The sequence below is a fragment of the Ammospiza caudacuta genome, chromosome 3 (genome assembly GCF_027887145.1).
Source record: "Ammospiza caudacuta isolate bAmmCau1 chromosome 3, bAmmCau1.pri, whole genome shotgun sequence".
Classification (NCBI taxonomy): domain Eukaryota; kingdom Metazoa; phylum Chordata; class Aves; order Passeriformes; family Passerellidae; genus Ammospiza; species Ammospiza caudacuta.
Genome location: NC_080595.1, coordinates 25,797,085 through 25,914,567, shown reverse-complemented (window position 1 = coordinate 25,914,567; position 117,483 = coordinate 25,797,085). Strand labels below are relative to the sequence as shown.

Below are 117,483 nucleotides of genomic sequence, written 5' to 3'. Positions count from 1 at the left end.
CCACAGCTTCAGCCTCTCAGCTGTGCCAGCTCCAGGTACTCAGCCTCCTTGACTACTTGCACTCCAGCTGAAGGGTGAGAAACCTCCCACACAGAGAAGGCAGAAGCAACAACTGACTTTACTCTTTGCTTGTTTCTTTTTCCCCCCTCCCAATTTATTTATCAGCTCTAGTTTCAAGATAAAACTAACAAGCCTTTTACAGGGTCAGATCTTTCCCAGCTGTGTGAGAATCAAACAGATCAGACAGCTGTACGTGCCCCCAGTGGGTAAAGCAGGATGCTGCTCTGGGAGCTCTTGCTCAGCTTTTCTTTACTCTTACCCAAGATAAGCTTCCTACTCACTCTGTGGTTTTTCTGTATAAGTTCTCAACCCCAGCTCCTTCTGCATACGTGCTTCCCCAGCAAGATGACTTAATATTGCCCATCAGTACAATTTGTTCAAATATTCAAGTAGCCTCTGCTAATTATTCCCAGAAATTATGACATGCTTAAGTATCTTTTACAACACAGTACCATTTCTTTAACATAGAATTGCAAGAAATAAAAGCCATCAGTAAAACCTCCTGATTTCAGGAAAGCACCTCACTAGGTGCCAGTTAATGATGGAATATTTAAGCACACGCAAACACATGTCTTTAGCCCAGCTGCTTCTTCCCCTTGCATACAGTCACACAGGAAACAGCTTTAAATGGTCATAGGAAAGGAGATTTTTATACAAATAATTGTAAAAAAAAAAAAAAAGACTTAGGGTGAATCAGTAGTTCTAGTTTTCCCCCTTGCATGTTGTACATTTTGATCTCAAAAAGATCTAAGCTCCGTGTCTCTCAAGAAGGGATAAATAATTTATGATCCTATATTGCATAATACCTGCATAATTGAAGGTAAGTAGTTACAGATATTTTACAGAGACATTCTCTCTCTTCACAGTTTTGTCAGTTCATATTCCAGATCAGGCTTTAAAGCCTTAATTTAGCTGCAGAAAACACAGTGGCTGCTAGAATGAAGCAATACCTGTTGTAAGATAATTCCAAAGATTTGCACTGTAAAACTTACAAAATTAGCTCAATACCACATAAATTACTACTATATCACCTGAAAAGACTGAAAAATGCATTTATTTAGACTTATTTCTGTTAAAAAAAATAAATCAATCTTCAGGATGGCATTAGGCAAGTGAAGTTCTACTGAACCCTCATGTGCCAAAGTGCTTCTGCTTGCTGTGCTGAGCGTTTATTTTCATTTCTGAGTGCATCAGACTGGCATTCCACTTGTAGGTGTAGTAAGAGAAAACCAAACTCGAAGTGCCTTTGTACAATGTACAACTTGCAAGCCTGGATGCCTACATAAAGCCAACTAAAGGTCAGAGCAGAGGAGCTGTAATTAAACTTGTCATTTAGAAGAAACTCAGGCCTCACTCCAGAAATGTATCAATGAAATTGCTTAGCTTTCAATTGCTTGAGTCCTATACAGAAGGTCAGCACTACTTTCCCAGACAGGATCCTAAATTTGCATGGGGATTCCAACTAGTTTGCAGCAGATTCACCTGCATTTCTAGCAGGACTGTTTCTCCCTTTACTTCACTCCTTGCAGCAGTACTCAGCCATGGATTGCTACTGCCCATGCAGCCCTCTGACCATATCACAGCTACACCTGCAGCTGTATTAGGCAGTTTTAAAGCTTTCTCCTACATGATTTGTGAGAATTATAGTTATTGACTCAAGTAAAAGGTAGTACCTCTAGCAGATGGGCCACATTTCCATCAGTATTGATAAGATGGACTCTTGTCTGCTCTGGCTCAAATTATAGGGAATTCTCCAGTTTTAAAGTTTTGCCGGTCTTGTCAAGAATGTGTAGTAACAAAAGCCAAACACCTGGGCTGGCCTGATGTACTTTTTCAGCCCTAAAGGTTGTTTTTCCCCGTGGCAATGAGGCTGCTGTCCCAGGAGGATGAGGGAAGCGTGCAGTGTCGCACACGCACGGGATCAGCGCGGTGTGACCACGTGCGCGGTGCCTGCTCAGGGACAGAGTGTCACTTCCCACAACTGCCAGCACAGCACCCTCCCATCAGCATGAAATTGTCTCTGTTGGAGGGAGAAAAAAGAAAGAAAGACAAGATACCCTGATTATCATATTGTGTTCCTCATCCTGTCAAGTGACCCAGCAGGCTGTGGCGAGGCACGTGAGGCCGCCTCCATCCCACCATGTTATATCATTTGGTGGTAGCAGAAGTGGGCATGTCTGCCAAATGACTGAGCAGATGTGACATTTAAAAATGTGTCAACTTTGCCCCTGGACAATCTTAGAGAAAAAGCAAACAAAACTAACCCAGACCCTTCCATCATCCTGATTGCAATCTTTGGTGATTATTTTTCTCTGAATTTTTGTTTGTAATGTGATTTTTCCCTCTCTGTCTTTGTCCGACCTCAGCTGTGGGAATTTCCCCATCTCCAGTGCCAGTGATGGGAAAGCAAGAGCAAAACTGCTGTTCTGGGTCACATGAGCTGTCACAGAGACCCTGACCCCAAACCCAACTGGGGTTTTTAGTGTGAATGTGGGGAGACAACATATGTTTAAGCTACAGCCCTTGCATATGATCACAAAAGTCTGAAACGAGCATATTCTCCACCTCATGACCAAAGCACTGGGCATGACTGTGGATCCTACTTCTGCCTAGTAAATACCTGTTCATCTCACTTTTATCTCAAATATTCATGGGAGGATGCAGCCCAAATTTTCACTGAGCGTGTGATTTAAATGAACTATGCAATTTCCTGTCCAAGTCCATCAAGTTATATTGCAACACCATTTCTGTTTAAGTGATTTGCAGCCCTCTTCATCTCTAGTAATTTAGGGTTCCATAGAACAGATGGCAAACTAATAGAGGAATGCACAGTCACAAATACATAGAGCATTCACTGCCTGTACACAGTGACTCAGTAAATGATTCACCCACTTTCATAAAACAGTTGTGACCTTTCATCTGACTACTTCCTCAAACAAAATACAGAGGAATATTAATAACATATGGAAACCAGGAACCAACAAACTGGGGGAATAATAATAGCTCATCTCATGATTTTTTTTTGCTGTTGAGCTAATCCTTACTCCAGGCTCTGCATTTTTCAAACGTTTCTGTCATCTCTTGCTAGCCTTTGACTACTTAACCAGATCAACTAAAGCAGAGGTTGATCTTTGTTATGAAAGAAGTGAAGGCAAAGAATACCTTAAAGGCCTCACAAAGGGATAAGTTTTTTGAAAAATACTATAAAAATAAACAACTTCATATAAATCATATAGCAATCTGCAGATAATGTTGTTCTATATTTTAACAATAAAAACACATATATGCACAACTTTCCTTTCTGCCCCTTCCAGTGTAAAGCTGGTAACAAGCAGCCCTGAGCAACAAGATTGAACTTTATCAACAAACACAACTTATACTGAGAATTAGAGATGGCAAAGTTAATGTGCTACAGTATTGCACCACAGATGTTTTTGCCACCACATATGAAAAATCTCAGGCATAAAATTAAACATGAGCAAAATCCTTTCAGGTAGCTACTGACAATATCTCGTTCTATTACGCATTTTGAAATAATTCATTAATATCAGAGAAAAAGCCCTTATCTAGTCTCAAGAGACATGAGGTGATACACACTAAGAGGAAAATGTATTTTAAATGTTATGCAAAGCTTTGGCAAAAAGATTAAAAGTGGCACCATCCTCCAAACCCCAAATTGGCAGAGCTGAGATAGAGCAGAAATATCAGAACCCTGCTGGATTCTGCCTGGACATCACACATGTGAAGGAAATATGTGGTAAATCTGAGAAGCAAAGGCTAAACATATTTTCAAGGGACACCATCCTGCAAATATTCTGTAAACAATGGAAAACTTGTGCATTTTTCTCACAGTATGTAAGACTTTGTTACCTGGTGCCTCACTGATTTTTTAAAATTTTTTTTTTCTCCTAAATCAGATCAGTTATTTCTTAGTTGCTTCCTCTGGTCAGGGATCACAGTGTTCATGGGACCATATAATAGATAGTTCTAGAGACCACATAATTGATGCCCCAAGCTCCAGCAGAGGTGGTTCCTTGCTGGTTGCTACTTGGTTGTGCTATGGGTTCCTCTCTGGGAGAGACAGAGGAGCCCACAGAGGGTTAGGAAACCTGCAGGGAGTGGCAGAAGTGTGGAAAAGGCTGACTACTCATCAGGCGAAGTCACCACAGGTTGGTTTGCAGTGGTTAATGACCCAAATTTCCAAGGAAGTAGCTAGAAGCCTGTCTTGCAGGCCTCTGAGGGGTCACTTCAGAGCCACAGCGCAGCATCTCCCTTCTCCCATGGGAATGTGGTGGCAGTTTGCACCCAGTGCCACAACACAGTGGGTCAAAACAAGTCAGCCAGGGAACCAATAGTGGATATTGGATTTGTATTAAAAAAAAAGTCTTCTGAACCCCATAAAGGATTTTGTCTCTTTATTCTTGGCGCTGTACCATAAGTAACAAAGAGCTCCCATCCCAAACAACACACCACATCCACTGCTGACAAGATGGCCACAGGAGGATGAAACACAGGAACAAGATGGGCATGGATAAGCACAAAAATAGCTTGAAGAAAAGCAGAAGTCCAGAAGTTCCCCTTTTCCTAACTGTTGATTTTTATCTTCTGGCAGTGTGGCACAAATGCAGATGACTGAAAGAGAATGTTCACCCTTAATTAGACATTTGCCTTTGCCTCACTAGGGACTCTGTTTCCCCATTGCTTTATCCACACAAGATTAGCACAGTTCAAGCAGCTCAGATGTTCCTGATGCAAACCCTGATGCAAATTCTGCAAGACAAGGAATGTTTGGCAGTTATTGGAATGCTGCAACAGGCAGGTAGAAGATGCAATGTGGTGAAATACTCAGGCCTGCAGTGAAGTTTAACCACACTATCAAACACAGATGTACCAGTCACGTGCTGCGGATTTCCCAGCTGCAGACTCCCAAAGCACACGAGTTTCAAACAATTCAGTCACTATGTAATCAGCAACCATGTGACAATTTCATTTTCTCTTTCAAAACATCCAAACAAGTCTGGATTCAGAAAGACTCTGTGGCTCAGTCACTGTGACTCTTGGGACTTTTTTTGCATTTATCATGTCAAACTTAACACTGCTCCTGCAGTAGGACTGTACTGGTTTATCACAGAAACTCCTTCCATGACAGTCATTCAGAAGGAAGTAAGTGTCCTTGTACTGACAAGACCCTAAAGATTCCCTTAGCAACATGATCTGGACAAATGACATCAAGGTCACAGGCTAAACGTGTGACACTCAGCCATCATTAAGTTTTTTGTCTATGACTGGAGAACATGAGATTAAGTATGTGCAAGATGATCACTTTAACAGAGTATAAAATAGATAAGAATTAGAAAAATAAAAGCCTGCATTTAAAAGCCCCTGTACATCCTAATTCTGCTTGGTTTCTGTTACTCTTCTTCCTTAGTTAGAAACCAGACTGAAAGCCCATGAAAGAAGAGGTACAGTTCAATTTTGCCAACTGTCTTTCCCTCTGCTCATTATCTATGAGTATTCTGGATAGGAAAACATACTGAAAGAAGTCATTATTTACTAGTTTCCTTGCTGTCTCTAGTTTCCTCCTAGTCTGTCTAACTGGCAGGTTTAATCAGGAATATTCCTAAAATAATTATTACTAAAATGATGTTTAAGAGGTTTAATTGCAATGTATGTGCATTCAGGAAACAGTTTTTCCTGGGAGTACAGGAGAACCTACCGTGATTCTTGTATTTCAGGAAGGAAGGAGGAAGTCAGAGGGGAGAACTGTGCTAAGGGCCCTGCCCTGGGAAAGCATTTGATTTAAAATACTAAAGTAAGGAGGCATGCCCAAGCCACCTTTTTGCTTTATCACCTCTGAACAGCCATTGTTTCAGAATGCTGACTAAACATGAATTGTCACTGGAAAACATGCAGTGTGCTTTACTCCTGGGAGCAGCCTTTAGCATCCCTTACAAACCAGCTGGATGCTACAGCTCCCTCAACACCCTTTAAATCATCCCTTTTAATTTACAACACACTGTTCTAAAAGAAGAAAAATATACACTGGTGTGGAACAAAATGCTGACACATCCTCTAGACATGTGGGACTCTGAGCCACAGCGGCAAAATGCACTAAACTAAAATGAGGGTCCTTCTGCTGGTCCTTCTGCTGATGGAATCACAGATTCTACAGTCATGGTGTACTACTGTGGGAGACATGCTGGTGAAAATTTGCATAGAGAACACAATGTTGTGATGAAATGTATCTGAAATCTCACTTTTGCAGCACCCCTTCTGGAACAGATGATGTTATCCTCAGAGTAAATATGATCATATGGATAACAGACAAACAAGTGCATGACTTGGGCAGACCTCTTTAACAGGGCTTTTATGGAAATACATTCCCTGTGGTAACCTCACCTCTCAGAAAAACTCAAAAAGGGGACAGTGCAAGTGTTTACCTCTGTTTGATTGGAGAAAAGCTGGAGTAGGCAGGAGGATGTTACAGCAGCAATACCTGAGGAAGCTGGCAAGAGAGCAAACTCAGTACATGCTCAGTCTCTGACAAACCTGAACTAGCATGGCAGAGTGTTAAAATACTACTTTTTCAGTCCTTTACATACTGAGATTGGAAGAGGTAACGAACCAGAGATCATGAAATTACCACCAATGCAAGAGAATGATGCCATTATTATTAGTGAACACTGCACAACAATGTAAAATGTGATTTAAGTGCTAAAAAACCCAACAAACCACACTAACAATGTTTAATGAGTAGATGAGATTGCATAAAGTTGCATAAAGACATGAGTGTGATATACGTGCTGCAGTTGTCAATAACCTGCAAGTTCAGAATCCTATCACAGTAATTAAAATTATGCTACAATTGAATTGAAAGTCAGGAGTGAGAAGTTTTTTAAAGAAATCTTAGGATGGTCATGAATTTGTAATTCCATAGTCGAGGGAAGGATAATTTTGCCTAAAAATGCCGTTTTCTTTCACAATTCAAGTGCAAGCAAAAGTTCATAATAAAAAGCACTATATAATAATGAAGATAAAGAGTAATAATCATTATGAGTTATAAGTTACAAAGGGAAAAATATCAACAAGTTAGAAACACAGCAGAAAGTCCACAGCTGACATCACCAATGTAACATGAAGAATTAAAAACCCCTCAAACTTATCAAGACTACAATAACCCAGCAGCTATAGAAACCCTTTGCCAGATGGAAATTATAAAACTTTTAATAGTGATGCAAAAAAGACAGACATATTTAGAAATATTTTTATTCTATATTTGGACAGCTGTTCTTATGTCACATGATGAACTTTAACTATTTTCCAGTCCCCTGGTAACCAAGCAGGATGTTAGACAACATGCATCAGAAATCAACATTTTAAAGTCAGCCAATTCATCTACCTCACACCTCAGAACTAAGACAGAGAAGACTTGAGAGCTAATCATGTTTATTTTACTAAATTAAGGCATTCCAGGGAAATCCCATTTGACTGAAAAAGTGCTAATGTTGTGCCAATAACAACAGAGGCCAGCAGGATGACTCAGAGCTAATGGACAGTGAGTCTGACCTTCCTTCCAGGTAATACAGCTGTTACAAATTTAATGAAGAATGGAAGTGATGGAATATAATTAATATCATACCAGTGAACCCAGTTTTGTGGCAAACAGATCTTGTAAAACAAGTCTTTGCATTGTTTGATGAGAAAAGTATTTGGATGATGAAAGGAATTGTATATTTACAATGAATCTGTGGAGACCACTTGACTTAATAGTGTATGACATTCTCATTATGAACACTGGCATAACACTATCAGTAAAATGTATTAAATGAACTGAAAACTGAAAGATCTAACAAAGTAATAATGAATGGAGACTTGCAACATAAACTTCAGGGCTTTCATGAGAAGAAAATAAATATATGCATCCATGATAACAAGGTTTGTGAGATCAATAAGACTGAGAGGATGAAAGATGAAGATGTTAATGCAGAATAATTTGAAGCACTTCATAAACTAAGCCAGTTCTAATTAAACATGTCTTAATACAGCAAACTCCAAGGGGAATAGAAATAAAAGCTCCACAACTAGCCAAATCTTCTCCCTGGAAAACACATGGTCTGAAAAGAATTACAGGTGACAAACAGCTGACTCTGTAGCTAAAAAATCCAAACTAAAAACCAGTCTTAATACATTCCTTGTATGTATAGACAAAAAGCAATACCAGCTTTTTCACTGGTGAAACATGCTGTGAATCACCACACGAAGTCGCACAGTTTAGAAAGAATGCCTTCAAAATAGAATTTAAACATTAAAAAATCAGACAAAATTATTTGAAGATGAAAATCTCTTACAGTGTCATATTTGAAGAAAACACTCGTGTTAAAATTATTAACTAGCTTGACTTATTAGAACAGAAAATGGTGGTTCCTAATGGTTACTTAGTGTAAACACAAAGTTCATGTAGAAACATAGCCTATTAAACAAGAAGTTATTTATAGATGAAATTACCATGGGAAATCTCAATGGCCTCTTCAGTTCAAGGCTGGATACGTTTTTGAGTGTTGTAGGTCAGCGTGTATTTGCCTGCTTAGCACCACAGCTGAACATAAAATAATCTTTACAGAGGTAACTGGGTAATAATGACCTGTGACACAGAGAGCAAACCAACTGACCCAGTAGTTTCTTCCAGCTTTTTTTTTCCCCCATGTAGATACTGTAAATATATTTTTCTCTCTTTGTCTGAAGAATTGAGCTGACACAAACACACCACTGATTCTGGAATATTCTACGTTGAGATCTGCCACAATTCACTACAGATTATCAAGTCCTCAGAGTCCTTTCAGAACAGATATTCCCTGGAAAGGTAAGGGTTTTGTTAAAAGGGTGCAGGTGGAGGGAAGTGGAAATCCTAAGCCTGATCCCATTGACATTAATATGTGATTTGCCATCAATTTGCAGTGGCAAGATCTGGAGCAGAGTGTTCACAACCCTATGGAAATGGTTCTAATTTTGGGATTCTTAATTCCACAGTTTCTTCAGGAGCAACTGTTTGGCTCTGTGCATGGCATAATAATAATAACAGTCAGATCTTCCTCCTTTCCAGAAATAACCATGTCACAGGCTGCTGCTTCCTTGTTTTAGGTATTTACAGATATCATGAAGCCTATATAAAGCCTCTCCACAGTTTGTTCACATACAGTAGCCTTCCTTTTGATATATTTTTAGATCAATTGCACTTAAACAACACTTCCTCAACCTACTGAACTTTGCTCTGAGATGATGATCAAGGGAAATGCAAACATTGTGCTGTTTAAAGGATGACAGCCAACATTTTCCACAGCACTCGTGGTAAAGGGTAGGGTACTAGAAAGGACAAAGAGTTTAGCATGACTCCAAGGTGCTGCAGCACCCAATTCACGCTCACAAACTCTGCACCTTTCTTTGGGCAGCCTCCAGAACAAGACAGGTGTGAATTTATCAATGTGCAAGAAGCAGCAACTTACATGATCTCTCATGTAAGATGTAACGTACAAGGCAATACATGATTATTTCAGTTTTCTAATAAACAGTGCCACTTTTAGAAGAAAAAAACAAGAGCTTCAAGACCCTTTGCAAATAATTTTATCAAATCGGAGAATTGTAATAAATAAGATGACTCATCAAGGAAAAGCTGTGTTTGTGCTCTCCTTTCCTTCTTTGCTACAAGATTTGATATAGCTGGAAAACACCTGGAGAGGCAATTTTCCTATGGCTAGGTTGTTGTGTGCTTTCAAGCATATCACCTTAGAATCTCAGGAATGGCAAAACTACCCTTTTCTGAATTTCCCAGTGTAGAGGATATAAACAGACCCAACTTCTGGTTGCTCCAGTACAGAAACCTCTCTATCAGATTCTACCATTTCCCCCAGACTAAAAGGTGTGGGTAAGTACAGCCCTGCCTGTAAGATTTTTCATGGTTTGTAAAGCTTGACTGCTAAAGCAGCAGACTGGACAAGAGTAAAAGAAAATTATGCAGATATCAGGAGTTTTTTGTTGGTTAAAGTACAAACTAAATCAGTCCCAATTACAGTACAGAGCACTGTTGCATGAAGACTTCCCCTCACAAGGTGTAAAGTACACCAAGAAAAGTTCATTGTGGTTTTGAAAAACAATTTTCAGCTCCCTCGTGTGCTGTGAAAACACTCCTGTTCTGATTCTGTGCTGATCCCATGCAGCCAATGCATGCCTTTTACTGTACACAGCACTGATGAAGGGAGAGGACCTGTGAGCATGTCCTAATCAATAATTCTTCATGAGTAAATATTGGTTTTAAATACAGATTAGTCACACAACAAACAATCAGAATATTGACAAGGAAAGCACCTGGGGCAATTGCAGTTTTCAATTATTATACCTGACATGAGAATCCACTGTGCAACAGAATTTACACATGCACATGTTGCTACATATCAGTAAGAAAAAAATGCTACAATTTCATCAGACCCACTAAATCAAATCTTTACAATGTTGAGAAAACATGACAGTGTTAATTTGTGTGCTTTCTAAGTGGAAATTGTTGAGATATTGCTATGGATCGAGTGAGAGCTTTAGACAATCCCTGCCTTAGGTTCAGATTTTTGGCAGCAGCTTTACAGATGCAGAATGCCCGTGTAGACAACAGAGAAAGGCAAATCCCACACATCAGTACAAGACACAATCAAGTTATGTCTGTTTGTAGGAATAAGACATCCTTGTAGAACTGATTGTTTTGCAACTCTTGTCCTGCTGGCAGAAGTAGAGATACATGCAGGTGGAACATTCTGCAACTGGAAGTCCAAAGACACTGAGAATGGAGACAAGACACAAATGGGCTCTGAGACAGCGAGTGGTGCACAATGTGAAATGAGACAGAAAATGATGACACAGGGACAGCAGGACAGGGACTTAAACAGTCCAATGGAAGGAAGGGAGCCTGAAAAGGGTAGAAGCACATCACTACATCATGTGAAACTAAAGTCAGGAAGAGCTAACTCAAACTAGCAAAAAGTGAAAGATGTACATAGAGGTAAAAGCATGGTGATGCACAGGTTGTGTGTTGGTGCAGATTCAACAAGAATCTGAAGCTAAGTTGAGGCTCATAGTCTGAATTTGGAAGGTGAAATGCTGGCACAGACAACCTTTTTCAGCTGTTAAACCTGTGTTAGGTGAAATTCACTCCCTTACAATTGAAAATGAATGCCTACTGTGAATGCCTGACGCCACCACAAATTGTCTTTAAGGATCCTGCAGAGCCCTGTCTTCAGCTGGTCTGGATCTTAAAAGAAATAATTGGAAGAGGGTAATGTCCCATGGAAGTCCAACAATTAACAGAAAAAAACAACCCATCTGGGAGTCTCTGCAGGCAAAAAGGCCATTTCCCAACTGCTCTCTATTCTGAGTGCCCCTTCAGAACTTTGCAAATGGATAGGGCAGTTTTTCTAGTTACTCACAAAGAACATTTCCCATCCCATGTCAGCCTGCTGGACACCAGTAACATGGCTAGCAAGAGTTAGGATCATGGAATCAAGGCTACACAGACTAGCTAGGCTGTTCCTACCCACAAACCTAAAACCCATTTGCTGGCCTCCAGACTCGTATTTTATGTTCTTTCCTGACTCAGGCTGCACTTCAGCCCTGGATCCCACTAAGCCTCAATCCACCCCTCTGTGCTGAGGGTCTCTGCTGAGCCTTTCCTCTCACATCACAGTACCATGCTGTAAGAAAAATGAAGAATGCAGCCTTTGTGGCAGCACTGAGTGAACACCACTTGTAAGGAAAATATCCCAAATCTCATTAAAAAGAGATAAAGCCATCTGGATCCTAAGACAGTCAGATTGAAAAAAAACCCACAAAACTATTCTGAAAGCAATTTACGAAGGGAAGGAGATAGGAAAACAACTTTGCTGCCAACAAACGTTGTGGCCCTTGTCATCTATTACCACATGAACAAAGCACTCAATGACTGCCTCCAGTACCATTGCCAATTATTATGACAACATACACTATAACCATATTATGTTTACAATATAATACATGTGAGTATTCAATACAGCCTGGCAGCACTTCAGTCACTGCCTCTTTTATGCTTTAAAAATCAATTTTTTAAACTGAGCTTGCCGTATAACATGTTCCCTAATTACATAGTTTACTGTATAGAGAACAAGAAAGGATATTGAAAGTGATTTCAGGCAAACCTCTGAACATTTAGTGAGATAAACCCTTTTTATTCATACACATTGTACCACTAACAGCCAACATAATGCCTTTATTCTATAAACATGCCCTATCTCATTCCCATTGACATCAGAGACAAATTTTCCAAAAGTTTCAGCTTCAACTGAAACTCAAGAAAAAAATGTTCAGGGCCTAGTTTTAAAGGGGTTCCTTCTTCACCTTTTGATACTACAATTAAGGTAAACAGGATCATTTAAACATCTGCTTCATTTGTGAATGACATCAGAAAAACAGTTTGCCAAATAATTCGATTTATATTTCCCAAATCATGTGCCAAATAGAAGCAGGAGGTTGCCTTGGGAAATATGAACTGAAGATGTGCTCAGACTCAAATATCCAGTTACTAAAAGGCCCACTGTCAGTCCACAGCTAATAACTTGGTCAAATTTCTGTGTGGGCTACGTATTTTACATATAAATCAGGACATAGGGGCACAGATACTTAAAATAACAATGTGCATGCTAGCTTAAGTACATCAGGCCCAAGCAACAACACACCAAAATGATTATAATGATTCTCAGGCAAGCTTGAGTTCAGAATGAGCATGGTTCACCAGCCAAGCTTTGGAGCAGGTTGTCCAAAGAGGTTGCAAGTGCTTCATCCTTGGCAGTACTCCAGAGCTGACTAGATAAAGCTCAGAGTGCATATGGATGCCATAACCTGAACTTCAGTCACTAACACTGCCTTGTTCAGCTACTGAAAGGTGCTTAAAAACACATGCCAGCCCTGGCAGCTCCAAATCACAGCCCTGGTTACACAGGGGGCAGACTGGAAGTGAGTAACAATTGCAGAGATGCTTTCTTAAATGTGATGCTTGCCTTGGAAATCTTTCTGTTTGCACAGTGGGCTGAGTGGAGCTGTTTTGCAAATACCTGAAGAACATCTAGAACCTCTCAGAGACTTCTCTGATTACTGTAGGGCAATCCATTTTTAGGTTTCAGTGTGATTTATAATATCTAAGATCCATGCATATAGTTAAGAGGAAAATTTGGAATATATGCACTTAATATTTCTACACTGTGGTTAAAGAGAAAGCCTTTCAAACAATTCCAATACCAGGCTAGAGAGAAACTGTAAGGGTAATTCCTCAAGTAGCTGCCATGAGACATATTAAATATTTTCCCTTGTGATCTTGGCAGAGAAACTAGCTTTGTGATAAGCTCTTAGCACAAAGAAAGACTGTATTCCACTCCAAGGGGGAGCAGAGAACTCTGCAATAACAGAAACAGAAAGAAATTCGATGAAGTGCATGGTCATCCATATAGAGTAAGGATTCCTGTGACAAGCTGGAAATTACAAATGAGGAGAAAGAAGAGGGTGTAATTAGTGCATCAGAGGATGACTGTGAGCAACCACTGTGATGTGGCACAAAGAACAGTGGGATATTCTGGGTGAGACGTTGCCAGGAAAGGCAGGGTCAGGATACAGAGTGCTAATCAGAATGAAACAATGCAAGATCTGGCCACTCATATTCAAGAAAAATGAAGTCAAAATAATGCAATTACAGAGAAGTTTGACACAGTAATAAAAATAAGATAAACAGTAAGGATGTAGATAAATCAACTCCTATGACAAAGAAGTCAGATCTGACTATTAACAAGCTGACAAAATTCAATACTTTGAATATTTCTTTTACAGTATCCTTTATGTGGAAATGATTACAATTTAAAATGAACAGCATTATCTCCTGCTTTGTTTCTCTAGAAATAAGTTTTTGCATTTTTTTTTTTTCTGGATATTGGGGTTTTTTTTCAATCTTCTATTCCAGAACTATGGATAGCAACAAGTTTGAAATTAATTTTGACATGAATCCTCACAAAGACAGACAAACTAATATTGTTCTCTGAGACTGGTAGGAAATTTTAGAAAAAAATACCAGTTACCAACAAGAAAGAGAAATGACAGATTTTTCCCTGAAGTATGTGCAACTATGAATTTGTATGGCTGGAGTCAAGAATCCTATTGTCATTCTACAGGCAAGATCACTCAAAAAACCCCAAATCCAACAATTTCACCCACTCACATCACAGACTTTGTTTTCAAGACTGGCACTAAATGTACACTGATTGTTAAAGTCAGACAATGTTAAGCATTACACAGCATTTTGTCTGCTCAATTAATCCTCACAGCTCTCCTGGCAGGTATTTCAAAGACCTGCCTCAGACCACAAAAGAAAATCAGCTGGGATAAAAACACAGCAATGTCCATCTCAGCTTGTTCACCATTAGACCATGCTTCTCTTGTAAGAAGGGATCCTGGCAAATTCCAGGGTTTATGGGAAAGAGGCTCTATTTAAACATTCAAAACTTAAAGCACTTACTGGAATAGAAAAAAGGAAATGGGAAGAGAAAAGATGAGAAATCCAAGTTAATCCAAGAAACACGATGGCAATTGATCACAGTGCAGTCTGGAAAGAAAATGTAATCAATACAGAGGGGAAGAAATCAAATAAAACAGATCCAGCTCCAGTGACTGAGGCACAGATGCTCAGATTGCAGCCAGGGGTGACTAATTTGTGCTCACCCCTGCTGTATGATGAAAACTAGAAAGCTAAACATTAAGAAATGCTATCTAATATCAATATAAATCTTTCTTACAACTGTGTGAGAGTGGCAATATGCAAGTCTGAAACTGCAATTAGAACTGCTCTTCAGGTCTTAGGAAGTGCCTTACTCACCAAACACTGCTTAGTCACTGCAAGGGAGTGTTTCAGTCCATTTGTGCTCCTGGGAAATGATGTTAGCATGAAAATTCTGTTTACATTTAATGTACTTTCTAGTACTCATATTTTGATGACAAACTGATATTTTTGGTGACAATTTCAATTTGTTCCATCTATTAGGAATGTAACATCGTTAATGATAATAATGCTAACACTTTAAAAGCTTATCATTGTTAATGATAATAATGCTAACACTTACAAATCTAGAAGGAAAGTACCACACAAGCAAGTATCCTAAGTACTAAGCAAATATTATTCGCATCTAGGAAATAAATTATTATTTTCTATAATATTGTTTTGTACCTTACTGAAGCCAGGTCAGGATGGGTCTGTTCATACCTACAGGACAGCAATTCTACTTTGCTATGAAAATAAGAATATTTCATATATTTTATTACAAAATTTGAGCTTGAGTTTGGGGTTTTTTTGGGGGTTTGGTTTGGCCATTTTTTTAAAGACAGGTAAGGAGTTCCCACTCTGCATCTTGGAAAGCTGAAGTATCATAACCAAGAGCTCAAAAGTCAAGCTCCCTTATTCATATTTTACAGTATCTTACTGCCTGCACTTTCACAGTACTTTTTTACTTAGACAAAAGCAAGAATGCAAAGTCTCCTTCAAAGGGTTTAGAAAAAGCTTCGGAGGTGTTAGAAAGTCTTCCAAGGGCTTAGAAAAAGGTTCAGGAAAAAAATCTTGAAAATTTTTTTGAATCTTGAAAAACTTTTTGAGTTTCCTCATTCTGCCTTCTAATTTTAAGATTGTTCAGCCTCTCACAGGAATATCTTTGAGATATTCTTGGGAATTACTTGAATACAGATCCTCCTCTGTGTCCTAAACTTGCCTTCTGGAATTCATATAGCTGGTATAATATTTTAAAAAGTATTCAATAGGTTACATCTGTATTTGTCCAGCCCTGAAGAAGAATGATATTCCAATTTCTTTCCTTTTCTCCTCAGATGGGTCAATGTGACATGGAGGGCACTTGACCCCCTGCCTTTCACAGGCAAGGGAGTCACTCCAAGGATTAAGAACACACACATAAATGTACATCTTATCTTTAAACACCAAGGTCAAATCTAACTCTCTTCTCTTTCAGATACTATTAACTTTGAGAATATGAGATATTTTTCTTTCCAACTTAGGTTTCATTGTTTTAATTCTAATTTATTTTTGATATAAAGGATTCCCTTCTAGAGTTCCATTTTTTAATAAAAATTTTCTTAATATTTTCCCCCAGAATTTAAACTTTGCTTTCTTCCCAAGGTTTAGATGGCATTATAAAAGGAGTGCTGTTTCTTTAAAGCTGACACAGTGAGAAGGAGCAGGCTGTCTTAGATTGCAGGCCATTTCATTTCTCATAAGCATGCTATCATTAGCTACCTTTAGGAGAATGAACTGTATTGATTGGCTCAAATCAAACCTGTGACCTGGCGGCAGCATTAGCTGTTTGTTACACAGCATCAGCTCATCATTAATCTTTCATTAGGCAGCAGGATCCGAGAAGCAGCAGCAGTCACACCACGCTTACTCTCTCGAGTGATGCCACCACAGAGCTCTCCCTTATTGGATCACAGCAATTACTGCCTTTACAACACAGGTCCTGAAAGCCTTATCAAATTCCCTCCCAGGGATGGCAAGCTTACAAATAATCATGTGCTGTTTCTTGGGTGAGGACATCACAAAATTACACCAGAATGCAGTAAACCCAAGCCATTTGCAATTAAACACGTGACTCTCGTTTCTGAGATGATACATCTTCATTTACAGCATATGAAGTCTTTTACAGAAATCCCAAATACGTCAAATTAAGGTGTTTTACAAAGTTCCAGTCAAAGAATAGGTAGGTAAGTGCCAAATGACATTTCTGCCTGGGAGAAATGAAGCAGAACCTCTGGTATCTGGATTGCTGGCATCTCAGTGCTGTGATTTAAAGAGCCAGGAAAGAACTGCAGGCAAGCAGCAGGAGAAAGATGTGTCTGTTCCCAAGGACCTAAGCATTGCTGGAACTGAGCCCAAAAGGGAATATCAGTTCTTATTTTCAGCTCAACAGCACATCATTACAAGGTTGGGAGGGGCAAAAGTTGGAAATTGTGCACCTCTAACAATACATGCAAATATTGAAAAGATTAACATTTTAGTGCCTCTGAGTGAAGATCCTTTATATACTGCAACTGGCCTATAAATCCACAGATCCTGTACTTCCTCAGGTTTACAATATAAGGGTTGTGTGTCTAAGCTATTTTCTGCAGCCATATAAAAGCAGCATTAAAATCTGAACACAAGACCCATTAACCTCAGCAACCATTAAAATAAAAAGGCCCAGCAAAGGGCAAAATAACTCCCTATTTGAAGAGAACTTAAAGACCCATAATGCAGAAAGGTTCTTACTCATGCAGTTTAAAAATTATTCTGGTTAAATCACATTGATTTGATCAGGGATATGGAAAAGAAGCATGCACAGCACATCTGAACATAATGCAACCACCTCACTATTGGCTCAGGTGAACCCCTTCTTGTCCCACAGATGTTACAGCTCCTACAAACACCACCCATGGCCACTCCCCTGGCCAGCCCAAGAGCTGTCCACCACCAGTATGGCTGTGAAAGGACTGGCAGCCTACACAGAGTATCAAAATTAAGATTAACACCTTTTCCCACATGAAAAAGACACATCCAAGATAGGCAGATTCAGTTAAAATACAGGACAGGTAGGTGTGGGCAATGCTCTTAGTTGTGGGTTCATCTCATCACGGGCAGTACAAAATGTCAGTGTCTCACTTACTACACTAACTCCAGTGGTTCAGAGTTTGGAATTTGCTCCTGAAAGGTAATTTGAGGTTTAGGAAACTGAGGTGCCTCCTTTTTTGTTTTGCTGTTGACTTGGGCACTTAGTTTTATCTCCTCTTGTGTTCAGCAGGGAACATCTATCATTGCTCTCTCAAGTCCCTCCAGCCAAGCACACAATTGGCAGAACCAAAATGATACTACCCTAAGTCATATGACATACTCCATAAGATTTTGCATGATAAAAATCAGTCCCTAGTCTCATATACCTGGTTTGTGATAACAGCAAAAACTGGCAAAGTGAGCTGACATAGATTTTGTAAGAAGCAGATTCACTGTACAAATCTGGACTTGGTATTTATCATCAAATAATCAGCCTTCACTCACCTCAAAATATTTCATCATGTTGAGGCTCTCCAGTGAGGAATATGAACCTTGGAAAGATTTGAACTCTCATGGGCTGGTTTAGTTCATGCACTCCTGTTCTCTGGAGCTACCAGACAAATTTTGGTAAGATACAAGTACTATGAATAAAAAAAAAAGAAAGCACTGCTGAAAAATTTCTCAAATGTGAACATGCCATTCCTAAGGAAAAACTAAGACTCCTATGAGAGGAGGAAAATACATGAACACTTCCAAGAGAAAATGAAAAAGGACAAGATACGATTATGTATCTTTAGCTGCACATAGCACATACTAATTTTTTTAAATACTGAAATTTTGTTTTTTCTAATAGAAAACTATGCATCTTTCATAGCCTTCCTGTGCATTTACATTACAGAATTTAACATTTTAGCAACAAGAGTTGATTACAACAAATTTTCCAAATTCTAGCAATACAATTGTCAGGCTAACATGCCTTAGGCAAAACTGCAAGTCAACAGATAAGACTTCCTGGGTGACAGCCCTATGCCTTGACAAAATGCAGTAATATCATAACATTAATGAGCCTAAAAGCCTAATTAATATTGAAACACACAAGTATGAATAATTTTAAGCAGTGCAGCTATCTTAGAAGTTAGCCAGAGGTTACTTCAGCCCTAACTGAAAGGTGAGCATCCATGGGGCAAACAGTAACAGCTGTGTCACACAAGTGTTTTGGTTGGGGAACTGAATATTCCAACTGAAACTGCAGAAATCATTTAGGCAGCTATGTAAACACAATTCAGGGATACAGAGGTTAACAACCTTGAAAAGAATCTTTGCTCACCACAAATGGCTTCTTTCCAAGACACCTCTGCATCACAGCTTTGTGCTGCACCTTCCCCAAATAGTGAATTTCTAACACAATTCCTAAAGCACAGACAGGGTCGGTGGATGCTTCTAATCCAAGTTTTTATTGAATGTTGTTTAGTGAACGTTGATCTTTAAACCCAGAAGCTTCCTGCACAAGGAGGCCTTGAAAATAAAGACATAATAGCTGCACTTTTGTAAATGAAACAACTGCTCTCAGGCTCTTGCTTGTTTGGCTGGAAAACAAAATTGAATGAAGCAGCTCATCTGCTTCACAACAAGATGACAAGAATTCCTTTCATACTAAGAAACAGTTTACATTTCAAATATCACGTTTCCTGACATACAAAAAACCCTACCAGAATCCTCATTTCACTAATCCTAATTTCATCCATTTCTCCAACTGTTACTTCTCTTGTCATTCATTATTCCTTACCCCCAAATCACAACTCCCTGTCTTTCTGTTTTACATGGTGGCTTCTAACTTTCTTTGCTTGACCATCCTGAAATGCTCCAAGGAGCTAAAGTACATAAAATTAAATAAACTTAACAGAAACTAGATCTGTCATATATAAAGACACTCAGTTGAAAAATTCAAAATTATACTGAGGATATTCCTTAGAGTTTTGGAATAAACAGTGTGGCTTCATTAAAATATTAAGACACAGCAGTCAGAAATGCTCCTGTCTTGAATGTTAGACCTTTGCTCAGAGAGTATCACTGATATCATTCTGTTGAATTAATAAATACAGCTGAATACATTTACTGAATTTTGTCAGAAGCCTGGAAGCAAGTTTACAGCAGAAAGGAAATCCTTTGGAAAGCCTGTGTAATGATATCCTTCTCAATATATAATCAGGGCAGGAAACAAAAAGTATGACAAAAAACCCACTGGATTTCAGCTCAGAGAAGGACACGATTTATGCTTATATATGGATGACAGATTATCACATGAAGGAGACTGTAATTTATTTCTCATTTGATAGAGTGAATTTAATCTCACAAAACCTCAAAAAATAGTCCAATAAAATTTTTGCATTTGATTCTGTTCAGAACTCTTATTTACAGACTTTGGTCTGCCTTCTTCATGTTTATCAGAGAACAGCCCCTTTCCAATTCTTTTCAGAAAATTCCAAACTCACAAAGGCTCAAACCAGAAATGAAACAAGGAGGACAAATTAGCTTGTCTGAGAGAACTCCCATTAACTCACAGTTCTTATCAGATCAATACAGAAACTGGGTTCCTAGACTTATCCAGCCTGGCCACTGGATTTTAAAATCTTATATGGGTGATGCAATACTTAAGTGTTGTAAAGGATTAAAATGTTAAGGACTGACAGAGCAGAGCATTTAAGCAAGTAAGCCTGATGAAGTAAGCAACTAAATATGAGATGTGACTTCCATGAAGAAAGTCACTCTAGGAGAAGTTTAGCAGAGGTTTCTACAGCCTACTTTGAGACATACAGGATTAGAGCAGGAGGAATAACCCAGAGAAGGCAAAAATATATTTAATGTGTTATGCAATTAGGTAAAGCAGGGTATAAAAACCTAAAAACTTATTTAGTACATTCACCTATGAAAACCTGAAAACAGTTCTGTCAAGATAAGTAGCAACTGTATATGCTATTAACAGAGCAAGGCCTGATTGAAAATTCCCACATTGCATCTTATATGAAGTACTGTGCTGCAGCCAGAGTAACTGGGGGTAACAGGACCTGATCAATTCACAGAACATTTTTCCACAGCCAGCCCAGAACATCAATTCATAGACAGAACATTTTTCCACAGGCATACATTACTAAACTGTATGATTGAATAGAGGAAATACTTCACAAGTACTAAAGGATGACAAAGCAGATATTTGGACTTTAGACACCAGCATTCCTTTGGAATCTGGACTGTTTAGCTTAGAACACAAGGTATAAGGATGATTGGTAGTGAGAGGAATTACTGTGAACAAGTTTACACATATCTCATTCCAAAGCAGACTTTCTGCTTCGTGAAACTTCAAGTTTAATGCCAAAATCCACCAAAATAATTCACAACCCTGAATCTGAATAATTACATTGACGCTCGCCTTGCCACAAAGTCATGCAATTTCATTAACTGTACTATTTCAACACCAGAAATACATAGTCTCCATGTTTGGGTATGTTGGTTAGCACACATTTCCCAGACATCCACATCAGCAATTAGTGACATCCTCTTAAAAGATTTGCAAGCATAGATGAGCACTGCTCACATACAGTGAGCAAATCACACAGATCATGAAAGTAAATGTATTTTGGGGGGGTTTTGGAATTTACCAAGAGCTTCTTGCACAGCATAACTCCATTCCATGCTGTCATTCCAGATCACAGATTTAAGAAAAACAAAACATGCTCTCATTAAGATTTCAGTCTGTGGTACCCCGTACCTGGGATAGACTTTCTCCATAAGCAACGTTCACTCAGTAGAGCATTATTTACTAATCAAGAGTTGGAGAATGTATTAAGCAATTCCTATCCAATCAACAGTGTACTTTCCAAGGACTGGAATATATATTCTTCAGAGATTAAGAATTACCTACACAGTGAGTCACACAAAATCCCAATACTTGCTCTCTTTCCAAAAAGCCTTACTAGAACACAAGACTGAAAAATACTTACTGTAAATGGCTGTTGTTTTTGTAATATGCCCTGCCATCCTATAAATCAATCATTTATAAAAAATGTTTCATTTGCATGTGACAATATGGGGCAACACCCACTACAAGGAAATAAATCTATTATCTGTGCCAGGTAGTTTTTAATAACTTCCCTGTATTCTTTTTCTTCATGATAGAACTTTTGATTAGAAAGTCATGTAGAAAATATTAAACTGGAAAATAAATCTAATTTACAACCAATAGGAAATATCACATCCATTGGAATAGCAGTAAGTTACAGACAAAAAATGATATTTTTATATGTATTCATACATATGCATAAAATAAATTACTTATTACTAAACTGTATGATTGGTGCTCATCTAGAGCACCAGCCTGGTAAAGAATGGATATTGATATAGTGTTTTTTTAAAAAACCAAATAACTTGTCAAGCAAAATATAGGGATTTTGACATTATTTTGTGAAAAATCTGGCAGAAGAGATAGGGTTTTAGATTAGCATAGACACACAAGGTGCATTACTGGATGGTTACCCTGAGCAGTTTTGTATATATTTTGAGATGTATTTGATTCAGCAGCTATACTTTATAACTATGAATAATGTATAACACATTGTGTTAATAAAAATATTGAATCCTAAACTTATATCATCAGTGGAACAGAACTGCCTGTTTTCATGTGAAAAATTAACACTGTCAGCTAAAAGAGATGGCCATTTGAACAGTAACTAAAAGGAGAAGTGCAGAACTCTAGAAGGAAGATTTATCTGGGCAGGATTAATATTTGAAGAAAATGTCTGTTCAGCATTCAGAGCAATAAAAGAAGTGGCACTGTACATCCAGCACAGGGAACAAAAAGAATCCATAAATCCTGTTTTCCCAGGGCATAGTTATACTCATGCCACAGGAGCTCCCAGTGCATGGAGCCAAGAGGTAAAATAAGATTCTTGAGGATGGCCATGGATATAGATACTCAGCAATGAAGGGAAGAGAGAGACCACCTTCACATGGGAAACTCTGCACTCCATCAGCTCCCAGAAGAGCATTCTCATGAAGCCAAACTGCTGAGTGCATTTGACTTTTTTTGAGCCTTTGATAGGTATATTTAGATTAAATGTTACCTAGACTAGAAAACTTCAGGTCACTTAGAATTCTAACAAGCCTCTTTTTTCTACTATAAATAGTGATGTTCAAATTCTTACCTGTTGGGAATGAGTGAATTTAAGAGTGTAACTAAATCCCTTATGAATTTAAGTCAAGCACTAAACATGAATTCAATATGGCCCATTTCTGTTTTACATCCTGTACTGCTTGGTATGTCACTTCCCCACCAAAAAACATCTACAGAGCTATCTCTGGTTGATCCACACATGACTAAATCTGGGTATGTGCAAAAAGAATTCTGTAATTAGAATGTCCAGAATTACACAAGATGCATGCATCATAAGGTCCTTCTAAAGTTACTTTACATCCTCTTGTGTACATCATCGTTTAGAATTTTAAAAGCATAGATTGCAACTGACTTACTTTCTGGTTTCATGCAAGATGTGTTCATACTGGCATACCATTTTTTTTCATAAGAAAAAGCTTTTATATTCCTTTAGCCTGAGTGGCTTTTATCCTACACCAACAGAAACAATAAAATCAAAGAGAAACAGAAGTTTCTCCAAGAGCTGTCCTCATAAAGGAAAGAATTATGTTAACTCACAGTAATTATAAATGCAGTCATAACACTGGCTGCAATATAATCTAGACATGCCTGTTCTAGCTTTGGAATGATTTCCTGGGATACTTGCAGAGATCTAGGTGGGACAGCACAGAGCTCAGAGATGACTGGCAAAATGGTCTATTTTGGGCAGTGGGAAGCTCAATGGAATTGAAAGCTTTACAACAACAGTACTTTACAACAAAAATACAATTTGAATCCTTACACAAGATTAACAAATCAAATGTACAACTACACTACTTCTTAGTCTTCAACATGCTTGGATGATCAGTGCCCTCACTTCCCTAGGTTTTGCCTTTATGTTTACTGGAATTAATACTTTCATTCTTCAAAAGGCCCATACATGGATGACACTGGAATTTCTAATCAACCATTACTATTTGATCCAAGATACAAAATTTCCTTCAGGCTCCTTTGAAATTCAGTATTAGATTTGATTTTGTTGTAATCTTAGCTCAAGTTGCAAGTTAAATATTGACATTAATTTCCTATCTATGCATTTAAAAAAACCCCAACAGCACAGCTTGATATGACACTGGAAAATTAAATGACAGGTAAAGGTCAATTCATACAACTTGTCAGTTGCTCACACCACAAATTCCTGCTTACAGCACTCATATGCTATTAGAGTTTCACAGATAGTCACAATTCCTAGCACTTCTCCAGAATAAACAATCCTCTAATAACTCTAAGAATCCATTAATAATAACTAAGACAGCAGCAAAATCCACTGTAATAAAAAGAATCAGGAAATGTGCACCTGAGTCCACCCTGCTGCACAAAAATGAGTGGATTTCTTGTACAGACACACTATCTCACCACACTTTGCATTGTGGTGACTCTTTGGGCTAACAGGAGGACACGAGTTACACAGCAGGAAAAACCCCAGTGCCATGCTCTGGAGACACAGTAATTTTCCCTACTGTGTGATTTCTCTCAACACCTACAGACTCTCACACCAACTCAGATCCGCTGCTCTTCCATGCCAGCAGTGATAGAACAACGTAAGGGAAATGGCCTGTGCTTCCCTCAGTGAGGGTCAGGGCCATGTACAACCATCAGCACAACTCAGGGCAGCCCTCCAAATGATGCAGTCCTTATAAATTATTCCAGGAGAGCCGGCCATAAAGCCATTCCAGGCTGTCTGCACAGAAAAGCATTCTGACTGCTCAAATGACTCCTGTGCTCAGGCCATGTGCAGGGGCCAGGAATGCAGAGATGCTGTAGTGGCTACGAAAAAAGGAGGAACAGTGCACAGGGAGGGAGACAAAACCTTTTTGGTCTCTTGCCTCATGTGCAGATAACAGGGGACAAAGCAGAAAAAAAACCACTCCTAGATGTAGAATTGGTATAGGATTATGCTTCCATGTTAATAAAACAAACAAAAAACCTAGAACATTTCCCCCTCTATTATGGTTATTAGCTATTTCTTTTTTTCCTCAGATAGGAAATGAGACTTTAAGCAAGAAAAACACTGATACTTAAGGTAAAAGAAGATCCATCAGAAAATTTTCCTTCTAGAAACTTAATCTCTGAGTAGAGACCAATACAATATTCTAAGACATGCTTTGTTATCTAATTGCCTCTTAAAGTGACATTACTGTGCAGAACAAAAATGCACTCTACAATCTACTTCAATACATTTCTTTTCCTGGGCCTAAAGACAACAGCAACATTAATCAAAGAGATAGTAAGTAATTCTGCTACAGAAAAAGTAGCTCATCTTTCCTAAGAGATATAATGATTCCTTATACTGACTTTATCTGTATCCTGACCTGTTTTCTATTCCATCATGTGGAATTACTGAGGGACGCACATAGCAAAATGTAAGAAAGGGCAGAAGACACGTCATAGAGCAAGAAATTCTGAAAAGGAAAAAAAAACTGATCATGTTCATAATTCTTCTTTATATGATTTTCAAAACATACTTTATCTATCCTGAGAATCACAGACTATTTAGGAGGTACAAACATTACCAAACCTGCACGAACCCTCAAAGTGACAGTGCTTTGCAATGATACAAGTGGGTGACCAAATAATTAGTTTGTAGAACTACAAAAAAGGGTGACTTCCTGACTATATTGTACATGTTGTTAATAAATTTTAAGGTAATTTAGGTAATGTATTAGTAAGGTAACCTAAAAACACACGACAAGCTCACACTTTATCTCCTCAGTAAGACAATACTGTGCAGCAAATACTTGTTGGACATTTTCAACTTTGTCCAATGTTACATGACATTTTATATACAAGAAGTGATAGACATTTTGCTCCTAAAATAAGAAATAAGACTGTAGCATGGGTACCTCCCCCAGATTTCACAACTAAGAAAGGAACACTACAGGTTACTGCTTTGCTCTGCTACAGTTCACTTATTTCCAATAGGTTTTGAAGGTGTTCTTTGAACAGGCAGAACTCTCTCACAGCAGTGCTATAGGGTATTTCCTGAAGAAGGAGGAAGCAGGAGATGCCAAATGAGTGTTCCTTTCTGCAAAAACCGAGTCACAGCAACAAACCTTTACGCAATAAGGGCCCCGCCCTTTGTGCCCTCCCGCTCCAGGCTGCAGCAACCTTCAGCAGGCTGCAAGTCGAAAGTCGTGTTGGGAAACCAAACAATGAAATCAGCAACTTTTGTAACAGGTCACATGAACCTGTGACCATGACTTTGAGAAAGTTCTAAGTTTAGCAAACGTTGCATCTGCTATTCTAATAATGAGACAAGGAGGTCTTGTTTACAGGGTTTATTTATAACACTGTGTAGGATTGGTGGGTTCAGCCTGAAAATAAAAATGAGGTATTACTGGGAACTGACTAACAGCGACAATGGCCACTAATGGTTCTCCATTATTATGTGTGGGCTCATAGTAGGAACAGCAGGGAATTAATCAACACAGGCTTATGTCATACAGTGACCAACTAACCCAAGTCAATGGAGATTTGTGCTGCTTTCAATAGCACTTGGATCAAACAAGCTACAATGCAAAACAACCCAACTCCAAACCCATTGATACCAAACCCTTGGGTGCGTGCTAAATGAGTACAACTCAAGTTCCCAAACTGACACATCGTCTGCAAACAGCCAGATGCCCAGACTGGGGAGCACTCACAAATAGAGCTAATTGCCAGTAAATCTGGCAGCTGTTTCAGCTTTATGTAGGTCAGAGTTTATAGAGCCAGGCTTTGCCAACAGTGCTAGAAACCCTTGTCACTGTTAGAGACCTGTTAATGAATCTGCTAACACCTATGGTCTATTCACCCAACAAACTGATGCTGTTTAACACACTCTTGCCTTTTTGCAAAGGGTTAACACCACCAAATAGAGGGGGAAAAAATGTATGAACAAAGCCTGAAGCCTTTGCTAAATGAACACACCCTCTGTGCAGCTGAACTGCACTGACAGAGCTATACAAGCACCTAAATGCCAACTGCAGTTTGAACTACTCTATCTCTAGTTCAATCTGTAATTACATTTTTATGGTCAGTTTATATTCTTACCAAATTTAGCTAAATGGAATAGGGTGAGACTTTTTTACATGTTTAGAAAATGATGGAGGCAAAGAACCAGCACTTGACAGTTTCAAAAATGTTTACATTTATGCAATGCAACATGAGCTTTTATATTGTCTGTATATTCCAACTGTGCCTCAAAGGCCCAAACCAGACACACTGTCGTGACATATGGTTACCATGAACTTACTTTCAACTTTGGGATCTCTCCATGTGCACAATGAGATGGAATAGGCATCCACAGCACACTTCAGAAAAGGACTGATTGGATTTCCAGTGTCAGATGTAATGAGGGCTCTTCACAGACCACAAAGCTTTTGAGAAAAGCTATCTGAAGATATCAAAAAGGGTACAGGTGGCTTTCAACATGTTCTCTGTATATTGTTTCATACAACGAAAGAAAAGGAGACCTGAAGAAGGGGCTGAAAGTATTTGTTCCAACGTGTGACTTCTCTCTTCTATTTACTTCAATTATGAGAGAAATGCTCTTTGATGAATCTAAGTTCAGCAAAATCAGGCAAAGACCACACGAGTCCTCTTCCCAAACCTATAAGCACCAAAACTCCTGTGACTGAATGATTCAAGAGTTAATGATACAACACATTAAAAAGGACAGTTTACAGGAATGAACTGTCCAAATTGTAGGCCTTACTAAAAATATCATCATAATAAAATATTAGTTGAAAAATGCTAGAGAACACAATTAACCAGAAACTGCCAAGCTCATCCTTGAGAAACACTGATTGTGTGTGTGTCTGTGCCTGTGTGTATGTGTGTAAAATAAAAAAGTAAAAACAACTCTAAGTAACATTCCTGGCTGCTGTTATTAGAAATTATAAAATCTACACTTATGGCATTTAACACATTCCAATACCACTATGTCCCACCTCTGCCCTGTCCTTGTCTAGAATGCTCCCAAGGAGAGAAGAGACTAAGACTGGGGACACAGGTTATCTCCACTTGGAGGGTTTGCAGGGAGCAATTAATGGGACAGTGAAAGTTTTATAACAGGAAGGTACTCCTGAATCAATGCAACTAAGTGTGGAACACTTCCACAACACTAATTGTTTTTCAGTCCTAGAATCACTGTTACACATCATCAGCTACTTGCTGACAGCCTCCTGTGTGCTCAGTGAGACTGGATATGGAAATCAAGATTTAACCAAGCCTTTAAAACTATTGCTGGAAATAATTTTAAAAGAGTCTTATTTGTGTTAAAAATCTAAATCAAACATGATTTATTTTCTTTTATACAGAGGGTCATTCTATTCTGTATCTAGATTTTCATTGCAGCACTTAATGCTCACTTAATGTACAAGATTGCAGATTCTTGTCCACTTAGAAACAGCAAAATAACACTTAGAACACACATTTCCTCAATACACAATCAGGAATACTGATTACAAAAATGTGTTACCTCCTTTTATGGTTCAAATGTACTATAAAAAGGTTCCCATGAAACATCTGGTTTGTATTCACACCAGTTTGGTTTAAATACACATGTCAACAGATAATCCTCATATTCCAAGTCAAGTGAAAACAGACCTTTTCAGCAAATTCAGCCTCGCCCGAATTCATTCTGAAATAAGTGATAATTTCTACTTTATTTGGTGGAGAAAATCATCCCCTAGTGCTAAAACTCTCACTGAACTTCAAAATCTTACCTTGAATAATCAATTCTTACCTCATCCTGTTATCACTGATCTCAGTGACAAAGGAATATATGATAAGGGATCATTAAGTAAACAAGCCTGTGCCTTTTTAGATTTGAAATTCTATTTTTCAGAGAACTGACAACAAGCATAAAAATTAGTCATAATAACCCTTATTACAGATGCACTCTTACTTTCGACAGCTGAAAACAGTTTCTTCTCAGTGCAAAATGACTTAGCATTTAAACACAACAGCAACCATGAAACAACAAAATTCTGCAGCACTTCTCAAGAAGCAAAAGGATAAAACCTGGCTTCCTTCATCTGCATTTTCAAGCCCTTACAAAGATTGCAGTAAAGACAGCATAACCCAGGAGGTAAGAAGAGTAGAGTACTACACTGTAACCACAGCTATTAAAAGCAACCTGAATCAGAGAAGTTAAAGCAAAATCAGAGTTAGTTTTAAGTAATCTGTTTAGTGTACTAGAAAAGTTTAAAAAATCAGTTTTTTTCCAGATTACAAAGGGCCTTTAGGACATAAGCTACTGTGACAAGTTATTTTAATTAATCTTTCTAAAATAGGCATATAGATTATATGAAAATTGAATCAAAGGAAGTTTTTTGTACAGATTTGAGTAACATTCAAGCAGTATGCAACTCAATCCTTAAAAATAATTTCACTTTTGTAAGACAACTCAAATTTAAAAGCCTCAAAAAATCAACTTATAATTAGGCATGTGGCAGCACTGAAATACTTTTTCAAAAGTAATTTAGTGATGTTACTGGGATGGGGGAGGAACCAAGCTTTTGCAGGTAATCTCTCAGTTCCAGAAAGTATGCCATATTAGACAGAAGCTAATTAGAAAAGTTTAGAACACCTTGTTTTTACAACAACTCAGACATAACAATCAATCTGTGTGAAGAAAGGAAACCAAGAAGGAGCAAACTGTGCCACCCAAAACCCTCCACACCCAGTTGTGCATCATTTCAGTTAGCAAGAAATGTCACCGAGCTCCACAGGGACAGGGTCATGCCCCACTTGCAAAACAACTTTACCTTACCTTCATTGCTTCTAAATATAGGGCAGAAAGAAGATACCATCTCAGAAACATTCAATTAAAAATATTTTAAGATATAAACATGTAGAAAAGTCAACAAAATTAAAGATTAAATTCTCATAGGGCAACTTGTGATAAAATTTAAATTTATTGCCATGACACGTGCTCATGCATTGGTTTTGCCTCTGCTGTGCTTTCAACTGAATGAGCAACAGATTTAGGATTTCTGCTAAGCACTGTGTTCACTAGAGTAATGTTCCACAGTGCACAGTGCCCCATTGTTTATGGAAGTTTCAAAATGGTAGTCATGATCTACTGAGTTCATTTTCAACATCTCACATTTATTAGGCATTCCAAGTCAAAAGACAAATTCCAAAGAATTTACTAACCAAAACAGCTACAAAAACAGGAGCCTTTGGGGAAAACAATGAGGTTTTTACTTGTTTTAAACTTCTTTACACAACTGTGATTGCTTGCAAAATGTATTTCTCATTGTGATTTACAGTATACCACAGATGTTTCTTTGTGAACTTAATAAAGTTATCCGCATTTTTAAAATAACAGCTGAACACCAGAGTTCCAGTCCACTGACAGTCCTAGATAAACGCAAGTAACACTCCAGAGCAAAGAGGAAAAAAAATAAAAAAGACCCCGTGGATACAGAGGAAGCAACAAGAAGTTTTGGAAGAAACAAACAGAAGAGAACGAAAGTTTCAAAGAGCCAGAGCTGCTGCATCAAGGAGATTTACGTGAAACATTTTGACTTTACCCTCTTGGAAACTTTGATCTAAGGGTGGAGAGTGAGGTGGGTGAGGACAGGAAGGATTAGAAGGGAGAACAGAGGGCTTAATCTATTCCTGAATTTTAAAAGCCATTTCTAATGTAAGTTTTCAAGTTGCACTGTGGGTACGCAGCAGTGGCAATAACAAAAAGTTCATAAATTCTGTAATTCATCCTGTCATGACAAACATTACCAGGTAACAATCCTGCACTGACCTTGAACACAGGCTAGGTTAAGTGACAAAATGTCAATTAGAAATTAACAGACTTTTGAAATATTTTCATATTACATAAAAAGCCATGATGGCCCCATTATATGAATTAAACTATTAAATCCCAGTAAACCATCAGAAAAATCTTTAGAGTTAAATGCTTTAAACTCTTACCAAGATTTAAGACAGAAATAAAAAGGCACCTTTTTTGCTAAGATACCCAAATTTTCAATCATGTAACAAATGCCACAAACAGAATAAATACCTTTGTGACACTACTAGACCACAGTAGAATCTGTGAAAACTACCTTGTTTCAGTTCATTAAGATGCTGCAGTGGCTGTTCTGCAGAAAGCAGTCAATGGTCAAAAGAAACAGGTGACACCTTTGATGTGCAATTTCTAATTCTCTCAGGTACTTACATGATTAACAGATTAACATTATGCTCACCACGTTGCCCTGGTGGGCATGATACACCTCCTTGTCTTTGTCAGAAAGCACTGAAAAACTTACCCAAAACACCCCATAAATTTCTTGCTCACATCTTTACTCCTCTACCTGAAAAGAGGAGTCATCATCATCACTGACAGTTCTGCTTTCCTCAGAGAAAGGAAGTTATCATCCAAGGAATGAGATAAAGTAATTCCTTTATTTCTCAAAAAGCCATGAATTCTTTATTTTGGTGCTGCTAGAAACACTTTCTTCTTGCCATGAAGAAAGTGACAGGATACTGACTTAGTGCCTATGCCTGACCAAGGGCTGTTCATAATTAACAGCAGAACTGCACACACTTTTTAAAATATTTTTTTAAACATCAATGTTCTCATATACCTTCACCATCCAGGTTATCCTTTCTTCTACAAAACTTCTACAAAAACCTCTGTCATGTCCCTTCTTGACTGCATTTCCCTCATTAGCTGCAGAGCAGTGTGATAAATAGCTCTAAGGGTAACTGCCATTCCCACCTTGCATAACGTAAGCACCTAATGAGAAAATGGATCTCAAATACATTTCAGATGCATCACGTTTCCTCCAGAATGAAACAGCCACACTGCAAGAACTGACTTGACATTCAGCCCTGGATCATACCACAAGGAAATCCTTGGGATTGTGAAGGAGAGCAGCATGTTCAAGTCACAGAAGAAACTCCCCATTAATTTTTTTGAGAACTCCCACGAACCAGGAGTGCAACACTGCCAAATCTCCTCTACAGCCACAGGAAAGGTACAATTATCATTTAGCAACAAAACAGCAACTCCTCCAGGCAGAGCTAAATCACAAACTGAGCTAAATCACAATCATACTGAGGAACAGAAATCACTCCTCCTTTCACTCTGCCCTCAGGCTTATAATTAAAGGAAACTCAAGAGAGATCCTCTTTATTTTTATTCCTTGAAAACAAAGAGCCCTGTTGAGTCAGGGAGTCCAGCCTCCACCAGAAACTTCTTCTAGTCTGCCCTGAAAAACGGTTTGCAGACATAGAAGGCAACAGAAAAATATAGTGCCTTTTTAAAAATAACATCAATAGATCCCTGTTAAATGCCTAAGAATTCAGCCTTAATTATGCTGAAAAGCTAGATGTTTTCAGATAAAAGGGAGACTGACACTTAGAAGTGAAGAGGGGCCATCACAGAACTTGAACAGTTGTTAATTATTACCTGTAAGAAAGCAAAGGGCTGACAGGAAGACAAAATTAGGTGCCAAATTCATGTTTCTGCTGAAACCAGAGTTTTTAAGTGTCCACCTGGATTAAAAAAATTAAGCTCTGAGCTTGTTTTGGAGGTGCTCTATTAGTCTACTTGGACTGCTTTGTGAAAACATTCTGCTAGCAGGCCATTTCTGTCCTTCAGCCTGTGGGAACCATCCCATGCCTGGTACTGCTTGGGTTCATCCCAATAACTTCCATCAGGACACAGCACAGCGAGCAAACACCTCCCATTCTGGGATGAGACCCAGCAGAATCCACAGCTCTGCATTGAGGGCATTTATGATGCAAGCTTCACTCACAGACTGACACTGCCCAGGGCTCACAGACTTCCTGGAAGGTTCTTTCTGATAGCAGGCACCACCTCAAAGCCATGAAGAGCACATGGAAAATTCCAGGAAAGCTTCACTTCAAAGCACAGGCCTTTTTTTTTCCTAGGTTAAGAAGATTATTTAACTGTTTTGCAGGAAGGTTCTAGCATAGGCTAGTGCTCTACTGCAGAGATGTACACTCAGTACAGGCTTTCTCTGCAGGTTACTGTAAGCTTTGAAATTTTATTCTGGTGGCTCACTCAGAAGCCTGTTTTATTGTCAGCATACAGTCATCCAGGTGACTAAACAGTGAAGTAAGCATTGCAAATTCCCTCCTCAGAGGAGATGCTGTGTAATCTCCAGACAGCACATCCAGGGCTGCTCTGCTGCACTTCAAGCAGTTATCTGTGCAACTACACCTTTATGGCTCCAAGCACAGCTGTTTGACAGGTGTGCCCCTAGCAGCATGTAACCAGGAACACCTCAGTGGAAAACCAGCAGCTATTACATTTCTAGAAGCTAATGAGTAATCCAGGTTTTTGACAGAGAACACTATTTTAAGAACAGCACAAATCTACTGATATGGTTTTCCAGAATGTCTTTTTTAAGGCAGCTGAAGGAGAAAGGTTTGTGCTCCTGAAAGCTTGCCCACTTCTCTCTGAATGACTCAATCTAATAAAAGACACAGCCTCTCTCTAATAAGCAAACCATCCTCCCTTGGAATGCTCTGGGACAGCACAATTCTGCTCAGGTTTGCACTGCACCATGACATTGCTACTCTGCACAACAAAGCCCTTCAAATGCCACATTCAACCTTCACAGACAGATGCCACAATACCACAAAGGCTGAAAAAGGACTGCTAACTTTGAACAGTGCACTGGCACGCAGAAAGGGCTGAACCTCCACTTCCTTCAATTTTCCAGTTGAGACTTTGGCTAAGCCTACTCAAAACCACTTGTGAATAATCCCAAATTAACTATTTGATGAAGCTCTAGAATGAAAATATCACTGATTTAGATTTAGTTCAGTCTATATTTATTTCAACACTTATCTTTCAAATAAAAAAACCCCAAACTTAGGGGTGAGAGCACACTGATGCAGACACATCAGCCCTATGGGGACAGAACCTGGCACACTCAGTTCTGCCTTCTGGAAACTTCAACTGACTTTACAGCTCCTCTCCAAGGACCTTTATTTGGTGCTTTATTTGGTGTTTTATTTGGTGCTTATTGTGCAACTCTCAGTGAACTTTTTCTAGATCTTTCACATGCTCACAGTGACTAGTGTACCAGAAGTTACTTGTTGATGATGATATAGTTCCTTGTTTCATGTGGTCCACCACATTTTCTTTGAACGTGAACAGTTTGGGAAGATGCTGTCTCAAATTAGAGACCTATTTGCTGTCTGGTCTGTCTAGAGAAAGCAACAGCTTTGGGAGACAGCCATTGACTTTTATGAACAATTTCACAAAAAAACCCCAAGCCAACCAACCAACCACAAACCATGGTGCCCCCTCCACCCCCATTCAGAAGGGATCAAAGAGGACCCAGCAGCTTTTTAATACCCAGTAGTGAAATACAAAGAGTTACAGTAAAGGATATGTAAGCCTTGCCTACCAAATACTACTATTAAAAGCTTACACGTGGCCCAGTACCCTTTCACATTATCTGATTTTTAAAAAAAGAGGAGGCCAGCTCCAGCAGGGGACTGTGAACAATGCCAGGCTTCAGCCTTTCACAGAGCCCATGACCACAAAGGCTGTGAACACCCTCGGGCTGCTCTGGAGAGGCCGACGGGGCCGGTGGCACAGAAGTGAGCCAGCATCCTTTTACATTCTAGAGAGAAGCTGCTGCTGTCATTGCCGCAGTTGAGAGAGCCACCGTAATATCAATGGCATCCTTGACACGGCACTTATGTAACAATTAATTGTGGGGAATGTCGTGTTCCAGCGGGCGCAGGAACCATCCCCCGGGGGAAGGCATTGCTTGCGTGTACGGGGAGAGCCGGGCAGGGTCAGGAGCAGCCGGCGGTGCTGTCCGCCCTCACACGGAGTTATCCTTTCACTGAGCACCCCGCGAGGGGAGCGCGGCCAGCGGCCCCCTGGCTCGTGCCGAGGCAAGGCGAATCCCCGGCAAGACTCAAAGAACGCCCTCGCTGTTTCAAGGGCTGTCAGGGGCGGGGTGCTGCCGGCGGGCGCACTCCGAGGCCGGGCTGGGGCCGGGGCTCAGGTTCGGGCTCCCGCCCTCAGCGCCGCCGTCCCGAGGGGGCCGCCGAGCGCCGCACGTGACGTGACGCCGTACGCCCGGCAGCGACGCATGACGTCACCGGGCCCGGCTTCCCACCGGCGGCGCCTATAAATAGCCGCGCAGGCGCGCGCCCGCGTCGTGACGTCACGGCGGACACGGGCGCGGCCCCGCCCCGGCCGGCGGGCACAGCGCTGCCCGCGCTCGCTCACCTTCTATTTATATCGCGCCTTTGTTGCCGGGCCCGCCCCGCCGCCCGGCACGGAGCGCCGCACCGAGAGAGAGAGAGGCAGCGAGGGAGGGATGGCGCGGTGACGCCACCGCTTCCCGGAACGGTGACGCGGCCGCTGGAATGCGCGCGGGGCTGCGCTGCCTTAAAGGGGCAGCGCGGGGCGGCCCCGCCCGGGGGGCGGCGCTGACGGACGGGCGCAGCTGCGGCGCCGGGGGGGCCCGCACGCCCCGCACCGCCCGCCCGCGCTGTCCCGCACCCGCGGGCCGTGCCCGGCGCCCCGGGTGTGCCCGCCCCGGCTGTCGGCCGCCGTGATGCTCCCGAGCCCTTCTCTCCGTCACCGCTCCCGCCGCTGCGCTTCCCCCGGAGCGCTGAGGGCGCGGGGAGAAGGGAAGAGCCGGGTCCTGCCCCGGCAGCACACGTGCAGCGTGTGGCCGCCTCCGTGGGGCAAACCACAAACACACCTCGCTAATAAAGCCATGCTGCTTTACAGAGAAAGAACGCCTCGGTGTATTTCCTGAACGTTCCCACGCGAAACGCGAGAGAACCAAATACTACAAGTGAAGGCTTTCTGGTGATGTGTTAGGCATGAACTGTTTTACATAATAAAACACAATTTTATTATTATCCTCCTCAGCCAGGAGCCGAGGGCTTCAAACTACAGGTGTTGTCCATAGTAGGTTATCTCTGGGTCGGGGATGTGCTCTGAAATAAAGCCCCTCACTCATTATAAGGTCGAGATGATGCTGTACCATCATATTTAGATCATGGCTCGTAGGGAAATCTGGGGGGAACTTAGTCACCTATGGCATGACCTTATATTCCCACTCAATTTAGTAACAACAGTTGGTTTCTTTTAGGACATGTGAGATTTAATTTATTAACAGTTTCTGGATAAGTGGGGGGAACTCAAAAAAGGCATGAGATGAGAGCTCAGCAGATGAAGGGGAAGTGCTCAGAGGGATGGAGCTCCCAGAGAAATGTAAGTCTTGTCTCCCTCTCAAATAGAACATTAATGGAGATGCATCACTTATCAATAAGAGATTTTTATTCCGTTGCCCTAGGTGATTTATTTTTTCCCATCTAAAATTATATGGTTATGATTTTCAATTCAGCTGTTGCCTTTTGCTTACTTTTTATTGTATAGCACAGTGGAATCTGTCGGAATGCTTAAACTTTTGTGTTCTGAGAATGATGTTTCAGCCATCTGGGGAAAAAAAACCTTTCCCTTTGCATTGAGATGGTATGTCCTATTCATCAGGATGGCACGTGCAAATGTTGATATATGTTTGAGCATGTAAACTCCTGGTAGGCAAATACCAGAGTGTTGTAGTGGAACTTGCATGTTCCAGAAAGAAAGAAGTGCTGCAGCTTAGCCCTGAGACAGCCAGTGTGTCACAGATGTTTGTCCCCTTGTCTTTAAACTCTGGAACAAATTCTGCTCTCGTTGGCCATTTGTCTGCTTTAAGCTGGGATGAGATATGTTACAAGAACTTTTAGCTTGTTGGAGGACTTCTGGCGTTTTGCATTATGATCCAAACATGAGCTGAAAGGGAGGTTTTTTGTTTTGTTTTGTTTTTTTTCCCTAGCTGATCATTAGCATTAACTAAACCAAGAAAGAGGTAAAAATAATAAAATATCAGAGGAGGTTATCTCTGAAATGCAATCTAATTAAGATGTCAATTTAAATAAATCACTTACTGCCATTGAAATTAAATAATGAATGTGAAAAGCTGTTTATCTATGAAAGAGATCTGAAGTTTTCCTGAAAAAGTAATTGTTTAAAAATTCAGTATTTTTATTCTTGCTCTTATAAATAATCAGGCAGGGCATTCTCTTACCAATTTTATGTATCAGTGAATCTAAGTTTGATTGTCACTTAAGCTTCCCTGTGAGTAATTATTATCCCAGTTTCATGTCACTCATTAAATGAAAGTTGTTTTTTCCTGTAAATCCCCTAACCTACTTCTGTCATGCCAACAGGAGCATTCAGAAACTGGCACTGAGGTGCAGCCCTGATAAAAGTTTTCTGTTTCCCTGTGACTCATTTGACATTAACATAATTATGCTACAGGAGTCAAAGTGATTTTCCAACTATGAGTAATGCACCAGACCGAATGTTTACAGGACTCCGAGGCATATCAGCCAGCTGAAGTAACCAGCTGCTGATAACAGCTGAAGTAAGTTGGGGAATTAAAAAGCCTTCTAGCACAATTGCCCTCCTTTGGCACTCGGTGCCCTGCGGGCTGGGAGGTGTCTGTGCCCCGCGGGGAAGGATCCAGAAGCAGGGCTGCACCCGTGGGCAGTTCACACAACAAGTTCTTCATAGTTCTCTTCCGACTTGCATATTTATGGCAGAGTCGTGCTCAAAGGGGAGCAGTGATCTTTTCAAGAAGCGGCTGTATTTACCAGAGTTCCTTCCAAAACACAAGTGACACACATCCTCTCAGCCAGGAAAGCAAGATCAAAATGAAACGGCAACAACCCAAAAAATGAGATCATCTCACAAGTGCTTTGAACCATGTGTATGGGAATAGCACAAAAGAAGAAAACCAATAAGGAAAAGGCAAAATTGGGTACCGTTACCACAATGAGATATCTTTTCTCTGTAATTAAAGTATCTGTGCAGGTTATTGATAAAAAGTACAGAGAAGAATTACAATGAATATGTTCTGGATTAATAGCAGAAACAGTAACTATGGATTGTGTTAGCTATATGAAAAAAACTCTAAAAATAAACCAGAATCTTAGTGCTTCAATCTTGTTTCAAGTGTTTCCTGAAATTTTTAGAAATTACTGACTTCTCAGGATTTTAAAAAGTAATTTGATAAATAGGGTAATTTTTTTTTCCTTGATTTGTTTGTTTCTGCACAAGTACATTCTTGATGGAAACTGGGTCACTTTGTATTTATAAGTTTGTCAACTTTGGCTGCGTATCCTCCTGATGAGGCCTAATTCAGAATGTGCTGAGCACCCAGGACATCACTGGTTCCCGCAAGGATTAGCTGTGAAGGTGGAAAGCTAATTTTGAAATACCAACTCAAACCCACTACGATTTGCTGGAGTACCACAGTGGAAAATAACCTGTTAACAACTTCCTTAGAAAATACCACAGCAATACAAGCAGGGGAGAGGGTCAAATGCAGAAAACAGTGCTGATAGCAGAACTGTTAACAGAAAGAATGTATTCTGGGAGACATATCTGAAGAATTCAGAAGAAAATTGCACGTCACACTGCGTTCTTTATTTCACAAGAAAATCTGCTGAGGTCAGATGCTTGGCATGCTCTGATTATCGTCACTGACTCTTGAGCTGGATGAGGACCAGAAATAGGGAAAAAAATTTTTCATGGCTGAGGAAAGCTGGAGGAGGAAAGGTTTGCCACAGTACCTTGTACTTACAACATTCCCCATTTGCCAGGAGAGTCAGGACTTGGAGATTCTCTGTTTTCTCTGCTGGTTTTCATGCTGTATGTCAATGGGCAAACTCTAAATCTGTTTCCTTCAGTTTGACCAACTCTTACTTACTAAGGGATGGCTTGGTGGAGATGGCATTCCAGCTGCTACTACAATGACCAGCATGAATGTATTTAACAATGTTGATAAAATCAGCCAGCAGAACCCAAACAAAACATAAACAGACCAATCCATGCCCTATCAACAGAAATAAATTCTCACAGCAAAATTTAGCAGTCTTAAATTTAATCTGATCTACTATAAGCTCATCCAGGACTGCAGTTTTATAACTACAAACATCCACCTCCACAGCATGCAGCGCCACTGGATTTTCATCTGCTTTTGCCACTTTTAATTACCAATATCCCTAACTATCAAAGCTCAGCCCTCAGCTCAGGTGGCTAAAATGCATTCCAGTATTACCAGAGCAGGTTCTTGTACTTCAGGTGTTATTCCTTAGAGTAACACAACAGGAGATATTTGTAACACAGTTCTGATCAGCTCCATACCTACCTGGAGTCTCCTAATAAAGCAGCCTTGAAAGCAGCACCTCTGCAACACTCTGCATTTCTACCTCTTCCTTTCCCACTTGGTTCCAGAATAATGATCTTCTTTAACGATGTTCAGAGCAGCTGTACCCATGCCCCACATTTTTTCTTCTTGGGAGAACTACCATGTATTTGTAGCATTTATTTTGCATTCTGCAGTGAACGTACAACCTGTGCAAATTCCAAGTATTTAACCTTTGTTCCTTGTCAAAGCTTTGCAAATTAACTTAAAATAGCAGAGTGAAATAGGCACCAAGGGGCATTTTCTGGAAGTAACTGATAACATCTTGCTAGTACTGCTTGCCCTTACTGGTTGGTTGGCTTTTGTTGTTAGCTTGTTGTTCAGGCTGAGCTCCCAAAACAAAACTTGCACAGACAGAAAGTCATTATGGTTGTAGAGAGCATGTAAAAGTAAACAGATCTATCAAGACGTGGCTTATTTTCTAAAATATAGGAAAATTAGCTGATAGTAATTTTTTGTGAGTTTTCAGGGTGTATATATATATGTTGTAACAAGGCCTAATGTTTCTGTAATGAGAATAACTATTTTGGTGATAACTGGTAATATGTTACTCCGAAGCAGCAGCAGAAAACAGTTGGAAGTACATACCCATTCCAACAGCAATGAAAATAATTTCATCCCATTCTTACCTGACTCTCAGTAACCCTCTCCCCAAGGGTTTATTCTATGATGTCATGTGTCAGGTCCCTTGTGTGACTCAGTACTTTTCAGAAATATTATATATTGTAATAGTTATACTTAGAAATACTAAATATATTAATATATGCCTCTGTTAAAATTGATGATATATACAGATTTATTTTTATAGTTTGTTTCACAGAACAACTTCTCTTGGAAAAATGAATTTATTGAGGCATAAATTCTAACACTGAAAAAGCAGACCTTAGATTTTGTGCTATATTAAAGCCCCATCCTGCTGACACCTATGCACACGCTTAAATTTAAGCATATGAGTGGTACCAAACTCACTGTGATTACATGCACAATTAAAATTAAATATGTGTGAAACTCTTTCAGGTCAGGATTTCCAAATTCTTTCACTTGTTTAGAGTAAAGAAAAAACACGAACCAGTAACCACTCATTCATGTAATAAAATTGCAGTGATATTTATGTCAAGGGACTTACTGTCATTTGATAGGAAAAGTAGCTTATAAAACAAATTTTTACTCAACAAAATTAAACTCTCCAACACTGTGATTACCTGCCTGAGTGGCTGTCTTTTGTAGTGGGAAAGAGAAATTGATTATTTAACACTTTGAGTGTCAGCTGAGATGAATATTATTATTTTAGAATAAGGTGGCATGTTTCTAAGAAGAGATTATTTTTTTTTTAATGTGTACATTTCATTCTTCTGTCAACATGAGTTGAATGTTTTCAGAAAAACTCTGAAGAGCATTTTATTTTGGTATGGAAATATGCATTTTGTTTACAAGTGGTACTGAGCTTTGCTAAATCACTCATTAAAGTGTTCACATGATAGCTCTGTCACATTACAAGTTCAAAATAGATGGTTGTGAAAGTATTGAGACTTTCTGCTCTCTGAACATTTCCCCACCTCTTTATAAAAGAGAATTGTCCCTGGTCATGGTGCACTCTGATCATCACAGCAGAAGACAAATTGGTTTCTCACACCTTGTTAATAATTGCTGTTCTTAATTGTATAGTGCAAACTAACTGGAGAGGCTCAGGGCCGATAGAGTTCCTGTAAAACCTCAGCCACCCAAAATCCAGTCACAGCAATGCCTGACTCTGTGTCCCCTGTCTTACGTGACTTGATTCTCAGCTGGAAGACTTCAGCCCCTGATTTGGGAAGTGGCTCCCAAATCAGCCAGCAAGGTGTGCAGGGAGCAGCTTAGCCTCCCCAGCAAGAGGTGGGGAACCACTTTTCTCTCCTGTTGTAGGGGGCATCTCTGTCCTCTCGAGAGACACAAACCTGAGATCCCTGCCTGTGCCTTGGCCACTTCTTTTCAGTTTAGCAAGGCATCACTCCTCTCTTGTCAGTGCTTGCAAGAAGGAAGAATTGAGGTGGTGCTGCTTCCTTGAAGCATCCAGCAGGGATATGTAAAAGCCAGGTACAATTCCAGTGGATGCCTGACAAGGTTTAATACCTTACTCCCATTGATCTGGGAGGTTACCTGAGCTATCAGGCTCAAAATGGGGACAGGAACACCCTCCATGTTCCTTGCTGAGGCCATACAGAAAATGGAGAGGGGGCTGTTGGTTCAGGAGGAGGAGACTCTTCTCACTCCCAGGGCTGCTCCAAGATTTTACACAAGTGTTTTTTAGGAGCAGAAACATAGCCCTGTTCTCAATCCTTTCATGCAAGTGCCTGAAAAAGCACCTGGTCTTTGAAAGGACTGATTACACCATGCACTTGCTCACTCCCCCTGCGTAGGATAGGCACCACCAGGAAACACATATTTTGGGGGACCTAGGGGAAGATTTAATATCAGGAACCACTGGACACGGTCCTGAGGAAGGCTCCTAACTGGGTAGCAGATGTATTTGAGCACCCATACAGAAATGGTGTGGCTATGTTCTTCACTCGGGGTTCACTAAATGTGGTGGTGTTTGCAGGGGTCTCAGGACAAGGGAAGAGATGAGAATCTTGACTCCATGTTTCAGAAGGCTGATTTATTATTTTATTATATGTATCATATTAAAAGAAAATGATATATTAAAACTTATGAAAAGAATAGAAGAAAGGATTTCATCAGAAGGCTTGAAAGGAATAGAAAGGAATGAATAATAAAATCTTGTGACTGACCAGAGAGTCTGAGACAGCTGGACTGGGATTGGCCATTAATTAAAAACAACCACATGAGACCAATCAAAGATGAACCTGTTGCATTCCACAGCAGCGGATAATCATTGTTTTTCTTTTCCTCTGAGGCTTCTCAGCTTCTCAGGAGAAAAATCATGGCAAAGGGATTTTTTAGAAAATATCATAGTGACAAAATGGAACTTTAGGTGCGCAGGAACATAAAGGCTGCTTATTGCAGCACATTTGGGGTCTGGGCACCAGGATGTTTAATAGCTCTGGGAAAAGGTTTTGTGTAATGGACCTTGAATTTGCTTGGGACCTTGGGTTACTACAGCTAGTCCATTCTAAAGCTGCCGTTCTGGTCCACCACAGGAGAGTTTGAAAAGAAGGAGGAGGAGGAGTCTCTTTGGAAGAGCTCACAGAAGGAATATTTCCAGTGTAGAACAAACAAACTATAAATATTCCAGTATAAGGAAAGGATGTGTACTGGGTGAACTTTGAGAGGTGCTCCAAAAATATGCTGCTGACCTCCCACTTGACATGATCTGTTTCCCTATTAAACTGTAATATAATTAGGGCTTGCTCTAAGCCTGCCACTGATTTCATGCTTACATCGATGGAAATGTGGCCTCACAGATCATAGAGAGAATGAGCTACACATGTAAAATCTAAAATAATCCAGGCCCTGGTAGAAGGAAGGATAGCCTCCAGAAAATGCTTATCTCTCCTGCCTTGCAGGACATTTAGATGTCTTATCACAGAATGTATATGGATGTTAAGCCAAAGGTCTTTGAGAAGTTGGACTCAAAGCTCAGCTCTTCATGGCTGCAGGTGAACTGCAGCTGAGCTGAGTCCAGGAATTCACATAAGGAAGTGAAAAGGGAACTGGGGACAAAAGGAATTGGAATTGGGAGTTGAGGACAAAGACTCTTATACTGACCAAAGAGTGGATTTGAAAAATAGGTGATGACTCTGTTGATAGGCAATCATGTGCTAACAGCCACCATGATGATAAAAGTCGGTGACGATTATCTCATTTCATCTCATCTCCTGTGCCTGCTGAATTTCACCCACCAAGCCCCGGTGGAGCTCTGGGAGGTGCGCAGCAGACACTGGGAGAGGCACAGAGGGCTCTTGGCTGGGGTAGACCATAGGAGAAGGGTGATCACAACCCCCTGGGTTTGCTAAGAGACCTTCTAGGGCAGGCACATACACAGCTAAGACTCAAGGAATGAATTTTGTCCGGAAAGCAAAGGATGCTGAAGTCCCTCTGTTACACAGGAATGAGTTTAGAGAGAAGATCCATTAGAGCTCTGTCCTACCAATACCCTGGGAAGGAACACCCATGAAGGGAGAGAAGCTGCATCTGTGTTCTGGGACAGGGCTGTGGCCAGGAATGATGCTTTTACAGCACCTGATTTATTTGTAAAAATATCCTCAACAGGCATTTCAGAACAAGAAAAGATATATTGAATATATATTCAATATATCTTTGAACATATATTGAACATATGATATATTGAATATATGTTCAACAAAGATATATTGAATATATGTTCAATATATCTTTGAACATATATTCAAGTTAGTGATGAAATCAACAAAACCTCCAAATGCTTAGGCACCTGCGTGAATATTTTAAGTATATGGAACATTTATGGAAAAAATTTATTTCTATATTACATTACATTATTTATAACAATAAAACATATTATATTATATCATATTATATTAATTATATTATATTATATTATATTATATTATATTATATTATATTATATTAATTATTATATATTAGTTTATAATTATATTATATATTAGTTTTATTATATTAATTATAGTGACCTTTAATAATTGTAAACCAACCCCCAGCAACTTGAGTACAAGTTCAGTGCCCCTGCTCTGCAAAGAAAGCAGTGTGCACCTCACACTTGCAGTGAGAGCCCTTTTTTCCTGCAAGCACTCACTGCATAATGTGGCTGATTTATAGCCTGAGTTCAAGAGATTGCACAGACCACTAAGGAAAATTTGGAGAAGATTTTGGAGCCTAAACATCCCCTTTTGCACAAAGCACAAGTCACCTGTAAAAAAAGACCTGGTGAACTGAAGTGTTGCTTGCTAGATTACACATTCTCTCCACGTCATGCAGATTCTTTAATCACAAAACAAATCATCAACAAAAAATATCAAGCTAGGCCATCCCAAGTCAAATCTTTGGGTGATGAAATTAAATTAGTTATACTACTTTATATCTGCAGGGGATCTGTGGCTTGTTTTGGGTACTCTGTCATATCTGTACTTTCTGTTCCAGCCACGATGCTGATGATTTATTTGACATTTTTTTCTGATACAATGTAGAGCATCTTGGCTTATGCAAGGGCAAGAAATATTTCTTCACTTACAAGGAAACCACCTTTCCCTTCAGAACATCTCTTCAAAATGGCATGGTAGAGCATGTTTTCCTTTGATCAGCTTTGAATTTATGAGGGAAAAAAACCCAAATAAATTTAAATAGCATTGAACTACACTTTCCCTTTGTGGGAAAAAAATCAGGATCTACCAAAATTCTAAACATTTAGGTTTTTTAGAAAAATAATAGTAATTATTCTTCTTCAAAGATCTGCAATTAATTAATTAATCAGCCCATACATTTAAGAAAATGTCCTTCTAACAAGAGACCATAATATTAGACCTTGCCAGGTGATCTCATCCCAAATGTGTTAGAATAAATATAATTCCACAGAAATAAGAAATAATATTTATATAGGCTATTTATATGAGATTTTTGTTAATAGCAACTTAGGCAAGGCTTTTGGACAGAGAATATTTAGCCATGTATTTAATTGCTGTGCTGAATCTGGGCTTCTGTTTGGCAGTTGAAATATTGTCATCATTTTTAGAGCTCAATATAAAACTCTTGTATATATAATAAAACTCTTGTATATATAATAAAAACACATCAAGATTCTTTACTGTGGCTGCTAAATACTACTGCCATGCACACATTCAGTAGTAAGAATACATAATAATGCATCAAGAAAGCAAAAAAATAGGGCCTATAAGAGTGCTAATTAAAATTAGAAATGAAAATAAAATTCAGCAGCCTTATCCATTATATTCATTTGGGAATCTCAGCTACTTTACCCTAAAGAATAAAATATTATCCATTTCAGCAGACTGGGAAAGAGAACAAAAGGAAGATCATCAGGTTATTTCACAAAGATGGTGAATAAGGAGCCCTCTCATTTCCCAGCTCTCCTGATGTTATTTCCAGTGTAGGACTAAAGCCCAGCTCCACAGAAGGAGGGTGTGCATGGTGAAAATAAATTCCCATTTCTTCCCCACTCAGCCATCTAACCTGCAATGTGGAGTCATCTAACCAGGCTTGGGCTTAGTTTTTAAAAAAGTAAAAAAACCCATCAGCAAGAACAGTGAGTCTGGAGAGACAGACCTGAGTTAGGCTCTTACATCTGGCTGTGTGGGGTGAAACTTGTGCCTCCTCTTTCTGAGGAGAAATGATCTCAGCACACTCTGATCATCTGTGCTGCCTGGGGACTCTCACTCTGCATGTCTCCCACTCAGGCTCTCCTCTCCTGCAGTTTCGAGCCGATTAGGCAGGAAACCAGATGGTGCCTGACTTTTCAGCCCTGCCCTGGGCCAGGGGCATCCTGCAGTCTGCTTTTCTCTCTCTGGAACCATTCTGCTTCCAACCTGGACATGGGGCATCCTGCAGTCTGCTTTTCTCTCTCTGTGATCGTTCTGCTTCTGAGAGTCACTGCAGAGAAGGTGGGCCCTACCCCACCATGGGTAGCGTTCCCCACTGGACTGGCATCACCTGGGAAGCCCAGGTGGGTGTAGGGGCACCCCACATCTTCCCCTGTTGCTGGGGCTGCCTCAGCCGCAGCCTCACAGAGCAATCAGGGTCTGGGTTCAGGGGGTGCTTTTGTGGCTGCAATCAGGGCAGTCTCTTTTTAAAGCTGTGTGCAGCTCTGTTGGTTTAATTTTATTTACACTTTGTTCTCATTATCTGGGCAAGTTACTGTACAGTCAAAGCCAAAAAAGCAAACCCAGGAAGATAAGAGGCTGAATGGACGTTATGATCATTCATGTGCTCCTTTCATGGCAAGGCACATGTGAAGTAGGTGAGAGGACAAATGATAAACACAGTGAAAGCTGCAGTGGCAGCCTTGTTTCTGTCTTCTGTAGGTCGCAATCTGTGCCATACAGTGTTTTTATTTGAAATGGTGTTTATGTAGGAATCAATGTTTAATAATTAAAAATGTTCATTTGTAATTATTATGACAAATTGTAATTTACATATTTGCCAGACAGATGAGAAGAGCTGTTTAAAGTGTCATAAATTATATTAAATTCCAGAGTATTCTTTATATGTGTACACAGTTCCAAGGACAATCAATAGGAAGAGCTGGATTTTATAGGGGGTGTGTGTGTGTGTGTGTGTGTGTGTGTGTGTGTGTGTGTGTGCAGCAGCATGATTAATTCAATAATGTGTCAAAAATGCTTGTAACTTAGCACAGTAAAAATAGATATATTGTCTCTCTTACTTCCTCTCATCCTTGGTGTTCACCTGGAAGACAACAAGGACACAAACCATAATTACATTAGTCCACCCCAGGGAAGCATACACCTTCAGGAAATAATTCCGACACTTTCTTCCAGGTTACTTCAGGAGGAGAGTTTTGTATGCTGAGAGCCAGTGTGACTAAATGCTGATTTTTCATAGTCCCTGGGGGCTAAATTTATCTCTCACTGAAGTCAATGGGAATCTTTCTTGGATCAGATCTTAATACTTTCATTAGTGATCATTTCTTTACATGTGAAGACATTGATGAAGTTCAGAATGAGCCTGTGACTGATCTCAAACAAAATCTGGGATGCTTTGTCAAGGTGGAAAGGATGGGGAGAGGGAGAGGAAGGGCAGGATCTGTGAACAAGCAGTTTTCTTGCCATGGAATGGAAGGGACTATAAAGGCACTGTAGGAGACACAATTTGCACCTGCCTGAGGGCAGTTAATATACCTGACCTGTCCTTTTGCTTGTTCAGTGAAGCCAGGGAGTTTGCTGTGTTCAGTCTGGTTTAAGATGTGATTCTTCCATACGTGGGACTTTTTTTGTTGTTGTTGTTGTTTATTGCCTGGATGTATCCAAAGAGAACAAATTTTAATTGCAGGTTATTGTGCTTTGCCAGCTTGTCAGCTGGTGCACAAAGTCCATCTAATAAAAAAAAAAAAAAAGCCTTGAAAACTTTCAGGAAAAGGGAACTAAAGATATACTTGTCTGCGCCAGTGTCAGGGCTGTCTCTCACTTAGAGAGGATGGATGTTTGTAGAACTTGCACCTCCACCCCACACTTCTGAAACTCTGTCTATAACAATGGCTGACAACCTTCTGGAACTGTAATTTAGTAAAGTTGCACTAAAATTCGTGATAATGTTATGCCCCAGAATCTGATCCTGAGGTGTACATGTTGTACCCAGTGGTAATTTTGTTATTATCAGTGCCTTCATCTCCCTTCATTAAGGGAGAAGCAAAAATGAAAATGACAGAAAGCAAAAGAGAAATTTAAAATTACTCATTTAAATTTAGGAAGCTTCCAGGCAGAACCAGAAGGATCAATGAGGAAAAAAAAAATTTCTAGGAAAAAAGGAACAGAAAAAAGGGGACTGATGAATTCCAGGGATACAGGGAGGGAAAAGAGAGAAGTGAGAAGAGTGGAAACAAGGAAGTGGCAAAATAAAAGGAGAAGCTGCTGTTTTAAAGAAATGGGAAATGTAACTTATGGAATCAAAGCAAAAGAGACCAGGGAATGGGATTTTAAAAGGACAGAATAAATGAAGAGTAAATGGAATTAGAGGGATTGTCATGGAGAAGGCAGTAAGGAAAGAAAGGTAAGCTGTGGGGAGAAAAACAAAGAGCAAAATAATTCTATCTTCAGTGTTAAAGAATAAAAGCTGTTAAAACAGAGCACCTATTTCCCTCCACAAAACATATACTCATCTTCTCATCTGCTTGAGAGGTATTAAAAGTAAGAGAGTGGCAGGGTTTGCCACACAGTCTCAGTGAGAGTCAATTCTCTAACCCTGCGGTTTTTAACTCCCAGTTTTGGACCTTTTATGTCCGTAGAGATCCAACACTTCCAGACCGAATTTTGTCCTTGCTCCTGAAGGCTTGGAGGTTTTTCGTTCAGTTTTTGGAGAAAACCTTGGAAGTAGCCCACAGATGCTCAAAGAGTCCCCAGACAGCTGCTGAAAAACTCTGGGCTGGGTGGAGGCGCTGCTGCTCCTTCTGCTGCTGGCTGCTCCCATGGTTCCAGCAGTACCAACCCACATGGAAAAACTAGTCCCAGGTTTCACCCCTGGTGTTAGTCCAGTCAGATGGGAAAATCATCTCAAAATTAGTGCATGCTTTGGTGAACAGGGGAGTCCTGCCACATAGATTCAGACCTGAATGTACCACATAGCAAAAATTATGATGGAGGTTAGTTCCCATCACAGAAGTAGAGAGGAATATTTCAGGCAGAGTCAGAAAACCTGATTCTGTCCAGAATTGTCCAGATTTTACCATGCGATAACTCTGAATTATGGAAACCTATTTCTCTTATATGTGCTGTGCAGGGAAAGATTTGTCTTGTCAGGGTTACAGTAATTTCAAAACTTTAAACAATTCAAACCACAAAACACACAGAGAGGCAGGTTTTACTCATGTTATCACTACACATTTGATTTATTTACATCTCATAATATTTTTATCAGACTGAACAGGTTTAATGGAACTGTGTGGCCAGAAACCAACCCAGGATCTGGATGGGACATGGAGATTTTATTTGTGTTGCTCTGACTGATGTCCTGCAGTAGCATAAATGTTAGGACAGGAGAAAGTTTCTGCTGTGAGACTGGGGGTCTGTTCCCTCTGTCTGATGGTGTCTGTAGCTCTTTTTAATAATGAGACAGCCATATTTTCATTTTAATCAAATATCCACAGTGTGTGAAGTAGTGTCAAGGGATGTGGAGGCACGACTTGGTCAGAAAGAGGTGAAAGAAAAAGTTATTTTCTCCACACTGGAGACTGCAGGAGGGCTGCAAGGACCACACCATGGGGTGATATTCAGTCTGATTTCTCTGCAGAGGGAAGAGAACCCTGTGCCCATCAGTCTGAGTGATGGGCTGTGTACCTGGCTTAAGGGAAACAGAAGTTAAGAACGTGGATGTTACCGCTGTCAAAAAAATGCTGTTGCAGGGCATCTGTCCCCTGCAGTTTGTGAGGAAAGAGAGACATGGATTGGAAAAGGACTGGTAAATGTTCAGGGGGGGGCAAATGAAAGATATTTTCTGAGATATAAAATTAAAATGGCAAGAACATCAGAGCATCTGGTGGCTGTACTGGGTGCTACTTTAACTTCCTGATAGTCTTAATTTTTAATTTATTTTTTTTAACTGGGATGTGATCCAACTGAGATTAACTAAACTTTGGTTTCAAAAGGGATCTGGATAAAACCTATATGACACAATGGAGCTGGGTTTATTTTTCACTATGGTTTCATTTTCTTTTTTCACTGAAGAGTTTCAAGCCAGGACATGTTTCAGTGGCCTAATCTCAAATGCGCACAGGAACAGTTTCTCTGTTTGCTTTGCAGGGAGGAGCTGCCTCACTCCAGGAGAGGTTCAAGAATGAGCACAACTGCTTTGCTGTCAGGTTTTAGTGCTGGCTGCAGCTCATGGGCAGTAATGGGACCAGCACTGTGTAGCAAACAAGCAGGTGTCAGTGACCATCCACAACTGGATAACAACACTTGGATTTCCAAGGTACTTCTATCCACATGGAAGGAGAGAGCTGCTTTTTTTTCCATTATTCTGCAACACTGCTCTGTTTAGCTGAAAACACTCTAAATACATTCCCACTTCTGATACAGCTACCTCAATAAATAAGGACAGACAGTTGCTAAATTTCTGTCATAATTGCAGCAGGCACCTGTTCTTGGCCACTAAAACCGAGGTTGCTAACACATTTCCACAGTGCTTAAAATTTTCCAACCAACTATCTTTTGGGAAGAAATTTTCCACATTTGGCTTCTGCTTGAGAGGATTTTTATTTTTTTTTCTTCTAGGCTTGAGAAAAACGGTGCCAGCTGTCCTTGAGCGCAGCGTGAATTATAAAATTGTGCCTCTGAAGTAAAAAAGACTTATTAGGGTGTACCAAGGTGAAATTAAAAGGTTGCTCTAGACCCTTCAAGAGCAAAGTTTTTGCCTGGCATTACACTTGACATTGATTTATCTAGATTAATAAAAATGCAGCAATAACTATGTTTTGATAGAGCTAAGAATGATTTATCTATAGGTGAGTGAAAAAGAAAAAAGCTCGCAGCTCACAGGAGCTGTAGGTGGAGAGCTGCCAGGTAGGTCAGAGGAGTTCTCTGCTGCCCTCACAAAATGCATTTCTTTGTTTGCAGAGAACTGGGTGCGACTGCACCTTCCACGGGAGGGAAACCCACGTCACTGCTCCAGGCTCCCTCCTTTCCCACCACATCTGTACTTTTCTTTCCAGGGCAGGTACCTAAATGTGAAATTTTGCAAAGTAACTTGGCACTTGGACATTAAAAAAAAATTAAGTTTACTGCTCCAGACTGTGTGACCAATATTATATCTATATCTATATCTATATCTATATCTATATCTATATCTATATCTATATCTATATCTATCTATCTATATATATGTACACCCATATATACATCCAGACAACCACATGCACACAGAAGGGAGGTACAGAGGGACTTTCAAATTACTATTCTCAATTATACTAATTCTGTAAACTACTATTCTACTACTAATCTGTATTCTTGACAAAACACTCCAAGTAATTAACATATCCCAACCACTCCAGACTTATTGCCTATTATCAAAACTGGCATATTGAACATTATAAAATTCTTCAACCATTTGGAGCACTTGATTGGAATATACATTTTGTACATGAAGGTATACATTTTATGTTTGTTTAGTTACAATATACTAAAGCATGAATTGTCCTGGTCTTTCCAAGTCAAGTACAGACACTTGAAGACTGGCTTGATAACAAGTTTGCATGTGTTGTATATGAATTATTATTGCACTGGATAATCCCATGCATCTGTCTTTGTAAGCTTTCTGTGTCTCCCCCAGCTAAAGTTTTTTTTGGTGTTCTGTTTTTTGTTTTTTGGGGTTTTTTAACATCTTATTTTCTAGCACTTTGAAGGCTGTTAGAAGGTAATTTCTATCTGTTAACAAACCAGAGGGGAAAAAAAGAACTAAACAAAAACCCCTTTACCACAGCCACAACTATATTTCCCTCTCTGCTGTAGGAATCCCCTGTTTTTTTCATAAGATCATAAGGAAATCGCATGCTGCTGTGTTTTAACAAAAGTTTTTAAAAATACCCTAAGAAAACAAACAAAAACCCCAAAGAGTGCTATTTTTAGCTTTCTATAATTTAATTAAACGGGTCTTTCCTCCTCAGAGTAAAAAACCGAAGCTTTCTCCTTTATGTGAAATAAACTTTTTGCTGTCATCTAAAGTGGCGGGGGGAGGAGGAGGGAGAATGGTGGAAACGGGGGAGGCAGGGGGGGCATGAACATTTTTTTTCCTCTAGAGAAAGATCGCACTTTTCAGACCTTTCGAAAAAGACACAATTGCCACTTTTTTTGGCCCCCTTTTTGTTTTTTTTTGGTTTTTTTTTTGTTTGGTTTGGTTTGGTTTTTGTTTTTTTGTCGCTAGAGGGACTTTGATTTATTGTCAGAAGCAAAATGGCCCGAAGAAACTCCCGGAGTCTTAACAAAAATAAATAAATAAATAAATAGAGGGGAGAGTGGTGAAGAGGGAAGGCGAAGGGGTCAGTCGGGGTGCCGAGGGATGCTGCTACTCGGCCCGGCTCGGCGCGGTGATGCCGTTCCGTGCGGTTCCGTGCGTTGCCGTGCCGTGCCGAGCCGTGCCGGCGGGGAAGCCTTGCATCACCGCCCCGGCCCGCTTCCCTCCTCCCTCTCTTTCGGAGAGGCTATTAATAGCATGACATCAGCCAGGGACTCGCCGCCAGAGTAAATACCAGCGCTGCCCGCTCGGCTATAAAAGGGGGGTGATGCAACCCGGGCGAGCGGCAGAGGCGCGGGGAGCCGAGGGAGCCGCTCTCCCGCGGGGGGCGGCGGAGCAGCGCGGAGCGCAGCGCGCCGGGGCTGCCGAGCCCCTTCCCTCCGGCCGGGACAGCGGCGGCACCAAGGTAGGTGCGAGCGGGACAGGGGCGGCCGGGACTGGGGGGCTGAGCTCCGGGAGGCTGTCCCGCCGCCGAGGGAGGGATGGAGGGATGGATGGAGGGAGGGATGCCCGCCGGGGGACCCGCGCCGCGCCGCCGGCAAAAGTTTCTCCGCCGCGGGCGAAGTCTGGCGCGGCGGTGCCGCCGCCTGCCGTGAGCTCCGGGAGAGCCCCGGCCCCGCCGAGCTCCGCCGGAGCCCCCCGGCCGCCCGGCCCCGTGCCCGCCCTCACATCTGGGGGAAGCCCCTGCCCGGGCTGCCGCCAGATGTGAGCGCCGGGACAGCCCGCCCGGCCCCCGCTGTCCCCGGCCGGCAGCGCCGCTCGGCACCGCGCGGTGGCGGCCGCGGCGGGAGCACGGCAGCCCCGGAGCCGCGGGACGCCCGAGCAGAGCGGGGACACGGCAGCTCCGGGATGCCCGAGCGGAGCGGGGACACGGCAGCCCCGGGATGCCCGAGCGGAGCGGGGACACGGCAGCCCCGGGATGCCCGAGCGGAGCGGGGACACGGCAGCCCCGGGATGCCCGAGCGGAGCGGGGACACGGCCCCGGAGCCGCGGGACGCCCGAGCAGAGCGGGGACACGGCAGCTCCGGGATGCCCGAGCGGAGCGGGGACACGGCAGCCCCGGGATGCCCGAGCGGAGCGGGGACACGGCAGCCCCGGGATGCCCGAGCGGAGCGGGGACACGGCAGCCCCGGGATGCCCGAGCGGAGCGGGGACACGGCAGCCTCGGGATGACCGAGCGGAGCGGGGACACGGCCCCGGAGCCGCGGGACGCCCGAGCAGAGCGGGGACACGGCAGCTCCGGGATGCCCGAGCGGAGCGGGGACACGGCAGCTCCGGGATGCCCGAGCGGAGCGGGGTGCCCGTGCTGGGGGCAGGCGGCGGCGGCACCGCCGGGACAGGCACGGGGGAGCCGCGGCGGGACAGCCCGGGCCGTGACAAACCCGCGCTGCCGCGGGCAGAGTTATCGCTGATATTCCCCTAAACCGAGCGGGAACTTCTCGTGACAGCCGGGGATATCCGCTCTCCTTTCGGTCCCCGTGTCTTGGCGTGGGGTAGATCAGTTGCTGAACTCTTGCCTAAGCAAATCAGGCGTGACACAACGGACAACTTCTTTCAGAAAACGGGTTTCCTGTTGGAAATCGATTTTCCTCCTAGTAACAGCGTTTGAGAAACTGAAAGGCAGCAGAGAAAATGCCTCGGGAGCGATGTGGGATGTCAGAAAGCTTAAGGTCAACTAGCGTGCACAGAGGTTGTGAACTGTAATTGCTCTTAATGCTGTTTAAGATTAACCTCAGTGGTTATCAAGGTTTATTGCATCAGCACCAGAGGAAAAGGAATTCGTATGAAGAAATAAAACCAAGAAGCACAGTCAGCCATCTGCTGTTAAGCAAGAAAAAAACTGAAAGTAGTCACTTTCAATATTGAAATTAAACAAGGATATCCTTAAATAATGGAAGAGCACAGCTAAGATTTTAAGATTTTAAAATCTTGGCAGAGGAGATGTAAAAGCTCATTGTAGATGAAAAGAATCATCTTCAAAACAACAAACAAAAAGCAGGGGGAGAACGAATGAATGGAGTTGTTTGAACCTACCTGAATAGGGAGGGTAAAACTGTTGAGAATTCCAGAAGTGAGGCTAAAGCAATGAAGCATTAACCGAGCCCGGGAACAGGCTGTGCCGGGAGCAGGGCAGTGCTCAGAAGTGTTCAGCACCTCCAGTGGCAGCAACTGCAGGACATGTGCGTGGTCTGACACAGTAAACAGAGATTGTAGCAGAGAGGCCACCATGGAATCACGCTCTAAGGCTTGATACTCTTATTCCTACTGCTTCCCCAGCCTTCCTAAACCCAGAGGAAATGAGATAGTGTTCTGCATGGCTTTGGGACAGAGGGACATTGTACAAAAATTGGGACAAGGAAGGGCAACTTGTTGCAATTTTTTTTCAATAGTAAAATCTAATTTTCCTATTTGTAAAACATTTCTGAAAGCAGATTTGTTCCTCAGAAGCTGCCCAACATCTAGCTTGTTGGAGCAATTAGAGTTGCATTTCAGGATGGTTGGGAGGGCAGTGAGCTGTCTGGGCAGGAGAGCAGCCAGCTCCTACGGTCAAGGACACTTTCTCCTGCTCTGGGCACCTGACCACTCCTCTGTTACACACTAGTGACTGGTGGGTGAGAGGACCTGAAGCCATTGCAGGAGGGTTTTGGTGGTTGTGGTGCACTTAGCACTAACCGCTAGAAATCCACAATTAACACAATTTCTCAGGCACATTCTTGGTTTCCTCTGGTGCTGCTGCTGACCTTAATTAAAAGTTCACCTAAACTGAAAAATAATTGAATAAACCAGCAGAGCTTGAAAATTACTTGCCCAACTAATTATCTTGGAGGCTGGAAAAACAGTTTTACTGCTACTTTAAGAATCCTGGTTGGATTGAATTATACAGAATTAACTTTGTTGAACGAAGCCATCATCAGCATTCAAGGACACTGAGTCAGTGAAAATAACTGAAATTTCTGCTGGCAGTGAGGGGTTCAGTGTCATCTGGAATTAGCCTGTTTAAATTAGTTGTATGGTTGAATGTTGGTAAATCGTAAATAATACTGGGAGGACTTCAGCTGGAAATTAATAGGGCCATTTCTGACTTGCTGGAAAGGAGTAACTGCTAGCTTTCTGAGATTATAGGATTAAACTGTATCAGTACTTTAAATGTGACTCATGAGCAGGGGCTTTCTGAAGAGAATTACATAAATTTCCCAAGGTCTTTCTGAATAACAAATTGTTCCAAATAATTTCCCCATCTTGAATAACTACGGGTGAAATCCTGGCCCCATTGAGGTCAACAGAAAAAGTCCTTTTGATTTCCATGGGGTCAGGATTTCACTCTGAGACTCTGGGAAATGTTCAGCTCTTCTGTGGTCACTGAGAGAGGAAGAAGTGAGGAAGACTGCAGTTGGACCTGATATTTTCCAGCAACAGGCAATTCACACTCCTCTGATTTTTGTGTTTGCCTCACAGCCATGAACCGGGTTCTATTCTCATTTGCACCAGTGTGGATTTACAGTGTATTTTTAGATATCTCTGAGCAAATTCAATCTTCTTGTCAAGGCACATGACCCCAAACATTTCTTGCTGGGTTCCAGAAGTAACATACAGGGAACTGTGCAGTTCTGGATTGACCATGTGGAAATTTAGCTTACCCACACTGCTACCCTGAGGCAGCTGTTTGCTTACCTGCACCAAGTTAATTACAATTGACTTTCCTGTAATTATTGTGGTTCTAATCCAGAGTAGATAATTACATACTGTAGTTATCTATACCACTATTTAAAAAAAAAACCCCAAAACAACAACAACAAAACCAAAAATCTTTGCACCAAAGACAGCTGGAAAACCAACATAGTAAAATCCAATTTAGCACAAGTCACTTTGTGAACCAGGGAAGTATTACAATCTGTTTTCCTGTGGATTTGCACCTTTTGTCCCTTGGACCATACACAAAAGGCGCTCAGTCTTCTTCCAGACCTCTTATCTCACCTCTGCTGGGTGAGAGATGAGCTGTGGCTTGCAGGGATGTGTGCATCAGCAAACCCACTGAGTTTGGATGACTGACTGCTGAGTTTTGCCTCTTCCTCCCTCAGTGGGGACACCAGTTTTCACAGAGCACATGGGGCCTCTCTCCCTTCAAAACTGGCTAAAAATAACTAACAAGAATGACTAAAAAGAGAAAAGTAGAGAGCACTGTTGGATAGGTTTGTTTTCTTCAGAAATCCACTAGAAATTAGCTTTCTCCATGGGTTTACATTTACATAATTCCCCTAAAGACTCTTCAATCACACTGTTTTATGTCAGCAGAAGATCCAGCCATAAATATTTAAGAATTTCAAGCCTCTCGTGGAGGGCACATAAGGACAGTTTCGAATTTTACAAGAGCAAAGGAATGAAAGAAACGGCTTCACATTTTTCATGAGTCAATCCCTCCAACTCAGCCTGTGCTGTGGAGCCACAGACCATGTAGAGACTTTTGCCTTTGTGTCAGCTCTTATTGTTAACTATTTTCCAGGGGTTTATAGCCAAATGTACAACTGTGTGTAAAATTGAGTGTGATAACTTCGTGACAGATCCTGTTGTGGTTAGCAATTTTCAGCTTCTAGTAAAACTCATTGAGCTAAGTGTAGCTGAGAACAAGGTTTGCTCTGTCCATTTGAAGCTGGAATTTGTGGTGATATAGCTCTGAAGATGAATATACTCTTACTCTCCTTCTATGCTTTAAATAATAGTACTACTTATTTGCTGTCTGATTTTTGTTCTTGTTTTCTTTCTCTTCCTATTGACTCGATTCTCATTTGCCACACACTACCAGTTTAAAACTTAACAGTACACATACTTGCACAAAATTTTTTAAATATTAAGTTTCAGAAAGACCTAGAAATTGTGTCATGTGCTGATACTATTCTTACTTTTAAATACTAACTTTGACTTAACATAAAGTTGAAAGTTTTTTGAGTTCCAAATTCTTAACTGCTTGTCTCTTTTGAGGGATTGGGATAGACTGGGAATGGGGACTGAAGCAATGTAACTGCAGTATTATTCACAGTATGAAATATATCTCTAAGAGATATTGTTTGCCTTTCTAAAGTTGTTGAAAGACTATCAATATTATCTCTTTTTCTCTTTCAGCAAAATGATGGTCCAACACTCAGGCCAGGTATCTGCATTAGAAGTCAGCGCCTCCGCAATTGTTCCCACTTTGTCCCCTGCAGGGTCACTGGGGTTTGATGATTTCACAAATTTAACCCCTCTGGTGAAGGAGGAACTGAGGTTTGCCATTCAGAACAAGCGTCAGTTCCATAGGATGTCTTCCACTTTGGACACAGTGACTGTTTCTGAAAGGCCAGTTGAAACATCAATGCTGAAAACAGAGGTAAGGCTCTTTAAACAGAATTTTGGTGTGAATGATTAATTCTCTAATAAAGTTTTGCCACAAGACCACTAACTGTATTAACTATAGACAACCCCCTGTACCATACTTGTTTCCTCTTAAGCCAGCTGCTTGTCTTTCTGTTGAGTGCTTTGGGCAAAGCCTCTGGTAATTCTCATAGTTGGATATTTGATTTTCAATATGGACTACAGACAATGTTTACAGTGCTTAGAGCAAGTGCTAATCTGGTTTCCCTGCCCAGTGGTGGTTGGACTTGGAATAAGTCACTGCTGAAGTTCTGTTTGACTGAGGACAGTCCAGCAGAACCCGTGGGGGTTAAGGCATGGACCTGCTATGTCCACACTATATTTTTGCTTAAAGATGGCACTATCCGTGAAAAACATTGCTCTTTGAAAGTGGGGAAATAGCTTTGGTCAAGGAAAGAGTTACACCTTGGTCTGAGCTTCCTCAGGAAACAGAAGGAAGTGTGACAGTGTGCCCTTTTTGGTGCTGCCGTTAATTCACTCACTTCTGGCTGCCTCACTCATGACACATCCTCCATGTGCTCCCTGTGCCCCTCCTCCTTTTCCTCCCTGGGAAATGGAGGAGACACAGAGGTGTGGGAGCCTGGGGAGATGTTCAGTGAGTTTTTTGAGTACCACTGATTTTAATGAACCATCATATAGATTACATACAACCCCCCTCCATTGTCAAGGTTTTCATTGACAATTCTAATGAAGTTCCTGCCCTTCTACAAGGTCAGAATCACATTTTTGTGTAACTCATGATGTGAGCACTGACAGCACTTTCCATGTCGATTTTAAAAATCCAGAAGTTATCAAAATACAGTTTTCTCCTGTTTACAGCATCTTATGCATTGTGTGTATCTGTTTTTGTGGGACAGTTTTCTCCTGAAGAGGATGAAAGAAAAAAGAGAAGAAGAGAAAGGAATAAAATTGCAGCAGCAAAGTGCCGAAACAAAAAGAAGGAAAAAACAGAATGTTTGCAAAAAGTAAGTGACTGGATAGAATTGTTCCAAATCTGTCATCCTGCCAGGATCCAAACAGATAGCATAGGGTATTGTCATAGTAGGAAATCAGAAAGATATCCCCCAAAACTTTGTGAACCCTTAAAAGCATTAGTTATGAAAAATAAACATGCCAAATATTAAATCCAAACCTGGTTGATACTGGCATAAAGTGAAAGCATGGTAGGAGTGAAAAGAGATTGCTGTTTCAGTGACCAATCTTTCTATGGGGATAATGTTAATTTGAATGTGTACACTGCACACAAAAAGAAGTAAAATCACATTTCATAAAATATTCACTGTGGAGAGCCCACAAGCACCTACAAGTAATTTCTGACTTCTTTATGAACAGAGTGGTGTGGAAACTTGAATTCTCTGTCCTAGGAGCCCAGGCACATCTTCATCTCCTGTGCTGTGATATAAAACTGTATTTCAGTAGCACCAAGCCTGTGTATCTAGGTATACAGACCTGTATATTCCTACATCTAGGGGTAGGGGAAAAAAGCTGTGTTTGCAGTTTGCTAGCTTAACATGGCTTTATAGATGAGCTGATGTTCCAGGGAGTTAAGAAGCAGCGTAAATAATTTTGGGTCAATTTTTGACCCAAAAAGCTCAGAATAATTTTGCAGAAGATAGCAATAATACTTTGGGTATCTGTCACTGTAAGTGAATACAAGTTTGAATTTTGCTTTTCAACTTCCATTACATTCTCTAGAGGCCAAATGAGGTAACTCTCAATATGGTTTTCAGGCCATTACTGACAGGGGAATGTACAGTTTCATCGTTTCAGCACACTAAGTACATGTGATTCCTTTCTCTGCCAGCCATACGCTTTCCCACACTTAAACACAACAACTGTAAGAAAAAAACCCAGTGACTTACTGTTTGAACTTCTGAGTGTCAAATTGTGTGTGTGCTTTGTGCTAGGAATCGGAGAAGCTGGAGACGATCAATGCGGAGCTGAAAGCCCAGATTGAGGAGTTGAAGAACGAGAAGCAGCATTTGATATACATGCTCAACCTGCACAGGCCCACCTGCATAGTCCGTGCACAGAACGGGAGGACACCTGAGGATGAAAGAAATCTTTTTATTCAACAGATCAAAGAAGGCACATTGCAAGGTTAAGTGATATGGCAAGCGTGGAGATATTTAAAATGTTTTTAACAGCTACCAGAATCCGTGGGGGAGTCTGACATAAAGTGTAGGATTCTATTAGTCAAGAGCCTTTAGGAAGGGCAGATTGCTCTCATGAGTGGAAACAATCATTTTGGCTTGACAGCGATCCTTGCCCTTGGAAGATCTGGTCTCAATCAAACTGAGGAGCCTTCTGCCTCCAATGTAGGGTTTGCACCTGTCATACTTGCTGTTCCTAGGAGCTACAGACAACAGCTTCTGAAGTTTTAGCTCTGCTAGCATGCAGTATGTGCACTCACAGGTTTGTGCTAGAACACTATGACTTCCAGCCATGCACGGGGTACAGACAGCTCTGCTGGATGGACACTGCTCTTCCTTGTTGCTGGTAGGGAAAGAGGACTGAGTATTTTTGAATTTCCAGGAGGATAGTTTCTGGCAGAATGTACTGATGTGTAACGTTGCATTCTAACCTAAAACACACACACACAAAAACCCCCCTGTAGTTCCAACCAAGCTTTCTCATATTTTTCACAACGCTCATGTGGGTTTTTCTGTGACTCATCTCAGTGACTGAATTTGAAGGGTCTAGTAAGTGTGACAAAGAAAAGTTCCTTGCAGAACATCTAGGTAACCTAGCTTCTATTTTATGAGCTATCACCCCAGATACTACCCCCTGGGGACAATTCAATTTTTCCTTGAATTGCTGAAGAGCAGCTTGTACCGTCACTTACTGACTTGGTGACTTGAGCCCACTGAATTGGAAAGAAGGAACTAACTGTGCATGGGGTATTGATAGAGGTTTTGCTCAAGTAAAGAACTGCAGGAGTGAATCCCAGACTCCTGAGCCTTGGAAAAAAAAATTTTTTTAAAATTCATCTAGGATCTAATCTTACATGCCTTAATTCATGCTATTACCCCTCAGTCACAGAAGAGGTTCCATGGATGTCAGTGGGTCTGCTCATGCAGATAGCTCTTACAGGCATAAGAGCTTGGCAAAGATTTTTCCATCCTGGTCAGGGTTACTTCCTTTTGCCAGGTGACTCAGAGGGAAAAGTTATGATTGTAGCTACTTTTGTTTTACATTTGAGTGGCAACTACAGTCAATCTAAAGTGTTATTTAGAATCTAAAGGAGGCAAGAGTTTTGATGTAGTGAATAATTGTTTAATTTTTTTATTAAATACTAACCTTGGATGTTTTTGAACTGGTAGAAGAGCTGCTGGACAAAACAGTTGGAGCTATGAGTGTTGAAATTCTGATGTTTCTATGAAATTCTCAGATTGTTTATTTCTATAAAATATACCCTTACATTTTTTTTTTGTAAAAGAAAGTATTATCCTTATTTATCACTAATATCATAATGAGTAGAGCTAATAAATACTGCGAGCAAGATAAAACTGAAAACAAAAGTGTTGAGCTGTCTTTTATCTCTTGGTGTTTAATATTATATATTCCTAAACTTCACCAGTTGTACTTGAGACACCACTATTAAAAACACTTATCCTTCATCTTTTTTGAAGATGAGGCACTGAGTGTCCTGAATGATTGGGTGCAGATAATGTGCCTTCCAACATTTTGTACCTCCATCAGTGGTGTCTGACTGTTCAATGCCACAATCTAAACAAAGCAAAATACAAGTGGAGCTTACAATGCATAATATTTTACACCAGTTCTGCAGTGTTGAAATTGTGTGTTTGCTCTAAAGGCTAAACTTGAAGATACCTCAGCCATGAGCTTCTTACCCTGCAAGTCTCGCATGAGTCCACCACATGTTGTACCTGGTTCTCATATGATTGTTATATTCTGCAACAGAACTACTTAGTACCATTTCCTAAGATCTGGATATATTGTAATGTCCTGTATCACATGTTAAGAGTATGTGCTTCATGTATCTGAACAGTGAATGTATTACAAAGATGGCATTCTAGGTCCAATTCTGTCTTAAGAATCCATGATCTTTCTGTATATTGGAAGGAGGTTCTATTGACTTCAGTGAGAGTTTTCTCATGTCCTGTGAGCAGAGTTTGGAGCCTCTTTGGCAACTTCTCTGGTTTAAAGGGCGAGTTCTACATGTAATTGGGCCAGCTGTTTACCAGACAACAGATCTACATGGTGTGTGTACAATAAGATTGTCAAAGTATGTTCATTATTTGACTTCTGTAATGGGGAAATACAAAACCAAGGCATCGCCCCGGTATCGTACACCTTGGCTTTGCTTTTTGCCTCTCAAATACCTGCAGACAGGGCTGTTTGTCTCATGATTGGTTATAAAGTGTTACCACAGAGACTGTAATGACAAAATTCATGTGTCTCCCTTAGGGAATTTGTATGGTTGCTTTAACCATATCACCGGTGATGCAGGCGTTATGCTTTTGTTGCTTGCTCTTATTCACTCGGCATGCCAAATGTTAATATGGTACCACTACTATTGTCAGAAGAGAATCTATTTTTATTTCTTTACATGTGCAGTCATAGCTGCTCTGTATTCCTTCTGTGTGTGTGTGTGTGTGTGTGTGTGTGTGTGCGCGTGTGCTCCTGCACGCTGCTCTGGAAATGATGGTACTCAGGGTCACTTGACTGTGCCCAGGAAAAGAGTGTTTGAACAGCCACACAGTATGTTGCATGAGTTTTCTCAAAGTATACTTTATTCAGGAGAACCCTTAAAATGCATTAAAAAGCAGTTTGTTTTCTATTCTCAAGTTTGTTTTGATACTTTAATAAAAAAGAATTAATATATATTTATTCACGTGTCATTTAATTCATTCTATGTGTCAAGGTCCAAGAGCAACTTCATTCTCTTGAAACAACACTGAAATATTAAAAAGCAAACACTCTTTATGGGTTTGCAACTATGAGCATCTTATAAGGTAAAACTGGTACTGTTCACTGCTTGTCAAGGTGTAAACAAAATTTTGTTGTTGCAAGGTTGATTGTGAATTCCAGGCAAACTTCTTATTCATGGCCTAGAGCTTGATTAAAGGACTGGAAAACAGAACTCCTGAAGCTTTCCTAACCTTGCAACCAACCAGCTGATAGTTATTTCAACTGTCTGGTTCCCTAATGAATTTAATGCTTTTGCTACTCTGAAGCCTTAATATTTCTAGATTGTTTTCTACAATTATATGGAAGACACTAAGGAAGTATGGCATGATTAGGGCTTTGGTTTTTTCTCTGTGTCTGTGTATTGGTGTGTCTGGGGAGAAACATGAACAAAATGTTCTCTCCTGCTTTTCCAAAACTGAGTATCTACACACCCAGACAGAAGTCCCTGTGTTTTGACAGCCGGTGATGTGCACACAACTTTTGGCTTCAATCCATTACAAGCAGTCATAACTTGTAACACAGAGGCCAGATAGAAGGCCAGGAGCTCCAGGGATCAGGAAATCCATTGCTCTATTGCAAAATCCAGTTAAAAATATCATCTGGAAGGAAGATCTAGGCTACTCTGAGCTTGGCAATGTTGAATGTTTACTTTCCTTATTGGTCCATCCATTTGCAGTTGTGCAGTCCCCATAAGTACATTCACCCTTTCATGCATTCTCCTATAGCTGCTGTCAAACTCTGCTTTTGAGTACCCAGTTCAACACTAAATTGGCTAACTTAAAAATCACCTGCCTGCCCTGGTTTAGAGAACCTTACCAACAAAATTAGGGCTACGATTTCCTGAACTGGTATTTTGTAATTTTTTTTTAATGGTATGAGTTGAAAGCATGAAACCATCATTGGTCTCTGACATATTCCTTATAGCATAGTTGGTATTCCTTGAGAAATTATATGCCACATCTTCTCCTCAGGTCCTGTTCTAGATGCTAAATCTGTCTCTCCAGGCCCATGCAGACCTCAAAGCATGCTGGGCTTCACACTATGCTTTGACAAGGAGCATCTTCTGTTTTTCTAGCTCTTTCCCTGATATAAATGAATAAATAGCAATACTAAAGGTAGGTAGAGACAATGATTTATACAAGGCTGGAAATGTTTAATGAAACTGAATGGCAACAAATTGAAATTTACAATAATTTTTCTATCTGGGTCCATTAGAATTGGAAGTTATTGATTAAAGGGATAGATTTGCTAAAGAATCTGGATAATTTATGAGTAATGAAAAGCATACAACCGTTTGTCACTAACAAAAGAGTTTTGAAAATAAAATGTATTTCATCTTAGGAAATTCTCAAATCCAGGGTGATGGCTGTACCTCGCATCCATTTTCCTTGGTGGTTTTGGTTTCCCTGCCTCCTCCCCTCCAGCACAGCTCTTGTCTAGGTGCAAGCCTCACCCGCGCTGGCCATTGCCAGGTTTCCGTGTTTGCCCAGTGCCCCCAGCTGGAGACCTTGAGAATCATCCCGGGATTAAATGTGCAATGACATTAATTAACATAATTACTTTCTAACGGTCTTTATTAGTTTATAATTACACCAATAGAATATTTTCATTTCTATAATAGATGCCATTCCTTTTTAAGTGTAGTTAAGATAATGAGTGACAATAATTTTTAAGAATCCTGTTGTTTAAAATTCATTTCCTTAATGGACACTGAGTCAGAACTGCTGACTCCAGGGATAAAAATAGTTATTTGCTAATTTTCAGTGCTGTTAGATCTTCAAAGCCATCACAATTAAAAAGAGAATACACTGGAATCTATTCTTATATATAGCATCACTTCTGGCTGCAAATATTTACTATTGCTGACAGAGATCCATTAACAAAAAAACCCCAGCCTAATGATTTTCAGACCCCAATGTAAATGTTCTAGAGCTGACACTCAGAAAAAAATCATTAGATCTATGAAATGAATAAATAGAAAATGGAAACAAACCGAGAGAGTTAAAGCTGGAATATTTCTCCTCCTCTGAGAATTTAGCATCTTTATATTTGTAGACCCCACCAGAATAATTGGTGCACGACCATGCTCACCGGGTGGGAATGCCCAGGCAGCAAATAGCAGTGAGGAGTAGCAATATTTTATATCAGCCAGCTGAGAGCTGGGCACACCCAGTGATGACAGCAGGAATCCCAGCCCGGCTGGTGGGTGCCAGCCCTGGGGGAGCTCTCTGGGGCTGGGGCTGCCCCCGAGGGGGCTCAGCCAGAGCCAGCTGGGCCCTGGTGCTGCTGCCCAGGTTAGCACAGCACGTAGCTCCTGCATTCCTGCTGGCAGCCCCCCAACCCCCTCCCAGGGCCCACCCAGCCCTGCTCTCTCCCTGCAGCCCTGATCTAAAGCAGCTGTCCAAGGAAGAACAGGAGCAGGGCGAGCATGCTTCCCCTGGGTGCTTTCCCACACCAACTGTTTTCAGCTGGTGAGTCACACGAGCTTTCCATGAATTCTTTAGGTAGTACCCTTCCACAGATCTTCCTGTCAAATGTTTTCACCAGTTTCTCATCCACAGTATCAGCATCTGCAGCAACTTCTGACGGCAGGGCTATCATAGGGCTATCACCACTGAGAAGAAGAAACTTCTTGTTTGACCCTGTTCCCAGTAACTCTGCTTGTCCTAGCCTAAGCAGTCTTTTTTCTTCTTCTTCTTTTTATTTTTGGCAGCCATTTTACATCCTTGATTATTCCTCTTACCCCGTTTTTTCTGGGAAAATTGTGACTTTTCCTAGGACAAAAGAAACCCTAACCATTCCCTCACCCTTAAACATAGAAGAACTGTAACTACATTAATAGTATTCAAGTTGTGGTCAAGCCATGGATTGATACAGAAGGATCTTGATGTTCACTGTCCCTTTCCTAAGAATTCCAGAAAATAGGTTTGCAGTTTTGATGACTGCCCAGCATCCAGTCCCACACAATGCAACAATCTATCATAATCCCAAGATCTCCTTCCTGACTAGCAATTATAAACTCAAGGGAAACTCTTCATATACGATGCTGGGACTGATTTTTCCCATATACACTACCTCATGTTTACTTACATTGAGTTTTATCTGCCCTTTTATTTTCCAAAATGTAAATGTAAAGTCTTCCTTCCAGTCTTCAGAAACTGCCTTTCTCCTGTCTGTCCCGAGTAAAGTTGCACCATCATTAACCCTGCTACTTTACTCACACTCCTACCAGATAATTTATGAAAGTTTTGAGCTCTGCAGGTCCCAGTAAAGTTTCCTGTGGAACATCACTGCATGAGCTGCCCCTCATGGGAGAGTTCATAGCTTATTTTACTCTCTTTTCTACCTTTTAATCACATATATGCATTTTCTCTATTCATGACTATTCAGTTTGTTGAAATAATTACTTGTTGAGTGAATTTACTGAAACCTCTTTGGAGGTGTCATAAAATGCATCTACTGAATATCCCTGATCCACATATCTGCCAACTCTTTCCAAGAACTGCAGATGTGCCTGTAAGCCTGAATTAAATGTTATAAAATCCATTCTGACTCTCTTCAAGTATTTCTCTAGGTACCTACTAATTGATAGTTCCTTTATCTTAATTCCCATTAACTTGCCTGTTCCGATTACAGGCCTATAGTTCCTTGGATTCTCCTGGAACCTTTAAGAAAGTTCGGTGGCATATTTGCCCCACTCCAGTCCTCAGACACCAACAAAGATTAAGCCAGAGTAACAGTGAGAGTGTTATGTATTATTTTTAGTATTTCAGCAATTTTCTTTTTCCATTTTGTTTGAGCCTTTTACTGAAAACTCATTAGGTTAGTGCTGATTCTTCTGAAAAACTCAACCTATAGTCACTTCAGTGTCAGACAGATCCTCTGCTTGTGTTCTTCACTTTGTCCTGTCATGGAGAGGGTTCTGGCTGGGGAATTGTCTCTATTTCTTCAGCTTCTCAGCCCTCTGAGTGTTTGTTCCCTTTGATCATCAGTTCTCACTAGAGTTTCTTATTGTATTTGCAGGGACCCCTGTGCCAGGGAGGAATGATGAGTCTGACTCCATGTTCTCAGAAGGCTAATTTATTACTTTATGATACTATATAATATTAAAGAATACTAAACTAAACTATACCAAAGAATACCGAAAGGATACTTACAGAATGCTAAAAAGCCAATAATGAAAACCTGTGACTCTGGAAAGAGTTGTGACACAGCTTGGCCCTGGTTGGCCAAAGAGTCAAAACAACTCACACCAGAATTCAATGAAACAATCACCTGTTGGATAAACAATCTCCAAACACATTCCAAAGCAGCAAAACAGAGGAAAAGGAAATGAGGTAAGAATTGTTTTCCTTTTTCTCTGAGGCTTCTCAGCTTCCCAGGATAAAAATCCTGTGCGAATTTTTTCAGAGGATGTGAATGATACACTTGCCAATGGGTTAACTATCACTAATACATCTGAAGGGTGATTCAGTGCTCTTTTCAGCTCCTTTAGCTGCTCTGTTTCCCAGCTTCTCTCTGACAGGCTTCTGACCTAAGTGCCATCTCCTGAATGTCCCCTGCAATGAGGTCTTCATCATCCTCAATCACATTTGGAGCTTTTAGAGTCTGTCAGCTACTCCAAGATTTTCTGTGGCATTAAAGAATCATTGTACATCTAATTATCACATTTTAATTCCTGCCATGCTGTGTGACTTAAATACACAAACTACCCAATGCCTCAATTCCTCCATCTGAAAGACAAGCATTATGACCAATACCATTCTTTCTACCCTTTCTTCATCCCAAGGAAAATAAAATCCCTTACTTTTGAAAGCTGGGTCTTTTGAGCAAGACTCATGAAGATTCACAAATTTTGTTAAGTCACTAGGAAGCTCCTGAACAGAAGAGTAAATTTTATTGCCATGTGATTATCACTTACAGCCAAGTGAAACCATCCAAACCACCAGTAATTACTGGTACTCCTCTCAACCCCAGGAAAACTCACAGTGTTTAAGGGTCTTCTTGAATGGGGGGTGTGTGTGTTTTTTTTTTCTTTTATTATTCTTTTATGTTCACTTGTTTGTTTGAGTTTGGGAATTTGGGTGGGGAGCTTTTGTTGTTAATGTGTTTTATACTTTCTATCTTTACCAGCAATATCGACCTCCCCAGTGTAAACAATCTGTGAATCAAATGTGCATTAAAAGATAAAAGAATTCTCTGTATAATAAAATAGAACATCAGTTACCCAGGTTACAGAATAGTTCCAGGCTACTTTGTAACCTAAGTGGAAAATGTACATTTGGCCAATTTTCCTGCCTCCAAAGGATTTGTTTTACATGCAGAATTGCCCACGTGGAGAACTGAAAGAGTTCAGTCAGAGTTCTCCTGGACACACAGTAGACACTTTTCTGAGAGGGAAGAGCACATATGCTTTGGATGCTGCTATCCAAACCACCACCACAGTCCAAACTCTCCATCCACTGCTTGGCTGAGAGGTGAGATGAGAACAAATAAATGTACAATAATCTCTCTGCTGAATGAAGTGCTGCTACCTTTCCTTGGCTAAAACCAGGGATCCTTTCTCACCTGCCTTGGAGAAGCACAGCCCTCTGATTCTGGCATGGTGAGAACTTCCCCTCTTATTTTAGTCTACTACAACCATGGAAGCTGGATCACACAGGGCCTGTAACCCCCATATTTGCTGCTAACCCCCATGGGTTTGTCACCCATTCTCCAAGCCCCACATCTGATGGTGTGACATCCTCATTCTTCATGACTGTAGAAAAAGACTTAGAGAAATTGCTTGTGTGTACTAATTTCAAAACCAATAGAAAAGAAAATAAATTTAGTGTATTAGACTGTTCACATTTCATGTTTAGAACCAAAGGTTCTGCTTTGTTTGTTTGTGCATGGGTGTGTCAGATGTATTTGTTTGAATATCTGAGTTTGGCCACACCACATTTCCCTGTAGCAGTAAAACTATCTATGGACAGAGAAAAAGATGGTTAGAGAAACCAGTTATCTGTTCTAATTCTAATATCTAATTCTTGTTCTAATATCTGAAGGGTTTATAAATACTGGGTTCAAAAAAAGAAATCCTCAAAATTAGTAACAAAAGGAAGGAGAGATTTATTTTAAAAAATTTGCCCACCTTTCAAGTAATACCACACTTCTCAGTATCTAGCAAAAAGCACCAAGAAGCCCTCTGTTTAGCTGTTGTTGTTTTGACCTGGGTTTCTTCACAGCATTTTTGCCTCCTGCCCTCTTGCACTGACACTTCCTGTCTTTCTAGGAGTCGATTCTCAAATAAGCAGAATGTTACAAAACTGGTCTACAGCACACAGCAAAGTATTTCCCTTAAAGAGAAGGGAAACCATTCTACAGGAAACTAAAGCAGATATTAAATTGCACAAGCACTTATTCAAAAGGAGGAAATGCTACCAAAACCTGGCCACACAAACCTAGTACAATGTCCATGGGCAGCAATAAGTGTACCAGAGGAGAAGGACACAGAACATAGATGGAGAACCATTTTCTATCTCTCCCCAAAAATATAGTGCCATCCTTTAAATCCATTTAGAGATTGGTGGGGTTTTTTTCCAGGTACTTTAAGATGCATTTCATTGTTTCATTCTCCAAATTGGTTGCACAGTCCCCCACCAGCATTCACAATTGTTGTTTAACAATTTCCTAAAGCACAGGAAAGGTCATTCTGGACACTGCTTGCTCAGAAACAGCAATGCAAATATGGGAAATGGATTCCCTCTGAAAGCCAACCTGCCACAAGCAAAAGCAGAGAAAAATTTTAAAATTAAATTCTTTCACAACTGACCCCTTCACTCTAAATATTCACAGACACTGAGCACACTACAGGATCCTATTCTCTCTGCCAAGCCTCCAGTTCTGCTGCTCACAGACATTTAATCAGTGCTGTAGCTGCTGAGAGGCTGTCCAGTTATGTCTGGTATTCCAGACTGCTCCTTAAGTAGTAAAGCATTAATGTACTACTCCTGTGCACGCAAATGAAACAAGGATATGAATGCAGGGGGCTGGACAAGGCATCCTGCCAAAAAAAAACCTGCCAGAGCTGATAAAGAACCTCGAGTTTTAAAGAGAGATTTCGACACCCACAGCCCCCTGACCAGCATGTGCCATCCACATAATCAGGGTGGGAAAACCATTGGAGTATGAATTTTTTAAGCAAGCCCTCTAAACACAGCTCCACGCCCCTCCCAGGAGGTGTTCATGGCCAGGCTGGCCGGGTCCCTCAGCAGCCTGCTCCAGGGGAAGGCATCCCTGTCCATGGCAGGGAGACTGCAACTAGGTGCTCTCAAATGTCCTTTCCAATCCAAACCATTCCACGGCTTCATGAAATGTGTGTGTGGTCGAAATAAAAGCCAAACTAGGTCCTGATGGTCAGACAGGCAGGCAGATTCCCACTCGGAGCACATTCCTGGAGCCGCGGGTGCGTGCAACCACAAAGAATGAAAATGCAAGTGATGGATCCTGATGTTTGTGCATGGGCAGAAACAGAACAGAAATTTGGCGTTAGGGAGCAGGGAGTTGGAATTATGGCTAAAATCCTTTAGGGGATTTAAGTGTCACTAAGGTACTTTAGTGCTCAGACTAACATTCAAGCACTAAAGTGTATTTCTAAGTATGGATAACCATATGCATTAGTAAGGGAACAGAAGTTAATGCCCAGTTTCCTTTAAAATGAATCCTGTGTAAAACACTTGGTTAATGTTTTTACATCACCCTAGTAACATGATCAACATTACCATAGAAGCATCTTATATGGAAAGACAGATCACGCTAACCTCATGAAAAGGTAATTCTACTTCCATGACTCATGGCCATAAATCCACACTTGTGGAGTGAAATGGACAGACACCAACCATCCTGAGCTCCCAATGATGTCAGGTTAGTTGGCCATTCAGTATATGTAAATTTGGGGGGAAAAAAGCAAAACTAAAACAAATCCACAGTACATGTCATACTGAAATTTATAACCCTCTGAAGTTCAGCCTGTTCTGAGCAATTAACACAAAATTACTGCCAGAGCTGTGATATATTAGAATAAATAACTCTTTAAAGAGATACAGATGTTAAATGTGTATGTGCTTTGGAGAGTCATGTTAAACATTTAAAAATAACCTCAGTGATTATTGGTGTGTTTAGATTTTATAAGATCTAGGGCTGGCAGAGGTCTCTGTGGTTCTTGTTCCCTACCACACCACATGTGTGATCTGGATTAAATTTCAGAGGGAGGTCTCTTTTTGTCCCTTCCAGACTTCTACTTAGTAAGAGTGCAGCGAGCTAAATTCAGAAGCAGGGTAGGAATATGCATCTCCAAAAACTGCATGGGTCACATTTAGCAGTGACTAAATAGTGGTACAAACTACAATGCTGGTGTCCAAGAAACGTAAATCATCAACTTCAGGGGTCATTCTTCAGAGTATGTAAGATGAGAATCAACCTAAGACAACAAACTGTTCACAGATAGGTGCTGAGCAGAGTGACCTGCACAAATTTAATATATACAGGCTTATAAAATTAATACATTAATATCTGTCTGATGACAAAGACCAATGATATCCATGGCAATAGCAACATCAATAGCAAGCGTTGTGACACTGGCCTGGAAGTTTTCCTTTCAAACTCTCTATTATATATTTATATATATATCTACCCTCCTCAGCAGGTAAACTACAGTTTGAAGATGAAAAAAAATTCTGTTTCATTGCAGCAATGCCACAAAACCTGTTCTGGCAGAGAAAGATGAAGGTCAAGAGGGAAATAAAACATTTATTTTGCATTCTGTCTTTTTGGATAAGCAGAACTTGGAAGTATTACAATAAAGGGTAAGAGAAATTAGAAAACTACAGTTTTCCCTCTCTGGCACTTCTTCAGCCATAGCTTTATGGTAGCCTACCCTCCTACTCTGGCCCCCACCTCTCTACTCAAAACACAAACCACCCACACATCTATCAAGCAATTCTCTTTGCTGCAGCTCCCAAGACTCCCAGCTCAGCCTAGTGTGTAAGCAGCTCCTTCAAACTCAGCCACATTCCCCAGTGGTGCTGCCCTGAGCACATGCTCCACAGGTTCTGCAGGAAGGCTGAGTTCATGCTTACCAGCAATTATTTCAAAAGCACCTGATGTCCAACCTGTTGTGACATGGATAACTAACAGAAGAGTTGATTTAACTGTTCTCCCCAAATATACAGGTCATCTTCCCTCACTTCATCCCCTTAAGCATCTCCAGCACACTTGTTTGCATGCTTGCTGAGGGCTGAATTAGCTGCAGTTATTGCATTTTGTCACATGTTCCTCTTTTAGGAATAATTCACACACAATGAAAAACTTATCCCATTATATAAGTCATTGTTAAGCTTGTCTCAGTCTTCATTGTACTAAACACTACTTAGAAACCACACATAAATTTGTTGCTTTCTTATGCCACCAAGCAGCAGACAAATACAAAGTAATGGGCCATTCTTTCAAGTGCTAAAATCCAGTCTAGAAAAAAACAGACATGGTACAAAGAGTTGCTTCAATTCCCAATTTATGAGTGAGGACCAATGAGTTCAGTCACAAGGTAGTTTCCCCATTTTACATAGACAGGAAGTCCAGCACATGAAGCTTGTTGGGAGATCTGTAGAACTCCACACATTCTCATTCAGAACATTTCATAACTAAGAGTGAAAACTGTTTTGTTTTTAAATAGGAAAAAAAAAAAAAACTACTTGTTAAAAAAAAAAAGTAATTAGCAAAAGAGTTTGTTTCAAACTTCAGGCACTAAAAACCTATTGCTATTGTTTTCCAATACCAGTTTATTTTTCAGTAAAGTCTAAGTGCCGCATCACTGTTCCCACTGGACATGGGTGAGCAAACCCCTGCAATGCAAGGCTTCACCAGGAGCAAGCAGCCCATTGAGCTCGAGCTCACCTTCTTTTCCTTGGAAAAGACAGAAAGCTTCCTACTACCTCATCTTTCATCAACCTGTTAAAAAACAAATCAAAGCAAAGTTATGCTCTTCAGCCTTTCAAAAAAATTCTGATCAATCTGGGCTTTAATTGGAGCATCTGTGGTTATGTTCATCCCCGAGAAGATGATGTCATTTTCTCTTTGGTATGCATCTGAACTTTTCTCTTGACTGTAAGTTTTTAGATGGTTACACACAGCTAGAGAGCTCAAATCATACATTTTGATCAGTAAACAGTTCATAGAATCAAAGAATGGTTTGGATTGGAAGGGACCTTAAAGATTATCTAGCTCCAACCCCTGTGCCCCAGGCAGGGGCACTTCCCACCAGACAGGATGCTCAGAGCCCCAGTCAGCCTGGCCTTCAACGCTTCAGGGATGGAAGTGGGCAACCTGTTCCAGCACCTCATCACCCTCACAGTAAAGAATTTCTTCCTAATAACTGATCTGATGCCATCTTCTTTCATGGATTCACAGAATCATCAAGGTTGGAAGAGACCTTCCAGATCATCCAGTCTGCCCAGCAGCACCACTGAAACCACTAATCCACATCAGCCAGTGCCAGATCCAGACACCTCATGAACACCTCCATGGATGGTGGCTCCACCACCTCCTTGGACAACATATTCCAATATCTGATCACCCTAACAATGAAGTTTTTTTCTTAATATATTCACAGAATATCCCTGGTTTTAAGTTTAAGGCCATTGCCTCTTGTTCTCTCAGTGCAGGTACAGCAGAAGACACCAACCCCACCTCACTGCACCCTGCTTTACTGCACAGGGTACTCAAGGTTAAAGCCATTGCTGCTTGTCCCATCACTACCTGCTCCAGCCCAACATCCCTCTCCAGCTGTCCTGTAGCCCCCTTTAGGTACTGGAATGTGAGAGCCAGAGCCTCCTCCTCTCCAGGCTGAGCAGCCCCAGCCCTCTCAGCCTGTCTGCACAGCTCAGGATCCCAGGCTTGTCAGGCACCATTTGCCCTTAGTGAAGCCATGCTGGCTGTTGCAAATCAGCTTTTTTCCCCGTGCTTTAACACAGCTTCCAGGAGGATCTGCTCCATGATTTTGTCAGGCACAGAGGTCAGGCAGACTGGCCTGTAGCTCCCTGGATCTTCCCTTTCTTAAATTTGGGTTATGTTTCCCCTTTTCCAGCCAAACTGCCACAATTTCTCAAATATGATGGATAGTGCTTTACCACTTCCTTCAGGATGTGCAGATGCATCTCATCAGCTCCCATGGACTTGTGCACCATCAGGTTCCTTAGATGATCTTGAACCAGAACTTCTCCCAGAGCAGGAAGTTCCTCATTGTCCCAGTCCCTGAAAATCTGGATTTGTTTTCCATAAAAAGCTCAGAGGTGGACATTTCTTCACAAAGAGAAGCAAGAGGATTCTCTTTGATTCTACCATTGTGAATTTCCATTTACCTAATACAGCAAAACAGAGAACATTATTTTACCAGAATAAAAAACAAGACAAATAATGGCAAACATCCCCTGCAGAGAAATGTCAGAAATACTTATTAGATTGAAAGATTCAAGAAACTGAAGCTTGGCTCTGGGGTTTATATCCTACAATCCTGAGCTGGTAAAGACGGAAATTGTGCCAAAAAGCTGTGAGACTATTTAAGGCAGAGGAAAATATATTCATCTGCTTTTTAAATAGGAACAGACATTAACAGTAACATAATTTACAGACAGAAATATAAGAGAAAATATTGAAAGAAAAAATTATTTCAGGCTCCCCCTTAGAAATTACAATTCCCAGAAAGATGATTCTGAGACACTTCCCTGAAATAGCCTCACTTCTGATAAATCATGGATCAGAATATGCAGTCTGTGGAATAAGACAGTTTCTTGCATCTCCTTTGACTTTTTTAAGGAAAACAGTCACCATCCACAGGAACGAAGGTAGGGAAAGGAAGTATTATGGACTGTGGACAATTAGAGGGACAGAACATAATGTGGAATCTCTTTTCATAGGCAACATGAGGGATGAAGGTTTTTGCTCCTACTAAGATTTTATAAATGACACCGATGCCTGATTTCAAGAGATACAACAAGAGGCAAAATTCAGTTCTTGCAATCTAGTCTTCCACTGACCCTCTAACAGGTGGCTTGGTTCTTGTGCATAGTTTGGCCACCCAAACCCAAAAATGCCTAGTTCATAGAGACCTTTTAACTCACACGTGTGCACAGCACTTCCACTGCTTCAACACAAGCTGGGAGCATGCAGTGAGCAGCACAGCACTGAGTCACAGAGCTGTGGGCTGCTGCATTTCTAGTAAGGATTGTGAGAAATAAGACAGAATCCAAACATAGGGTTTCTGTCACAGCCTCCTTCTATGAAATGTGGCATTTCCAGCTTGTGTTTCTCAATCAAACCATTGGCAGATCAGCTTGTGTGAACAGCTCAAGGACGGTAACCAGATACTCGCTGCTTGCACAGTGGGCAGCACCAAGGAGAAGTGAAACAAGCTTTCAAGTGCACTTTACTCACTGCAGCCCCATTCCTTCTCCCCCACTGACTAAAGATAGGACAGCACATTAACACTTAATATCCAAGTGTAAGTAGCCTTTCCGTTTCCCCTCCCTTCCTCCAAACAAGCACGATTCTTTGAAACGCTGTAGTGTTCTGCTTCTCAGATGAACTCAGCACTGTGTCAGCAAATGACAAGTACAAGTGCTGGCGCCAAAAAGATGCAATTATTATGCATGGCTTGTGCAGGACCTTTACATACTTCTGGCACTAAAATACAAGTCTGTTTTGCATCATCTGGATGTGATTCGAGTGTTTTAGTTAATTTGAAACAGCATTGCATGCAGTACACTGTGAGGAGTTTGGCTCTTTAATGGTAAGCCAACATTAAGCAGATACTCAGTCTACCCACACCAAGGCTGCTGGAATTTCTATTGGAATGAGAATTATTCTCTTGTAGCAGTGCTGGTTTTGGCTGCTTGCAGCAGGCTGGGCAGGATCATCAGAAGCAGATCATTAAAGCTCAACACATTCCCAAAAGTCAGACTGAATTGGCTGGGCTGGAAGGCGATTTATACATTTTCTATTTTTATCCAATAATAAAAACGTGGTTACTTTGGCCCAAATCCCACAGCAGGTTTCCTTACAGCAGCTCAGGGATGTGCCAGCCTCCCTCATTGGCAGGGAGACTCTCTGCCCCTAAGCTGGGGTGGGCCAGGGGTTGGCCCAAGCTTTCCCTTTCTTTGATTCTCTCATTGTGGAGGGGTAGAAGAGGAAGGGGCATTTGGATGATGGAATCATGGAGTAGCTTGGTCTGGAGGGGACTTTAAAGATCATCCAGTTCCAACCTCCTGCCATGGACAGGGACACCTTCCACTAGACCAGGCTGCCCCATCCAACCTGGCCTTGAACACTTCCAGGGATGGGGCATCCACAGCTTCTCTGGGCAACCTGTGCCAGTGCCTCACTACCCTCACAGCAGAGAACTTCATCCTAATCTAATCTAAACCTACTTTCTTTTAGTTTGAATCCATTCCCCTTTGTCCTGTCAGTGTATGCTCTTGTAAAGAGTTCCTTTCCATCATTCTTGTAGTTTCCCTTCAGGCACCTGAAAGCTGCAGTTAGGTTACCCCGAAGCCGTTTTGGTTTTTTTTCCAGGCTGAGCAAATTCAGTTCTCTCATCCTTTCCTCCTAAGAGAGATGCTCCATCCCTCTAATCCACTTGGTGGCCTCGGCTGGAGTCGCTCCAGCAGGTCCGTGTCCCGCCCGCGCTGGGGACCGCGGAGCTGGGGATCGCAGCACTGCAGGGAGGGTCCGGGCGGACAGACAGAGGGACGGGATCCCTTCCCGCCCCGCTGCCCTCACTGCCTTGGACGCAGCCGGGATCGGTGCCGAGCTCTTCTCCGCGGCCCCGAAACTCCCCCCGCGCCCCGGCGCCTCTCGCTCTCTGCTGCCGCGGGGACGGGAGCGCCACCGCCAGGGGACACTGCGGGACAGCTTGGGGACATCGCGGGCATGGATTGGGGACACTGCGGGCACGGCTTGGGGACACTGCGGGCATGGCTTGGGGACACTGAGAGCACGGCCTGGGGACACTGCGGGCACGGCTTGGGGACACTGAGGGCACGGCTTGGGGACACCGCGGGGACGGCTTGGGGACAACGCAGAGGACCTCGGGCCCCGGGCCGGCCCCGCACAGCCCCGGACCCGGGAAGGGACTGCGGCCCCTCCGTGAGCCCGAGGGCAGAGCGGGCGGGGGGCGCTGCTGTCGCCTCCTGCCCCGGGCCAGCGCTGCCCGGTCACCCCCTGTGCCTGCCGGGGCTCCGGGCCGGGATCCCGGGGCTGCTGCCGTGAGGGTGTTGGGGAACAGCCACGGGAGCCGTGCGGGACACACGGACACGGGCTGAGGGTGCTGAGCTGATGGTGCTGAGCTGGTGGTGCCCAGGAACAGCCGCGGGACGCACGGAAACGGGCTGCAGGGACTTCCAGGCATGTGAAACGTGCGCCGCGCTTTGGCACACACGGGGACTTCCCCCCGTCTCGGCGAGCCCGGATCCAGTAAATGAAAATTCTGAGCCTGCTAGTTATTTGGATGGAGAGTCCCTGAGGGCAATTTATAGACTGTATAGCTGTGACTAACGATCACTGGGTCCCTGGGATTTTCTGAAGGCTTTCAGGTGTTGCCCGGCAAGCTGCCCTGATGAGAGTGGGACATGAAGGTGACAGCGGTGACAGCCAGCAGAGCACTCTGTGTCCATGGAGCCTATTCCACTGCATGGGTGAGATCCCAGAACGGCTCGTGAGATACTGAGCATCTCCAACGACAGCTGCACAGCCAGTGCTGTGGGCACACACTGAACAAAGCTATGGCCAGAATTACAGAATTATTGCTAACCCTGAGCCAACACCTTTAATGCGTGTCCTCAGGGCACAGACAGAAGCACCAGCTCAGATCCCCCTAGTGGGATGTCCATCAGAGGGAACACCCACTCTAACAGCACAAGGATTGCTACCCATCCATCTTGCCAAAGCCACAAAACTGAAAACGCTGCACAGCCATGCAGTTTGCACTCCAGCACTGCTCCAATGTAGCCCTAAATAAGAAAAAACCTTTATTATTAGCTCCGCTGCTCAGTGAGGCTAACTATCCCATCCTGTCAATCCACCTGCATTGCTTCCCACCCAGAGGTTTTTCATTTATTGCACCCTGCATTGTCCACACACACTTGAGCTCGGGTGTACAGGTGCACTCAGAGAACAAGCATGCATAGTGACTCTATAAGCAACTCAGAGGAGAGTGTGTGTAACAAATCACACCATCCCTTGGTAGTCACTGTAGTACAAAGATTGGGAGGCAGCTCAAGGAATGTTTGATCATTACTAAACAATAATCTGGTCTGCTGATTCTGCTATAGAACTGGAAACTTCTGGAAAGAAGGGAGCAACAAACATCTCCAAGGTCATCTTGACAGGAGTGGCCTCCCTCAACTTAAGCCACATAGTCTTTGAAATTATGACCAAAGGAACATGTATCCGCTTTTTAAAAGCAAATATTAAACTCACTAACACAATGGTTAAATAGAAAAACATTACCCCAAAAAAATTCTCTCTCATTTGGAAGCAGAACCTTCTTCTTATCAAGTGCAATTTCTCTTTTTAACAGCTTTATCTTAATGCTTTTAGTATTTTACTCGTACAGCTACTTGTACAATCTATAGCAAACATTTCATTCACTGCTTTTCAGTCAATGCTCAGAGTTCCCTCAGACAGACACATAAATCCTGGGCTGCACTGATCACACCTGGTCAGCAAGAATAACACCCAGGGGCTAAAGCACTGTCCCCCAAGGCAGCAAACTTGGTGTAAACTCTGGAAGGATTCCCTAGGCACTGCTTTCCATGTGAATGTTGCAGTCCCTTACACAATATTATAGAGGGCAAGTCCTAAAGGAATTTATACTAGACAAATGGTTTTATTTTATACATCAATATCCCTGAAAAAAAATCATAGAGAACTGGCATATGGGATATGTAGGGGAAAGTACACATCATTCTGTAAAAGCACTTAGTATTCTGAGTGCCTTTTTGGGGAACTAAACGTCACCTGAGAAAATTGTTAATGTTTTGCAGCTCCCAAGGGAATGGTGTGGAACATATTCCTGCATGACACAGACTCATGTCTCACCTGGGAGCCCTGACTCATTGCTTGGGTACACTGTTCTGTACATCAGATGCTGTGTAAGACATGGTTTTTCCACTGTGCATTATGCAACTTCTTCTGTAATAAAAACTATGTGAGGAAACTCCAAGAAGCTCTGAGTTCCAAATGAGCTTATTCCATTTTATTGGTGCTGGCAAACCTTTCTGCAGAGTGGCATTTGGATGGGCTGCCTATCCTGACCAATTCATGGGATTCAAATGCAGCGTGCATGTTCTGGTCCCACTACTGCAAAGGATACTTTTGGGTTTCAAAATGCCATGAACAATTATTAAAGGTAATCTATGAGTATTGCAATTGCACTGCCATAGCAAGTATTAATATAGAGGTGAAAAGGGCTTATCACTTAATGCTTCATCTTGAAAGCATAAATTTATTTGAAAATAAAGCTGTGTGTGACGCCCAAAACTTCACAACATACCCAAGAAGACACGACCATAAAAAATATCTCCATATATGAAATAAATAAGTCATCGTTCTAGCCACAGGAAAACTTCCAAATCTCCACCTTGCTTATTCCCAAAGGATAGTGGAGAAGGAAAGGAATTTTTACAGGTTATTACATTTGAATTTAAAAAGCTCCAGAGGAACACAGACCATGAAGAACATATATCTGAGTTATCAGCTGGTTCAGCCTGGAGAAGAGGAGATTGAGGGGAGAGCTCATTGTGGTCTTCAACATCCTCCTGAGGGGAAGTGGAGGGGCAGGCATCAATACCTTCACTCTCCTGACCAGTGACAGGACTCGAGAAAACTTGTTTAGGCTGGGAGGTTTAGGTTGGGTATCAGGACAAGGCTCTTCACCCAGAGGGTGGCAGGGCACTGCAACAGCTCCCCAGGTCAGTGGTCACAGCAGCAAGCCTGGCAGAGCTCAAGAAGCCTTTGGACAATGCTCTCCGGCACATGGTGTGACTCTTGGGGTGTCCTGTGCAGGGCCAGGGGTTGGACTGGGTGATCCTGATGGGTCCCTTCCAGCTCAGGGTGTTCAGTGCTCTGTGTCAGAGTGGGCAGGTCAGATCAGTGACAGCACCACGGCTGCCCATCAGCACTCAGGAGTTCAGCTATTACTGAAGAATGTTAACAAGCCAGCTGAGATATTTATGCAGATATCAAATGACAGATGATCTGTCCAGTTTATGTACACAAATGGTGGATGCCAGATGAGGGTGAAGGGGTTCATAACACAATGTGTTCAGCAGCAAGCACAATCTCCTAATTCAAGGCATTCCCCAGCCTTTACTTCTGTCTCTCTGCCATAGCCATCTCCCCTATTTCAGCTGTGCCATGTCTGCTGTTTGCCAAGTCATTCCAAACAGAACCAGGCAACTGTTGCTCAAAAGAGGCTTTTTTTTCACACAAGATTTCTTTTCAGCCATCTACGGTTCAATGACCAAGTTTATTACACAGCCTATAAACATTGTGCTGCCAACAGAGGCAGAGCAGCAATATGGGAGAAGGGTGGGAGAGAGAGGTTGAAACCTGCTTTAGCTGGTGTTGCTACCTGGAAAATTGCATGTGCACCTACTCTCTCATGCAAAGGATTGAAATTCTAGGCTAGGTGGTTTTCAGAGACATTTTTCCCCTGGATGGCTGGAGTCCCTTCCCTTTCCCTTTCTCTCCCCACTCTGAGTAGGAGCAGAGCATCTTGGTTGAAAGCCTGGCAGAAAGGCATTCCCTGATGGCAAATACCACTGAGCTGAGAGATGGAGAGGAGCAGGTTTCACCCTGGCGTTTCTCACAAGATTAAAACCAAAACTTCTCACTCTTTGACTGCAGCAGCAATAAACCACAAGTAAGCACACTGTGGTATGCTTACCTTAAAACCTCAGTGGCCTTTCAAGGGAACCAAGACATTTGAGTGAGAACTGAAGTGGGTTAGGCAGAGGTTTGTCCCTTTCTGTCAGTTCTGGTAATCAATGGGCAGAGGAGCAGGGTGACATCCATGCAGACAAAACTGTGGCTGCTGCATTTACCAGAAGCCATTTCTCAGTGCTCTTACTCAGCTGGAATGTACCCACATAAACATCCCTACTGAAATCAGTTTGTAAGCTAGCTGTCATCCATATCTATTTTAAAACTCCTTTGTACTGCCAAGATGGCATAAAGATGGGGCATGGGGAAGAAAAAGCAGGAGTGATGTTTCATTTTATGAGTTTAGTTGGTAGGACCACAGTTTTGAGAACAACAAGGCAAATCATTCAAGCACTTAACAGCATACACAGCTGTTTGCAATTTCCCCCAAGATTTTGAGAAAATCTAGACTGCTATGTGCAGCTTCACAGCCTGAATATGGATCCATGCATGCATCTCTTTTGCCCTCACTGGGAGTATCAGCACACAATTAAATTAAAATATTTAAATTTGCTAACTGCAGTGCTGTAACAGTAATGCAACTCTTTTTTTGCAAACGAAGAAAGTCCACTTTCATGCCAAATATACATTAATTAAACTTGCCTCATACAGTTCCCTGAGTGGACTGAAGGTTGGAAAGAAGTCTGCTCCATCAAACTCCATAGAATAACCCCAGAGAACTAACCCTGGGCTGCTAATTGAATGACATCAGAAAGCAGCCATCAGCCCTGTTCTGCCAATTTCCTAGACGCTGGAGAGCTTTGTAAGGAGTTGCATTAAATGATCTGTCATCAACTGAATATTAATCTCTCGGTATTTTATTACTCAGACCTAAACAGGGCCTTCTGGAGGGCATGAATTATTGGCAGTGGGAGGCAGTAATTACAAAGTGAGGTATAGTGTAGAAAATATGACAAGTGAGTTTAAATGGTGTCTGGGGACCATTTAATATTGTGCTGGCAAACATTGCATGCCACAAACTCATTTGAGAGAGAAGACATATAATGCAGGGAGTCCAGCCTCTAAGCAACAAGAAGGAACCCCAAAGCAGAAAATTGCATTTTTTTTGTTTCTCACATTGAGGCATAACCCGCCAGGCTCTGCTGCTATAATAGAGCAGTGGGTTCTGACAATACCTTATGGAGGTGCTGAGTTTCTTCAATGTGCTGCAGGACTGGACACATTTTTTAACACCTGGTAATTTCTATAAATGAGATGTCATATTCCATGGCCTGCCTTTTGGGTGCCATGTGGCTGATGAGAGTCTTGCTGAACCCAAGGAAAAGCATCCAAGTAAAAGCAGAGGTAATTTGAGGTAATTTACACTACTTGTGTAAGTAGTGTAAATTTCCTCAAAATTTACACTATATCTATCTATCTATCTATCTATCTATCTATCTATCTATCTATCTATCCATCCATCCATCCATCCATCCATCTATACATCTATACATCTATCCATCTATCTACATATATTTACACTATATATATACACTAACTATGGATGTGATTCTGTTGTAGCTAAGCAAACATTTCAGTACAGAGAAAACGAAATCCCAATGAATTATTACAGCTAAAATATCACAACCTGAGCCAAGCATGAGCAGACACTGTGTATTCTTAAGGGATGGTAAGGAAAAATAAATCAAAGCACACTCATACAGGGGATCAGCTGGCATAGGCAGGGCATATGGCTGATAAAAAGATCAGAGGCTTTGGAAAGCATCACTGAGTTATTAGGAAGCCTCAGTCCATGAAACACAGAACCAACCTGTCCAGGTTACATGATACAGCTTGGTGTTCCTACAACGATCATTATTGCATGAGAAAGCATGAGTAAAAGCAGAGGAGTTTTGTTCAGGTGTATCAGGACATGGAAAAACCAGGAAAGTACTGGAGCATTTCCCTGAATTGCTACTCAGTGCAACAAACCCCCCTGCCCTGAAGAACTTGTATTGCTAGGCAAAATGGTCAGATGGTGCTGGGAAGAGATATATCTAACCTGATAAATGACAAACAGAAATGTACCTTGCAAAGCACAGTGGGCCTAAATGAAGAACATTTGTTTATTAAACAGGAGTTGAAGATGCATAGCAGAAAAGAAAAGTCAGTATTGTAAGGAAAATTGGAATGTTCCTGTGTACAAAATGTAAAGACTCTGTGTATCCACTTGGGATAGATTTTTGCTTTCTTACTCACTACTATTTTTAATTTATATTCAGTAACCGAATCACTGCTCTTGAAATATTACTGTTTCGTATAAAACACTATTTCAGTATAAAACAAGCAGCAGATGTGGAATGAGATTTTTATTAATAAATATTGCTTATTAATAATTAACAAATATTAATTTATTAATGCAACAGTTTAATATCCTTGTGTTATCATTTGTAATAGTATATACCTCAAATTTTTGAGAGCAAACCAAGATAATGACAGCTAAGAGTCTCTGCACATGCATCTGATATCAGATATTGAGATAAAAGTGAAATTGAAAACATATAATCTGGTTTTTCTTTTGAATGCATACACCTGGTACTTAAAAAGTAAAATAATTTCTTTTTCCTGAACATTATAAAATGTATAATTTGGTATCAAAGTAATTATCTACAAATGTATGTTGTTTTGTGAAATTGCAGTTGGAGGTGTACAGAAGAAAACCCCAAACAAATAATGATGGAAAACCAATTAGTGGAAACTGTGAGAATTGTTTTTCATGTGAATTAAGTGGAATATATGGAGCTTTGCAAAATATCAATCAAAATTATATAAAAAGCTGATAATAATAATTTAGAGTGAAAATATTTTGATTACACAATCTCTTAACAAGACGGTAAAAATACAGGTGTGTTGGGAGGTGAGTGCCATTCAGCATTTCTCATAAAAAGCCTGGCTGGTTATGTAACTTTGTTTTACAGCCCTCAATCACCCATATCCCCATTTATGCTCCTCTGCTTGAGCTGTGTCCACAGGAAGATGCTGTTCTTGCTGCAAGCTGCTCTGCGTGGGCTGGCTCAGCGGCTTGGATCCGGAACTGCAGGCGGAAGGAGGGTGGAAGCACCAGCAGGACAAAGGTTCACACACAGGAAGGCTCCATCAACAATTTACTCACCTGGAAAACAGGACAATACCTAGGCTGTGGTCAGCAATTTCCTCACCTGTATGATTAAAAAGGCTCTTTCGAATTTGATTGCTCTTGGCTATTAACCAAGCCCTTTAACAGAGCTGATGAATCAGCTGCCCCTAGAGAGGGATGAGCAAGGGTGGTTAACCTCTCAGTGCACTGACAGAATAGGTCCTGGGTCCATACTGGAACTTAGCAAACAAATGGGATGACCAGAATTTACAAGGGAAATTTCTAGCTTATGTACTATTGTCATTTACTGTAAGAAATGCAAGAAAAAAAAAGTTCATCTCTAGAGATTATTTACCTCGCACCCAATAGTGCACTTGGAAATTACTGTGCCCTAAAACAGCTCTGATAAGCAAAGATGAAACTCAAATAGCTAAAAGGGAACTAAAAGAGCTCTTGCTTAGTATCAAATCCTGTTTTAAAACTTTCTGCTCTTAAAGACATCCTGTTTATAGATTTAATCAATGAACTGGATGTAAGACAAACAAAAATGGCCCGCAATCTTCTGTGAAATGCATATTTGCAGAGATGGAGTAACTCAGCTTTTAAAGTAAACAGCTAAATAGCTTGGGAAATTCCCCAAATTCCTGGTAGATTTTGTTTCTGTTCTCTGTGAACAGTGTTCTATTTTATTTTTTTTTTTATTCTGGGAACATATCATGGTTCAATGGTAGGCACTTAGAAAACTCCCCCTTTTTCTGCTCTTTCCTTATATGGATCTAATCAAAGAATTCAATTTGGTAAGAACTCTTCCTCTGACAAAACCTTACATCTGATCTCCTGTGAAAATGAGTTTCTGGATAAAGAACTCTTAGGGGATTGCTTTGTTTGTTTTGAGACCTGCTTTCTTTTAAAGTTCAATTGCAAGCCTTCTCCAAAGAGAATAAGGATATGGGGAAAGAGGAAATATTTTGGATCAGCAGTGTACTCAATTCATCCCACATGAAATACATGACCTTCATCCCAAAACTAAGTGGGCTGCACACACACATGCCAACCCACAAAATTGCTCATGTGCATAATTTCTGCTGGAGGACTTTCTGATGTCTTTCTTCTGACAGGTAGAAACTTCTTCACATAACTTTCTTCTGTTCTTCAAAAACAAGAACAGGTTATACCTATTTATTCTTCTACTAAACCTACTACTTCTCTATGCAGCCCTCACATGATCTTTACTCTGATGTTGTTACATAGAAAATGATCCCATCACTTTGCAGACTTTGTCTCTGGAAAAATAATTTTTTATTCCCCTAACCCTCCAGTAGCCCTTCTGTGTACCTGTACTAGTTTTGGTTCACCTTTCTTTGTCGTGGTTGAGCAGAAATGTACACAGTATTTCAGATGAGGTCTGGCCAGGCTCTCACATAATTACATTGATATTTCTATTCTATAGTTCTATTTTAAGAACACAGATAGACAAATAAAGAAATAGCCCCATCACTGTGCATCTGAGTGCCTGTCTTTCCTTCTTTTTGCTCCACTGCATTGCTGCCTCAGCCTCAGTTGCTAATGTGCTTTTGCTGTTCCTTCTGTTGGCATTTCCAACTCAGGAGTCCCCACCTTGTGACAGAAATTCTTGTGAATTGTTCTTCAAGTGTGTGACTGCACTTGGCATTGTGGCAGGATGCTAGATAATGTCATCTAGGTCCCCTTGTCCCCAGAAGGCTGGAGCAGATGATCTCTCAGGGTTCCTTCCAGCATGGGCTGTCCCATGATTCTATGAATAATGGCATTTCTATTCCCTTCTGCAAGGTCATGCAGTCTCTTTTGCAGGATATTTCAGTTTTCTCCTGTAGTAATGGTCCCTTTGTACCCAAAGTCTTTTCCAAAGACTTATCTAAACAAGAGAGGTCTGTGACCAGTCCTTGAGAACCTCCACTTATAAACAATTTCTTAGCCTAATAGCTCTCTTTTCAAAAATAACTTTTGCCATTTTCCTTCAGCTAATTCTACTTTTTTCAATAGCTAGTCCTATTTTTCAATTCTTGCACAACATCTCCAGCTGAAGCAATTGTATCTTATATGGCATTGCATCAAATATTGAAGCAGTGTCTTGTTGCTTATTCCTTATTGTCAATTATTTACCTGAGACAGACAATAAATTAGTACTCTCAAGATTCAGTTTACAATGGGAAGACAAATTTTAATAATCTGCTTATCCCAAGAGAGACTACTTACAACCCTTGCTTAGAATGTCAAGAGCTCTGATATTTTAATAATTTAGAATAATGAAAACATGACAATAAGCTCATTGTATGACAGTGAAAGGAGAAAGCTTTTCCACCTGACTGGAGATGTACCCACCCTGTGTTCCAGGGGAATGGTCTGGGCAGACTTCACTGGACTGCAGCCACAGGGGTGCAGCAAGCTCTGCCAGCAGCCTGTAGAACTTCATAAACACATACAATAAAAGCTAAGCACACACAGGTTTTACAGATGTCATTTTCTCTTTGGCTCCATGAAGAAACTGCTTCAGGATGAGATAAGCTGTGACACTGGAGCATGCAAGCCATTCAGCACTGACTCCACGAACCAATCTTTTTATTCTACACCAAGACCTTTGTGGTTAAGTTTTTCCACTTCTAAAGAGAACAGTAATGATTACTTTACAGCAGACCAAACTCATAATTAGCAGGAAACAAGTTATTTGCAAAAACTATGCCAGCTATTTTCACAATACATTTGATGTCATGATTTCAAAATTCTGCAGTGAGAAAAGATTCCTACTCTACCATTACAGTTTTTTTCCATAGGAGCTATGTAGGAAAAAAATATCTGAAAGAATGCCAGAAATGGAGCATGCAATCCCAGGGATGATTGTTAGTACAGTTTCTTTATTAAGAAGTGCCCACTTCCAGTGAGCCTGTAGCTATTCTTGAGTTAAATATTACCCAAGTGAGTAAGCAAAGGACTGCATGTCCTCTGAGGCAGCTGTAGGACTGTTTCTACTTCCAGTGAAATTGAGGTAAATCCCACATTTCTGCAAAGAATGAACCCACATTCTTTCCCTCCCTTTTGGATGTGTGCCCATACCACATGCTCTCTGTACATGTAATATGTTTCTCCAATGACCACTTGACAGTAACCCAGGGTTTACAAACAGAAAATTCCTCCCCTCCTATAAAGAGAATAGCATTTAGTCTTCGTGACAGAAGATAACCCCCCCACTTCTCCTGCTAATCAGACATGCTTCCTTCCTGTAACAGGAATTATATCACTGCACTGATGGGAAGAAAAGGGATTTTTTTTAATGGTTGTTTTATCTATCACTTTCACTGAGACAGAAATTCAAGACTGATTCACAGATGGAAACCCCAAATGCCAAGCAGCAAAGCATTCATCTATGGACAGGAAACAGCATGGGTTTGATAGGCTAAAGTAAAGGTTATGCCACCTTCAAGTACTTTTTAAAAGACTGTACTGACACCTCCTTAATACTTGTGTGACCAAACAAGGCACACATCAGAGCCTTTAATCACATACAGGGTATACAAGTGAAGTGCAATTTCCATGTGGCCCTACAGATCAGCCTTGATCCTCTAAAACTGATTCCATTAAGGCAAGTTTACCAAGCTGTGTGGAAACAGAAGGATACAGGAAGAAGAAAAAAAAAGTGGCATTTGAAATAATGAACTACAAAGGCTAGTGAAAGTACCAAATGCAGATGAGATCAGGAGGCATTGCAGAAGGAGCACTAAATTACAGTAACTGGTACCAGGGCAAAGAACACAAAGTCTGTAGAACTGGCTGGTTTAATTTCTTTTTTTTTTAAATATGTACTTTCAGTGAGACTGGATAAGTACATGAAGACTTATAAATGTTCACAGGCATGAATGTAAAATACCAGTGGGAAGGAGCAAGACTTTCTAATAAGCTCTCCTGAAGTACAACAATTGATCTCTGTCACATAAGCAGTAATGGGAAGCTTGACCTTGCCTTTCTGTTGATTTTTTTAGCTTTGGAGGCTAAAATTAACTTTTTAAAATATAATCATTTTTAATCTGACCCAACTAAACCCATAAGAAAATAATAGATAAATAGCTGAATTGGACCCAGTCTGTTCCTAAAAGAAATATTTTTGTCTGTAAGTTTGTAAGATGCACTTTGCTTCTTCATTAGACTCATAGAAAATGCAAAAAAAAAGAAATCCAAACTGAATCTAAACAAACTGTAACCTTCACTGTGAACCTAATAGGCAAATCCAGCTTTGTTAGCAACCCTCATCTACATGACACATCCACAAATAAGACTGCAGTTCACAGTGCACCTCACATGAACCCTGATCTGAATATAGAAAAGATCTTCCCTATTCACCTGCATCTGAAAATCATGTGGATGTGATACAGACCACATTTTTGTGGGGAACAAGTCAAACCAACTGGAAGCTTTTTGAAGCTACAGTATATCAAGTGGGATTTTAGCCATATATAGATGTGAAACCTTTTTTTTTTCATGGGGTAACGCTGCTGCAAAAGGAGAGGTTTGGATCTGAAAAAGAATTTTCTGTTGCTTCCTTAACAAATGGCATTTTTCCTTTCTGTTCTCCTTTCTGGTTCCCTATTCATGTAAAAATTATCCCAGGCTCCAGAACATGCTTTCTGTTTTGAAGTTTCCTGTAAATCAATATCTTTACGCACAGCTCGTGCAAAAAGCATAATCTGTATGTGCAGGGACACAGAAGCCTTTAACAGCTCATGGTCTTTGTCAAGTCATGATTCAGCTACCACATTAATTCTATAAATATATCAGAATGCTGGACTTAAGTGGCTTGGGATACTAATTTTGGTCACTTCTTTTACTCGAGGCTCCCAGCTGCCTTTGAACATCAGTCACACAATATCAGTGATTGGTGAAGTGTCTTAGTGCCTCTATCAAATAGAATGATGCAAAAGGCCCTTTGGAAATATTCCTGGGGAAAAAAGTGATGCAAGAGATGGAGGAAGAAGCAACCCATGCCCTACTGTTACTAAAGGACATGATGCACAGGAAGAGCTGGAGTTGTACCCTGAGGTTGTGGGGAAAAAGTGAGGACAGTGAGGGCTCCCACAGGGCTCCCAGCCCTCCCAAGGAACAGCAGCATATTCTTGGACTCAGGTTGTTGTCTCCATCACACAACATTGCTGGGAATTCTGCTGTCTTCCCCTGTACACTCTGCATAGACATTGTACAATTAATACAGCAATGAATCCAGTGCAGAGACCATGGATTAAAACTTTAACTGCAGAACAAGAACAATTCTTACTGATGGGGAGTCTACCACAGAATTGGATATGACACCAAGTGACAAGCTGGAGTCAGTTTCTAGACAGATGTCTAGAAGAATACATGTGTGAGGAGGAGGATCTCACACAGGGAACTAGATTTCTACTTCTAGAAGAGAGCATCTGTGGAACAAAAGTCTTTAGAAGGATTCTGCTGGGATGGACTGTCTTGGACTAGTTGATCTTTCCTCCCATTTTTGAGGGTCCACAGAGCTCCATATGTGAGACCAGCTTTGTACAGTCCTGACCTCAATTAGATACTTCCCAGTGAGCTGCACACACCTAGTTAAGAGATATGAATTATTCCCTCTCATCCTAAATTGTGACAGGTTTTTCCAGAGTGAATGTTGTTCATTTCCACCATGCCACTCCTACTCCATTACACCTCTACTCTGCCCAGATTACACAGTGGCATGCAGTGCCTGAGGAAATGTGGTGTGTGGATGAATATTCATAGGACATCTTCCATTCTTAAGGGTGACACACTGAGCAGTTTCAAGGACATTTCCCAAAATTCGAATCTTGAGCTGTACTGAGACTTTTGATTTCCTAGGGAGGGACTGCAGCAGATTCTCTCCGTGGGATGACTCAGTTCTTATGGGACCATAAGGAACTCTGAAGAGAGCATTTAGGCTGCAGATGCAAATTCTGGAAATTCTCTTGGGAACAACCTAACACATAATTTAAAGAAGCCAACAGCTCATCTGGAGTTTCTATCCTAAGACAATGGTACAAGAGGGCCCTTTAGAAGGCAGAGTTGACTACATGGTTCTCCAAATTCTATCTTGGCAGTGATCAGCAATGCACCATTCTACTAAAGAAACTTAAAAAAAAAAAAAGTTAAAAAAAATTAACATCCAGACATTTCAGATCATATTCTGCTGATAAATACTGTGATCCTGGTGAGGGGAGAAATTAATCCCATGAGTTTAGCTGAAAAAAATTCCAAATGCTGAAGTGAGAGAGTTGGCAATAGGGAGGAGATTTTTATTATCCAAAGGTACTCTTTGACTGTGAAATACTGTGAGAAAAAGACCCTTTGCTGGTTCCCAAGCTACAGCATCCACATTTCAAGAGGTTTACACTGTTAGGAATCTTCAGAGAAAGTAAACACATTTTTCTGTGTATTTCTCAATAACATTGCAATCGTACTTCCTTTTTGTAACCAAAAAGAAAAACAGAATGTTTTTCTTTCAAGCAATTATCAAACACCTTCTGTGTGGACATAGAACAAAATGCTTAGCAAAACTCAATCCACAGACAAAATCTTCCAGAGGCAATAAGCAAGATGAAGGAAGGATGAAGATACTTGTTCATTTCCAGTGGGTGCATTAAGAGAGTAAATTTTAAAATCTGCTTTTTAAAACAATGTTTAAAACCATCAAACTCTGTTTGCTTTTCTTCCACACAGAGCAGACAATCACCATCAGAAACTGACCAGGCCGTATTTTAGGATATAAAACACTCCAAGGGCTAATGCCAGTAGGGCTGATGATTTGGAATATTAAAGACTAAGAAAACTCTTTTGTTACACACACTTCAAAAGAGGAACCAATGAAGAGGCGATAAGTAAATAATAGAACAACTAACAGTAAAATTAGCATTAGACTTTGGCATCAACCAGCAAATGAAAAGCAGAGATGCTATAAAGACATCGATTATTGAAGAAGTTGGAGAACATTATAGAGATGAGACATCACTTTTATTAACCAAACCTGTTTAGAGAGATAAAACCCAGCAGCCTGATCATGACAGGCATGGGTGACAAGTGACAAAGGGTTACTGGCAGTGGATGTGTGGGAGGAAGGCATTCCAGGCTGAGGTTGGTACTTTTCCCTGTCTACACTCCATCGCTCCATGGTGAGCTGCACGGCACTTTGACATTTCCAAAGGCAAAACCATGGCTTGAAGAGTCTACCAAGTTAGAAGCTGCTGTTCAAATTGTCTTTTTTTCCATGCTGGTGTTTTCCTGAGATTCAGAAGACTGTAACAATTCAACGTGGAGTAGAGCTGCGGCAGCTCTTGAAACCTCCCGTTAATGGCACTTTCACACATCACACTGAGAGGTGATTGAGGAGAGCACTCATCTTGGTAGGCAGCTGGCAAGTGCATCAGGCCTTGGTATGGTCACAAAGTTCATGGTGCAGTGCAATAGTGGACAGATCTTTTCATGATCCTTCAACACTTCACTCAAGTGTTTCATTTCATCTGTTAGCTTTCCGATTTCTCTTTTCAGGGAGGTATTTTCTTGCTCAAGAGACTCATATTCCTGGAAGGAGGGGAAAGAAAAGAAACAACAACAACTTACAGTCAAAACATTCCTTTCAGTGCTTCCACCTCGAGTACATTCACATAACAGTAGAAAAACAGTGTGGTTTCTTAGTACAACTTACAAAGTGCTAAGAGAAAGACAGACCCAGCCTGGGTGCTGGAACAGGGAAGGTGCTTTACAACCTGTGCCCTGAGCGCACTGGGATTCCTTTCCCAGCCCTAGAGACCAGGAGATGCCACCTGCCCTCAGAGTCCCCAGGAGCCCAGGGCTGCAGGCAGGGATGGCTGTGTCCCCTGGTGGCCTCTTCCACCCCGGGCTGCCTCTGATGGCAAGGGCCAAGATGGACTCTGCACGGTGAGATCAGAGAAAATGAAAGCACTGACTGCTGAGAGGCGCTGGGAAAACCCAACCCAGTGCCTGGCACTGCTGGTGAGAGAAGGGCAGCCCCTGCGCCAGGGCAGTGCAGGGAAAAGCCATTTATCCAGGCTAGCACAGCATGTCCAGTGCTCTCCTCCAGGCCCGCCAGAGCTGTAGCCACCTTCTCAGAAGCCTGAGAACTCAGGAGGAGGGAAGCATCATGCCAGCTTGAGGCCAGACTCATTCTGTCACCAGAAGGCCAGACCACTGCCTTTGGTTATCCCTGACCTGACTGCTTTTGAGCTAAGGCTTCTCTGGCAATAAACAAGCTGCTGTTAACTGCAGAGGAATTTTGAGTTGCTCTGCAGCATGCATGTGATGGATGCAAGACACCTGTGCTACATTTTTTGATAACTGTGTGTCCCAAGTGTCCCTGCTTCTAAGCCTTCCCATCCCAAAGAGCAGACAGCTGGAGGTTCAGGGCCAGCCCACTGAAAACCTGCAGATGGATGTCTTGCTGCTGGCCCAAGGCTCAACATCCACCCACTCAATCTCACCTCCCTGGGAAAGCTCCAGAGAAAACTTCAAAGCCTACACGTGCCTGAAAGGCAGCAGGGAGAGGCTTTCATGCAATGTTGTCCTGGGCAGCCTGGCACTGCCTCTGCTCCCCTCTGCTGCAGAACTTTGGGCCCCTGGCCCTCCCTCACACCCCTGAGCCACCTCTCACAGAGTGAAACAGGCACAGTCCTCCTAATACAGCACACAGCACTGGAGCCAAACTCCAGCCAAGCTGTCTTACCCCCACTGTCATTCTGCTCATCTCTTCTTGCCCCAAACCCCATGGTCCTGGGTTTTGGAATAAATGTTGCTGTCCCATTGCTCAGTCTCATTTTCAGGGGTGAAACTGTCACGTTGTTCTTGCTAAGAATGAATGTCCATTCAACCAGATGTGCCCACAGCTGGCAAAACCTGTGTGCCTCAAAATGAAGATTCCCAGCACGAGGAAGATCCTCAAGTTCAGGAGGAACATCAGATAGGCTGCAGGATGGCACAGGGCCCAAAAATGATTCCACAAAAGCCAGGGCTTACCCCTTTTCAGAACTACCCTGCACCTGGCTTTCTCAGGCGCTGACTCAGAGGAGATCTGGGAAAAACCAAGCCCAAAACTCCCCACACTGTCCCTCTTAGTCTCTGCTAACTGCTGGCAAATCCTTGCACAGTGAGAAAGAAAAAAGCCCGTGATGAACCTTCAGAGCTGAGCAACTGACTCAGCCACAGTGGCAGTCAGTTTTGTACTGCAAAAGTGACACCTGCCCCAAAAGCTGACACCTGGCTACAAGAGCACTGTGGTGTAAGCTAACATCCAAAATCAGAGAAAAGGGATCCCTGTCCTCCAGTGTTTGCACTGGGACACAAGAAAAGCACAACACATTGTGATATGAAGATCTTCTGTAAGAATCAATTACTTTCATTTCATCTGTTTGAGCACCCACTGTTACTTTTCAAGGCATACAAGTGTAACAGCCAGCCAAGCCGAGCTCTCACCCTTATAGGTTCCCAAGTTCCTAAGAAGCTTTTTCAACTGGGTATGTCTGGGAATCCTGTTGATGACACCACAGTTCTAGAATTTATTTAAGCCAGCATTGCCACTGCATGGTCCCCTCCTCTTCCATCACCTTCTGCCTTGTAAGACAGCAAGAATTCATCCACTGTCACAGCAAACGTGACAAGCGTAACACTATTACAGAAGAAAATGGTTCTGGTTTAGCCCAAAGGAGCCCTGTGATCCCATTCTTTGGGGGTCACAGGAAGAGCAAAAGAGGGAGGATGAGGCAAGGGCTGGACCATGTCTCTCTCTTCCTAGCAGTGCCACTGAAGGCAGAGCTGCACTGTCCAAGAGCAGCATCAGTGTCTGGAGTACCCGACCAGGCATCCCATAGCACGCTTTCAGTGCCTCACACCCACAGCTCTCTGAACAGGATTGTGTGAAAACAGGCCCATGCCTGCTTAAGAATTCCAGTTTATTGTAAAGTCCTGTGCTTGGTACCCAAGCCATGCCTGCAAAGAACCAAGTACCTCATGAAGTTTATCTGCTTTCTGCGTTTGCTTCTTCCGGCTCCTCTGCGCAGCAACTCGATTCTTTTCTCTCCTCCTTACTTTTCTGTCATCTTCTTCCCGACTCTGGAAGACACCAGCCAGAAACACTTCGCTAGTTTGCAAGGTGCGCACAGAAGATGCCCGAAGTCGGGTGTGCAACTTCCTGAGAACGAACGTTTCCAACTTTACAGCGCTGATGCTCGGTCTCCCAGAGACCGCATGGTCCCTGCAAACAGCAGCGCATCCCTCGGCCCCGTGCACGGGCGGGCCCCAAGCAGAGGGGGGGAAGCCGGCAGGCTGCCGAGGGATGCCGCAGGGGCATTGCTACTGATGGGGGAAGCTGGGGCACGGCAGGCTGCCGGGGATGCCGCAGAGCCCCGCGGGCAGGGGCATTGCTACTGCTGAGAGGAGCTGGGGCACGGCAGGCTGTCCGGGGGATGCCGCAGGGGCACTGCTACTGCAGGGGGGAGCTGGGGCACGGCAGGCTGTCCGGGGAATGCCGCAGGGGCACTGCTACTGCAGGGGGGAGCTGGGGCACGGCAGGCTGTCCGGGGGATGCCGCAGGGGCACTGCTACTGATGGGGGGAGCTGGGGCACGGCAGGCTGTCCGGGGAATGCCGCAGGGGCACTGCTACTGCAGGGGGGAGCTGGGGCACGGCAGGCTGTCCGGGGGATGCCGCAGGGGCAATGCTACTGCTGGGGGGAGCTGGGGCACGGCAGGCTGTCCGGGGGATGCCGCAGGGGCACTGCTACTGCTGGGGGGAGCTGGAGCACGGCAGGCTGCCGGGGATGTCGCAGAGCCCCGTGGGCAGGGGCACTGCTGCTGCTGGGGGGAGCTGGGTAGCCGAGCGGGGACCGGCGCTCCCGCTCTGCCGGCGGGCAGCGCTTTACACCTGCCTCGCTCCGGCGCGGCCGACGGGCGGAGGTGCGAGCAGCGGGCAGGAAAGCGCTGCTCCCTTCCCGGCTGCCCGCGGCTGGGGAAGAGCCGCTGCCCGGCCGTGCCCCGGCGCTCTCCGCGCACCGCCCGCGCTCCCACCCGGGAAGAGCCGGCACGGCGGCGCCTCCCGGGAAAAGAAGGGCCGATACCCAGGGCAGGGGGCACCCCCGGCGCGGCGCTGCTCGGCGTGACTCAGCCCCATGTGCCCGCCCGCCCCTCCGCAGCCCGGTCCCTACCTGCTGGCCGCCCTCGGCCGCCGCGCCCCGGGACAGCGCGCTGGCTCCCGCCGCCGCCGCCGCCGCCGCCGGGAGGGCGCAGGACATGCCGGCGCCGCCGAGCCGCCCGCAGGGCTCCCCCGGCCCGCGGGGGTGCGAGTGCCGGCAGCGGAGGGAAGGGAGCGCAAGGGCAGGGAGGGGCGGGGCGGGCCGGGGCAGGGGACGCGCCGCCCCGGGCCGGGGGTGCCGCCGCCAGGTGCCGGAGCGGCCGGGGCGGAGCTGCCGCCCACATGGCCCTCACATGGCGCCCGCCCGCACCGGGAACCCGCGACCACCGGGCCGCCCCATCCCGCGCTGCTCCCCGCGGGGACCGCCCCCCGGGACCGCCGGGAGCCGCGGAAAGTCCGGGTCACGGCGCTGCCGGGCAGGAGCTGCCTGAAAATCCCCCCGGAGAGCCCCAGCCCCGCGGGCCGGCTGGGTTCGACGCCCCCCCGGGCGGCCTGACTCGCTCCTTCGCCTGCAGAATTGAACTCCCCGCAGTTTCTGTGCTCTCCCGGCTGCTCCGGAGTCCGTGTGTTTCCCGCCGCTCACCTCCGGCCGCTCCTGCACGCCGCGCTCCTGCGACATCGGCAGCTCCACATGCGGCACAGCCAGCTCAGCCCGGGATCGTGGGTGTGAGGACACGGCATCCGTCCTGGGATAAAGCGATTTTCACTTTCGCTACTCACCCTGTTCCTTTAAATAATAAGGAAATGCGACAGACTTCTTGTAAAGGCAAAGCCAGACCAAGAATGCTGGAAATACAGCTGCTGCAGACAAAAATCTTTCTCTTCCATTATTCTGTCGAGAGTATTTTAACAGAACACTGTTTCTTTTACCTCTCAGAATACCTTTTTGCATTTTAATTGCAGTTACCTTGGCCTCATGCTCTGAAAGGGAGTGTTTGCACTGACAGCTACTTCAACATCCTTGCTCTTCTGCAAAAGGATTTGTACCCTCCTGGCTGTGCTCAGCTCACAGAGGTGAACACATAGCCATGAGAGGAGGGTGTGTGCCCCCCAACTGCAGGGCAGTCGGGCACAAAGCCCCAGGTATCTCCATAAATCTGATACTTCCCTTTTTTTCTGGTTTCCTCAGCAGTTTGAGTCATCCAGCTTTGATGAAGTTATAGAGTTGGCAAACTGAGTAAATATAGACTATCATTCCAGGAAGATCTGGCTAACAGTTCATGCTAAAGGTGAGGGAACCATGCTCCCCCGAGTCCAAGAGTCAAAGTGACGCCTGTGCTCTGCCACATGTTTCCTGGTAGGCTCTGGGACTGTGACTACAAGGCTTGAGCATGACTTCCTTGGTTTGAAGGGCTTCTCCCCAGCTGTTCCACCTCAAAGCAGCTTGTGTCTCAATCCTCCAGGCTATCCATGAATTTATTTGATTTTGCACTTTTCCAAGAGCTTCTCCGACCCTGGAGGACCGAGTCTTGCCACCCTAACAGCCCTGGGGAGGTGGCTGGTGACCACAGCTGGGAAGAACACTTGCCAATATACCCTGACCTAACCTGCAGCCCCTGACTGTGCTGGGTCTCTCCCAGGCATCTCACAGGGCATTCCCTGGTTTCTTCAAAAGCAGTCTTGCTTCTTTCTTGCTTTGCCATCCAATGTGCCAAGAGCAGGATGTTCACCAAGGGCTGCTCATGGAGGCAGCAGTAAGGTGTGGGTTCAGTGCCATTCTCCAGCTGAGGGGATGCAGACCAGCACCTCCTGGACTAGGCAGAGGGCTATTAGAGGGTGAATTGCTCTCAACTGCTCCTCTGAAACAGCCTAACTACACCTCGTGCAGTTAAAGGGAAGCAGTACACAAGGGCACAAACACAGACTTAGTTGGGACAGTTGCTTAAAAAGAGAGCATTGGGATCTTGCTGCCTTTGTAGCTCTAGCTCCGTTGAAATAAACAGGACTAGAAGGCAGTATTTTCACAAGCTCAGGGAACAGGTATGTTCTCTTACTATGAACCATGTGGATAAAACACCTCAACAGCCCTCTGGAGTGATCTGTGGGAAAGAAAGTCCCCTTCCACGGAGGGACTTTGAACTCCATGCTCCAGGAGCAATGCTGCTGCAAATGGCACCTGCACCAGCTACCTGACAGCATCAAATCATGAGCAGCTCACCAAGAATTTATTAGTCCTGAGTAAATATTCACCTCACTGAGTAATTCCCAGCAGCTGCAGAATAAGGTTTCCAGGATAACACAAGCATGGGACAAGCCAGGGGACAGTCCCCTTGAGCCTGAATAGTCTGTTCTTGTTCAGAACAAATGACAAAGGAAATGACAAGTCAAAATTTGCTTGTGGGAACAAGTTTCTACTTAGTATTAAAGCTATCTCTGGTACATCTGTAGAAATGCCTACACAGTAATTCCAGGTAGTGCAGCAGTAAAGGCAGAGTGTTTCTGTGCAAGAGAGAAAATCAGCCCAGAAAGCAGCTTAGTCAGCTGAGCTTACATTTTATAATGGCAGTTTATCAGTGATTTTTGTCTGCACTGAAGCAGCCTACACACATACAGACTGGTTTCTGATCATAGCTTAGCACAGCATGGCTCTCCTGGAGAATGGCACGTGTCAGAACTGGGTCTCAGAGCACCCAGGCTTCCAAACAGACATCAGGGTCCATGTGAAGATTTCTGGAAGAGGAGCTTCCTCTTTACAGTTCGTAATCCCCTTTGTTCAGAAAGTACACACAGCAAAAGCATGTGCGGATGCTGCTCCAATTTGCAAATTCTTCTTGGCCAGGGATGGCCTAGCCTCATGAGCAAAAAGCACACCACAGACAGGACACACTAACAAACAGTGAGATGTTCTGTCCCGCCCCCAAAAGCCAAGAAATTCAAACTCTGTTTGCAAATGAACCCAAGCATCCCTCACCATTGAGCTGTGTTACAAAATTCAAAGGCTATATAAAGAAAAACTACCAGACATTTCTTGATGCAATACCAATTCGCCCCAAGTTAAAAATAAGAAGCTTGGCTGTTGTGACATTTCAGTAGAAGCCTGATTAGACATGTCTTGCACAACACTGCCTATTCCTATGAAAAGTTAACTGAAGGACAAAAGGCTACTCAGTGGGGAAAAATGAAGTGTTTTATGTATTTCTGTCAATGGGAAGAACAGCAAGTTGCAGGTATCACCGGCTGTAGAATTTTTTAATAACCATTGGAAAAACTGCTGAACATTCATGTTGAGTTCAACTCATCACAGAACTTGCATTTAAAGGAAGGTTCTCTTTCCAGTGTTGCTTGGCCAAAAGTAGCCATCAGATTTTTAAATTCCTGGTTTATACACTGCACTTGGAATCCTGATTGCTTTATCTTTTTCTTTATACAGTCTACTTGGCCAGCATTTCCAGATGCATTTTTCTTCTTCCATCCAATTGCGGTTGCAACACAGGCTATGGAAAAGAAGACCAACTGCTCTAACTCAGAGCATCCATTCCCACTAACTTGAAATCCTGTGCAGGCTAACTATCCTTTAGTCTCTAAACAGAAATATGCACTGTGTGAATTCATTTATTAAGTCTTAAACCACAGTGCTTTCCCTTTTAATTTCTTATGGCATTTGTCCTACCCCAGCTATTTCTGAGGGAACTTCTTCAAAGAGATACCTATTCCTAGCTATTTTCTGTACTTGCCTGTCATTTGCAGAGAAGAGCAGAGAATCTTCCTATTAACAGAGGAAATGGCCAAACACTGTAATAGTGGCCATGCAGAATCTTGCAGGGCTCACCTTAGCCCAGCAGCAGCCAGGATCCGTGCGAAGAAAGCCGTAGCAGGGATTTCCAACGCCACACTCAAAGAGCATGGGCACTCAAAATAGCAAGGGGCTGTGTGAGAAGCAGTCTGAGCCACACACCCCACAGCCCTGCAGCTCCAGTCCCTCTCACATCCTGTCCTCTCTCACCCAATAAGCTTTGCAGCCCTGAGATTAATAACACTTGTGAGTTCAAAGGCAGTAAATGGAACTACTTCAGTTACTCAAGCCAGAATTTAACACAGATGTCCTCTGAAGTACACTCACTGCTCAGCCACCATCTATTCCGGGATTAGAACTGACAATATTATCTGAAGCTTTGATCTTCCTTAATTGATTTAATTTACTTCATATAAAAACACACATTTGTATATACAAGGTCAGGAAAGATATTTACATATTATTACATATACAAAGTCTCAGTACAGATGCTCACTTTTACAAAAGAAATGATGCTAAAATCTGTTTTCTTGTGAACTCTCAGTCTCTTAGACAAGAGGTTGGACCTGTCTTCTTAGCACCAAACATGTCATTAATAAAGCTTCTAAAACCCCCCTCCATTTACTGTGTAACAAATATTTTACATACTAGACAGGAGTATTTACTGCAGGCACATGCAACCATAAACTAGAAAAAGTTATAAATGGTTAAGGCACAAGGCTCAATTTAGTACTAATTTCCAATATTCTAGGCACTAATGAGTAAAGAAAACAAAAGTAAGCTAGCTCAAGTGAATACCATTAACTGGTAACCTCTACTGATCTTTAAAGTTTAGTCAAACAACACAAATGCAAACATAACCCAAGTCAAGATCCTTTCTTGGGTAGAAATATTGCTCAGGAAAACCCCAGGTGCACACCTGGATTACATTAAATGATTTATCAGACCCTAAGATGTTGATGGTTGAATTCGTGTTCAGAAGAGCACACTGCAAGTAAATACATACAATTATTAAAAATCCAAGTTTCAACAAACATGACTATAAATAAGCCTAAATGACCTACATTCAGGAAAGGTAGGATAGCAAGGACTAATGTCACATGTGTGCATAGACTTCCTTAAAACTCCAACATTGCACCAAATTGGGTGATTTCAATATGCTGCAGTGTCAATTAATTCATTAATATAAAAGCCACATGCCTCAGTAATTAATGAAGGTGCATTAGGAGAACTAGACATTCTCCAACCTCTTTAGAGACATGCTGAATGTAAATGAGCAGTTAGTGGTTTCCTAAAAGACTGCCCACATACATAAAGCATGCATATGAACTCTGAGAAGCACAAGGACTCAAGCTAAAAACTGCAATATAAGAGCAAAAAATTAGTTAAATGGCAAATACACTTGCTGGATATTGGATGCTACTGGTACATGTACCATATATCATCACATATCATCATATGTCAGCAAAACAGAAATATTTAAGAGGTCATTAAAGAAGCTCCCATGTATAGCACTGAGAGGAGATGAGTTCTAAGAAAAAAGATGGAACACATGGAACAAAAGTACAACTGAGATTCCAATGTGAAAGCACAAAATGAGAAATTCATGCACTGAGAGTGATCTTCCTCCGCCGCAGTGGGTAGCGCCTTCTCCCGGGGGAATCTGCAGCTTTTCTTCTTTTCAGCAAAACATAAGGATTTTTATTGCAAACAGTTCCCGTTGGTGTGACTTCTCCTGGTGGTACTGAATTTTGGACATTGTTTTCCTCCTTCACCTTGAAACCAGAAAAGACTTCTTGCCGTAGCTTGCAGAGTTCCAAGGTTGGTTGCATAGTCAATGCTTGGGAAAAACCTTCTGCTTTTTCTATGAGTGCTGGAATACACTGCAAAAACAAACCCAAGGATCTCAAGTTACATGGGAAAAACAATGGTCATAAGGCATGCAATATGCTAATGAGATTCTGACAGGCACAAAAGCTTCAGTGTCTGCAGAGATGATGCTCAGGATGGCAAGTGAGGGCTGTGAATGCAGAGCTACCACCCCAATAGTGAGGTGTCTGCACCCAGAAACCATGCAAGGAGTGTGCCAAGGTGAAGTGTTCCCACATGATATCTCTAAGCTCAGGCAGTATCACAGGAACACCACAGCTCCTAAGCAGGTACTGAAGTAACAAATGTCATACTCTAGATGAAGCCATACAAGTCTTCAAAAGATGTTTTTCAGATGCTGCAGGTTCCAAAATCTCAATGGAAGCATTTCCTGGGTAATCTCCCTTACTACCACATGAGGGAGAATGTTTTACACACACAATGCTTTACCTGCTTCCTCAGTACACACACAGGCTTTTTTCTACCAAACTATAAGAAAGATGAGTTAGAACTCCTGTTTTGTGACATATTACCAGATCAAGAAGATAAAAACATATTTCTCTTGGAGCACATGGAGGTCTCACCTTCATGGCTTCGCTGATCTGTTTGGATGCCACCTCTGCCGCCTGCTTCAGATCTGCGATGTAAGCATCTGTAGACAAACACAGCCAAATCAACTTCTGAAACATAACTCTTTCCCCCACTGCTCACTATCAGAAAATGGACAGAAAACCAGTAAAGTCCCATATAAAACCTAAACCTGCAGCACATCCCTTTCACTGTAACACTGAGAACAGCTGGCATGGTATATCTCACTAGTAGTACTCTGTATCACTCAAATTGCAGAGGCTAGCAGTCCCAACTACAGAAAACCCCAAAGTTCTTACCTAAAAAACACAAAGCCAGTATTTGAAATAAGAGAACAGTTGTAAAGAAATAATTACACAGGAAGATTTGTTTTCAAAACTTTTAAGCTCATATTCCATTTGATAAAACCCACACAGAACACAGAGAACAGACACCACTGTGGGGAACAGGAGATTTAGAAAACCCATTTTCAGAAGGGCAAATACAATAAAGGCTGGGATTTTTTTCTTCTGGTTTAATTTATCAACACCAAAAAGAACCAAACATAAATAACATGAACTGTATTAATTCTGCTGTGCTAACAAGAAAAAATCCCCCAGCTTTCAGGAACACTGAAGCAGGCAGCAGGTGCAGAACACCAGCATATATTTGACTCTAGTAGCAATGTGATAAGATCACCAATACTTTAATTCTGTATTCAAGAGTTAAACTCTAGCTTATTATGAAACTGTTTTGCATGTTCTCCATCCACAAAACTTAAAATGAGCACACTAGCATACTTCTGGGAAGTAAGGAGCCTCACCTCCACTACTATTAGTTTTCTGTAGGGTTTCACCAGTGCCTGCAGTAGGACACAGTGTCAGGTGGTGCATACACCTCTAAACCCTGTCAGGGTTAAACACAACTCTCTGTTTTGAAGTCAATCTTATCTGTGCTGCTGAAGGCATTTATAAGTCAGTCACAGCATTCTCGCTCAGGGTTACAGTGATTCCCTGCTGAAAGGTGGTAACCACCAAGGGATGGTGCTTGTTGAACTGTCCATGTATCCAGTGTGCTGCTCAGAGCTGGTTTAGGAACACATGATCCCTACATGAACATAGACACTAAAATGCACCATCACTCAGTTTGGAAGAATCAGCAGTCCAGAAGCAACTTCTTTAAACTCATCTCAGAGCCCTGTGGAAGGGTATTCTCTAAAAGAAGGATATCTCTACAATGAAGCATTCTTACAATAAAGTATTGGGATGAGGAGGCTGGTGACCTTATGAAATGGTAAGGATGGAGTTAAGTGAAAGAAGAAATAATTATCTGGATTATTGTACAGAAAGACTGACACACAGTTAAATGAAACTTGCCTGCAAGAGTTTGCCTTGACATAGATGGCATTATATTCCTCAGTGTTCAAGGCTTTCCAAAACATAGGGAAACGAAACAAGGAAATGAAAGGTATTGAGTAATCTAAACATTTTTGGTTTCTGGCCACTGTACTTGCTAAACTGGGATACATAAACTTCCCAAAGACTACATAATACCAAAATGCTCCATAAACTCCGTGGCATCTTTGCTACAACTTTGCTGTTACCAAACCCAAAACCACAGTATCATAGTGCAAGCTGCTACTAACTTGCAAGCAGTGGACTGACATGAGAAAAGCCTGGATTTGGACACTAGAAACCAAAAGGAACTCAGATACAAAGTGACCACTGTACTGCTGCTACTGGCTGCTTTGCTGCTGGAAGCCGTGTCTCACATCTAAAAGGAGGAAATGATGTTTGGAATGAAGTCAGATCAGCAGGGTGAGAACTGAAGACTCAGCTCAGCTCCTCAAACTCTAAGCACTGCTGCTTGTTATATCATGTGCAGTAATTCATAGTGAGGGTGCTCACTTTTCAAATTAGAACTGCACTGCTGAAATCTGTCATTATTCAATACTTAACAACAGGTAACACACAACTCCCCATTTATTAAAGCCAGCCTCAAAAGAGGACATCCCAATCATCCGCTGCAAAATCCACCACCTTGTTCCAAGGAGTCTGCACAAGGCATCTTTCCAATCCATGCAGCAAACTTACAAGGTTGTTTGCAGCTCTGTTCCCTCATCAACCCTCACAAGTGACACAGGCAGGATGAAATCTCTGTCCTAGTTAGGAGAGTCAACACTGCCATCACTGAGTCCTACACAACAGCTTTCAACTCCCCGAAGGAAATGACTGATTAGGAAGAGAGGCTGAAGCATTTCCAGTACTTGTGTAAAATGAACACAAGAACAGATGAAGTTCTATGTCAGTGATCCATCAGTTCCTCATCTGGCACCACCAGTGATGAAGGAAAGAAGTAAGGAAGCCTTCTGGGGGTAGCTGTGTGACAATTTCTCCCCAACACACACACACACACAGAGCTTTTTGCCTTCAAGTACAGTGCCTAACTGCAGGCAGCACTCAGAATGAGAGAAATGCACACAGTAAAATTCAGGCAGCAATACATTCACTTATGACAAACTTCTAGCTTTTTTGTTAATTTATAAACAGCCAATTTTAAACAAGCTTAAAGAAAGAAAACTTGTCAAACATTTACAGTTAGCCAGTAAGTGAGGCAGTGTTTCCTCAGTACAGCTGCCCTCCCTACAAAGTCTTTACCTTGAGAAGGCTGAGGTCTTATGTCTGCTGGTTTTACCACAGGCTGGTAGAGCTTCTGCATATTAAAAAAAAAAAAAAAACAATTGTGAAATACTCCCTTGGTTTAATAGATACCTAATATATATATATATATGGATATTGTGGTGAAATTATTTAGATCAAGAATGTATTAGAGGTACAGATTATAGATACTTAGTTACTGAAAATAGCATTCTGGTTAACACAGTTACACTCACTGTAAACACATCTCCAGAAATCTGCTTTAGTTGGCAGAATTCTAATTATTAAAGCATGAGAACTGACATCCAGGGCATTTTGGAAGAAGCATTGCCACCTGCTGCATGACTGAGGAAAAAGAGCTGCTCTACCTTCTCAAGAGCCATTCACAGAACCAGCATGCTTTCCCAGAGCCACAAACTCCAACAAAAGGTGCATTAAGACAAAAAGCTAAGAAAAAGAAAAGTACTTAAACAAGTACACTCTAGCCCTGCAATTACTTATACAGAACTAAGAACACTCTGCTTCACACACTGTGAGTCTTGTGCCTTACATCAGTTAACTGAGACATGAAGAGAACTAGTAATAACTGAATATAACCCATTCTCAGTTGCATTAAAGGTGCAATTAGAAGCAGCTAACAGGGAAGAAGGACACAAAGCAAGGCCAAGGGAACAGAAGTATCTGCAAGTTAGTGTTCTCCACTTCAGGAGCTGTCCCTCAACCTTCTTCAGGCAACATCAAGTAGGGGAAAGCTAATTATTCCTTGCTGTAGTTTTGGGAGAAATTTTTTTCACAGTCCACACAACTTAGCAAGTTTGCAGTAACAGCTCCAAGCAGGAGAGCAAACATGGCTTGCATTAGCCTCAAACTCTACAGACCACATTGACTGGAAACCCACAGGACGATCTCCTGCTTTGGCAGTGACAAGTAAATCACCACAATAAATGACTAGTTCTCTCCAGATAAATCACATCTTCATGGCTGCTTTTATGCCTCAGAAAGCATCACTCATTTAGCTATGATGATGAAAGAACACAAGAAACACTCAACCAAAACCAAAGAAACCACCGGTACCTTTGCAGAAATAGCTGAGAAATAAAAAAAAAAAGGACCACTTACAGAGATAAACTAAGCTTTCCATATTTCTTACATGTATTTTTACATATTCTTACAGAGATAAACTAAACTTTTGCAGAGAATTTTAATTAAAATTCATCTAGTTGTGGTGGTGTAAACTTTGAAGAGATCAGCAAGAGAAAAAAAGGAGCATGAGAGGCATTCCAAATAACTAATCCACTGTGGCACTCAGGTAGCAGAAAGATTAAAAGGTCTTGTTAAATCTTGGGGTTATTCAATAGCATATTTAATTTAAGTTGATTTTGTTTGTTTTACATACTTAATATACTGACAAAACAGAGAGATCACAAAAAGCAATATATATCATAAAATATGTCAGGTGTAAGATGAAAGTGCACCCGTGCACTTTTCCTTGCTGTAAATCATCTCTGCCTGGCTAACCCAGAGAGTTAACATTTGTCAATTTTAGTCCTCAGAAATACAATGCAGGCTCCTACACAACTTTCTAAAAAATTCCCTGTCTGCTTTTGTATAGAATTGCTGAAGTTGGAAGGTACCTCTAAACATCCTCCTGAAGTTAGGCCAACTAGGGCAGGTTGCTCAGAACCTCATCCATGAATCTCTCCAAGGATGAAGATGGCACAGCTGCACTGGGCAGCTTGTGCCAGTCTTTGACTCTGCCTCAGCCTCTTGTATTTTTGCCAAAGGAATCCTAATTAATCAGGAGGTAAGCAAAAGAGAGGCCTAACATAACTTCAGTGAAGAAATCCAGCAGCTGAGGACACAACGGGCTTGTTTAATGCCAGTAATTACTTTACACTGTGTGTCAAAAATCCCACAGAACTGACTGTGCTGATTCATTAATCCACACTGCCTTTTGCTTTACTGAAAGTCATTACTCCCAGTATTTACTAGCTCCAAAAAAGTGCTTAGGAAGCCACTGACATTTTTTAAGCGGTACACTGCATGTGATACTATCTATCTGTATGTAGTGTAACATTTAGCACCTCAACCTCAGCCAGTCCAGCCCTTGGGCAAGGACTTGAGGAACTCGAAGATAATAGGTGCCTACTGGCTTGTAAATCCTGAGTCACCAGGCTGAAGCAATCTGCTGCAGTTTCTTTGTGCCACAGACCCAATTCAGACACAGTCACAATGCTTTGTAGCAACCATCAGTAAACTTCCTAAGTTTAACCCTTAGTTAATGAAAAAAAAGCAATTTCATTTTATGATAAAGAATCCAAAGCAATCATGGGAAGGAGCTTAAAGGTCAAGACTGGATGATTGATTTCTTAATGCAAAGGTTTTCTGGAAGTCTTAGGTTACTCACCAACATCTCCTGCTCTGCTTTCATGGTTTCAATAGCATGCACCAGGATCTTTTTAGGCCACTGTTTACGCTTAGTTGCTGTCTCTACTATTAATTCATCAAATTCATCCTCCAGAATTTTAATATTGGAATCTGAAAGTGACAAACACACATAGTTACTGTGGAATTCTCAAATTTTTTTTTTTGAGACAAACCTGTCAAGAAAAAGAAGTTTCAGATCTCAAATAAAAAAAAATCATGCATGATTATCAACACAGAAATAAATGTATGTCTTGAATCTCCTTGCTAAGAGAGTATAGAGATTGGAGCATAACTTGATGTTGGCCAGTTATTCTGAAGTAAATGATCTGGGGTGGGGAGAGGGAGAGAACCATCCAGGGGAAAAAATAACAAATGTACTTCCCTATGAACTCTGAATCTGTGAAGAAACTCTTATGAAGCAATGGCTATCTTTTAAGAAGAAAAATTATTTATCTGTGTGATTTACAAGCATTAAACAAACTCCAACTGCACAAACAGTAATTGGAAGCCTAGCTGATTTTACATCACGCAGTGCACAAATAAGCAGTTTAAGATTAAAATTCACTGTTCCCACTAATGTGCTGAGTATAACTTGCAAGCCATGCAATGTTTTCAATCTAGTGGTAAACAATGGATTTTGAGCACCCCCTCTGGGTAACTCTGTGCAGAATCAAGTGATTACAAAACTCAGAAAGGAAAAGCCAAGGTTTTAGGACTCTGTGAGTTTGTTTTGGTTGTTTGTTTTAAGATCACCATGAAACCATTTAAATATTGACAGGAAAGACTTAAGCCACTGATCAACATAAATATGGAAGGCACAAACTGACAGATCTCTTGGTGACTCAAACTGGATCAGAGCTAGGCACATGAGTAAATCTATATGGAATTAAAAACACAATACAGTCCTTACACCTGCTTTATGCAGCTGTGGGCAGATGACAGTGTCTCAGTTTTGCATTTTGCATCATGAGTTCTGTGCATTTTTGACCTTGCAGTCCAAGTACCTGGAGTTTTATCATTCTAGAACTACAACAGCAGACACTTCACAGAATCAGAGAATAGTCTGGGTTGGAAGGGCCTTTAAAAGTGATCTAGCCCAAGCCCCCTGCAATGAGCAGGTACATAGGTTCAACTAGATCACACTGTTTAGAGCATCCCGACCAAAAAAACGGTTCAATGCTTTTGGTTCAACAGCTCCATAGGTAGCTCAATGTATCTGTATTCTCAGCTCTATGTAAGTGCAAAAAGCATTAAACTACAGGCAAAGACCACCTAAAGCCAACACAGGTGAGTGAATGAACCACACTGAAATTTTCTTTGGGCACCAGACTACCAAGTATCTCCACTACTATTATTCAAAAGACAGTAATTATAAATACATTGTTTCTATTACATATATTTATATAGCAATAACTTTCAACACTTGATCCGTATATTCAATAGCAGCACAAGACAGTCTCCTAGGGTCCTCTGACAGATCTTGGTCACTGCCCCCAACACTGAGGCTGGAGGGGCCCTCCAGAGCCTCCTGCTCACAGCAGAGTCAAAGCCCATTTCAAAACAGGTTGCTCCAGAGGGTTTGTGGAAGCCTCAAGTGCTGGAGACAAGCTCTGGGCAGCCTTTTCCAATGCTCCGTTATCCTAGGAATGAGTTTTTACTTCCATACATCAAGTCAGAAGCTCCCCTTTCAAACGGGCCCCTTTTACCTCTGGACAAACCAAACCAAACCCAGCCCGGGGAGCGGGAAGCGAATGGAAGCGAGGCCTACCGCTCTGCAGCCGGGAGTCATCCGAGGCCTCCTCCCAGGGCTGCCCGTTAATGGTGACGTTCTCCCGCACCGCTGTCTCGAAGTTCTGCAATGCACGGAGCAGACTGAGAATCCATCGGTCCGTCCGTGAATCCATACATGCATCCCTCAGGAAGAGCCCGTCCCGCCTGACTGCCCTGCCCACCCCGGTGCAAGCCGCCCGTCACCCCGGCTGCCGAGCGCTGCCAGCGGGGCCCGCCGGGCCCTGTGCCGGGACGTTCCCGTTCCCGCTCCCCAGAGCTCACCCAGATCGCGTCCGCCTCGGCGGCGGCCCCGCCGGGCTGTCCCTGCGCCAGGGCCCGCACGAAGGGCGCGCACAGCTCCAGCACGGCGCCCAGCCCGCGCCGTGAGCAGCAGCGCACCCGCGGGTCCGGCCGCGCCTCTCCCGGCTCCGGCTCCGGCTCCTGCTCCGGCCCCGGCTCCGGCTCCAGCTCCAGCTCCGGCTCCGGCTCCAGCTCCAGCCCCGGCTCCGGCCCCGGCTCCGGCTCCGGCCCCGGCCCCGGCCCCGGCCCCGCGCCCGCCGCCTCCGGCTTCGGCGGCGCCTCCATTTCCCGCCCGGGACGCGGGGAAAATGCCGGCCCGGAAGCGGAACCCGCGGCCGCTCGGTGCCTTCCCGCGGGGCGCGGCATGGCGGGGCCGGTGGACTGTCACTGCCACCTGGCCGCGGCCTGCTTCCAGCCGGTGAGGGGCGGCGGGCGGGCGGCCGGGGGCAGTCCCGAGTGCCGGTCGCAGCCTTGGTGCTGAGGCGGTGCGTGTCTCTTGCAGGACGTGGCGGCCGTGGTGCGGGCGGCGGAGCAGGTGAGGCGGGGCGGCCTGAGGGGACCCTCTGCCCGCGGCCCCGCCGGTTTCAGCGGGCCGGGGGTCTCTGTGTGCCGCAGGCGGCCGTGTCGGCGCTGGTGGTGGTGTCGGAGCAGGCGAGCGAGTTCCGGAGCGTCGTGGAGCTGTCCGAGAGGTGCGAGGCCGGCGGGGATCCCGCGCCCACCCGGGTCCGCGCCTTGGGGACTGACGGGGGATGCGCTGCCCCCCTCAGTCAGGCCGGCCCTTCTTGGCTCTAAACCTGCGCTCTCTGCGGGCTCTTGGCGTTAAACTTGGTTCTCTGTGGTTTTTCACACTCTCGCTGTCTGTTCCGTGCCTAGATTCCCAGGGTTTGTCTTGCCATGCCTGGGAGTTCACCCCGTTCAAGAGATTTCTCCAGAGGAGCAGCGCAGTGTTACTTTGAAGGTAAAACGCGGCCTCTAAAATACTGCTGGGACTTTTCAGGACAGACGATAGGATGCTCCGATCTGCCTGATTTACCTTCAGTGGTTTTTCTGCCGTCTGTCATGCAAGGAGACCCAGTGCACCAAATCCCAGGCTCTCTCAGCACATCCATTTATCCCTGTTAGCCCTTAAAGCAGAATTGTTTTCTGGAGTCATCTGGCTGTATTACTGCAGTGAAATGGTTTTAGAAATCCCAAGCGTGCTTTGCTTACAGCAAACAACATGTGCAGATGTTCCTTTGTTAACATGGGAACTGGAAGGCAACTGTTTATTGCCTTATCCTGAAAATCTCAGGGAGCTATCTGCAGCTATTTCAGGTTACTGAGTTATTTTTGGGCCTTGTTTTAATTATCTCTGCTGCTACTGTGAAAAGTTAGCTCAGGAGTATTTAGAATAAGGTTTTAAGATATATACACACACACACACACACACACATATATATATATACAGAGGGAGAGAGACAGGTAGATATAGGTATAGAATGTAATAACAATATGTAATGAATATATGTAATGAAATGGTTATTAAGTAAAGAAGATAAATCCTTCAGACTTCTAAAATCTGACTGCACAGCTCACAGTAATGACAAGTTGTGAAGTACAGAATTTCAGAACAGTGAAGGAAACACCAATTTTATCATAATGCTGGGTTCATAACCCTTTCCCCTTGTAAGGGCAGTGAGAGTTGCATCTTTTATTCTTGCAGGATCTGGATGCTGCACTGCCTCTTATAGAACGTTACAAAGACAAGTTGGTGGGGATTGGAGAAGTGAGTGGAATTCTATAACTTGTTTAAATCTCTCCAGCAGCAGCTGTCACTGGAATTACAAAAACTGAGTCAATGCTTGTTTTTCTGTGTGTGATAAGAATTGCTGTCAGCCTGAATAAGCACTAAGGCTGATTGGTAGTTCTCTTAATGTGCTTTCCATTATAGCTTTGCTTGATTCCTTCTTTTCCTTTGTTATTGCTATTAGAAAATAGATGGAATTTATGTTGCTGGAGTTTTTGGAAGATTACATACTTATGCTCTCTCATGTTGTACCCAAAGGCAGGTCCTTGCTGCCTTCTTCTCTGACAAAGTTAGGCTAAGCTGTGATTTCAGTGACTTGTACAGTTCTTTTTTTTAATCCTTCATCTATCTGTATCCATCTGTTGTCTGCTGTCTTACATTTGTTTATAAATGAATTGAGGCTTTAGGATGGAGTTTGCCTCGATTTGTTTGTTAGTACCAGAGGGACTTGCATCTGGTTCTGCACTGGCTACAGAAAAAGCAGGTTTTGACAGAGTTTGTAACTAAATATGTCATGTTGTACTGTGTATGAAGAACTTCTGTTCATCTAACTGTGAATGGGACTGCTTTGACAAACGTTTGAACATGTTTAGATCAAAAAAGTATAGAACTAATGGGTAATTTTTGCTAGGGATTGGACTAAAGCTATGGGTTCAGGACAGAAATTTTGCTTGTACTGGGGATACGTATTAGAGACTTAATCTTACATAATATTCAATAGAATGTAAACCCCCAGAAAACCAGTTACAGACTAAAATGTTAAATACCCTTGTTAGTAGCTGTCTGCCCATAAATGCTTTCATTGTTGAAAAGTTTATGGTTGAGAATGCTTTTTTTTTTTTTATTTAAGCTGCAGCTGAGCTCATTTTAATTGCCGTCTCTATTCATATTTTGAAATGTTTTGCAGTTTTGAATCATGGTATGCCTTTGTATGTCTAATTATGGTTCTGTTAAGTGTTAGGTCTGTAAAACTTTTCCCTTCTCTTCTTGTTCTGTAGGTTGGACTAGATTTCACTCCCAGATTTGCCAGCACTGATGAACAGAAGGAAGGACAAAGACAGGTTTTGATCAAGCAGATTGAGCTGGCAAGAAGACTGGATTTGCCATTGTAGGTTTTGTTTGTACCAGGAGGATTTGCCAGGTCTCAGTAACATGTTGAAATACTTCCAGATTAAGTGCCCACAGAACTTTCCTTAGATGGATTAAACTGGCATAGTTTAATGTGTCCTGTCAGTCTCCAGTTTGAGATTTAATTGTAGAATTTTCCTTATGTTTGCATTTCTGTACAGACATCTTATGTACCCTGTCCATGCTATGTTGTTCCTATATCTTCACTGTAGTTGAAAGATTAATATATACAATGCTGGGTTTTTTCCTTGATAAAAGATATTGTATGGAGTCATTATTTTCATCCCAAGATACTGTTAGTTTGTTGGTATTTGCAAGAAAAGGGTATTTGGCTAAATTTCCTAATGCTGGGCCTCTCCTTGCTGTGCAGAAATGTTCATTCCCGCTCAGCTGGAAGACCAACCATCAATCTCCTGAAGGAACAAGGTAAGGTTTTCATGCATTTCCTCTGCTGTGGCTTTGGCCAACAGGATTTCTCTAGTTGTACCATGTCCTCACATCAGTTTGTGTGTGTTTAATTCAGGACTGTGAAAAATGCCAGTCACTTGGTTTTAAATTTTTAAAAGTTTAATAGTAATAAAATGGTTATAAAAATAGTAATACAATTAGAGTAATAATAATTGGGACAATTTCAATTAGGACAATATGAGACAATAGAGACAAAGAGTTACGGATGTCTGGGTACCTTTTTCTGGGAAGGACACCCGTTAACAGAGGATTAACCCTTAAAAGCAATAGCCCATTGAATATTCATACATCTCATACATGATGCATAAATTCCATTCAAACACAGGATTCTGTCTGGTCAGTGTCAACTTCTTCCTCTGAATCCTAACAGTGCCTTCGAGGCAGGAAGAAGTTCATTTCTTCTGATAATGGGGCAATAAATTCTCTTTCTCTGAAAGATTTAAGTGTCCTGTGGCTGCTATCTCACTGCAAGTCCTTTCTTTAAAAAAAGTATCCTACATAGCATAGTTTCTATTTTAACATTTTTTATAACCTAAAACTACATTTAACACACTACTTAAGAGAATTAATGCAGCATAACTTTCTAACATAACACATATAATATTCATTTTAATATTTGCGAAAAGCCAATCATAAAATATGCATTTTTCACAGGAGCAGTAGTGCAGAGTTTCTGTGTTAATTCTGTGTGGGACCAAGGTGCCATGGGAAGCTGGCATGGCAGCCCTGTGTAACCCTGCTGCTGATGTGGTTTGCTTTGTTTCTCCAAGGTGCTACCAAGGTGTTGCTCCATGCCTTTGATGGGAAGCCATCTGTAGCCATGGAAGGGGTGAGAGCTGGATACTACTTCTCCATTCCTCCTTCCATTGTAAGGAGTGAACAGGTAATGTTTTATTCCAGCTGGGGTCTGCTCCTTCTCCATGCATTGCACATTTTTACTTTTGCTGAATCGCTGCCTGGGGCTTTTGCCTTAGCTGTGCTTTGGAGGGGGAATTCTGGCTAAAACAGCTCAGCTATTCCTGAGAAACAAGGGGGATTTTTCTCATTTTATTGTGGTTTCCGGTGAGCTCTTCTGCAGAAGATTCTGTCACTGGACCGTTTTACAACAGGGACATGGCACGTAGAGAAGGAGTAGTTTTTGTGATAGCACTGCTTTCTGTGATAAGCTCGGGAAATATAAAAGAGGAAAAGGTTTGATTCAAGTGGAGGGAGCATGAGGGGTGGATATAAATGATATAAATGGGGATGAGGCTAGGTACTTAGGAGGAAGTGAAACAAACTGGGGTTGAGAGGTAAAGCAGAGAGGAGGAAAAAGTACACAAATATTATATGCACAGAAAACAGCAAATTAGAATTGCACTGGCAACTCTGTAACTGCAATATAACTGCATGATTAAATAAATTACAATGAATTCAGCTTTGAGATAATGGTATTTTGGACATTTAGAGAACAGGAGAACCTTAATTTGAAGGGACTTCTCAAGCAGCTCTTGGTGTTATTGCTTCCATTCAGAAATTGTTGATAAAATGTAAACAGCGGCACCAAAGTCTTTTGATGTTGTCTCTAAATGTAGGGAATATCCTCCCTTCGTGTTTTTCCCCCCACAGTTTGAAGTTCATAAAGCATTTAATGACTGTCTTATTTTCTTCAAGAAGCAGAAGCTTGTGAAACAGCTGCCACTGGAAAATATGTGCTTGGAAACTGATTCTCCTGCTCTGGGGCCTGAAAAACAGGTAGGTGATGGGAGGGAGGGACTTCTGTGTGTTTGCATCCAGACCTACACCTTGTGGAGGAGGTCAGCTGCTGGCACAGGTAGTGAAGTAGTCTTGAGTGTAGTTACAAGAGAGGAAAGAGGGTACCAAGGGAACTTCATCCAAGAGGAATGGATACATGTGATTTTTCTGCCACACGTGCTACAGTGTGACTGAAGTTGTGTCAGAAAGCACTGAATCTGAAACAGTTGTGATCTCTAGGGGTCTGTAATTTGATTGGTTTTGTTTGTTTTTCAGGTGAGAAATGAACCCAAAAACATTTACATTGCTGCTGAATACATTGCCAAAATTAAAGGAATTCCAGTTGGAGAAGTTATAGAAGTGACTACACAGAATGCACTAAAAGTATTCCCTAAACTTCAGCACTTTATTCGGATATAGATTCAGAAACTGAAATATATGATGTTGCAGAAAGTATTACTTGTGGTGTAATTAATAAAACCAATTATTGTACATCTTGTGTTAAAGTGGAGTTTTGCAGTTGGAAGCTCAAGAAGCAAGGAGTGTTTATATAGCTGGATAGGATGAAAATAGGGAATTTCTCAAAGGCCTTTGGTGTGCACCATAATAATCTCATTAACATGATAAAGGCATGTTGTTCCTTTGTATCTCTCATGTCTCTGAACAAATAGTTTGTAAAGGAGGGCACCATAAAATTGTCAGTTTAGTTTCTCAGGCTTCTTGCCAGCTGCTCCTAGTCTGGGTGATGGCCACTGTACAGTGCTTGATGTCCCCTTCACTCCTTGTATCTGCTGACTGAAAGTCACAAGTTGTGGACCCAGGCATGGTAAGAAATCTCCTATTAGAACTGGCAGCCTGCACATCCCTTTCTGAGCCATTAAAAAACCCAGCTGGATGGACATTCTCTGTATTCTGTGCTGACTGGACTGAGGGGTGCAGAAGCAACATCTTTTCAAAATACAGTTAGAAGAATTATAGCCCTTCTTCTTTTCCTTGGCTACTTTAAGATGGATTTTCTTGGGTTTTTAAAATACTTTATTTTTTGAGTTGTGTTCAAAGCAAAAAGCCTGGGTTTGGTCTTAGTTCAAGGACTCACTTTTCTGACTGCTCAGTACCAGGAGACACAGGATGTGAAAGGGAGACAAGCTCAGTTTTGTGATATCTTAGAGGTGGTCTCTGTGGATTCAGCTATGTTGTCCAGTGTCCTAAAGCTGAATCTGTTGCTCTCTCAGCACCTGTGTGGATGTGGGCCTGTGAAATGCTGATCAGAACTTTGTTGATTATAAACCAGCAATTGAATGGGGTGGGTTTTATATTTCACCCAACTGTTCTGAGGGCCAGTAAGAAAGTGGAGCTTTTCTCTCACTATGGAGTCTTACCAGGTCAATGAAGAAAATACACAAGCATTAACTTAGTTCATGACCACCTCAGAGAGGAGAAGGGGCCAAAGCTTGCAGTGTAAGCGATGCCCCATCCTAAAGTTTTGTTTTCCTCAGTTTCTTAAAACCACATTGTCAAGAGGTTTTTTTTGCTGCCTTTATCAGAACAGCTGTTCTGCCTTTTGATTAGAAGTAGCTGATTAAGTTTAAACATGTGTTCCTAAACAGTTTTCAGCCTGAAGCAAACCACCAAACTTGCACAATTTGTCTCTACTACAACGTGTGTTTAGAGCAGCAAACACCTGGATCTGTGCTGAGTGTTTGATCCAGAGGAATTTATTCCTTACCCTGGATCTGCAGGCACCGTTTCCACTAAAAGGGGCGAAGGACGGGGTTTGCCTGCAGGTGGTGCTAGGGAACAGGTGTGCAATAGTCAGAATACTAGCGTATTCGCTTAATTAATAATCATGTCATTGGAGATGCTAAACATGTGATAGATACCAGGCAGCCTCACATGTGCTTCCTGCTGCCTATGTGTTGGGAAGTCTCCCAGTATTGCTTGGGAATGCAAAATTCCAATGCAATTGCAATGTGAGGAGGTGCTCTGGGTGAGAAGTCAGGCGGCATCCAGCTGTTTGCAAAGTTTTGACCTAATTATTTTTCTCTGTGGAATCCTTAGCATTGGGTGAAAACACTGGTTTTGCAAGAAGGGGGAATATTAAGGAGTCTCCTTGAAATCCCTGTCTCTGCAGGGGGGTGGCATTGCTCTGGTTCAGCCTTAGCCTTGCAGTAGGATGATTCCTGAGTGTTTGAATCCCTTTTGCTGTGGCAGAAGCCTCCAGCACACTCTCATGCTGGAGCTCCTGTGTGGGCAGGGCTCTGCCGAGGGTGGGCAGCCCCGGGGCCCTGGGGCTCTGGGACAGCCCAGTTCCTGGAGCTGCTGCTGGTGGTGCAGGAGCGTGGCTGAGCCTGGTGAAGGAGGCACAGAGTTGCTTCCCCTGGGCCAGGGAGAGCTGGCATTGCAACAGCCACAGCAGGGCGAGCCTGGCAGGGGGCCATGGCAAAACAAACCAGCTCTGTGCTCTCCTTAGACCTGTGGCGCCAGAGCTAAGTCATGGAGTAGGTGACCTGGAGTCCCAAAAAGGAAAATACAGTGTCACTCCCACCCTGCCTTGGCATCCCTGACACAACAAAGGTCAGATGCAGCACCCTTTTCCCAGTGCTGCTGGTTGGCCTGTGCAAATTGTGCCCCAGTCCCTAGGGGTACTGCTGTGCAGTGAGAAACGTGGTTTCTGAGCTGGAAAACATCACTGAGCCTCAGCAGTTGTTCTGTAACTTTACCTCAAAAGGGGGATTTAACAGAAAGCTTGGATTTCTGCCTGCATTCCCAGGCTAACACCTGGCCTGCAGAGGCAGGGGAAGGCAGGATGGCTTTGGGGGAGCTCTGTGGCTGTGCACTGTGAAGCCCTTCATGGCCACAGAGGTTGGCCTTAGCAACATTAGAGTGTGTTCTAAACCCTGTTGCAAGCCTCTCAGGGTGTCTGGATGAACCAGGCCTTCCCCTACATAACACAGGAGATGGAAATGGCCAAGGATATATTGGAGGAAGGACACAGTGCAAATTCAGTTTTTGGGAAAGTTAGTGGTGACTTAAGTCTTCTTTTCAGCCATGCCACCACTTTTGAAGGACACACACAGCCCAGGTGCCCTCCATCTCAGAGAGGGGAATGGCACAGATTGTCTGCAGCAGTGTGGGAAGTGGTAGGTCTCAATCTCCATCAAATCTTCAGCTTTCCTTGGGATGCTACAAACATCAAGTGGATCTGGTTGCACTTTGCAAGACTCCCCATGTCATTTTACCTTGCAGGATGTACATGGAGTGATTAAAAACCAAGAAAGGGCTCTATCTGTGCTCACTGAAATAGTCTTTGGAGGGCTGCAGGTGGATCACCCTCCCAGGGCCTTTCTTCTGAAATTTGTTTTTAGACATGGGTTAACAGGGCCTGAATCTCCTGAACTCTGGGGCAAAGGAGTTTTTCCAGAATATGACATGGGAGCAAGTGAGGAGATGGTAATGAGGCCAAGTTGATGAAATGCTGCTTATTCCTGCTGTTCATCATGATAAGGGTTTAGACAAATGGACTAAAGACTTTTACTGAGGTCCTTCCAACAGACTCCTATGCAACGCATAGATAGGCTCTTAAGAGGCAAAAGCAAATAAATGAATGGCTGGAAATGCAACTTTCATCACTTATGAAGTTCTGCTTTTGTTTGTTTTTTCATTAATGCAGGCTGGGGTTCAATCCTCTGTTCCCATTACAGAGCAGGAAAGTGAATTTGAGAAAGTCACTGGCTTAGCATAAAGCTTTATTGTTCTCCCCTTTGCTTTCTATATGCAGTACTAAGACACTGCTGGGATCAAAGAAAGGATATGAATTGCCATATCACCCAGTTGTCTCAACATTTTCCTCTTCAGCAGGTGGTTATCCATCTGCTCATTTCCCTGCTGGGGTTGGCTTTTCTGTCAGTGTGAATCTCTTGGGGCATGGGCATGCAAACCCTGTGTGCACTGGGTGGTGGCCCCACCATGCAGTGAGTGCCAAGTGCCTCCTCCAGGAGCTGGTGGATTTTTATGCCCCTTTGAGCTCCTGTGAGTGACAAAACAAGGAGGAACCATAGTGAGATCCAGGTCCTGCTGAACCCAGGGGCAGGGGCTGTGCCCATCTCCCCAAATGCTTGGTGCTGTGCTCAGAGGGATGCTGCTTGTGCAAACACAGGAGATCAGTGCCACCACCCTGCTCAGGTCTGCTGATGAAAAGAGAGAAGGGGTTCCCTTGAGGAAGCAGAAGTGCTGAGGCACTAGAGGACATCTGAGGCATGGCACTGAGGACAAGGAGTCTGGAGGAGAGTGTCTGATGTCCTACCAAAGTGGAAGAATCAGTATATGTGGATTTTGTCTGCAGTGTGTGGGTGAGGTAATCTGCCTTGTACCCTGCCTCTGAGGGCAGGTGATGCAGCTGTGTGGTGTCTGTGGGCAGTGATTCACATGAGCCCAGCCTGCCACAGCAGAGCCCTGGCTGTGCTGAGGCTGAGCAAACCTTCAGTTGCCCATACAGGGGTGAGTGCAGCTGCCTGAATGACCACCAAGCAGCAGTGACATGTGGGGAAGCAGGGCCACATCCCCCTCGTCTGGAAGTGCAGACATGGAAAAGTGACAGTATGGGCAGTGTGATTGAGGCCCTGCTGCCCAGATATCAGCAGCAGAC

General features: G+C 42.4%; 4 protein-coding genes across 5 annotated transcripts; 2 read left to right on the top strand and 2 right to left on the bottom strand.

Annotated features, from left to right (window-relative positions):
- The first annotated feature begins 52,058 nt into the window (after positions 1-52,058).
- ATF3 (activating transcription factor 3) lies at positions 52,059-62,023 on the top strand. Of its 2 annotated transcripts, none has more exons than XM_058802092.1 (4): positions 52,059-52,169; positions 56,882-57,125; positions 58,027-58,134; positions 59,077-62,023. In XM_058802092.1, exons 2-4 carry the CDS (start codon positions 56,886-56,888, stop codon positions 59,272-59,274), a joined length of 546 nt encoding a protein of 181 aa, XP_058658075.1. In that variant the 5' UTR covers positions 52,059-52,169; positions 56,882-56,885; the 3' UTR covers positions 59,275-62,023. The 2 variants fall into 2 exon arrangements, with proteins under 2 accessions (XP_058658075.1, XP_058658074.1); XM_058802091.1 differs by lacking the exon at positions 52,059-52,169 and adding an exon at positions 53,309-53,433.
- Positions 62,024-89,479: 27,456 nt separating this feature from the next.
- BATF3 (basic leucine zipper ATF-like transcription factor 3) lies at positions 89,480-94,545 on the bottom strand. The gene is made up of 3 exons (XM_058802470.1): positions 94,413-94,545; positions 93,219-93,323; positions 89,480-90,782 (listed from the first exon to the last, which is right to left on the bottom strand). The coding sequence occupies exons 1-3, from the start codon at positions 94,497-94,499 to the stop codon at positions 90,597-90,599; spliced, it is 378 nt and encodes a 125-aa protein (XP_058658453.1). The 5' UTR covers positions 94,500-94,545; the 3' UTR covers positions 89,480-90,596.
- Positions 94,546-98,537: 3,992 nt separating this feature from the next.
- Positions 98,538-108,088, bottom strand: NSL1 (NSL1 component of MIS12 kinetochore complex). Its single transcript, XM_058801247.1, has 6 exons — positions 107,705-108,088; positions 107,421-107,505; positions 105,633-105,763; positions 103,226-103,280; positions 100,586-100,653; positions 98,538-100,015 (listed from the first exon to the last, which is right to left on the bottom strand). Exons 1-6 carry the CDS (start codon positions 108,086-108,088, stop codon positions 99,737-99,739), a joined length of 1,002 nt encoding a protein of 333 aa, XP_058657230.1. The 3' UTR covers positions 98,538-99,736.
- TATDN3 (TatD DNase domain containing 3) lies at positions 108,087-113,330 on the top strand. The gene is made up of 10 exons (XM_058801248.1): positions 108,087-108,140; positions 108,225-108,257; positions 108,338-108,411; positions 108,596-108,680; positions 109,425-109,487; positions 110,507-110,616; positions 111,007-111,062; positions 111,875-111,987; positions 112,758-112,838; positions 113,115-113,330. Exons 1-10 carry the CDS (start codon positions 108,087-108,089, stop codon positions 113,256-113,258), a joined length of 813 nt encoding a protein of 270 aa, XP_058657231.1. The 3' UTR covers positions 113,259-113,330.
- Positions 113,331-117,483: the final 4,153 nt, after the last annotated feature.

Bases quoted from the DNA above. Each gene is read 5' to 3' on its own strand.
- ATF3 (XM_058802091.1), top strand. From the start codon at position 53,396: ATGCCTCGGGAGCGATGTGGGATGTCAGAAAGCTTAAG. The intron at 57,126-58,026 runs GTAAGGCTCTTT...TTTGTGGGACAG, and splicing joins CATCAATGCTGAAAACAGAG to TTTTCTCCTGAAGAGGATGA. The intron at 58,135-59,076 runs GTAAGTGACTGG...GCTTTGTGCTAG, and splicing joins AAACAGAATGTTTGCAAAAA to GAATCGGAGAAGCTGGAGAC.
- BATF3 (XM_058802470.1), bottom strand. From the start codon at position 94,499: ATGTCCTGCGCCCTCCCGGCGGCGGCGGCGGCGGCGGCGGGAGCCAGC. The intron at 93,324-94,412 runs GTAGGGACCGGG...GGTGTCTTCCAG, and splicing joins CGGCCGAGGGCGGCCAGCAG to AGTCGGGAAGAAGATGACAG. The intron at 90,783-93,218 runs GTACTTGGTTCT...CCCTCCTTCCAG, and splicing joins AAGCAGATAAACTTCATGAG to GAATATGAGTCTCTTGAGCA.
- TATDN3 (XM_058801248.1), top strand. From the start codon at position 108,087: ATGGCGGGGCCGGTGGACTGTCACTGCCACCTGGCCGCGGCCTGCTTC. The intron at 108,141-108,224 runs GTGAGGGGCGGC...TGTCTCTTGCAG, and splicing joins CCGCGGCCTGCTTCCAGCCG to GACGTGGCGGCCGTGGTGCG. The intron at 110,617-111,006 runs GTAGGTTTTGTT...CTTGCTGTGCAG, and splicing joins AGAAGACTGGATTTGCCATT to AAATGTTCATTCCCGCTCAG.
- NSL1 (XM_058801247.1), bottom strand. From the start codon at position 108,088: ATGCCGCGCCCCGCGGGAAGGCACCGAGCGGCCGCGGGTTCCGCTTCC. The intron at 103,281-105,632 runs GTGAGTAACCTA...TTTAATATGCAG, and splicing joins AAGCAGAGCAGGAGATGTTG to AAGCTCTACCAGCCTGTGGT. The intron at 100,016-100,585 runs GTGAGACCTCCA...TTGTTTTTGCAG, and splicing joins AGATCAGCGAAGCCATGAAG to TGTATTCCAGCACTCATAGA.